Raw genomic sequence first — 136,265 nt, 5'->3', positions numbered from 1 at the left:
CAAACATGGAAAACAAGAGCTCCCCAGCCAGTGTGATGGACTGGGAAGCATTGTTTTGCAGGAGGAAGACCCAGCTGTGATAGCCCCTGCCTGACAGAGATCTTTGTGAATACAGGTTTTAGGTGCTGAAATCTTTGGGAGGGAGCTCAGAGCAGCCTGTCCATCCCCTGCCAGCACAGACAGCTCTGGGTCACACACTGTGTGTGCTGGGCTAATTAGCAGGCACTGCCATGGCCTGGAGGTGTTAAACCTCAGAGCTGTGCTGAACAACTGCAGGAGTGCTGCCAGGTAGAGACAGTTTTATAGCAACAATATTACATCTGGGTCATATTTTGACTTGTCAGCCTGTCTTCTTCCAACTTTTTCTTCTGGCCCTTGCCTTGTGACAGTGGCACCCAGCAGGGGTGGGCTTTTCACACAGGATTTTGGTGTAACAGCTTTGCTGGAGCTGTACATTTCAGGTTGGATCAGGAAGAGTTTGCATTTGTCCTGTCCCTCAAGGTGTTTGTACACCAGGTGGGGATGGGGAGGAGTTTGCCTCTGTGTTTGGTGCCTTTGGGCTGCAAGCAGCGTGTCTGCAGTGCCAGCAGCTGGGGGTTTGGGGTGCAGCCTGTGCAGGGTGGGAGCTGGCAGCCCTCTCCTTCAGCATCGCTCGGTGTCTCCATGGGAACCAGCAGCAGGAGCATCCTCCAGTCCAGTCCAGCTGGAGAGGAGAGGAGGTGGCTGCCACCTTCCCTGAGGCTGTGAAAGGGCAGCACTGAGCTCTGATCCAGCTCTGGCCTCCTGGGGACTGGGGTCTGCTGCAGGCTCTGAGCACCAGTGCACACTGGTACAGGAGACCCACAACTCCTTCTGGCTGATCCCTCCAAACCCAGGACCCGTGGGTTTGTTCCCTACGATTATGAACAAGGACAGGGAGATGGCTGCTTCTTCAGAGAGTCCGAGAAGAGAAGGCTCCCAAATGGGCTCCTCCTGCCCTGGTCCCGGTACTTTGTCAGCAGGGACATCAGAATCCTCCTGTGCCTCAATACAAACACGATCAACTCCCATGCCAGGGCACAGCAACTCCTGGTGGCACAGGGTCAGGATCCTCATTCCACCCCTTTGTGCTGCCTGGATTTGCTGTGGGTGTATCTGTGATGGGATCTCATCTGGCAGCTGCTGGCTCAGGCTTTCAGCTCTGGAGTCAGTGGGGATGCTTTCCCTGTTCTCCTGAGGTCAGGAAATTGGAGGAATTCAGACTGAACACCTGATGTACACCCATACAAACATGGAGGTGTCCTCCTGGTGCATCACCCCAGCCCAAATGGATTGCAGGACTCGCACTTCCACCTGCAGAGCTGAGGCAGTGGGGAGGAAGGGAATGGGTTAATGCCCTGCCTGTGCTGCATTGATCCAGAGCACATTAGGAATTCTGGAAGGAGGTCTCTCATCACAGCAGGGACAACTGGGAGTATCAGTAAATTCCCACAGTGCAGGATTTGGCAGTTGGAAAAGTGTGAAAAATGCACGGCGCGATTAATGGCAGCCAGCGAGTGCCTGGCATGGCAGCACACATGGGGCTGGGTGTCACGCTCCCTGGCATGCCACAGTGGTTCTCCTGCTGTCTTCATGCCCATAGATACAGAAAGTTAATTGTGATTCCCTGAAAGGATGTCTGTGGAGCCTGGGGTTGCAGTTGGGTCCTGGCGAACCTTCCCAGAATGAACTGGGACAGTCCTATCTTTCCCAGGGGAGCTCTGGACAAATGGGATCACATTTATTCCTTTTGTTTCCTCAGTGGCAGAGCAGGGCATTGCCTGAAGTGGGGAACAGAGAGCTGCTGGGACAGGGTGTTCCCAAGGGACAGTTGTCCGTGCTGTGGCTTGGGGTCACAAATTCACTTGTGAGTTCTTGGCACTCCTTCCCTCTCTCCCATTCTTCATTCTCTGTTTTTCTTCCTTGCTCAACCCCTGTCTGCCCTCTCCCATACCCTGGTCCCTCACTCAGCCAGTGACACCAGATCTCCTGGTAAGCCCCAGCAGCCAGGATGGGGACCTGGGCTCCGAGTGCCCAGAAGACAGAGGGAACTGGACAGGGCGGCTGGATTTCCTCCTCTCCTGCATCGGATACTGCGTGGGCCTTGGGAACGTCTGGAGGTTTCCCTACAGGGCTTACACCAATGGAGGAGGTACTTGGGCATCCTTTGCAGCAGTCAGTCTCCCACCCACTGACCTGGGCTGATAGAATATTCCTGTGAATATAGAATTTCCTTCCCCATCCTAGGGCTGGAAAGTGACACTTTTTATGGGGTGAAGCCTCCTCCCGCCCTCCCCATGCTTGTTTAGGGCTTTCACCACCTGTATCCATGTCTGGAAGGGACTTGCAAGCCCATCTCTGCATTCCTGGCCTTGGACAAACCCCTGTCTCCCTGCTGAATCACACTCCAGCTCTCCTGTTGTCCAGCAGCTTCTTGGTCTGGTGTCCTCCAGGACTCAGCTGGGCCAGCAAACACTTTCCAGCTATCAAAGGAGGAATTGAACCTTTTGCAATGCAAGAGCCCCAGGTGATGGTGAAAAATCCTGGTTCAACTCCTCCCAGAGCAATAATAACTGGAGAATTTCATGTTTGTGAAAGATTCAAAGAGAAAAGAGTTGGGAACAGAGGGGAAGCACAGCACTTGGTGAATCACAGCCCCTTTCTCCTGCACTAACAGTGAGCTCTTGCTCCTCCCTATCTTCCTGATTTTGATGTAGATCCCTCAGAGCCACACATATTGAATGAGCTTTATTCCCTGTCACAGCTGGGCTTTAGGTGTTTGTTTTGTATTACTTCCAGGATTTTATTTTTTTTTCCCTTATTTTTTTTTCTTGCAGGAGCTTTCTTGGTTCCTTACTTCATCATGCTAGCCATCTGTGGGATCCCCATCTTCTTCATGGAGCTGTCACTTGGTCAGTTCTCCAGCCTAGGGCCACTCGCAGTCTGGAAGATAAGCCCTCTCTTTAAAGGTGCGTGAGTGAAGTTCAGAGCCTCTGAGGGACCTCTTCAAGAGCTCTTCGATGAGAACATGCACCACTAGCAGCATCCCATGATCCCCAAAGCTCTTGATAGAATCAAAATAAGCTGGGGGAAGGTGTGTCATGCTGGAATTTTGAGTTAGCTGTGTTAGTAGCCACAGGATGTGCATGAGATTGGTCAGTCTTTGAGGGCTCTGGATAGCATGCCCAGCTCTAGAAATGGTATGAAGATTATTAAGCCATCTATTGTACAAAATAGAGCATGAAAGCTAAGCAATACCTGTTCAAAACAAAGGTAAGAATAAAGCATTAAAAAAAACCAAATTCAAATCAAATACTTTTATTTTCAGCATTAAGCTGGTGCAAAGATTTTTTTGTATGAGGCAATAGACCCTCAAGAGAAAGCATGTCCAGATGTTATAATGGCCATAAGAGGCTCCTCAGCAGGTGAAGCTTGGACTGGTTGATAATTTGGCTGCTGAGATGCAGTGTCTGACCCTGCTTTTGGATGTGCTTTACTATGCTCCAGCTCATCCTTCTTTACCCTCTCCTTCCTTCAGGCGTTGGCATGGGCACGATCCTCATCGTCTCCTTGGTGGCCATTTACTACAATATGATCATTGCTTACGTTCTCTTCTACCTCTTTGCATCCCTCACAAGCGACTTGCCCTGGCAGCACTGTGGCAACTGGTGGAACACTGAGCTGTGCCTGGACCACCACGTCATCAAGGCAGGGAACAACACCCTCCCTGTCAACATCAGCAACACCGTCAGCCCCAGCGAGGAGTACTGGAGGTAACGAGGTCAGCCCGAGCCGGCTGTGGGGAGGTGGTTGGTACCTGGTCAGGGAGAGGATGGGATGAGGGGTGAAGGATCTGCACGTCTCACAGCACAGATGCTGCAGGTCTCACTCGTGGTTGGTGGTGTGGCTGCAGCGATGGGCTCCTGTGCTCAGCTGTGGGTGACAACTCAGTTTAGCCCCTGGGATGTGGGAGGTGTCTATGTTCTAGCACTGCTTTGCTGGCCTGGAGATATGCTAGACTAAAATGCATCCCATGTCTGGAATGGCTGGGAATTTGCTCTCAAGATGCCAGGCATCCCTTCCAGGCTCTCTAATACATGGTGGAGAGATCATTCCAACTGTTCCTGTTTGCTTGGTAAGGAGCTGGCAGTGCCTGTGATTGTTGACAAGGTTATTTTGCAGCAGAGGCATTTCTAGGGTCAGAGGGCCTCTGGAAGAAGGCAGCCCATGGCTGCTCACTGGCAGCTCTCCTTCCTCCCTAGCCGGTATGTCCTGCACATCCAAGGAAGCTCGGGGATTGGGGATCCTGGGAGAATCCGCTGGAACTTGTGTCTGTGCCTGCTTCTTTCTTGGACTATTGTTTATCTGTGCATCCTTAAGGGAGTCAAATCCTCTGGCAAGGTAAGGGCTGGCTGGTCTCTGGGTGGGAGACCTACAGTGATGATCACCAGTGCATGTGACTCTGCTCCTCTGGGAAAGTGAGACCCACAAACAGCATCCACTGGGTATGAGATATTTTGGGGATGCCTTGCACACTCAGCTACCAGCAGAGCAGGCACACCAGTCCTGCCGCAGCCCAAGGACCCCAGGGTGATGTGTCCCACCCTAGGGACAGAGCAGGGAGACAGCAGTCATGCTGCTCTCTCATTCCCAGCTCTCCCAGCTGGTCCTGCTCTCCCACAGGTCGTGTACTTCACTGCCACCTTCCCGTACCTCATCCTGGTGATGCTGCTCATTCGTGGCGTGACCCTGGAGGGGGCCTGGAAGGGGATCCAGTTTTACCTCACACCCCAGTTTGATCACTTGCTGTCTTCCAAGGTGAGTAGGATGTTGTGCAATTTGTTCACCACACAAAAATGAATCTTCTCCTGCCACCTCCTGAATGCAACAGAGGCAGTTCCCTTACTCAGGTGTCTTTTCTGGCCACATCCTAACCTAAAGCTCTCTTGGTTGCTCCTAGGCCAAGAATCTTTGTCCCACACCTTGTCTGGGCCACTATTCCCATGTGTCCCACCCCATGCATGTGTTTATGGCTCTGCATGGATGGGATGGCACCAAGACTCCCCTGAGCACCAGAACCATGGGCAGGATCATCCCAGCCCCTGTGATGGGCTGATGGTGCCTGTGGTGGATTTCACTGTTTGTTGTTTTCAAGAGATCTCAGCATGTGGAGTGGGGGTCGGCAGTGGTGGTCATCAAGAGACCACCCAGTTTTACAAGGGCACTTAATTACACTGGGCTGGCCCTAAAACATTCTTATTAGCCCTTCCATTAGCCAGCTGATCCACTGTAAGTGGTGAGTGTGAACAAGGAAAGACAAATATCCCATAGTCTGTGCATGCTTGGAGTGCTGGTGAAGATGTGCCCAGGGCTCTGGGGAAGCAGATTTCTAATGCCATCTTCCTCATGTGGAGAATTCCAAAGCTTTGCTCTCCTCAGAACTGTTTCCTTCCCCCAGGTGTGGATCGAGGCAGCCCTGCAGATTTTCTACTCCCTTGGGGTGGGCTTTGGGGGCCTCCTCACCTTTGCCTCATACAACACCTTCCATCAGAATATCTACAGGTGGGAGTCAGCTGCTGTCTTGTCAAAAATAGGGGTTGGGGGAGCTGTGAAAACCTGAGCTGCTGGATTCAAGCAGCACAGTCTTGTTCTGCTCCTTGCACTGAGGGGATACCTGGCAGTTTGTAGAGGCTTGAGAGGAACAGAGGGATCTGTGGGAAAAAATTCTCCTAATCACCACAGTAGAGCACCCAGCTCAGAAGTTTTGGGCTGTAGGTGCTGAAAGCTGAGGATATTTGAGGCTGGAGTTGTGCATGTGTGCCCTGTCCCCAGCATCCAGTGTAGTTCAGTGAAAGAAATGGGTGTTGGATGTTTGGTCTGATCCCATCCATGGGGGGCAGAAAGCTTTGGAGGAACCCCACAGTATTATCCATAAAATATACACTCCTTTTGACCCTGGAAAGCATTTGCCATGAGAAGCCCTGGGGCTGGCAATGGCACCGGGCACTGGTGTGGGGTGGGAAGGAGCAAACATGTTCAGAACATCTTCTTCCTTCTCTGTAGGGACACCTTCATAGTGACCCTGGGCAATGCCATTACCAGCATCCTGGCAGGCTTTGCCATCTTCTCCGTTTTGGGATACATGTCCCAGGAGCTTGGGGTCCCTGTTAACCAGGTAGCAAAAGCAGGTGAGGCCAAAGAAAGATGTTTTCCCCTTCCCCCTCTGCCTGGGTGTGCTGAGGAGCATCTCTTCCAGGATGGAAGGCACCTGAGAGTGTCAGCATGAGGGATGAAGGTGGATTCTCAGCTGGCCAGGGGGAGAGAAGGGGGCAGACAAATTCCTGTGGTGTAAATATTGAGTAACAAATGATGTCTAATGAAGGTCTGAGCAAGGAGCTGGCTGTTTCTCCACCCTCTGCCACAGAACCCTTCCTGCCCATCTTGCCAGAGTCCTGGAGAGTCTGTGCCATGGTGCTGCTCTGCTGAGCTCTCCTCTCCTCCCCATTCCCAGCTCTGTCACCACCTTTTCACCCCGCTGTCCTTTGCCTCCCCTAGGTCCTGGTCTGGCATTTGTGGTGTACCCCCAGGCCATGACAATGCTCCCCCTTTCTCCATTCTGGTCATTCCTGTTCTTCTTCATGCTGTTAACCTTGGGCCTGGACAGCCAGGTAAGGACAGAGCCCACGGAGGCAGCCGTGGACTCCAGGCAGCCTGAGGGCTCAGGGGACCCTCTCCTCCTGTGCATGCAGTTTGCATTCATGGAGACCATCGTTACGGCAGTGACAGACGAGTTCCCCTACTACCTGCGGCCAAAGAAAGCTTCCTTCTCAGCTGTCATCTGCATCGCCCTCTTCCTGATGGGGCTCATCCTCACAACAGAGGTGAGGGTGTGGGGATGGATCCATTGTGGGGACCAACTAGGGACTCGTTTTAGGGGGAACTTAGGTCAGGGGCCAAGTTTTCACATGTGTGTTCATATCAGCCAGGTGAAAGAGAGACAAGCCTGGGCTTCCAGAAGGTGTGAGGGGTGACACAGTGTTATTCCCATCCCTACACCGACCCCATAAGGAGACTGATGTCTCTTGAGGCTGCTGACTCCTGTCCTTCCCAGGGTCCCCAAAAATCACAGGACATGGCTGGAGGTTTATTGGGATGATGGCACTGGAGATACTGGCCTCTGTGCTTTGTCTCCACAGGGTGGGATGTACTGGCTGGTCCTCCTGGATGACTACAGCGCTGGCTTTGGTCTCATGGTGGTGGTGATCACTACCTGCCTTGTGGTGACACGTGTCTACGGTAAGGGTGCCTGTCCCCACAGGGCCACAGGGAAGGATGTGCTGTCTGTGTGAAGAGAGGGATTTAGAGGGAGCAGTGGGGAAACCAACAGCCTCACAGTGGAGCATGAGGCTCTGCTCCCACCACCTGTTTATTCTTGGCTATCACTTGATTCACCTCTCCAAAGATATGGTGGTTCTGAACTTGGTCCTTCAGGCAGCACCAGCTGGGCTCCACTCCTGCATCTCCCAGCTGGGTGTGGGGAGACTGCTGCAGAAGATACAAACCACTGCCTGTGATCAGCACAGCCTGGTACAGGCACAAGGCTCTGGGGGAGGGATCAAAGCTTCTGAGTCCCTCTCCCTCCTGCAGGCATGAAGAGGTTCTGCCGAGATATCCACATGATGCTGGGATTCAAACCAGGGCCCTACTTCAGAGCCTGCTGGATGGTCCTATCCCCGGCAACAATGATGGTAACTGCTCTTGAGCTGCTGGAAAACCATGGCGGTGCCAGGATCCCTGGGTGACCTCCCAGTGCGATAAGTTACTCTGCTGGCATCTCCTGCCCCAGAGACCATCCTTCTGCTGGGAGGTGTCCATCATCTCCAGGCTTGAGACCCCTAGGATGACCTCACTTTCTTCCCATCCCACAGGCTCTGCTGGTGTATAACATTGTCAAGTACCAGCCTTCTGAGTATGGCAACTACCGCTTCCCCACCTGGGCAGAGGTCTTGGGCATCCTCATGGGAGTCCTCTCCTGCCTGATGATTCCCATGGGCATGGTGGTGGCTGTGCTCCAAGAAGAAGGGACACTGTGGGAGGTAGGAGCTGCTGGGGCCTGACACTCCTGGGAAGCACCCCAGAAATATGCAGCAGTGAGCACAAGCTCCTCCCAAGTCAGTATCCTCTGGAAATCTCTGTATCCTCTCTCCTGAAAGTGTGTGTGCCCATTCCCCTTTGCCATCCACAGTTTGTGAGAGACAGCACACCCCAAAACATTTCCAGCCGTGCTGCTTCCCATGATGCCAGGCAGGTACTGAGTAAAACTGCTGCCCAGTGTGCATTCCCGCTCCAGAACAAGCCTGCTGTGCCCTGTGAGGAATCACATTGTCCCCAGCGTGGGACGGCCATGGGCACCTGGGACTTTGCACCCACTTGGCAAGAGCAATGACCCAGCAAGGCAGGCAGCTGCCAGACTGTGCAGGCAGGCCAGATGGGATCCCTGCACTGAAAGGCTTCTCCCAGGAGCAGGTTACAGAGCTGCTGGCTGCTCACAGCTTTCCCAGCCCTTCACTGCTCTCGACAGGCTGTTAAAAGCAGAGGAGCAGAGCTTGGTGCCCTCCCCAGGTATCAATCCCCTGCTGGAGCACTTGCTGGCTGTAACCTGTCTTGACACAGCCATGGGCACTGTGGCGTGGCCTGGAGCCACCTTGGCCAAGGCTAACCCATTGTCTGAGTGGCTCTAACCCCACAGCAAAGGGCTGTAGCCCTACACTAGCCCCTCGCTCCTGCAAGCCCTCACCACCAGCACCCACAGCCCATGACACCTCCCCACCCCACAGCAAGACACTTAGACAGGATTGCCTTCCCAAAAGGTTTCAGGACGAGCTTTTGATCCCATCCCATCCTCACTGGGGATTCTTTCAGTCCCTGGGGGCCAGCAGGGCACTGGGAGCTGTGGGTGGGGTGCTGCCTGGGAAATGGAGGGTGCAGGGTGGCTGTGCTCCCTCTGCCTGTCCCCTCACAGCGAGTCCAGCAAGCCAGCCGGCCGGCCATGGACTGGGGCCCGTCCCTGGAGGAGAACCGCACCGGCGTGTACGTGGCGAGCCTGGCTGGCAGCCAGTCCCCCAAACCCCTGATGGTCCACATGAGGAAATACGGGGGCATCACCAGCTACGAGAACACGGCCATCGAGGTGGACCGGGAGATGGAGGAGGACGACGACGAGGAGTCCATGATATGAGGGGACCCAGTGCCCCATAGGCGGGGTGGGAGCTCACGTCCCGTTTTGCACAGGTTGCACTGCAGCACTTCAGGACAGCTTGGGGGGTCTTTCACAGAGTAGTCAGGAGATGCTGACTCTGCCAGGTTCCTCATCACCACCCTGGCCCTGCCAGGACAGAGCAGCTGCCTGTCCTGGTGCCCCTGATGTGTTTCTGTTCAGTGTGAAAAACTGTGTGATGAGTCCATGTGTTTGTGTGACAGTGTCTGGTTGAAGTGTCAGGGCTGTCCCACTCCCACCCGCAGCCCCAGCCCTGCCATCCCCTCTCAGGGCTGTCCAGGGTGGGGGGATGTCCAGGCTGCAGCAGGTGGGGAGGAGGAGAAGGAGCTCCTGTGTGCTGATCTGTTCTCTGTTTGTCTGTATTTGACTCCAATAACCTCATGTGAGAGAATCTGTAACAGCCTCCATGCCCCAAGGACAGCGTGTGCCAGAGTGCCCTGATCCCATGGAGGTATTCCAGCAAAACCAGCACAAATCGCTGTCCTCCTGAAGCAATTTGACCTAATAAATGAGTAGTTAAAAACAAGCAGAAGAATAAAAGAAAAGGCTTTATAAACAAAACAGGCTGTAGATCCCCCAAGGACCTTGGTGTGTCAGGGTGGTGCCTGGCAGGGTTGGGGTGACTTGAGGGAAGGTATAACCTGTCTCTTTTGTGTGCAGAAGGTCAGGGACAGGTTTCAGCTGGACCCAGTGTCCAAGGAGGACCTGTGTCTATTACCAAGGAAGGCCCAAGGTGTGGCCCCAGCCCTGAGTGCTGCTTTTCCCAGCGGAAGGAGAAGGGCTGGGTTTGAGTGTCTGTGTGTAATTTTGGGGTAGATCAGCCCATGCCCCACCTCCTGCTGATACTGCTGGCCTGGGGGTCTTGGTGATCTCCTGGATGGGGCTGTTTGTAGCTGGTGCTGCCCGTCCCCATTATCCCAGTGTCATGTGTGCCTTCTGCTGTGTGCCATCAGCTCACCAGTACCAGTGCTGTGTGACACAGCCCCTGCCTGGGTTATTTGGGGGGTCTTCAGCATGGAAGGCACATCTAGAGGAGCTCCCAGGGCTTCTCATGCGTGTCTAGAAGGGCACAGCTCCCCCTGGTCTTTTTTCTGCAAATCTTTGTCCTGGTAAAAGACAAAATCATTAGACAACCAGAAAAAATTAGGGTCTATGTTGAGATTGTGGATGTGCTCCTGGTGCAATGGGTCCAGCACTGTGGCCTGAGCCTCCAGGGTGAATTCTATCAGGAGGCTGCAGTCTTCCTCTTTCCCTACAAGCATAGGATATTTAATTATTGCCTTTTCCCCTCCAAGAGCGTAGGGTCGGCTCCTACACCTTGTCCTCCTGCTTGCTCACCTCTTGTCCAGGGATGCTGAGCTCATTCCCAGATGGCTGTGCCCTTCCCTTCTCCTGCAGGAGCACTGATGGCTTTCCCCATCCCCCTCACCATACCCCACCGTGGCTGCAGCCCGTGGGGGTGATGGGGGTCCCCCAACTCCAGCTATTCCGGGTGTGTGGGGCTGTGGCAGTGAGCACCTTTGACTGCAGGTCCCAGGTTAATCATTAGAGTCCGGCCATAAAAGTATGGCTGATGGAAAGTTCAGGCCATGGCGGCTGGGGAGCAGGGAGGGCCTGCCATAAACATTTATGGCCCCAATGAATCCCTCGCTCTAACCTTGACACTATTTACTGAGCAGGAGGCCTCAGGAGGTCATGGTGCTGGCCAGGGAGCCTGGGCTGGGCTGGCCCCTGGGGGGCACACACAGGGTGCAGGGTGCAGGGTGATGGATTCCAGTGCTTCGTGATGTTGCTGCCAGCCACAAAGTACCAGAAGAACCAGCAGAACTGACACCTTCCCACAGCATGGGAAGCTGCTCTGGGCTGACCAAGATGGTCCAGTCTATGCATGTTTCTCAGCTTTTCCTACCTGCATGGGGTCCTACCATATTCCCCAAATCCCCTCTGTGATCCCGGGATCCTCAGGGCGCTCCTTTGGTAGCTGCCATCACCCAGCACTGTGCTGCAGAGCAATGTCAGAGATGGAGCCAAGGCAGGGATGTGGTTGGGAGGCAAAGCTGGCAGTGAGGGAGGACACCAAGGGCAAAAGGCAGTGGGGCAGTGGCACATCGGAGGACACGTGTCCTGTGCCATGCGTGGCTGCCCAGGGCTGGGGGGGGACGCAGCAGCGGGAACATTCCAGTGCTGACACCTGCCGGGGCTGGGGCAGATGGCAGAGAGAAGGGGGCAAAGGGGCACCCCAGGGCCTGGGGTGGAGCAGGAACAGGGAATGTGGCAGCCTGACTCCAGTCCCCCTGAGGAACCAGCATGAGCAAAGACCAGCAGGTGCCCCTGGGAGCCCCCAAACCCCCCCTGGGCCTGGCTGGAGGTCCTGTGCCCCTCACCCTGTAGCACCAGCTTCCTCTAAACACCTCCAAACCTCCCACTGGCCACCCCCACCCCCCATCTAGCTTGAACACCTGCAGCCCCCAGAGCCCTGTCTCCGGGGAAAGGGCTGGATTGCAATGAACTAGGTCTGGGCAAGACATTGAAATCCCTGAAACCCCAGAGATGCTGGAGACCAGGGGTGGCCAGTGTCCAGAGCACCATCATCCTGCAGGCAGCAGGATACCTGCAGCGCCTGCCCAAGGCCTGGGCCCAGCCTTGATGCTTTCGAGGACTGGAGTGCGGTGATGGAGGGACAAGGGGGTGGCAGACGGTCTGAGTCACTGCAGTGACGGAGAATCATCCGTTTCCATGCTCAGAAGTTGGTAGCTATTTATTGCACTTGAACACCAAGAATAAAACTGACACTCGCCCTCCCTCCCACACCCACCCTGCTCCCCGTCCCCCCCACCACCGCCCTCCCCAAACAGAGCATCCGATTTGAGCAGTGATCATTCTGTTCACAGCCACAGGTTCAAAAAAAGACAAAGGAAAAGGAAACAAAATCAATCCTCCCCCCCCGCCCCCACCCCCCCCCGAAGTTCCCACTGAATCCAACACGGTCACACTGCTCAACAGTTCGAGTGCACTTACAAAAAGAGAAGAGAAAGGCTTCAGCTGCAACCGTACGGACAAACAGACACGAGGGGACAGGCAGCTACCCCTCCCCGGGGCTTGATTTTTTTGTTACGTGACAAAGCTTGGTATACTCTTAATTATAATATATTTTTTGCAATCATCTTAAATAAATATTTCCATAGAGATTTCCTGTAAGTATATATATTTTTTTTATATATATATAATATATAAGAGAGAGAGATAGATCTCTTTTTTTTTTTTCCCTTAAATCACTGTTAACATATTTTCCCTGCTTGTCCAAAAAATGTTACAAAAGCCCTAAAATTGTGCAACAGTTAGAAAAAAGGGACAACAATCCAAAGAAGGAAGGAGCCACTCGATCCAGTCCCCTCCACTGCTCCCTCTCTCCCCCTCCCTGTTGATGACCTGCAGGAGGGAAGCGTGAATCAGATGAATCTGGTGGCAGAGTGGCCATCAGCCCCTGCTCTGGTGTCCCCACAGCCTGCTCACATCTGGGTTTCCCTGTCTGTAACGGATGGGACCTGCATCTTGGGACAAGGCAAGGTCTCTGCTGGCTGGAGGATCTGTGCAGCATCAAGAGCGTGGGGTACACCACATAACCCATCCTGTGGTGGGGAAGAAGGGTCAGTCTGTCTCCTGGGGTGGTCAGAGGAGGTTATGTGATCTCCCACTGGCAGACACCTCTTGGTCCATGGGGCTGCGTGGCTGTCCTCTCCCACCATGGGCTGCAGAGCCCACTGGGAGCTCCAAGTGGGAGTAGATGACTGCTGCCTGCTCCAGCTTCTGGGGATCCATGGGGGCATCCATGGGAGGAGAGGCAGGTTTGGCGTCAGACAAGGATTTGGTGCCTGGCAGAAGGGGCATTTCATGTGGGTTTGGGGGGAAAGACAACTCTCCCAGCTGTGCCTGGCTGGGGTGAGGAGGAAAGTGCCTGCTTCTCCAGAAAAGAGCAAAGGCCCAGGAGTGGCCTCTGTCTTCCAGAGGGGATGCATCTTTTTTTTTTTTACAGAAAGGGTGATAAAGTATTGGAATGGTTTACCTGGGGACTTGGTGGAGTCACCATCTCTGGATGTGTTTAAAAAAAGACTGGATGTGGCACTCAGTGCCATGGTCTAGCTGAGGTGTTAGGACTTGATGATCTTGAAGGCCTCTTCCAACCTTGTGATTCTGTGATCAGCAAGATATGAGAAATTATGATGTTGCCAGTGGACTGTGGCAGCCAGGAAGGGAAAACAGGCACCTCTGGAGCTGGGAGCGTGACACCACTACAGCAAATGCATCCAGTTAGACATCCCCTCTGGTCTGGGAGAGGTGGAAGAGAGGATGAGTTTGGGGGACTTCCGCATTTGGTTTGACCTGGGCACCAGGAGACCAGAGGAGAGGAGTTCTGTCTATGCCAGGAAATTAAATGTGCCATAGCCTGGTCTCCAGCCTTGAGGCCGATGGGACAGGAGGTCCACGGTGGCAAACTCTATCCCAACAAGGTGGCCTTGTCCATGTTGCTTATTAGGAACATGCCTGGACGCTGTCATTCCCAGAGCCATGGTGGGATTGTTGGGGCAATGCTCATTTGAATGTGTCAGGGACAGTGTCAACAGCTTAAAAGTAGAGATGTAACAGCTGCATGCCTGCCTCTTCCAGTCAAAGAAAGATGGTGGAAACTTATTTATATAGCTTTCCTGAAAGTCTAGGAGAAATCAGCAAATGTGAAGGAAGACAGAAACAGATGTTTTCCATGGATACTGAAAGAAAAGGTGGTGGTCCATCAGTGCTTGCTGAGATGCTCTGGAGATACAGGAACCTGCTCTGGAGAAGCAGGGCAAAGTGGGGCAGAGACACCAGGAAGGACAAACCCCTAAAGTGCAGGTGCTTAATGCTGCCAGCATGGGCATATTGGGAAGTTGGGTCTTCCTTGGTCAGGCTGCAGCTTGACTGGAAGACTAGAATGAGTTTAAACTTCAGACTCTGCTTCCCTTGGAAAGGAGTGTTGCAAGGACATCCAGCTGCCACTTGGGGAGATGACCTTAGGGAAACCTTAAGGAGGAGAAACTCCCTCCAAGAAGACACCTCAAAGTCTTCCTGTGAGCAAAGATGCTTCTCCCTAGAAGTAATTGTGGGTTCTCAGTGAAAGAAGATTCTGTCTATCTCAACATCTCATCTGTCATTCCCAGCGAATCCCACCAGATCCCAGTTCTTTCTCCAGTAGCAGCTGCTGGAGCAGCTTCCCCCTCACAGCCCATCCAAACAGCTTCAAAACCAGGCTGACATGGCATCTGCCCTTCAGTCCCCATGCAGAGGCCTGATATGATGTCCTCCATCATCATCCACCTTATACCAATTCCCAAAAATCCTCTTGACACCTGGAGAGCTTGGACATCAGAAGGTGGATGACACTGACCACAGCTGGCTTCAGAGCCAGCTCTGGAGAGGGAGAGAGAGAACTGTGAAAGAGCTGAGTCCTTCCTTTAAAAATTAAAAAAACTTCAGCACTACATGACTACAGGAAGAAAAACAGATCTGTAAAAACACCCAAACTCTACCTTAAAAGCCAATCCTTTCCCTGCATGGATTTCCCTACTTTGAGGAACTCTTGCAAGCCTATGGTGCACAGGTCCACCAAAGGCATGGGGAACCCCATGGGCACCCATGGATCAGCTCCGTGATTTGCCCCCACAAAGGCATCTCCTGCATACATCACCAGCAGCCATTGCACTGCTGGCACAGAACACACCAAAACACTTCTCAGGGCCTGTCCATGCCCCAGCAGTTTAGATTTCTTCCCCTCCATCCAGTGGGAAAATATTTTTGCAGTCTGCAAGGATGCAGCTACATTTGGCATGGTGGCCGTCCCTGCCTCAACAGAGAGCAAAGCATTCAAAACCACAGAAAAGGCAAAATACACGCTCAGAATTTACATGGAGGAAACATTTCCTCTTTTTTTTTTTTTTCCTTTTTTTTATCCTTTTTCTTTTTTTTTTTTTTAGGTCCAAAACAAGCAGTTTTTGTTCGTTTCTTTGTTTTTCAACACACGCACCGTCTAGAAAGTTAAACACCATGCAGACGAAGAGAGTGGAGCTAGAAAGTACCCCGGGGCAGCAGTGCTGCAGAAGCCTCCCATCAGTGAGTGAAGAGGCTCCAGTTGGAAAAAGGAGAATGTGAAGTGGAAGAATTGCGGGAAGAACACCCACTCTCAGATCTCTACCTGACGGAAAAGAGGTGAGACCAACATTCCCTTCCCGGCCGTGTCTTCTGTCCTGAAAGCCACACGCTGGTGGCACTCCCAGAGCCACTGCCGTGGTTTGCCCTGCAGGAAGACCCATGAGGAAGGTGCCATGGCCGTGTGGGTGCCCCTGGAGGTGGGTGCCTTTGCCACCCAACGCTGTGGGACAGAACGGGACAAGCCACAACGGTGTGAGGAGGGGGCTGGCAGCCGTGGCACCCCTGGTAGGAGCATCGTGGCAGAACAACCCCACTTCAAATGTAAACGCAATGAAAAACAGCAACCCCTGAAAATCCCCCCTCCCTCCCCACTTAAACAGTTGAATGTTTCTAGTTATTACATAAAGATCCATTTCAGCAAATACTCAAAATCAAGTTACGAAATACACGGTAGGTTGGTTTCTTTTCCCTATAAAAAGGCATGCGCTCAAAGGAGAAGACAGCGAAAGGCTTGTTTGTTTTTGTTGAAGCACAATCAGATTCTGCAGTTTGTCACTAAAGCTTGCATTCCTTGTTGTCGCTGGAAGAAGTCACGTGGGCCATGGAGGTTTGTGCCCCGAGCCAGCAGCCGGCTTGGCTGCCCCCATCCCATCCTGGGAGCTGGGAGCAAGGGAACGCCAGTGCTGTATGTGGGGGGCAGGGGTGTGTGCTGGGGTAAAGGATCCGGGCTGGGTGGTGGGTGAGGAGGGCACAGGGGCGATGCTACCGCCCGGACATGGATGGGAGATCCCCAGCTCCCGTCTGCGCTGATGTGGTACTGGGAAGCAGTCGTCATTCTCCTCCTCTCTTCTCCCAGCATCGCCAGTCTCTGCTCCAAAGGGAGAAGGGAGGAAGGAGGGAGAGCATCCTTCTTGGCACAGCAGTTGCCTGGAGCCAGGGTGCAAACCTACTTGCTCTCCTGGGAAGGAGCCAGCCTGTGCTGGGAAGGGAAAAAGAACAGATAGTCTTTACTCACCCATCCAAACACGGCCCTCCTTGCACAGGTACGCATGAAAAATGGACTTGGCAAATGGATTGAATTGCAGTTCCCGGATGAGGCTGCTGAGAAGCAGGAACTCAGAGAGCTGGGAGCAGGTGGGAGTCATGGCAGCAGACGAGGACCTTGATAGCAGCAAAGCAAAATCCACCAGCACGCAGGGAGAATGCAGCAGAGAGCAGCTCAAAACTGTCCCCCTCTTCCTCAGAGGGTTTCCAGCAGAGGTGGGGATGGAGGTGGATGATGAGTCTGAGCCCAGTTCAGGAGATGTGCTGGGTAGTGAGGAGGCCCACCAACACTATGCAGCTGATGAGGGGGGGCCTGTACATTGGCCAGATGCGTGGGTCTAAGTTCACGGTTTCTCTTTTTCTGGTTCATGCAGAGGAAGGGGGCCCAGCGCCATGACCCCGGCAGGGTGGGGGTTTGATGGGATGCTTGTGCTGCACTGGTGGGGCTGTCGTGTGTGTGCGGTGAGAAGCGAGGGGTTATTCCAGCGGGAACCAAGCAGCAGAGCCAACAGCCAAAGTCCCGTAGGTGAACATGTCGGAGGGGGTCTCCCCTTGGTAGTGAGTCAGTGACAAACCCAACACGGGCAGGGCCACGCTTCAGCTGCAAAACACAAACCGGGAAGAGCCGGAATTTGCTTTGACCATCCCTTTGGTACAACAGCCCTCTCCCCATTGCTATCTCACAGCAATCAGCCATCTCCACACCACAGATCCCACATCCTGTGAGCCTCAACGCTGCAGGGAGCCCACACCCAGCCCTCCCTATCCCCTGTGGCCCACCCCTGGATGCTCACAGGGCTTTACTGCGGTAGGACCGAGGGCGCGCCAGATCTGTGGAAGTGAACGATCTGCCATTTGCCATCCCGGCGGTGCCAGATGCGGGTCTCCTCGGACTGGGCAGTGCGGGGGATCCCTCCAGAGTCCACGTACTGCGTGATGCGAATGTAGGCGATGCAGGCAGACTCATCTCCCATCAGGTGGATGTGAGGGTTCAGGATCGTTGTGTGCACGGGCTTGCTGTTCCGAGACCACACTGGAGAGGGGACAAGCACAAGTGGATTTTGGCAGGGGAAGGAGTTTGGGTGGCTCTTGCTCAGGGATGTGGCAGCAATGTGGGAAGGGGAGACACTTGTGTTAAGCTCTCTGCTTGATGGGGCTGAGTAAATGCTGTACAGGTGGATTCAGGATGGGTCCATGTAGAAAACAGATAACCCAACAAATCCTCTACAGACACCTGGCCCCAGCTGACCTAACACCTCCTGCTGGGATCTTCCAGATCAACCAGAGATGCTCCCACAGCAACCCTAACCCTATTCCCTCCAGCTAACTGATGGAGGCACATGGGAGGTGGGAGGGGTCCCTTAGAAAGCGAGCTGCTTACGGTTTTCAAAGTAGAATCGGTGGAAATCCAGGCCTTCCACGAGGTTGCCCAGAGCCTCAGGCTCAAAAGCTGTCATTCCAGGGTCACACATCTTCCTGGGGAGCCAGGAAGGGGAGAGAAAAGGAGAGGTTATCTCACCACTTCTGGCATGAGAGCCTGAAAAACCCAAATGCTTCCTGCTCAGGATGGCTCCCTCCGGCTGAGGCCGAGGAAGTCTGCAACAGTGAGCAAAATCTGACCTCAACCCTGCATTCTGCCCAACCCACCTCTCCTCCTGCCCCCTGACTGTAGCCAGGACCCCACCAAAGCAGGGTGCCTTCTCCATCAATCACCCTCTGCAATTAAACCTCCTCAGACATTGTCATCTTCTTTACAAGAAAGGAAGACATCAGGGAAAAAACTCATATTATCTGCTCTGTGTCAAAATATCCCTGCTGTGATCCTCTGAGGCAGGGATGACAACCTGCACTCACTCAGACAACACTAATTAAATCAGCCTTGGACACAGAAGAGGTGTACTCTGAGCAGCATCAGCTCAGCAAGCAGAAATCATCTACACTTCAGAGCAGTCTGTAGCAATCTGGATATAATGGACTCCATGGATACAAAGACTTCTTTCACCATAAGTCATGTTTACAATTATTCCTCTTTCTGCAAACCAAAAATTGCGCTCATCCAGGACCAGAGAACTGTGGTGAGCTGAGCACAAGAGCAGCATCAGGCTTGGAAACTGATGTCTCCTTCTTCTCTTGGATGGTCTCCACTCTCTCCCACCACATCAACCTGGTCACCCTGCCCTGGGCATTGGTGTGAGAGTGAGAGACCCCGGTCTGGGAGGCTGAACCTTCACCCAGCCCAAACCCACACTGGGCACACTCACGTGTAGGACTCGAAGTCGCCATTGCTTATTGCTTCAATCAGCTGCTCTGTGACTTTAATGATTTCTTGCTTCCGTACTGTTGGTTTAAAGAGAAAAGGGGAATAAAAGGATAAAACAATCCAGAATCACGTGCTGGTGTTACCATATCTTTATCTCATCAGAAACAGACCACAGGATGTGGGGGGGCCTTTGGAAACTGTACAGGGAAAAAGCAGGAGAGCGACTGGGGAGAGAGAGGTGGAGAAGGGCTCTTCATCTCCAGATTATTAAAGTCAGGGAAAAACTGAAAGTGCCTGTAATTTCCTAAAGAGCCAAAAGGTTAATCACCAAGTGGGAAGCTACCTTCAGCCCTAAAGCTGGGACAGGCTGCTCTTGGTTGAAAAGCCTTTTTAGACTGGGTCCCCCTACCCCATCAACCCATAGCAAAGGCCAGCTAGGGCAAGCTGGACCAAGGATGCTCTCACCTCCCTCTGAAATGGGAGGAGAGGGTCTCAGAAGGGAGGAGAACAGGTGAATGACATGTGCAGCCACCCCAGGAGATACAATAAGGGACCCTGCAAAGGGCACAGAACTGTGCAGCTGCTGCCAGAGTTTCCAGGCACTGCCAGTTCATCTGGGAAGGGATGGGCTGCAAGACTGGCTTTGGGGCTCCCAGGGATGCAGGAGGAGCTGTCAGAGGTAACCCCAGACTTATTAACAAAATGACTCTGCTACAAATGCAAATTGGCATCATGCTTAACTTTTTTTTCCCTTTGCATTGTGACTAATGAAAGGCGAGGGAGCGTGTTCCTAGGAGCTGTTCAGAAAGGTGAGGGAATCCCCTCACTTCCTGAGCACCACCTGCCTCCACAGCCAGGCTGAAGGAGCCCCTCTCCAGGAGGACAAGTTGTCCCATTAACTCTCATGTCAAGCCAAAGTCCATCTTGCTTTGTGCAGAGGTCACTTCGAGAGACTTTACAAATTAACACCGATAAATTATTCCCTGGGTTATTCTTGGAAAGCTGCCTCTGGCAGGCAGGCGGGCAGCAGACAGGGATTTCCCCTGGAGGCTTTTCCCAAAGGGATGCTTATTTTAAAAGAGCAGCCAGGCTGCTATCCCTGCAGATTTCTGCCATTTCCACACCTGCTTTCAGGGAACATCCCTGTTCACGGGAGCACCTTGCTCCTCACCTGCAGTGCCCCAGCTGCTTGTGTCAGCAGCCCAGCAGTGAAACCACCTGAGGAGTTAAAACAACTTCTGACAGGCCCTGAGGCAGTTTGATGGTGGTGGGTTTTGCTGTGGCAAATATCTCGTGATGGGTGGCCAGACCCATGGGCACCCCTCCAAAACCACCTGCCCACCTTCCCACTTGCCCCCACTGGTACCTTTGGTGTCTTCGTCCTCAATGGTGGTGTTGGTGCTCTCCGACGATTCCTGAGCAAAGAACAGAAAGGAGACGTGGGGTGGTGAGAAGAGTCTTCTCCCCCTGACAGATGGTGCTCGTGTGTTCGACAGCCCCCCGAGTCTGACCCCACAGCGCTCAACTGTGCCAACAGACAGAAACCAAGGAAAACGCCAGCAGGTCCAACCTGTCCTCAACCACAGCTCTAGGGCAGCACTGGCAGAGCCCTCCCTGACCTCCACTCCTTGTTGCCAAGGGCACAAGAGGTGGGCTGTGGAGGGTCTCGTAGGAACGGCGCTGCCTTTCCTACCGACACCTGTGGGGACAGAGATGGGGGCAGGTCCAGGGGCCATGTGGTGGGTTCCTAGGAGCGTTGCCGGAGGGGCAGGGAGAGGGGCTGTGCAGGGGTGGAAGACACCATGTTGACTGTACAATAAAGAGAGAGATGTACAAATTAACAGCGAGGAGGAGCTGGGATGAGAAAGAGGGGACTGTGCAGGAGTGAGAGAGACCACACTGACCGCAGAGTAGGGAGAGAAATGTACAATAAAACAGTGCTTCCAAGACCCACATGGACCACTGAAGGCTGAGACACAGCTCTTTCAAGAAACAGCTGAGCACTACACAGATTTGGGGGGAGAGGGGTACTGACCCCCCGTCTCTCTCCAGGAGCCTCATCAAGGCAACTCTGCTAGCGGAGCTAGAGCAATGGCTCTGCTAGCTCTTCCCAGCAGAGCCTTGCTTGTGTATTACCCAGAAGACCCCGATGTAGGTTGGCAAGGTGTCCCATGACCATACAGTCCCCGCAGAGGCATGGAAGGTGTTTCTCCAAGGCTCCTTGGACCGATGCAGCCTGCAGACCTGAGTCAGGAGAACTGGGAGAAACGGCATGAGAACCCATCAGCAAGAACCAGGGCTGGCTTCCCACCAGCTGGTGGCCAGCAAGTGCCTGCACCAACCCTGTTAATGGGGTTTGTGGGTGATACGGCTTTGAGGATGTTCCCTCCAACCCCGCTGTCCCTTCTTCCCTACCCCGAGGTAACTTCCAAAAACGGGGGAAGCTGGAACATGTGGAGAGGCCCAGCAATATCGGCATTTAGGAAGACGAAGGACACTCACCATTAACTGAACGCTGGAACTGGACTTTCTTTTCTGGAAAAACAAGGAGAAGAGATGGAACAGGAAGAGACACAGAGTGAGAAAGGCTGAGAGCAGCACATGAAAGGCAGCAGCTCCTGAGCCACCCTTCTTGGTCCTCATGGGCAAACGAAAGGCGCAGAGGGACTCGTTGCTCCTTGCGGGGATGTGCTGCTGGCTGCAGTGCTGGTGGTGACTTGCCAGCTCCCTCCCCACATTCCTGCCAGCACTTTTCTCTCCTGACCTGCTGCAATCTGTGGGGTTGCTCATCCCAAGGACCTAGCTAGTCCAGAAGGGAATCTCCTAGGAGTCAGTGACCACTCTGGTGGCCTGTGACCAGGCCGGCAAGCTCACAGGAACAGAAGCGGGATACTGAAAAGCTAAGGCAGCTTCACCACAGCCCTGTGCCCAGTGTGAATGCTGTACTGACTTCTCTGGATCTGCTCTGGGTGCATCTGCTGATGGCACTGACTGCTGTGGAGACACTCCTTTAGCTTAGAAACTAGACCAGTCCTAAGCTGGCTGGTTTAAGGCCAACAAGGCCTTAAGGCCTCAAGGTAGGCCCATGGCGTGGGAAGCAGTCCTGAGCACAGCTCCAAAAAATCAGGACTCCAAAGAGAAGACCTGCACATTTATCTCCATCCTTGACCACTACCACTAGGCTTTAAGGTTTTTGGGTTGGATGACCCCATATCCACTCTTCTGCTTGCAATCCCAAACTACTTCTGGACTCTCCTTCCTTCCTGTGCTCTGCTCCCCATCTCCATCTTCAGTTTAGCTGGGAGACAGGGGGACATGCATGCTGACCTCATACCCCTTCTGCACCTCTGGCTCCCAGGGAATGAATCCCAGTGTGCGTCAGGGAATACCAACGTGCAGAAATCAGAAACTGCACTGCCAAATAACAAAGTGCTGTACCAGCATATTTAACAAGGCACCAGCTGTGCCTGCCCTGCAGAGGGGAAAGCAGCACACACTGTGCAAATCTCTTGGAAAAGCCTATGGAGGGACACATTAGGGTGTGTGGGAGGGCTGCAGCATCAAAACTGATGATATCCATTGCCTCAAATTGCTCCTTTCACATCCTAACTGGCTCCCACCAGCACCCTCAGTGAGTTTTCCCCTCTACTACTGCTGCTCTCCCTTTCCTCGCTAGGTCATAGAATCATGGAATCACAATGGTTTGGATTGGAAGGGTCCTTAAAGATCATCCAGTTCCTAGACCAGATTGCTCAGAGCCCCACCTAACCTGGCCTTGAATACTTTCAGTGGTGGGGCACCCACAGTTTCTCTGAGCAATCTGTTCCAGTGCCTCAACACTCTCACAACAAATAATTTCTTCCTTATATCTAGTCAAAACCTGCCCTCTATCTGTGTGAAGCCATTCACTCTTGTTCTATCACTCCATGCCCTTGTCCAAAGTCCCTCTCCAGCACTCCTGTAACCCCTTTAGGCACCGGGCCATCTGTCAACTCTCGCCCTTCCTTCACCAAAAAATAAAGGTGTCCTAAAGGGCAGAATGAGCTGTGGTATTTTGTCAGGAACCTCATGGAGAAAGGGAGCCACTGGAGCTGGGCTGTTGCAGGAAGGACTGACAGCTTCTGCTACCCAAGGACATGAGACGGGGCAGCAAACTGCAGAAATTTCAGACGCAACAGAATGCAACACAAAGCAGTGACCGCGTCGAGTCTGGACATACAGTAACAGGATGCAACACGGGGCAGTGAGCTCATCGGTTCAGGACGGGACAGGATGCGACACGGGGCGGTGATTCCAGTAGTTTACAATGGCACGAGATGTGACACTACACAGGGCAGTGAAAGTATCATAGCTTCTGGGACCAGAGGACCTCCCACAGATCCCATAGCAGGGCTCAAGGGGTATTTCTGGTCCCAGGAATGCTTTTAGTAGGTGAGGAACCTCCTCAGGAGGGTGAGTTTCAAGCCCTCTGAGCCTGGGCTGGTACCATGCTGGTGTTAGAGGGCTGTGCAGACAGGCCAGAGGGCAGCTTCAGCTGCCTGCTGCCCACCAGCACAGCTTTGGGCAGGAAAGGCAAGGGTGGCTGCCTGGGGCGGGTGGCCAGTCCAGCACATTACTCCAAGAGGGGACACAACTCTTCTGACAGTGACCCACACCATGTGGCCCTGCTCTGACCAGGCAGGGCCATTCCCTTCCCACCATGCCAACCACTCAAGGCAGGCTTCCAGGTTCCTACCTTGCTTTCCCAGGCAGTTAAAGAAGTTAACACTGCTCAGCAGTGTCCTGACATCTGCTGGTTGCCCAGTGGGCCATTAGAGCTTCAGTCACAACACCCAGCCTCCCCGTGCCCCCCTGAATGAGTTATGCTGCAGGTCCCCCCAGGCTGAACATGTGAATGAGAGGTAGGGATGGTTATGCTGAAGGTGGATAATGCAAGGAAGCTGTTGGGAGTGAGCTTGTCTCTACCTTGTCTTCTCCTCCTGCACCTTCCTGGCCATCTAGCCAAGCTGTCTCCCCTTCACTTGTTGAAAAGGGGGCAATAAAAAAGCAAATTCATTCTCAGGACTGGTTCATACTCTTCAGATGAGTGCTGGTGGGTAGATTGCAGTTGGAATGAAGCCTCATGATCTGCTCCCTTCTTGCCAGCGAGGGCTGGGGATGCAACCCAACTTCTCTGATCCCACTCTGAAACCACACTCTCCTCACTGAGTTTCAGTGAAGAACTAGAAGGCTGTTCACCCAAACAAGCTATTTTGCTACAACAGGAAGTGCCTCTTTTCCCAGGATAATGTCTGCCCTCAAAGCTCCTTTGAAGTCCAACAGGGAGCATCATTAGCAAGTTGAGCTGGCAAATGGTTGTCTACCACAACACAGAAATTCAAAGCTGTCCCTTTCTGCTGGGAAAGTAGATTCAGGACTGCACCTGATGAAGCCTCTTCATCCAGCAATCTCTCCTTTAACAGCTTAAAAATGCGTCTTCTGTTTGGTCTCAGCAGTGCTCCAGCAACTTGTACCAAGTCAGCTCTACCTGTGGTGTCACATCTTAGGTGACTCTCAGAAGCCACTGGGACCTCAGAGCAGCAGAGGACAGGCCAGCAGTGGCTGCTACATGGGGTGTTGTGACTATCATAGGATCTGCCAGCACTAGCCCTATTAATTCTGTCCTGGGAGTCTCATGATATCCTGACAGCCCAAAGTAATGTCCTCTCAGAGCCATGCAGGCCATCAGCTTCATGCTGCAGAATAACACTGCACAGCCAGAATGGCCTCTTGTGGAGCTGAGCCCACGTTTGGAGAGCTGTGCATGGTCTCAGTCCTTGCAGGCTTCTCCTGTCCCAGCTGCTGGGTCTGGGAAGAGTGAGAGAGACATATGCCATCCCTAGACCTCTGGCTTCATCAACTATTTGTACAGAGGAAGGAAGAAGCTGGCAAAGGTCTCTGCTCTTCCAAAACCCTGCACCCATCACAGCCCAGCAGTTGGGTCCCTGCAAAAGGGAAGGTTCTGTAGGTTCTCCCAGGAAAGGGCCCCTATGGAGGAAGGAGAGCAGCCACACTGCAGTCGGGCTCCCAAAGCTCTGCCCGATGATGGAGGATGTCACCACGATGGAGGATGTCTCCAGCTCTCCCTTGCTGACTGATCCATAGTATTCACGAAGGAAACGGGTAAGGAGAGAAATACCTTCGCATGGACCATTCCTTCCTGCAGGAGGAGTTTGACAGAGCTCAATAACCACTGCTATCCACCACATCTCCGAAACAGCACAATTTTGCTGCCTCCTGGAGCTGCCTTGTCCTGGAGCAGAGCTGTGGCCCCACCTCAAAGGTGCTGAGGAACCTGCAGGCTCTGCAGCCCAAAAACCAAGACCCACCAAGCACCAGATTGTTTTTAGAACATCACCAAGCCATTTACTCTGTCGAAACATCCCCATGTTTCTTTGCTGTCTGCACTGGGCACAGAGAAAAAAGCAGCACTGCCAAGGGAGTTGAAAGCACTCATGTGTCACCCCACAGCACCCCAGCCCTCGGGACAGGATGGGACAGGAATTGGGAGCAGTCTCACCAGCTGCAGCAGGACCCCCATGCTGAGCGAGCAGATGAGGCCACCCATCCCGCTGGATAGCTGCTGGGCTGCAAAGCCACCTCCTCCTGTCCCCTGTCCTGGTCCAGCCTCTGCCTCTCCCCCTTCCTGGGGGCAGCGAGGGACAAGCGCACATTGCCGGCAGCGAAACAGCAGCGAGTTCCCGCAGTGCAGCCTCCAGCACCAGCCCGCTCCCCTCGCCCGCTGCGCTGCCAAGCCTCCTGTGCGCTGCCCGTGCTGGCAGGAGCGCAGGGACACACCGGGACAGCCGAGCCAACAGCTGCCCTTTAAAGTGCAGGGTGTCGCAGGGACTGCCGGCCACGGGCACACGGGCACAGCACGGAGACCCCCAGGGCCAGCAGGGCAGGGAAACGCTCACCGCCGGCACGGCACAGAGACCCCCAGCACCGCCCCAGCCGCACAGGGCACCGGGGCTGAGCTTACCTTCACGCCGTCATTCTTCTTGTTGCCACCACTTTTGCCTCCTGGAGAGAGGAGGAAGGAGATTAGCAGAGCCAGGCAGGGCACCAAGACCAGCAGGGCGAGGATCAGCAGCATGGTGCCGGGTGCCAGGGCGGCCGGACCCCCAGGCCCGGCTGCTGGGGTTCGTCTCCTCTCCAGCAATCACCGGTGAGACCCGTGGGAGCTCAGGGGCGACCTTGCCAGCACTGTCCTGTCCTACCCCAGTGGCTCTTGGCCAGGGGCATGACCCGTGTCCTAACGTCACGCCAGGGCCCCGGGGCGGCAGGAGGGGGCCGGCAGAGCACAGGCGGGCTCTGGCCGGGCGGTGCTGTTGACCCGGCGTGGTGCAGTGTGGAGGAATGGGCTGCCCGCCTGTCGCCCTCTAATTTTAGCCCCATGCTGCCGGGATCATGTGCTGCCGGCCCGCCGGCCCGACAGCTGCAAGCCCGCATTTTGACAAGGATGAAAAGCGGGCGCCTTCCCCTGTGCCCACCCACCGCTGCCGGCACTGCCCCAGCCCCCCCGGCTGCAGAAGCCGTCCCTGAGCCCCCAGCGCAGGGCGGGACCCCCGGAGCCCATCGCCCATCGCCCATCGCCCATCGCCCATCGCCCATCGCCCATCGCCCGGCCCGCCGTGCTCCCGGAGCGGGGAGCCTGCGGAGCCTGCGGAGCCCCGGGGCCGGGCGTGGGACGGGCAGCACTGGGGAGATGCTTCTGAACTTCCTGCCTTTTGCTGCTTCCTGTCCGCCTCTCCCGGCGTGGGGCCTGACATCGGATCCCCCCAGCTGCTGGACTCCTCCAGCGCCCGCCGCACAGCGCTAAATGTGTCAGCACGATCCCCCCGCCGCGACAAATGCAGATACCAGCCCTGACCACAGCCCTCTGCCCTGGCACCCCTGCCCACCTGCTACACCCGCCACTCGGGGAGCCTCAGCAAAGCACCCCGGAACACCCAGCTAACCCCAAACAGCTGCCAGCAGCCAGCTCAGCAGCGTGCAGGGCTCGGCTGCTGTGTCCCTGCCCTGAGGAAGCGCTGCAGGGCCACCCCCAGCGCTGGGAAGGGCTGGAGGTGACGGCGGCGGGATGAGCTCTGCAGTCCCATGGCTCCGTGTGGTTCCAGGCCTGGGGAATCGCCTGTGAAATCCCACGGGCAGTGAGGTGTCCCCAGAGGGAACAGCTCTCGGGGAGGTCACTGGAGCAGAGGGGCTTCTGGCTGCACTGAGACCCCTCCAGTGCACAGGCTGGGCTGCCATGCTTGGTTCTGTCTCCATAGCAGCCCTCGGGATGTAGGGAGGCAGGAAGAGACTGGGGAATTGTGCAGGATTAGCATCCACCTGCCTGGGGAGAGACCTGTGAGATCCTGCTGCCTTCTGCCTGCGGTGGCACCAGGGGCATTTCCCTACTCCCGATGCAGAGGATGCTCTTCCTGAGCCACAAACATCTCCAGGAGGACACAAAACCAGCTGCTTGAGCTCTGGCTACCCCCAGCACCTGCATCCCCGTCCCTGCACAAGCCAGATGGTTGGGTGCATACACACCCCAAAACCCTAAAGCACTGTGGATCACTGACCCTCAACCACACACTTTTTCTCTTGCATCCCAAGCCAGCAGCCAGCCTGGAGGTGCCAGATGACCTCTCCTAGAGGAGCACCCAAAGCCAGACATCCCCAAAGGCACAAGGCTGCAACCTCAGCCTCTCTGTGACACAAGAGGCAAAGCCAGCTCTCCAGGGACCCTACAGATCTGCCCTGGGTATGCTGTAAGACAAGGAGATGAATCCCAGAGACAGCACCTACCGGAGAAGTTCCTGGTGGCCAGCATGGTGGTGAGGATGGCTCCCTGAAAGACAAGGAAGGCAGAAGGAAGGGGTGTGCCAGACCCTAGCCCCCAGCTGCTCCCCCCATCTCTGGGGGAGGAAAGCCCTGCTCAGCACCTGTCTCCCAGCCACTGGAAGGAAGGAAACTGGCCCACGGACTGATATTCTCCTGCCATCAAAAGCAGCTCTCAATACCTGACTCCATATCCCCAGCACCATGGCATTGGGTTGCATTCTCCAAAACTGCCTTCCCTCCGAGATTAAAGGGATATTAAATATCTGTGGGGCACTTTCCAGTCTCATACTACCCTGTCCAAGATGAAGCACAACCCCATGGACTGAGGCCAGCAGCTGGCAAAAAGGGGACCCACTGGGAGTGGAACTGGATTTAACTGTGATTAAAGCTGTGCCAGCTGAGAGCAGCAGGGCAGGGATTGCTCATGGGAGCCACGCAAAGATCACCACCACAAAACAACATTTGTAAAAATCTTTCCAGTTTTCCAGCTGAGTCTACTAACTAGTTGCTAAGTGTATAATGAGATTACTTTGGACTAATTGCTTACAGTAATGGATTACTATTTTGAAGCATATGCCTGAACTAATTTGATTACTTGTCTAGCTGAAAAGTAATAATAGTTTATAGCCAGTTTCTTTGCTTGATAATCTTGTTAGTAGCCTGCAGCTGTACTGCTCTGTGCCACACTGAGTTCAGGCCTGGAGCACTGGCGGCTCTGGCTGTGGCACAGACCAGCCTCATCCTGCTCTGCAGGAGGCATTGTGATTTCCAGAGCCCATTCCCAGCGCCCTGCTGCTGGCTGAGGCTGAGCAGCACCCAGAGATGGGTGCCTCAGGGGGGTGCTCAAGCTGGTGATGGTGATTTCAGAGGGGTCCAGGCCGTGGCACTCGGCAGCATCCAAGAAGGGAAAGGCTGTGGTGCTGCTGGGTTGGGTGAGTTTTTTGTCTGTCTGTGGATCACTTTATTTCTTGGCTGCAAAGAGTCTTGGCCATCAGGCAAAGGGTCTCAGTGTCCCTCTCAGGCCTGTGTCCAGCCCCAAAAAGAAGCTATCTTGACAGTGGCTCCAGTGGAAAAGTCCTCACTCCAGTGTCCAGTGTGACTCAGTGGTTTCCTTCAGTGCCTTTCTCTGAGCAGCTGGGAGTCCCAGCCAGATGAAGCTGTCACCCCACTCAGACTCTCTCCCTTCTTCACAGTGGGGGTCCCCAAATGCCCATCACCCCCACACCACTGCCCATAGACACCACCTGTCGTTTCCCACCCAGGGAACAAGCCCACCAATGACCTGATCATGCATTTGGCAGCCAGCTTGGACAGAGTTACCTTCAGCTTCCTGCGGGCATTGAACTTCTTCAGACAGTCCACCGTCTCCTGCCTGTGCATGCATGACGCCACGGTGGCACGGTGCTGGGGGGAGAGAGACCTGGCTCAGAGCAGTGCTGGAGGGAAGGGGCTCCCCAGCCCAGCTCTCACATGCTCACACACGTGTATGATCTCCCATGGCCGAGGCACGGGCCAGAGCTGCCTGCAGCAGCAGCAGCAGATTAAAGTTTAATGGGCAGTGGGAGATCGAAGCTTTGGAGTCAGCAGGATCTGCTCTGGTGGTGGGGGTGTGTGGAGAACTGGCTGCCCCCTGAGTTAACCCCTTGACTGACCAGCCATGTTTAGCAATGTGCTCAGGGTTTGCACGTGTGTGGTTAAGCACACAGACTCCTCCTGCCTTTAGGATCTGATTCACAGTAAGAACCAGCAACTGAAACAGTGGGATACAGTGAAGGGTGGAGGGATGCTGCTGGGGTGGGTGGATGGATAAACACGAGCCCACTCCCATTGCCTCTGAAGAGAGACGCCCCCCACAGCACAGCGTGACACTGAGAAATCAGCCTGTCCCCACCAGGGCAGGGAGCATGTGTGTCCCTCCCATCACCAAGACCCCCAGAAACATGCTCTTCACATTCACAAGCTTTTTTCTGCTGTAAAGCCCCAGAGGAAATGCTGCTGTGAGAACACTGGGAGGAACCATGCCAGGAAACCATCTTCCCAGGATGGAGAAGAGAGCTGGCAGCATGTTTGTTAACAAGTGATCCCCAGTGAGATGTTCCCCACTTGTGAATCCCCACATCTCTCTACCTTCAGTCCCAACTCACCGATATCCAGGGGTGCTTCAGAGCCTCTGCTGCCGTGATGCGCTTGGATGGGTTTATGGTCAACATCTTGTTGATGAGATCTTTTGCTTCAGGAGTGACCGTGTCCCATTCAGGGGAGGGGAACTGCCAAAGCAAAGGAATGAGGGTGAGAGATGGCAGAGAGCCCCTCTGCACTTGGGTTACTTCTCCTGCAACTTGGGACAGGTTGGAGAAATGGTAGCCGCTGGAAAGAGCTGCCAGGAAGAAAACTGAATAGCAGGAGTGGAAGAAGAAAGTTGGAAGGCTCAGGACAAGACCTGTCTCTCCCACAAAGTGTCTCTGAAATACTCCAGTGTGTGCACCTGGGCATGGCAACAAGGCCAACACTCTGTGACCAGGGCAGAGGAAAGTACTCGTTCCTATCTGTCTGAATCTGTCCTGGTTGTTCGTCCAGAGCAGCAGGCTGTGAGGCAGGGACAGCAGGAGAGAGAGGAGACTGTGAAAAGGGGAAGCAAGACAAACCCACTCACATCGTAAGCCCCAGCCTTGATCTGCTGGTAGAGTCGGTGTTGGTCTTCATCCCAGAAGGGTGGGTACCCAACCAGCAGGATGTAGAGGATGACACCTGCCCAGGAGAGGAGACAGGATCAGTGGGAGAGAATTCATTGCTGGAGGCAGGAGCACACAAAGCCTGGGGACTGGTCAAACTCAAGCAGAGAAACAGAAATTAGGGAAACATGAAGATTTGTTCGCTGTTTAAAGAGCAAAGGCTTGTTGGTGGGTCCAGTTCAGCACCTGGGGAGGTTCAAGGCTTTAGCAGCCACCATGCAGAGCCCAAAGTGGGTGCCCTGGCAGGGGTGGGTGATGGTTCCTCCTCACCGTGGATGGGAAAGGGCTTCCCTATGGCTGCAACTGCATGGGGGTATTGCCTGGCTCCAGCAGCACCACAGGGAAAAGAGGCAGTACCTCACCTGACGGGTACATAACAAGGGGGGTGATCCTTCAGAGAAGGATGCCACTGAACTGGGGGAGAGCGTGTTGCCCAGGGTAATGTTCCACCTCCTGGGTAAATCCTCCACCCTGACTTCCCTGAGATGTGACTGACAACTGCGACTTGGGACATGCTGGATGAGAGGCCAGCCTCATCCCGCCCAGCCCAGCCTGCTGCCGGCATTCCAGCCCCGCTCTGACTTACCGCAAGCCCACAGGTCCACGGCTTTGCCATAAGGGTCCTTCCGGAGCACCTCGGGGGAGAGGTATCCCGGGGTGCCGGCGAAACCTGGGACAGACGGACAGACAGCCAGCCGTCAGACAGCCCCCGTCCCCGCACAGCAGGGACTGCCCCCGGCCAGGCACAGCGAGAGCCGAGTGCTGCCCCATCCCGACCCGCAGGGACAGACACCCTCCTTCCACAAACCCCTGGGACTCCCGAGGGCAGAGCAAACTCTGCTCTTCTGCACCGCCGAAGCCCAGATGGTGCCTAAGGCTGGAGTGCCCTGCTGTGCACTTCCAGCGCTTGGAAGAGGCTTTCCTCCCACTGGTCTGCCCCTGTTGCCAGCTTGTCCATCTCACCAGGACACCTCGGTGACTCAGAGTCCCTGTGGAGCTGTTTGCTCCACATCAGCCTGCGCTGGTACTGCTGGAACCCTCCCACAGCCTGTGCTCGGGGTCCTGGAGAATGAGCTAACATGCCAAGGAGGGCTGGAGGAGACCTCACCTCTGGCCAGTCCTACTCACCAAACCACGCTTGCTGGTCCCCCTCCACCTCGATGGCGAGGCCAAAGTCAGCCAGCTTGACGGCAGCACCCTTCAGCTTGGATGCCAGCAGCAGGTTCTCGGGCTGCAGAAGGAGATGGGGTTGGAGAGGAGTGAAAACCCCTCAGGGGCTCTGCTTTTGGCAGGGGGAGCTTCCCAGCTCAGCACAAAGCAAGCTCTGGGTGTGCTCCCTAACTGCTTTGTCCTGCTCAGGTGTCCCTGGATCCGTAGGGGATCATGGACTGCAAAGACCTCCCTACCCCATCTCCTTTGTGTCATTTCACCCCGGAGCCGGTCTTTGCTCCGTGGCTTTCCCACAGCCCTACACGTGTTCCTCCCTGCTGTTTCAGCAGCCCTGAAGGACTCCGGGCATTGTTCCACAGTGCTTTGCATCACAGATGGGGTTCCCTGTCCTCCCACAGGCACTCCCCCTGCAGCTCCTACCTTCAGATCCCGGTGAACCACCCCCATCTGGTGGCAGTGCAGGACGGCCTCCAGGATCTGCTGGATGCAGTGGCTGTGGGAGAGAGGAGAAAGCTCACACAAGAGGCCGGTGAGGCAGAGTTTTGTCAGACACTTCTATTCTGCTGCATTTCACCCCTCTCTCCTCACGCTTCCCATCAGCAGCCCTGCAGCACAGCTCAGCATCCCCCTCCACCGAAACCCACGCACCTGTGGGGAGCAGTTCTAACCCAGCAAGGACCCAACAGAGCTATTGGACACCAAGCAGTGGTGAGCAGGAGCTTAGGGGACAGAGCTGAGCCCGTGGGGACCCCACAGGAGCAGCACTGGAGACGGGGAGCTGTAGACAAACAGTAGAACCACAATACCAGCAAAGATTTGGTCTCCAAACCCAGGCAGAGCAGATGTGCTCTATGCAACCTTTGCTCCAGCCCCATTTCCCTGCTCTCCTCTAATGCAGGTGGCTCTGCTGCTTTATATCTAGTTCATTACATTCCAGCTCTGCTGTGTGCGTGAGACAGGAAGGGAAAAAGACAGAGGCACTGATCACTTCTGCTCCAAAACAGCTTGTGTGCAAGGCAGAAGGTCTTTATTTACATGTATTTTATTTTATTTGTATGACACTAATAAGTGGATGGGCTGTAAGTGGATTCAGTGCAGGCAGCCCATTAAATGAGATTGTTTTCTGCCTAGAAATAAAGAATATTTCTGTGCAGAGAGGTAGTGTAGAGTTTACAACCCCTTTGGATATCCATACAGGCTATGCTTAGCCTGGGGGCAAAGCCAAGAGGCACAGTGATACCTGGAGATTGGAGAGGGCCAGATCATGTCCCCTCAAAAGACTGAGACTAATGCTGGGTGAGGATCCCCAGGATGAGCTGCAGGGACCAAAGGGGTGGCTGAGATGGCTCTGCAGAAGGTACCTGGAAAGTGCCAGTGGGAGTGTGGGAGGGAGCAGAGCTCTAACACAGCCTGTCTTGACTGCTCCACCTCAGTGCTTTCAAGTGGCAAATGCCAGAGAAACACTTGCAGACGGCTGGAATGCAGCTCCAGGGGGAAGGAGTGACATCCACAGGGTGTCTGTGCTATGGTGGCCCTGGCTGGCCACCAGCCTGGTGTTGTGTTTCCTCCTGCCAGCCTGGGGAGCCCTGGTGCCCCCAGAACAGGCAGTCCTAGTGCCCCCAGACCAGGGAGCTCACCACACTCTGTTCATTTACAGTGAGGTCAGATGTTGGCTATCCCAATTTCCTGGGGAATGAGTGGGCAGTGTCTGGGAGCCATCTGATTCAAAGTGGAAACCAGTCCTATGGCAGCACATGAACTTCTTGGTACAGGAGTTGAGGGAGTTAGAGCATTTTGGATGGGGTTGGGTTTTTTTTTTGTACCACAATTCTGGTCTATGTGTTGCAGAGTGGCTGTAAAACACCTCCCAGCACAGAATGAGCTGGTGCTGCAGAAATCCATCATGTAGGACCCTGGGAGGGAGCAGCTTGTGGGAGAAGGGGACACCTCCTGTCCCCTCCACAGCCTGGCTCACCTGGCATCCGCTTCGCTGTAGTACTCCCTGGCCACAATGTCCTCAAACAGCTCTCCGCCGGTGACCCTGCGAGGGAACAGGGGCAGCTGATTGACTGACAGCACACTCAGCCCTGGCAAGCCCCCCAAAATTGTCGCTGCACCATGCATGGGGGGAGGAGCAGGGGTTCAGCACAGGGTCCTGCCCTCTGCCCGGCTTGGGGGACCCGAGTCTGGTTCAAAGCCAGCCTGCAGGAGGGCTCAGGTGAGGTGGAGGTCACGTCACCCTGGGGGAAGCACGGAGCTGCCCATGGGTTAGGGAATGTGGTGAACCATTACTCACAGGTCAAATATCAGGTAGTGGTGGCCCTCTTCAGAGATGCTGTCGTGGAGCCTCACTGCGGCAGAGACAGAAGGGTTATGGGGTGCACCTGGCTCCCACCCCGCTCCCTGGGAATGCCTTTGCTCCCCTTTGGGCACAAGTAGGAGCTGGAGAAGGGAGCAGCAGGGCTATTCCTCTTGCTATTGCCACTGGCTGGGTGGGGGTCCCTGCTCACCAGGGGACCCCAGCCATGGCCCCAGCCTGGGGCAGTTGTGCAAGGCTCAAAGATCACATCCAAATCGGGGACTGCCCCTGGGCAGTGCCTGGCCAGGGTTCCAGGCAGCTGCTGGGCTATCTTGGGCACTGGGCAGGCTGCAGGCATGGGTGTCCCCAGTCCCATCAGGAGCCGTGCCCAAGCAGAGGGAGAGCTCAGCAGGGAGTTGACCTGACAGCTCTGGCACCCACAGGGCTTTTTTATTTTCTGCTCATGACCTTCTTTTTCTTCCTTTTCTCCTTGGGAATCTCCAAGGGATTAATTTCCCCATCTCCTGGCACCCTCTCCCCTCGGGCACACTCCTTGCCAGGTACAGGTGGGTTCAAACCTGTCACCCTGCAGCTGCATACTGGTTACTCAGGCTCAGATCCCTGCTCACACTGAGCAGGCAGGTGTGCAGCAAGGGGACAGGCACAGAAACAGGTAGGGTGGATAAACAGAGACTTGTCCAGCATCCTCTGTCCCCCACCTCGTATTTTGTTTGATTCTCTTGAGGCTATGAATAATTAATGTTTCCTCTCTCTCACCTGGTTTCAGCCTGATACAACTTTCAACATATTTGAGAATGTTGGGAATCAGGGAGGAAAAAAGAAACATTCAGGTGAGAGATTTTGTGGGAGTTTTTACTCCTAGCCCCCTTTTGCTGCATCTAAAATCAGCTGAGCCCTATATGGAAACATCCTCCAGACTCAGTGCCAGCCAGGGGAGATAACCACCCCAGCACTGAGCGCAGACGCTGCACTGTGTCACTCTTATCTGCCAGGCCAGCAACACCACTTTGCTGGTCCTTTTCCTGTCTCCAAGCTCTGTGGGCAAATCCAGTGGCTGCCAAGCGCATGTTGCCAGCAGTGTCACCTCACCTGGCCAGGCCACAGAGCAAATGAGGTCTGGTGAGCTGGTCTTTTCTGTCTGTCTCTCTTGTGGCCTTGGCTACTGACACAACTTGCTCATCTTATTTCCCAACTATCCTTCCCCACTGCTGGCCTCTGCAGACATGCCCTATGCTCCAACATCTGTGTCAGCTCTGTTTTTCCTCCAATATACAAGCCCAGCTTTTCTGCCTTCCTCTGCTGGAAGAAACATTTTTCCTCCCGTTTCATCTCGCCTGGGAGGGATTTGGGGGTATCACGCCTGGGATCTCACAGAAGCTAAGGGATTCTCAGGGGGATTAGGTGAGTTTGGTGAGGATAGGGCCAGCATAACCATAAGCATATGGTCCGGATATGTTCCCTGCTTGGGGAAGTCCCAAAGCCTGTGGCTGCCAGGAGCCAGGAAGGTGTAAGGGGGAGCAGCTGCTCTAAATATAGCCTGATCCTACAAGTATCTGTTACTGACCATAGTCAGAGAGAGCCACGCTGGCCAAACCACTCCAGCTCAGAGCTGAGAGCCAAGGCAGGAGCAGGACACAGCTGCAGAAGTGAGAATCAAGGACAAGTACCTGGAGTCCAAACTCCAGGGCTGGGTGCAGCCAAAGTTTTCTCAATAAAGCGAGACTTCCCTGAATGGAAACAGCTCTCCCTAGTATATCACCCGGTGCTGTGCATGTGCTGTGGGGTCCTGGGGACCTGGGCCTGCCCTTGACTGCCCATGCACAACTTTCCATGTGAGGCTCCAGCAGGCACAGTGCAGAGCACAGGCTGGTTCCTCCAGGAACTGCAGCACGGCATTCTCATGGGAGATGGAAGGACCCCACCTCACTGCAGGGGACAAGTAGGAGGACAGCAAACCCTTTAGCAGCTGGGGTGCTTCTCCCTAGGAAGGGCTGGACAGGCCTGTTTTGCCTCATCTAGCAGCAGTGCCTCCTCTTCCTCACGCCAGGCTGCTCTGCAGTGGCACCGCTCGCTCCAGCTCCTGTGTGGGTAAGGAGCCGCCTTTGCTGCACGGAAGGGAAGCTGCAAGCCCAAGTTTCCAGGCAGCAGGAGCAGTGGAGGGGGGTGAAAGGAAAGAGGGTGTGGGGTGTGGGGTAGACAAGAGCCTCCTGGGTATAAATAGCAGCAGATCGGGCTTGTTAGCATCTCATGCTGTTAACCCCTTCCAGACTTTGCAGCTCTGAACCTGCCAGGTCACAAACAAACTGTGAGGGGTAGTGTAGGGATGGGGGACAAGGACAGGGATGGGTGAGGTGTTTCAGGAAAGAGCTGTGGCCAAGCTGGGAGCCTGGGGAACCTGCAGGTGCCATCCTGCAGGTCTCATGCGGTGAGGTCCTCCGGGTTTAGTATTTTTTCCTATTCACACACTTTGCACTGTGTTTCCTTCAGGTCTCAGCAATCCCCACATGTATTTTGGTGCAAAGAGGAGGCGAGGGCAGCCCAGAGGGACCCCTGCAGGACAGCTCCTGGTGCTGCTGGAGCAGAGGCTGGGGAATGCTGCAGGGTCCGGCACCCGGGCAATGAAGGGGAGACCTGCCATGCAGCCGTGTGCTCGAGACAGATGGAAGCTGACAGACTTTTTTTGGAACTGAAATATTTATGGGACAGGGGCCACATGGCTCATCCCAGTGGCCCTGGATCTAGCTCCCTGGATCTGCTGCAGCAGCTCCTGGGGAAGGATGGATCCAGGTCACCGGAGCAGTGAGGGGGCCAGGGAGGAGCTCAGCCACAGGGGAACCCTCCCAGCTCCCGACTGTGGGTTGAGAGGGCTGCAGAAACCACCAAATGCTTCCCAAGAGCTGCAGGATCTCACTGGGGTTGGTACATCCTGGGGTGCAGCAGAGGGAAGAGGGGTTTCATCCAGACCATCCACAGGGATCAAGAGCCTGCATCAGCATCACTTCCAGGATGGAGTTTGGGAGGTTTGTTTTTTTTTTTACTGCAGTTTTTTCCCCTCCCCTCTCTCTCTCTCTCTCTCTCTCCTTCTGGCCTATTTTTGTCTTTTGCAGGGGCTCAGGAGTTTTCCTGAAACAGCTTTTCCGAAGGAGGCTACTTTCAGATGGACGGTCGGTGGGAAAGTCTTCGCTTCCCCCCGCCATCGCTCCTCCTACACGCCCCGCGCTGCTGCTGCTGCTGCTCCGAGCTGCAGCCGCTTTTTGGAGCATGCAGAGGAATACGGCACCCCAGCGGGGGGAGAGCAGTAAAAATAGCCTCTTGCAGCCTCCTGGGGCTCTGCTTCTCCCTGAGGGAGCTATGGCCAAGTGGGTTAGTCCAGACCTACTTCAGTCCCCCTGTGCCCAGTGGGGGCCTTTTTGCCCATGACCCCATTTGAAGAAGGTGTTCCCATGAGGAAGAGGAGGGATGGCTCTGCAGATCAACCAGGCAGGACGACACTGAGCCCTTCTCAGCCTCTGGGACAAACAGTCTGTGCTGCTGCAGACAGGACTGGATTATGGATGGAGATCCCCTAGCCCTGGCTGGGACATGGGGAGACAAGTGGGCAGCAGGGCCAGGTATGGAGCACCAGCAACTGGGGTGCAGGGTGCACTTACCAATGTTGGGGTGCTTCAGGAGACGGCAGATCCGGGCTTCTCGTTCCAGCTTCTGGTGATCTGAAAGAGGCAACGGCCCTAAATTAGGATCTGAGGAAGGGAATCAATGGCTCTCAGAGGAGGTGTTGGCATAGGAAACCTGGGGGGGACAGAGCAGCTTTTTTTTTTGCTAAAGAGTTACAGATTTGGGGGGAAATTCAGCATCAGGACCCAATGGGAATGTCCTGGTACATATGCAGTCCCTGGCCAAGCCCCTCAGGCACTGATGCCATGGGCAATCTTGGGTTTGGAAGGATCACTCGCTCTCCCCTTTCCCTTCTCTTTGCTGAACAATCCCCGATCACCTCCCAGATACCCTGGATTTGTCTGGGTTATCCTTGCTGGCAGCACTGTTCCTTTTTCTCCTGTTCATCCAGGCACAGGCAATCAGCCAGGACATTTCTGGCCCCGCATGGTACAATTTGAGCAATTGAAGGCAGAGTGAACCAGTGAGAGGTGTCAGGATGAAATGAGGCTATGGGCTTCACTCCCCCTCTCCATCGTCAGCCATTCCACACCAGGGCTTTGCTCTCCTACACTGCAGAGCCTTATCTTGGGACCGCTGCCTCCCTCCAAACAGGAAGCACAGGTCCCACTCCCCAGCTTTCAGCAGTATTAGGGATGTGAGACAACAGAGCTCTGGGCAAAGCAAGTTGAGCTGTGCCAAAAAAATCCTCTGCCCTGGGACAGCTCAGAATGAATCTGAAAATCATTTTGTTTCTTCCTCTGCATTTCTCTCCTTGCTCACACCTGGCCCAGCCACCCTGCATGGAGGTGCCTGACTGAAGGTATTTTGTGCAGGAACTCAGCAGCCAGGACAAGAGGATATAATTAGGGCTGCTGTCTCTCAGTGTTATCATCGCTACCTTGCAGGTTCACACCCCAGAGTCTCGCTCTGCATCAAACCAAACCTGGGTGTCTCCGACCGCTGAGACGTGAGAGCGACTCAGCCCCTTCTCTGCAGGGCTGCAGCCTTCCCCAGGGCTCAGTGTCCTGCCCAAGAGGCACCCTGGGGCTTGGGATGAGTTCTGCAGCCTGTGTTGGACTCTGAGCTGAAGGCTGAGATAACCTTTATGTCCCCATTCAGCTCCCCACATTGTTTCCCTTCCCAGGGTGGGACAGGGTGACAAGGCGAGGTTGGAGTTCAGGCTGTTCTCACAACTGAAGTCCATTGTGGGGTGGATGACAGGGATGAGATGGAGGGACAGTGTGACCAGTGGGGCAAGCACTTCTCTGGGCAGGTGGGTTACAGCCTCTCCTTCCCCATAAACACAGCTCCTGCACACACCCTAAACCCATTTTTCCTCCAAAATCTCCACTTTCTTTCCTCCTGGTCCCTCTGTGTTGGCAGCTAGGAGGATGTCTAAAGAAACAGACCATGACTGGGGATGTTTTGCAGCTCCTCTCACCTTCTCCCCACTTCTCTCCTTCCTGCCCTTTGTATCTGGGGAAGTGCCTGTCATCCTCCCTGCCAGCACTGCAGAAATGGGGGGTTCCAAACCATTAGCCAAAGTCTCTGGTGATTCCAGCTGGCAGAGCATGGAAAATAACCCCAGTGAAGCCTCTCCAGGGGACTGCTGGGCACCGCAGGGACAGCACAAACCCCAGGAGAGAATGGAGAGGGGCAAACTGCCGGAGGAGGCGAGCGGAGGCAGGAGGGAGCAAAGGGAGGGCGGCTCAATCTGCTGCTCCAGGCAGCCCTGAAAACTGGGAGGCGTTTGCCAGCTGGGGTACACAGGCAGGAACCAAGGGCTGAGCCCAGCACTGCACACCCTGCCCAGAGCCCAGCCTTTGGCTTTGAAGGAAAAAAATGGTCTTCATCGCTGAAGAGGGGCAGGGGTCAGCGCTGGAGGAGCTGAGGGGCTCAGTGGCGGTGCTGTGCCGCTTTGGCAGCGCTGTGGGAGGGATTCTGCGACATACTGGTTTAATTCCAGGTCAGAAAGGAGCTTGTCACTCTTTTCTGCATTTCAGTTTTGCCTTTGGAGGTCAGCAGTGGAATTGGGAGAGAAACCGAGGGAGGTTAATTAAACCCTCCTGGCAGGGTGCTTCCTCCCAGCACACATCCTGCGCTCCCGACAGCCAGGGAGGAGCCGGAGCGGGGACACGGCATCTGCTGCCTCATTCTTACAATCCACCTCACCACAGCTCCTCTGCCAGGGGCCTGGGGACAGAGGGGTCCCTGGCTTGGGGCAAGGGCTGCTTCGTGACTTTTGTGCTGTCTCATGCCAGCCTCGCTGTGAGGAGCAGCTGGCATAGACCCACCGGGACAGACCCGCTGCACCTCGTCCAGCAGCAAACAGCCCATGTGCTCCAGCAGAGCAGGCGGCAGCGAGGGGTCAGGACCCATTTCCAGGTAGAAATGAAGTCAAACCCCCACCTGAAGGGATGTTCCCCTTTCACTGATGTGTGTATATGAGTAAGAAAACTTACAGACCCCAGAGCAGGGATGGAGTGTCAGGGGGGGCTGTCTCAGAAGGATGTGCTCCCAAAATAACTGTGCTACCCTGCGCCCAAAGCTGGCAGTGGTCTGACTTGTTGCAAGGCTGTAGCCATCATTTAACTGCAATGTGTGTGCAGGGTGGGGGGGTCTCAGGGACAGAAATGGGGTCCCCTGGCTCCTGAGACAGACTGGGATCTGGGAGTTCCCCTGAGCCTTGGCACAGCCAGGCTGTGGGTGCATCCCTGTGATCAGATGGGGTGAGGAGTGCAGCCACCAAGACACCTCCTCAGGACATTCACCCCATCCATCAAGGAGCTCAGTGTGGGACAGGGTGGGATGAGGGGGGGCCCCATTGCAATCAAAGAGGCCCCACCTCATTACACATCAAAGGCATCATCCCAGCACTCTGCAGAGGGGACAAATTCCACGCTACATGAGTCCTGCTCACCTCTTGCCTTCCCCAAAACACCCTCAGTGCTTACCTCGAGCAGAGAGCTTCTTGGTATTGATGATCTTGGCCGCATACTCTTGTCCTGCCAACACCTTCACGCATCTCCGGACAATGGAGAAAGCGCCCCTGGGAACAGAAGAGGCCAGAGGTGAAGGGTTTGGTGTGGGAAGGGGCACAGCTCAGCCCTCCTGTGGCTGTGGGGTGAGGGGCAGCCGCAGGCATGGGGACAAGGATGGACATGAGGATAGCTGCTGACTGGGCCAGGGACTCGGGCAAAACACAGAGGGATTGCAGCGGCTTCCCTGCACCACTGTCCTTGAGGAATGATGGGAGGAGGCACATGCAGACCGAGGGGTGTATGTGGGTTTCTCCCCTCTGTGCTCCTCTGGGACACCCCAGGCACAGTGCACCTTTTCTCCTCTTCCTCCTGGCTTTTCCCTACCTGTTGCCAGGCTGGAAGGGGCAGTGATTTACCGGGGGCGCTGGTTCCCAAGGGAAACCGTGATGGCTGCAGCTGCCACGTAGCTCTCGGCCACTTCAGTCTGTGTGGCTCTGCCTGTTCTAGACCTTTCAGTCACAGCAGGACTTGGAAGCTGTGATGAGTGCCAGATCCCCCCACTGCAAAACTGTCACCCAGGCAGGGACAGCCCAGGGGATGCTGCGAGGATGGAGCCCAGCTGGACAGAGATGGATGCTCTTGCACCTTGCACATGCACAGCCAACGTGCAAAGCTCTCCCGGGGTCTGGCAGACTCCCTTGTGGTCTGCCAAGACCACACGAGTCCTTGGGACACTCCAAAGACTCCTGTCTGCCCTGGTACGCCACAGCCCAAGTTCTGCCAGCTCATGGCCCTGCCAGTGCCGGCGCAGTGCTGGGAGCTGCAGCACTGCAATCACACACACATGCACGCTCCAGCCCTGCTGAGCACAACCTTTGTGCTAGGTTCCCTTTCCTGCCAAACCTCTCCAATCACTAAAATAACAACTATCAAAAGCAATCCCACCTCCTGCCCCACCTTCCCCCACTCCCCTTCACCCCACTCCAACTCCCTGCCGAGGAATAAAAGGCCGCAGGCTGGCGAGAGCCGTGGATAATTGATTTTAGCGGCGGGGGCGGGTGGAGACGGGCAATTTGGGTTTGAATGTGATTTTTAGGAGAGCAGGCGAGCAGCGGGTGTGGAGGGATGGGGATGGAGCCCCAGCAGAGCTGGCAGCCCACGCGCCCAGTGCTGCCGCGCAGAGCATCGCTCACGGCACGTGCCAGGCAGGAGTTGGGGGAAAACATCCTGGTGCTTCCCAGCTTCCCCGTCCTGCCATTTAAGCCTGGCTGCTGAAAGAGCTGAGCTGTTAATATCCCTGAATCCTGGGGAAGAATTAACTGGAAAGGGTGGGCGAAATGCTTCATATCCAGCTTGCCATAGGTAGGCAGGCCAGAGCTATTGGCAGTCCTGTGGTCTCGCTATCTTCATCCTGCTGGGAGCCCCACACTGTGTAGGGTTTCTGGGTTCCTGTGGATCCCTGTGATTTATCTTCTCTCTTTTATTTTTCCTAAAGGCATGTGTGATGCTCCTGCAGTGGCAGGACAGTCTGCAGCAGAGAGTGCAGCAAGCAGGGATGTCCCTCTGCCCCAGCTCGGGGTTTCACTGCAGAGCCCAGCATGAGGCTGGAGGGGTGTAGGTGTCCCAGATCTGCTGGAGGCTGGGGACCGATGGTCGCTCCTGGTCCCAGTGTCCACAGCCATTTGCTCATCTATTTATTTGAATTGAACAGCAAAAAAAGGGGAGCCATGAGAAGCGGCTGTTTCACTCCCCCAGCTGCATTCCTGGCTTTTGGCTCCTCCAGACCTTCCTAGCAGAATCCAAATGTCTATTTGTGGTCTGTAAAGCATAAGTAAAACCCTGTGTGCCTGGAGGGTGGGTGGAGCATGGAACACTGGATGCAGGTGCAGGATATGCAGGGGTACAGCATGCTTGCCATACCCCCATCCTTGTTCCAGTTGGGTCCTTCAGTGGGTCTGCATTGACCACGAGCCCTCCACACTGGATGTTTGACCCCCAGCCAGGCTCTGCTCCCTGTGCCAGGCTGCTGCCTTACTACTCAGTACCATGCAGGATTTTTCCAGCCTAGAGGGAAAAGAAACCCCTTTGCTCCATCTAAATACAGCATCTTCATGGCAAAGGCAGAATCCCCTTCCACAGCAGGGGCTCATGGAGCACTGCAGGCAGCGCTGGGGGTGCCAGGGAGGGAGCTCAGCTCCCCTGAGCTGCAAGAAACCCCTCTGGAGGAAAGGAATCATGTCCTGTTCCCTGGCCATGGGCAGCAGCGTGTCCCTTTGCTCCCAGGGTGCTGGGTCTTTGTATGGGGATCACCCCAACCCTGGTGGCAGCTGAGGAACCCCATCTCTGGCTGGCTTGGATGAGACAGCATGTCCCAGTCTGAGCAGGGGACGGGTACATCACCTGCAGGACCATGGGCACAGACCGTGTCCTTGTCACCTGGCTGGCTGCCAGCGCAGGGTGGTGTTGGACCCACAGCCCTGTCCCTGCAGCCCTGAGCCCTGGCACTGCTGAGCCCCAGCCCCGCAGCCGCTGTGCCCTGGTCCCTAGGCCAGGCATGACCCCATGCCTTGTCCCCTCGGCCTTCCCCACCAGCTCAAGCAGTGGCTCTGCCACCAGGATGCTCCGCTTCTCCCTTTTTCACACCTTCCCTGCCAGCGCCCGGCTGTGCTGCTGCCGCCCTCCCTCTCTTCAACACCTCCTCCTCCTCCGAGGCATTTTATCTCCTTTCTAGAGAGAAGAGTGTGGGCTGGGGATTTTTTGTTCCTCCATATTTTATTTTTTTTTTTCCTTTTTAATAAGCCCCCTCTCCTGCAGCTCCGGGAGCGGAGGGGCTGATCCTACGGCTCGGCACGGTAATTGTCTCCAGCCTCTCCCTGAACCTGCTGCGGGGGCGGATTTGGAGGCGCCGATGGAGCTGCACTTCATGTTTGTCCTACTCCGGGGGGCCGTGGGCAGGATCCTCTCCCTGTCCCCCCCGCTGCCCCCCGCCCTCCGCCTGATTCCCTGCTGCGAGCGTGGGGGATCGGAGCAGCCCTTCACCTGCTCAGCTCTGCGGGGGCTGCCGCAGGAGTGGGTTTTCCCCGGCTCCGTGTCCCCCGCTCGGGACAGATGTCCTCCCATGCTTGGGAGGTGCAGGGATGTGCCAAGAGCTGGGCAGACTCTGCAGATCTCCCTCCCCATCTCCGCCTGCCCCCAAAGCCCCACCGCGGTGCGACCATTCGGTGTGCGGCATCTCAACCCCTCACCTGCCCGGCTGTCAGGATGGGTGACAGCCGAGGGAACGGCAGAGAAACAGGGACCCAGACCTGCCGTCCTGCCAGCCGGGCCGAGGACACACCGTGTCCCCCACGACAGCCCTCCCCAGTCCCCCGGGGACAGCAAACTCAGCATGGACCCTCTCTGCTCTGAATCCTTGCAGGACGCCGCTCCCTTCCAGGGTCTGGTGCGGGGGGATCCGCTCTGCCCAGCCCTGCCAGGACAGACCCACCCCGACTGGCACCGGGAGCATCTCTCCGGAGGGGAACGACACTTGCCCGTGCGAGCAGCTGCCGCAGCAGAGCAGAGGTGCGGCACTTCGTCCTGATTTCCCTCTCTAAGCCCATGAAGCAGAAATTCCCCCATGGGAAACCGCTGATTTTTGAATGTGCCAGGATGTGCTGGAAACCATCCCAGTGGAAAATCCCCAACCAGCCCCACATCACCTTGGCTAAGCTGGTGAAGCCCCTAGCTCGGGAACACCTCAGTGCTGCTGTTGTGCCAGCCCTCTTGAGCGGATGGGATTCACCGAGCCGGAGCTGCTGCCCCTGCATAACTCCAGAACTGGGGTGGTCGGGGACGATGCTCTCGGGCTGGTGAGCTGCTGTGCCAGCTCTGCTCTTTTATTCCTATTAAAATGCATCTGTCCAGGTGGTTTTACACCACAGTGCTGGGCAATGCAGGCAGCCCCTGAGCCTGGGTGCTCAGCCCTCCAGTCAGCACCCACCCAGCAAAGCGTAGCAGCCCAGATACCTTCAGGAGCCCTCCTGGTCCTCCCCCATCACTCCTGGCCTGTGAACTCCCCTCCACATCCCCACAGCCACCTCTGCCCAGCCAAAGCCCCACAGCCTCACCACAGTCACGGAGCAGCCACTGCCTCACCTGCCCAGCTCCTGCCACCACCACAAAGCCCTAGAGCCCTGAAAAGCCAAGAAAAGTCTGGAAAAAGCAGGTCCCACATCCCACCTCGCCACCAGCTCCCCGGCGGGCGCCCATCCCCCTGCCTGCAGTGCCAGCTGGGGCTGTCCCTGCCACAGGGACCCAGTCTCCAACCCAATGCCCTGCTGCCCACCAGCCCCTCTCTGTCACCCTGATGCTGCAGGGATGGGTGTGAGTGTCCCGGGACAGGGGAGGTCCATTTGCCTTTGTAGCAGCACCCCAGTGCCACAGTTTGGCTGGGGAATGTGAGCAGCGTTCAGCCCAGCCAGCACAAAGTCCTCCTGTCTCAGCCTCTCCATTTCCCCATCTCTGCCCTCTCCCTTGTCCCTCGCCCCCATTTCACTCGCCCCCGTGCATGTGGGCACATGCTTAGGCACAGGCTGCTGTGCGCCCGGGCAATGCAGGGCTGCGGGCTTGGAGCATCCCGGTGCCCACGGATGGACAAAGCTTCCCCTCTGGAGCACAGGCACCCTGAACCCACCACCACACTGCCAGCTGCTCCAGAGGGATGGCAGCCACACGGCCCAGATTTACACACCAGCTCCAAAAAAAAGGCACAGAAACCAAAACAGAGGCACATGTCTGCTCACTCCTGCACCCGTTTTGTAGCCACACGCTGGGCGGGACGCGGAGCATCCCTCCACACGGGGAGCCTGGCATCCCCTGCTCCACCCCGGGGTGCTCAGTGCTCCCCAGGATCCCCTCGCTGTGCAGAGGCAGTTCTGTTTGCACACACACACACACACACACACACACACATATGCACTGATCCAGGCACACCCGATGACACCTGGACCGGAGGAGCTGAGTCCTCCCTCGCAGGAAAGCAGGATCAGACAGGGCTACGGCTCACCTGCACTGGGACAGGGGTGCGGAATATCCTGGATCTTTCCAAAAGCCACCAGGATTCTCCGGAGCTTCCCAGGCAGACTGGGTCTCCTGCAAGTCTAGTCAAGCCCCGGTGAATCCACACAGATGATTTCCCTAAAGAAACGTGAGGGGTGCCCACCGCTTTGGCTTTCCTCCTCAGCTGTCCTGTCCCTCCTCCCGGCTGGAGAACTTCCCAGGGGAGCTAGCAGCCTTCTTTTTTGGGAGCAGATTTTCCATAAGAGGGGCAGCTGAGCCCTTCCGAGGCAACTCCAGACCTCTGGGGTGTCCTAAGCCCCCCACCAAACACGTATCAGCAGCTCCTGAACTCAGGAAAAGACAGAGAAGCAGGTCTGGGGCTGGAAGCCCCATCCTCACTCGCGTGCCCTCTCCGATTCCCACTGCATTCTCTCCGTGCCCATCTCCTTTCCCTCATCTCCAGCAGTTCCCAGCACTGCTGAGTCTCTCTCGCAGCCAGGGCACAGCCCCGCTCTGAGCATCCCAGCCCCATCTCCAACTTACTTGCCCAGTTCCTCAAAGAGCTGGTACTCCTCAGTGAAGCGATTGCAGGTGATGGTGGCCATCCCGAGGGGCTGGAAATGCTCCCTCCTGGTGCGGAATTTGGGGCAAGCAGCTCTCCTCTCGCTCCCTCCCTCTCTGTGTGCTCCCGGGGCTCTCTCCTCGCTGAGGTAAATAAGGGAATATATTTGATTGACAAGCCCAGAGATAATGATGAGGGCAATTTGTCTTCTCAGCTTCACAAGCCTTCGTCAGCATCCCCGTCCCCATGGTGACCACCGCTGCCAGAAACGCCCTGTTTCTGTTGCCGGGGCAACTGCTTCCCAAACCCGCCGCCCTCCGTGGGGACCAGGGCCCTGCTGGGGACCTGGCCCGGGGGCTGCCCGGGGGTCACCCACCTGCTGCGGGGGGCAGGGGGGTGGTATCTAAAATACAAATATTAGAGGCAAATTAAAGGCTGTGGCGGTGGTAAAATAATTGGGGCAAAAAAGGTTTCCATGGAAACTGTGGTTTCCATGTTGCAGGAGGATGCTGTCACCCCAGCAACTGTTTATCCCCCCCCCCAAAAAAAAAAAATACAGACCCTGCTGGTACCTGCAGCAGCATTCCTGGGGGCCCTGGGGGCTGTGGGACGGGGACATGCTGCGGCAGGAGGGAGCAGATGGAGCAGAAGTGTGTCAGGAGAAGCTGGAGAAACCATGGCAGGTCCCCAGGTCCCCACACCGTCCTGCCTGCAGACAGGGTCCCCAGAGGGGCTGGCCCTGATCACACTGCACAGGAGGGCTGGCTGCTCCCCACTCCCCCCTTTGCCCACTGCATCCCCCCAGGGGCCCTGGGGTTCCCGTGGAGCAGCTCCTGAGGGTCCCTCCCAGAGAGGGATGAGCAGCCTGGCCTGAAGAACAACTAGAGGGGATCAAAAAGTCTGTGTCCTGGGGTGCTGTGTCCCTGTGGTGCCCAAGCCAGGGCAGAAAGGAGGAGTTTCAAAGTGGGAAAAAGAGGAAGGTCTGTCCCTCCAGTCATTGGACTTTTTGTTGCTGAGTTGCCTCGCTGTTGTGCTGAACATAAGAAAGCACAAAAAGCACAATAAAAGTGGAGTTGTGAGGTCCAAAACCTCAGGGAAGGAGTTTCCCTCTGAGTCCCCACCAGCCCTCACTGGGGATCCAACACAACCCCCTCTGTCTACACCACCCCTTGCACTTTCCTCCTGCCAACTTCCCCCAGAACAGCTTTCTACTAAGCTTTTGTCCCGTTTCTGGATGGTTTTGCAGCAGCAGGACCCTCATCACAACAGGAGAAGGGATTCCCTGTGCCGGCTGGGAGGGCATTGCCTTTGGCAGCTGAGATGGATTGAGTTTCCTTTCAGACTGCCATGGAAGGGTTAAAAGGAAAATAAAAGGTTCTAACCAGACAAAAATAGGGAGAAATCTTTGAGAGGGGAGAGAGGAGGAGCAGAGAGGGAGAGAAGAAAGGAGGTGGAAGTGGAGGAGGACAGCAAGTGGCGGAGTGAGGAAGAGGAGGGGGAGGAGGAGAAAGGTCTAATGGCTTTTCCATTAATTGCACCATTACCCACCTTCATTCCCCAACTTGTATCCCTGCATCCAGCCTCCTGCTCCTGTCTGGTCCCATCCAGGGGACCCTGGTGGCAGAGCAGGGACTGATTCCCAGCCATGGATGGGCACAGTGGTGGGGCCACAGTCCCCAAGGGTTGGTGACCTCCAGACCCACCCTGGCCATGCCCTGGCATGGGCAGAGCACACCAGGCACTCTCACTTGGGGTGCAGGCAATGAACATTTGGTCCCCAAAACGCCTCCAGGCATCTGCACAACTCCTGCCCATGTTTCTCCCATAAAAAAGAGGGTTTCATTCCCCACCCCAGGGCTGTGCCAGGAGGTGGGGGGCTGCCGTGGGGGCCGGTGCTGCCGGATGTTTGTGGGAGCGCTCTCCTCCTTCAGCGTTTTGCTGCCAGCCCCCAGCAGCCCCTTGGAACCCTAGGGAGGCAAGAGCAAGAGCCCCCCACTCCCAAGACCCCATGGATGCCTGTGGGTGGCTCTGTGCCCCTGCCTCCCTCCCACCTCCCTCCCACCTGCGCTGATGTTCGTGTGTCCCCGTGAGCTCCGCAATGTGACCTGCCCCCTCCCCGTGCCCACCCCCACGCTGCCACACGTGCTCAACCCCACACGCGTGACTCTGCGTGCTCCTGGGGCCAGGAGGAGGGCCCTGTCCCTCCCTTCCTCCGGGGCCCCTGCTGCACCCTGACACCCCAAACCCCTCACCTGGGCAGGGGCTGATGGCAAAGCCCCCCACGAGGACCCTGCCTCCCTCCCCAGGATTCTCCTGCCTGCCAGAGACACAGCTCTCCAGGAAAAGTTTCTCCCTCTCCGCTCTTCTCTCTATTCAGATTTTTTTTTTCTCTTTTCCTCGACATTTTTCCTTCTGAGGGTAAGGGGGTGTCAGACTTCTGCGTGCTGAACATGCTCTGCTCTGCTGATAATGTTTTCCCAAGCAGGAACTGCTGCATGGTCCCAATCCTGGGTGCCTGGGGACAATCCGAGGGGAGCAGGAGCTCTGGGTGGAACCTTCCACTTCTGGGCTGGAGGCTCCCCTGTAGAGGGGAATAGTCCCAGTCCTCTCCCAGAGGCCTCAGGATATTCTTAGGATGTGTCTGTTCCCAGCCATCCCAATATTTTCTCCTGAGGGGCTTTGGGAGCCATGATGCTCTCCTGCTGCCGTGCTCGGGTCTGGCCACCTGATGGAGACCTTCATCCCCACTGCTCCTCTCCATCACTAGGCTGCCTCTCCAAAAATGCCTCCTGCTCTCCACACCCTGCTCCAGCTCTGCCTGCAGAGCTTTGGTTTCTGTGTCCCAGCACGGGGCTGCTGCAGAGTGGGCACCAGAGGTCAGATACAGAACCCCAAACACGCTGGATGGGCAGCTCAGGAAGGATCTGGGGCCACCATGTGTCCTGGGGGAGCAGCAGCAGGTGGCCCTGATCCCAGGAGATGGGGCTTGCAGCAGTGCCTCACACACCAAACCAGCCAGGCTGTCAATTACATATTGCAGAGATCCCAAAATTACTGGGACAGTTTCACATGCAAGCTGGGGTCTGGGGGATGCTCAGTTGCTGTCCTCTGGGAAGCTGAATTTGGGGTTATTTTTAGATAAGATTATAAATACGGTGGTGAGGAGAGCTGATTTACATTTAGGGCTGTGTTTGCAAACGTGCCCTGTCCCTGCGGGCCCAGCACTTGCTCCTGCAACCACAGGAAGCTGCTTTTGGCTGAGACAGGGCGTCCTCAGTGCCACCCTCTCCCAGCAGCAGGGTTCACAGGCAAAGAGCCTCCTGTGGACATGTCCATGATACTTGGGGACACTCAGCAGGTGCCATGTGGCTCCCTGGAACCGTCGTGTGCTGGGTCTGAGTGGGGGGAAGCTGCAAAACAACACATCCTCAGATCGCTGGCATGAGACAGGGCCCAAGCGCCCCTGCTGCAGAACCTGATGCAGAACACCTTCTGAGGTGCTCAGGGTGCTCTGCACTCTCCCTGCGGGGCAGTTCGCTGGGATGCCCATCCCGTGTCCGGATACTGGGCTTCTTCCCTCTCTCGGGTGGGAGTTGCCTGTGGGGCTGGAGAGGCTCTGACGTATCCCATCCCTATTCCATCCCCGTCCTATCCCACTCCCCTCCTCTTCCCAGCCCAGCCCGGCCCAGCCCCAGCCCCACCCTCCTCTTATCCTCCTCCCCGTCTCTATCCCATCCCAACTCCATTCATTCCCAGCCCATCCCCTTCCCACTCTCTCCAGCCAGCAGGATGGAAACAGCCAGGGTGGAGACAGGCAGTCCATGCCGACAGAGAGGCAGCCCCCATCCCTCCATCCCTGATGGCCCCGGACGCATCCCCCTGCCCCATCCCTCCCAGGCCCCATCCTACGCCCAGCTCCTGCCGGGCTTTGGAGCTGCCTGGGGCTTGCCAGGTGCTTTGAAGGGAGGTTGGGAAGGAGGGAAGGCTCAGCCTGTCTGTGAAAACACATCTCCCGGGTGCAGGGAACTCCACCGCCTGAGCATCTCTCCAGCTGCATTAACACCTTGGCAGCCAGAGCTCACACACCATCCCGAGGGACTTCAGCTCTCTGAAAACATGGGATTTTGGCACATAGCTGCGTTTTTCCCAGCACAGACCATTAATGAACACTGCTGTGATGAGGAGAACACGTGGCAGCAGCTGCATCTCCTTTCCCAGTCCAATGTTCAGACACAGCACAGCTGGAATCAGTGGTGAAGGACAACTGCTGTCCTTGGGCTGGAGGCTTTGCTCCCTCCAAGCACCCAGAGATGCTCCTGCCTACTTCTCCTCTTTGTTTTCAGGGACTAAGATTTTCCTTCAGTTGTTTATTCTTGCAAAGATTCAAAATCCAACTCTTTTTAATTAAAATACAGATGACAGCAGATCCACCACTGTGGCCAGGCTGACTGCAAACCCAGCATCAGCCCAGCAGATCCAAACCTGGAAAGAGGAAGTGAGACCAGACGAACATTTTCATGGGGATGTTAGTAAAAGAGAAGGAAGAAAAATCGAGCATGTTTTCATGGAAATTTCCATTTTTGAAGGAAAAAAAAATAAAAGAAGGACTAAACTTGGATGCATTTATATAAATATGGAAATGAAAGCCATTTCCCGAGCCTTGTCATCACCCCACGTCCAGCCCTGCTCTCCCATTCCCTTCAGCACCAACTCTCCCTTAGCCAATATTTATTCCCCAGCCCCTGCAGCATCACCCCCTGCTCTCCCCTGGCTTTGGCTCTGCCTGCAGCAGCCTCCTCTTCTTCAGCAAAATGTTGCTTTATTTTCAGCAACTGGTTGGCTTTGCCAAATGGCAGCGGGTGCCACAGCACTGCTGGTGGTGCACATCCCCAGGGACCAGGCTGGCTGATTTGAGGTAGTTTGAGGATGTGGAGAATCCTCTTGGGGTTCACCTGCGCCCAGGTGGTGCCATGGGGACCAGTTCTCTTGGAGTAGCATGCTATGGAAGCAGGGATGGAGATGGGGCTGATGGAGGAGCTGAGTCCCCTCCAAAACCTGTCCTTGGGATGTGGCTGCAGGGATGCAGGGATGCAGGGAGCCAGCGGGGTGGGATGGCACAGTGATGGGCGTGCACAGAGCAGCGGGGACTGGCGCACACACCACCACACTCCAGCTTTTCAAATTCCTTCCCAGCTCTACAAGAAGAGGCCTCCTCTCTTCTGCCTAGCTGTCAGCTGGGTTTTTTTCCTTTGTTTCTATAGAAAATCCCAATACCCCCAAATAATCCAGCTAAGAGTAAGAAAAAAAAAAAATACAAACATGTCATTGCATTTTCTTCCCATCCTCATCCCTCTCTCACACACAGGGCTTGAAAGCGCACTGAAAGGTATTCAGTGTGCGCGCTGCCAATTGTCACATCTTTCAATGACAGATTTTAAATGAATGTTATTTTGCAAGGGAGAAAGAGAGGGGGGGAAAAGAAAAAAAAAAAAAAAAAGAAAGCCCACACTGCTCATCCAAGAGCTGACAAGTCCTAACGGGCCTCATTTTCCAGAGACAAAAATAACTATTTTCAAAATTCACAGCAGGGCCTTCGCCTACACACGCTGCACCAAGAGAAACCTGTGGGGAGAAATGTAAAACACATTGTGTAAATGGAAATGCACCGTGCATCCAAAACGATTTTAAAGCTATTTACCCCCTTTCATCCTTGCCAGCTCTCCTGCGAGCGCACGTATGCGCGCTCACACCCTGCCGAAGGCGCGGGGGCCCAGAGCTTTGCTGGCTTCCCTGGCCCCTGGCGATCGGATGGGCTGGCTCCCCACAGCAGCGGATGATGGGGAGGTGGTTTCCTCCCCACGCGTGCGCTGCTGGAAGAGCAGTGCCCATCTGCGGATGCGGCGCGGTGCTGGCAGGCGGGAGACGTCCCCATCATCCCCGTTCTCCACCGCGGCTTCAAAGTCCCGCAGCTACAAAACAGCAGATCAGCTTCTGCAGAGACCTTCTTGAGATCTTCCCTCTGCCCCAGGTTCAGCAATGGGATGTGGGGACAGGGACAGCTCCAGCACTGGGGTGGGGCAGACAGGGGTGGTTGGCTGGTTGGATGTGTAGGATTCATAGGGAGGAATGGGGGTGCCTAGAGGCTTGCACATGAAGGGGCTGGCCAGGCAAATTTTGGGTGAAACGCTCTGCTGGGTGGCTGACCCACGTGGAGTCCGCCACCAGAACCTGGGGGAAAACCTGCCTCCCAAATGTGGGGTTGAAGAGAGGCACCTGTCCTCTGAGAACATCCAACCATGCCTCCATGGGCCACAGATCCTCATCAGGGCTGTTCCCGGCCCCCCAAACCAGTGGAGAGAGGAAGCCATAGCCCCACATGAGGTCATTGTAGCAGCATGACTTAGTCCAGCCATGTTGATCTCAGGTCTGACATCCATGGTCAGGAATCCACCCCTCAAGGGGAGACTCCCGAGTTCCCAGAGGAAGAACAAAGGTTGCAGCTGCTTGGCAGCAGGCTGAGAGCCAAGAGTAAATAGAGGGAAATGGTAAGGATTAACATGAAGGCAGAGCCCCCCAAGTTTCCTCCTGCCTCCTGATGGCCAACACTTAAAGCTTATGATTGGTTGCAAAATCCTTGAGGAAAAGGTCTCTCTCTTTGGAAGCAGCTGTGCAGGGCCAGCCCAGCTCAGCACTGCCATTCACCACCACCAAGCACTGCAGCAGAGACCACATCTCCCTTCCTCACCCACTGGGAGCAACTCCCTGTGGCCACCACTCCAGCCAGGGAGGAGTGTTTTGGAGTGAACCCTGGAGCAAGAGAGAGCAAGAGAGCACTGGCCACCTCCCCTCCTTCTCCCTGGCTCCCACCCCATGGCACTGCAGTCCAGAGCTCCACCCTGGCCAGGATGGGTGGATGCTGGGGGAGTGTCCTGTCAGATGCGGTTGGACATGAGCCTGGTGTTCAGCTTGCGGAAGAAGGAGCGCAGCTTGCAGATCTTGCACTTCTTCTTCTTCTTGTTCCTGCTTTTCAGGGGCTCCCGGCCGCCTTCCCACTCCTCCCCATCATCCTCACTGGCCCAAGGTCCCCAGGCACCGCCATTGAAGTCTGGGTGAGCCCGGGGGTTCTCCGCAGGGTACCGCACCGGGATGGCCGTCCGGTTGTAGTGCACCAACCTCATCAGGAGGGTCCTGACCACGTCCGGGCGCTGATCTGAGAGGTCGTAGCGCTCGTAGGGGTCAGCGGTGATGTTGAAGAGCCACACAGACTTCCTCAGGCCATCGGTGAGACGCTCCAGGTTCCACCAGCTCCCTGGAAAGTTGGTCAGGGTCTGTGGGGGTATCCAGTCGCTGTACCCAGGGTCACCAGTGAGGAGCTTCCACTCCCCCACCCGGATGGAAGCTTGCACAGCTGTGTTCCAGATACCGAAGCCGTCCTCCAAGGAGCCGTACTTGGCATGGTTGTACAAGGGGTCGATGTTGTGCAGGATTTCGGTGCGTGGCGACTCCTTGCCCTCACTGATAGCAGGCCAGACATCATAGCCATCCAAGCCTTGGACATTGCTCAGGTTGCCCCTGGCCAGGCTGACCAGAGTTGGGTACCAGTCTGTAATATGAACCAGTGCCCAGCTTGTCCGACGCTTGCGCTTGATCAAGGGACTGTGGACAAAACCAATGCCGCGCACTCCCCCTTCCCAGTAGGTCCCTTTGCGACCCCGTAGTGGCCAGTTACTTCCCCCAGAGAAGGTCTGCCCACCATTGTCTGTGGAGAACACGATCACACTGTTATCATAATAACCATACTTCTTGAGGGCCCAGGTGATGTTCTTCACCGCCTCGTCCATGCAGGTCACCATGGCCGCGTACTTGCGGCGGGCGACGTTGCCCATGGAACGGTAGCGGTAGATGTATTCCTTGGGGGACTGCAGGGGCGTGTGCACCGCCTGGAAGGCCACATAGATGAAGATGGGTTCCTTGGGGCTGTGGGATGCCAGGATCTTGCTGACACGCTGGGCGTAGAGGAAAGTGGAATACTTCCCGCTCTGGTCCCAAGCCACGTCCTCCCCTTCGTGCAGGTCGTAGCCGCAGACGCCCGGCCCGTCGCAGTTGTCGTAGGTGTAGTAATCCACGTTGCCTGTCAGGGAGCCCAGGAAGGTGTTGAAGCCCCGGCGAGTGGGCAGGCACTCCTTCTTGTAGAAGCCAAGGTGCCACTTGCCCACCATGTGTGTGGAGTAGCCGGCTTCCTGCAGCTTCTGTGGCAGGGTGACCTGGTCGAGGGGCAGGCAGTTGGGCTGCCGAGGGCGGATGATGGAGTGCTGCAGTCCTGTGTGGATCTGGTACCTGCCAGGAAGAAGAGCCAGAGGAAAGCATTGGTGATGAGGAGCAGCATGGGGTGAGGACATGATGGGTCTTTATGTGTTAGAGACCCAAAACAAAACAAAATACAGATCTCCATGTCACCCAACCCAACCCACTGAAGCAAGCTCCAGCCAGGGACAGGGAGCTCCTCATCCATCCTTAACTACTAAAAGCAGATGCAAAGAACACAGGGTGAGGCTCAGCAGATATCTCACAAAAATGCCACCAGCATTTGTCCCCACTGCTGCCAGCCTGGGGAGGTGGCTGGGCTGTGTCAGGGCTGGGCAGCACAAGCAAGTGGGTTCATAATACCCCACCTGAATGTCCCCCACCATCCCTGTCCTCCCCTGCTTTGCACACCACAGACATGTCTGGGACTCCTCAAGAACCATCAGGAGAGAAGGGAGGACTTTGAACCCTGGTGGGCTCCACCACCCCAGGCAGTAGGTGACCACATCCACAGGCACCTCCCTGGGGCTCACTCCTCACCAGGAGGTGGACTGGTAGGATCTGCCTCCTACCTACTCCTGCCAGTGAGTGCTGACCACACAGCACCACTCCAGAGAAACCCCACCTATCCTAGAAGGTAGAATGGCCCAGGACAAGGGGACATCTGACTGTGCTGCTGTGGGAAAGGGCAATGGAGCAACATCCAGCCTGTGCTGGCCCGTGCAGCGCTGAACATGCATACAGGGAAAGCACAGACCAAGGGCCTCACAGCAAATCTCCACAGGCCAGTGAATCAGGGACTACCTGGGGACACAGCAGCTTGCCCAGCACCAAACACCTCCTGACTAGAGACCAGCCTCTCCCAGAGTGACATCCATTACCCAGCAGCATGCACATTTTTGCTGTTGCCATGTGCCACCATTTACCCTGTGTGGAAATCAACTGTTCACCCAGGAAGCTTTCTAGAGAAATCCAGATCCACTGGAGGATCTCCATCCTCTGCCAATACACCAGGGCATCGGTCTGGCAGCAAGCTGGGGTTAAGCCCCTCAGACCTACAGAAAGGACCAAAAAGGGACATGAGTAGGTTGTAAGCAGGCTTACCTGCCAGTTATCAGCTGGCTCCGGGACGGGGTGCAGATGGGCTGGATGTAGTAGTTCTCCAGCTTCACACCCTCCGCTGCCAGCCTGTCCAGCGTCGGCGTCTGGATATCGGAGCCGTGATAGCCGATGTCGTGGTAGCCCTGGTCATCGGTCAGAATGAAGATGATGTGGGGTGGCCTGGTGAAGGTGGGAGGCAGTGGTTTCTCCATGGGGTCTGTGGCCACATCGGCCACCAAACTGGGTTTCATCCAGTCCCAAGATAAATAGCCAAAGCTGAGCAGGCTGACGAGCGAGAAACCCGTGAGGGCATAGACGGCCATCCCGAAGCACCGTGCTGCCTGCCGAGGGAGTTACTGCCCCAGCATCGTCTCAGAGCCACGAAAACAGGAGGTTTCCCCCTCTCCCCCTCCTCTAGAAGGGCTCCCTGACCTAGGGGATGCTCCTCGCAGCGGGTTTTGCGGGAGCAGCTTCCATCAAGGCACACTCGCGTGTACACAAAGAGCTTAATCCGCCGGGGCTGGGATCGCCTTCAGTCCAAGGCAAATAACCCCCGAGCTGCTGCAATCCCAAACATCTGCAGGGCAGGACGGGCTCCTCGCAGGGACCGGCGGCGGCCCGGAGCCGCTCACCAGCGTCCCGACAGCTGCAAGCGCTTCCCGGCTTCCCGGGCTTTTCTCCCCGCTGTTATTTCTTTATGGAGAGCTCCACAGAATCCTCGTCAGAGAAAGTTGCTGGCTTCTCGTCCGCTCCAGCCCTGCGCCCGCCCGGCTCTCCAGACGGCCCGCTCGGGGCACGGCGATCCTCGCCCTTAAACTCCTGCGGAAGAGGGTGCTAAAGTTCCAGCCCAGGGTGCTAAAGTTCCAGCCCAGGGTGCTAAAGTTCCAGCCCAGGGTGCTAAAGTTCCAGCCGAGGGTGCTAAAGTTCCAGCCGAGGGTGCCGAGCTCTCCTCCTCACTCTCCGGGCAAGAGCCGCCCTCTCCTTTTCCCAGCCTCCGCTCCAAGGCAGGCTCCCAACATCTGTCCAGGAGTTGGTCTAAGCCGCCAGGTTTATGGGAAGCTGCCGGCCCGGCCCCTCCCAGCTCAGTAGCTCCAGCAAAAAGCTGGGAAGCCCCAGAGCATGCAGGGTCCTAAGCGGGGCATTCCCTGAGCCACCGGTGCTTCTCTCCCTGCTTGCACCGAGGGGTGTGCCGCATGGATCAGGATCCTTGTGGGATGCTCAGCTGAAGCCCCCGCAGCATCCAGCCCGGGAGGGATTGCTGGGGCCAGCTGCCCACACGGACAGGATCACCATCCAAATAAATCCTGAACATGGAAAAGCTGCAAAAACCTGCTTGAACACCCTCAGTGTTAATAAAATCACCCGGGGACTTGCAGAGCACTACAGAGCGGTGGGTGCTGCTGCACTTATTTTCCAAGTGGGGAAACTGAGGCAGCGAAGGGCCATTGTCACAGTCAGAGAGGGGCAGGGTTTGGTGGGAAGCAGAGAATTCTGCCAGTGTAGGGGTACTGACCCGAGCCTGAGGTGCTGGGACAAGGGGCCAGTGCCCTGATGCTCTGGGGGGCTTTGGTAGAGATGAGCAATGGCCCCATGCAATTCCTTCTGCAGGGCCAGCACTCATCAGGAAACCCTCCTGCCTGGTATGCATCTGGTCCCCCCACCTTCCCAGCAAAGGACATGGCCCAGAAAGGGGGATTTCGGCAGCACAAACCCACTCACATTCACCCACCCCTGTCAGAGCTGGGAGCTGAGACCTGTGGTTGTTTGCAGTCCCAAAATTATGGGCGCACAAAGAGTCCCAGCACACCCAAAAGCCACAGCCCAGCCACCCCACCTGCCTTTACAACTGCAGGGCTGTGGTGGGGGCTCACTGGGGGCCTGGGAGGGCTCTGCCTTCAGAACTGGCTCAGAAGAGCAGAGGAGACAGGTGGCTCCAGGACCCCTACATGTCCCCTTCCCAGATCCCCTCCTCTGGGTCCCCTCCCCGGGCTCCTCCCACACCCCCTGTCCTTCCACTGACCCTTCAGTCCCCAAGTGTCCCCCCCTGCCCCACGCCAGCCTGCTCCCTAGGACCCCGGGCACCATGGAGGGGTGGGGAAGAGGGATCAGGAGGCTCCTCACTCCCAGGGGCTCCCAAGAACAGCAAAGGGAGGATGGGCTTCCCCCTCCTAGCCTTAGACACAGGGAGGATGGAGGCAAGGGACCAGGACCAAGCCAGTTTCAGCCAGGGCTCAGGGGCTTGCAGGAGCACAGGGAGGGGTGCAGGGGACAGGAGCAGGAGGCAGGGATGGATAACTGTGTTCTGTGCTTTTCCCTGCACGCAGAGTCCCTGCTCACTCCACAGCTCGGAAGGGCTGGGCTAAGCCCTTCAGTGAGGTTTGATTAATCCCCAGGGGTTCATCTCTCATTCCTTCCGCCCGCTCCTCCTCTCCCTTTCCCTCTCTCCTTCCCACCACTTGCCTCCCTTTTCTTCCACAAAGCCTTTAGTTTTGAACAATATCCTCTTCTTGGAAAAACCTGGACTTGACTGAAGGGAAACAGAGGCGGGGGATCCCTGTCTCCTGGGTCCTGTGTACTCCTGTACACATGGCTCCGTACACACCCCGAAACAGAGACAGAGTTATCACCAGGGGTTGCAATCAGAGCTCTTTCCAAATAATAAATAATGGTCCACTTGGGTGAGTATTACAGATGAGAGTGGAAATTGAAGATGTCAGGCCTGAGACATGGCAGAGAAACTGTGTTCAAGGCAACACAGATCAGTGATAAACTATGTCTTGCTTGGGGCCAGAGGATGAGAGGAGGGAGGTGCAGGAAGGGGCAGCAGAAGGGATGTGTGGCCACAGGAGTGGTTTGGAGCCCACCTACGAGGAGCAGGGCTGTATCTTGCTCTGAGGAGCAAGAGCAGAGACAAGCACCTCCAGGGTGTGTGGATTTGCTGCTCCACAGCCGTGTGGTGGGGTCACATCCAGCTCACACCCTCAGGATGAGGAGGCACAGACTGGCAGAGTCATCCTGGGTTTAAGCTGCTGTTGGTGGCCAAAGCTCAGAGGGTTGAAAGGAGGGAAGGAGATGGCAGCAAGGATGTGGGCACATGCTGACACAGAGAGGGGACTTTCTGTGCCAGCCAGGGCAGCCAGCTCAGCTAAATCAGTGATGGGTCCACACTAGCCCCGGGTCTGGGGAAGAAACAGCAGGGTTAACTCAGCTGAGGGAGCTTTTCCAAGAGCCAAAGGGTGAATAAATAGTGAATTTGTTGGCAGTGACCCTGCTCAGGAGGTTCAGGGACAGCTGGCTGAGTCTCAGCAGCACATGGACACCTTCTGGGTGCTCCTCCAAGAAAGGATAAAAGGGTGAAAAGCAGCAAGGGGTACAGTGAAAACACTCTAGATCCCAGGAAATGGGGTGCAATGGGGCCCTCCACCCAGCCCCACTGATATCATGGCAGGAGCAGGGAGCAGCTTGCAGGGAGGAGGAGGAAGAAATGACAAGTCTGGAGCTTTGGGGTCAGGACGATTTAAGCTGTCTGCACAGCTGCTCTGAGAGTGATTAATGCATCACAAGGTCTAAGGATGGAAAAAGTACTCAGGGCCTGCAGGCAACCCCTCAGCCGCTCTTAATTCAAGGCAGTGACTTGTCCAGCCTCACTCAAAGATGTCTCAAGAGCCAGGAGCTTCCTTGGAGAGCTCCAGCATGTTGCACAATGGGGAGATTTCCCCTGGCAGCCAGCCCAGCGATGAATGCTGAGCCAGCCAGCAGACCCTGCCTGCTTTGGTCCTGCATCTGCCCTGGCAAGGACAGCCCTGCTCTTCCCTGTCACTGCAGCTGCTGTGACAAAAGACACTGAATCTCCCTCCCAGCCTGGTCTGCAGTGGCATTACCAGCTCAGGGTGATGGGGAGGCTGATCAGGTGAGCTGGGTGCTGGATGTGGGGCTGGCAGCAGCTCTGTGGGCAGAGCATCACCCACCCACACCCTGGCCCAGCCCTTCCAGGTGCCTGCAGACCCTGCCCAGATGGAACCAAGCTCCCCATGCTGAGGAATCACTCATCAGCCAGGGTAAAGTCACCAGCCAAAGCCCAAAATGCTCCTTTTTGGTGCTTTTACGCCCAGGAGCATGACCTGCGAGGCATCAAACCCTGACCAGTGCCAGGACCAAGTCCTTCCATGTCCTTGCAGCTGGCACAGCTCCTCCCATTTGCACAGCTGGTTCTCTGACCAAATATTGAATTATTACTTTTTCTTTTTCTTTTTTTTTTTTTAATTATTAATTTTATGTGGCCTGGGGCAAGAATGAAAATAAACACAGCCCTTCCTGCTTTTTTCTCCCCACCACCCCTCGGCTCCGGCCGCACTTGCGTTTTGGCTCCGAAAGTGCTCGCTGCAAATGGGGTTATGCAAACAGGCTCCACATATTTCTCTGTGCCTGAGATCTGCCACGAGGGCCACACAGCAAAGTTTAAAACTAAGCCTCAAATCTTTCTCTTTTTTTTTTACTTTTTTCTCCCCCTTTTCTTTATTTTTTAACCCTTCCCGGGGCCGTAGCTGTTTCAGTCCTCAATACTGCCTTTCTCTTGCCATCAATGGGGCATTATGGCAGGGGATTTATTGGAAGCAGAACTCCCAGGCTTTACAATGGGAGCTCTGTGCAAGGCAAATATTGCACAATCTGTTTGCACGCCGTCAGCTCACTGCCCTTCCCCTTCGACAGCCCCACTCACGCCTCAGCCTCCGGCCTGCTGAAACAGGACCTTAAAAATCAGAAAAATGAAAGGTTTTTAATAAGTCCCCTCTCTCTTGCTTCAGAGCAAGACATTTGACCTAACAGGGCATGAGGGAGCCTCGAAAAAACACCTCTTGTCGCTCTCGCCTCTTAGATGTTTAAGGGTTTCCACTCTCCCTGGCCAACGTGTGATGCATTTACTCTTTTATTGGCATGATGAAAGAGCCTAGGCAAGTCTGGAGAAGAAGGGAGCAGCCCCAGGAATGGGGAAAGGTTGTTTTGTCTAGAAGTGGGGAAAAAGGCTGACAGAAGGGGTTGGCCAGGTAATTTGTGATGAAGGAAAGAGGCTGGAGGCACTGCCAGTCCCAAGCCCAGGAGAGGATGGGGCTGGAGGTGAGCACCTCTCCATTGACTTTGGGAGCCTCCAGGTAGTTCTGGACATCATGACCTCAAACTGGTGAATGGCTCTGTCCTGGACTTCTCCCTGCCACGTGCACTCTTTGCTCCCCAGTGCCTCATCCTCCAGGGATAGCCCCAAGGACCATCTCCCCTCCCTGGTGCATTTCAGGCAAGCAGCATTTCTGCCAGGCAGTGCCAGGACCTGCCTCCTCCCCACCAGCCCTCCATATTCTTTTGCCCACTCTAGGATCTCATTTTTCCCACACAGAGCCCAGCACCTCTCTGCCTCTGGCCACATGGACCCTGTGGATAGAAACCAATTTTCTAGTGACAACCGCTGCGGCGAGACCGCCACCAGATTACAGGGGTAGGGTTTGGGCTGGGGGAACTCAGAGGTTTTTGAACACACCATAATTCACTCTCTGGGAGCTGGAGCCAGAGGAGGAGAAAACAGCAAATCTGCATCAGTTCCTGGTTATGCAATCATTGCTGAAAGGACGAGGAGCGGCGCAGCAGCAGCCGTGGCACAGGATGCCAGAGCCACCAGGGTAGCACGTTATGGAGCAGAGAGGAGAGCATCAGCTGTCCCTCTGACAGGGGCTCTGAATTTTTTTCAAAAGCCAAATGGTCTTTTTTTCAATTCCCTGCCTGTATTTCACACCATTTGAGCAGCTGAAAATAATCATCACCATCAAAATGCACTTGGAAGCCATAGCACAGTATTAGAGTCTTTTCTAATGTAAACCATAGCCTCTAACAACACATGCTGGGCTTAGCCAGGGTTTGCTCCCCATCAAAACACTGCTGCTCCCCTTCCTCCTCTCTGGGTCCTGCAGTACCAGAAAAATAGGAAATAGAAGCCCTGAATAAGAAAAGTTCCTCTTAGGGTAAGGAATTTTTCTTGTTTTTGGTCACTGTGATGATGCATCTCAATGATTCTGCAAATCCTCCTGTGAAATTACTTCTACACCTTCCTGCTCATATTTGTTTTCTTCCTTCCCTTTCATTCAGGAGACTTCAGTCCATCAGCTTCCCTTCCTTCACATAATATTCTTTCCCTTGCCTTTCTCCACCCTCTGGGAAACTGCAGCTCGCCGCCTTCTCCTCTCCTTTCTCTAACGACTTGCTTTGAAGAGCTGGAGAGGAGCCCATGGGTTTGGCACCGCTCCCTCTTTCCCATGCCTTATGGCAAGCTTTCCACGTCGCCTGGGTGCTCTCCCTCCTCGTCCTGCTCCCTCTTCTCAAGCCCAAAATCCAGAACTCCCCTGAAGCAAGGTGCTCCCCACTGGAGCTTTGCAGCAAAGCCGCAGGCTCACGTCGTGGCTTGGCAGTCTGGATGGAGAATTCCCTTTGCTGTGAGCCAGGGATGAGCTGAGATGTGGATCCCCACAGGTTTAGGAGAGGGTGACAGGAAACAACTCAAGTCTGGCTTTGCAGTCTGGACAGGCTGAGGATGAGGAACCTGCCCAGGTGTGGCAGTGTCTGATAGAAGACAGAGAGCACATGGGCATGGCCTGGTCCTGCCAGGCTCCTGGGGTGGACTTGAGTTTGTCCCCAATACATTCACCTTCCAGAAGGACTGGATTGCTAAAGGATGTATAAAAAAAAGAGTCAGCAGTTCCCTGGCCTCTGAGGGCTCTCTTTGAAGCAGAGAAGGTCCCAAGGCAGCGGAAGGAAGGATTTAAGCATTTAGCATAGCTGGTTTCTGGCAGCACTGCCATGTGACCCTGACACTGGCTTCCCCAGCTTATTGATTTTGGACTCCCCCACCTTCATTCCTGACACGATTTATCATGGGAGACACAGAAACTCCTCAATGCTCAAATTATGCAAGATGCTGGCATCACTTGCAGCCTCACCTGGGCTGGGAAAGAAAGAGTAATGGCAAATGTCTCCCCACCTCAAAGCCATTCCAGGCTGCAACCCAGCACCTTTGGTGGAGCCTCTGAACAGGTTTCCCTCCTGGAGCAGCCATGGCCATTGGGTCTGCAGGGACCCTGCAAACCTGTGTCCATGGGAGCAGCCCCAGCCCCTCCACGTCCTCCTAATACCCCACCAGGCTCCTGGCTCTCCTCCCAAGCCACAGCAGAGCAAGGCACTGGCCATCCTCTCCCCAGGGCTGGGCAGCCTCCTGGCTCCTGCCTGCCCTTAAATTCCATCTCCCCTTTCAGGTGCAGCCTCTTCAAAGGCAGCCTGTGGTGGCTTTGGGCTGGCAGGAGATGCGAGGGCCGGTGGGCAGGGTGCCCACCCAGAGCTCTGCTTGCTGCCCCGAGCCAAGGCATGGAGGATGAGGAGGATGAAGCCCAGCACTCCCCGGCTTGGCTCAGGTGCCTGGCCCAGACAAGGAGCCCTTTCTCACGGCTGAGCTCACAGCAGGGCAGGGCAGGATGGCCTCAGCGCCCTGCTTGTTTATAACCTCGCTTCTGCACAAGGAAAACACACCTGCCCGTGCCAGCAGGGCTCACACCTGTACCCCCTACGGGCAAAAGGACGCCTGTTTATCCAGAACGTGTTTCCTCAGCACCCTGGGGACCACGGCAGAGATGCTGCTGCTCCCCAGCACCGAGGCTTGTTTTCCATCCTGGCAGGAGATGAAGTCGGGAAGCTCAGGAGGGGCATTTCAAAGAGTTTTACATCAAGGCTGTCCAGAACCGCGCTGCTGGAGCAGGAAGAGGGCAGGGAGCATGTCTGGCCAGACCCCGCAGCTCCTGTCTGCCCACCCCATCCCTGCAGGCAGCAGCAAGCCCTGGCTACAGGCGCTGGAAGCTCCTGCTCCCACCCTTTCAAAAGGACTCTGTGCTGTTGAGCACTGCCTGGGGAGTGGTTCAGAGCAGGCAAAAAGCCCAATTAGACACTGCATTGCTTAATACAAAAGGTATCAATAATCCAGCGGGAGATGAGAGTTCTTTCTCGGCCAGGATGCCAAGAGCACAAATTGCCTTCTTGTAAGAGAAAGGCTTAATTTCCATAGAACATGACAGATTAAAGTACAAGTGGGTGGGTCCACTCTATTATTCATCAGTCTTCAGTGCTAACAGAAGAGGGTGTGCTGCCTCCTTTGAAGTTTCTTCGAAGGCCCAGGGTGCCCACAGACATTTTAGCAGTGGAAAGCAAGATACGAGGGAATGGAGCTTTGAACGCTGAGCACCCACGTTTCCCTTCACCCTGGGTTTGTAAAACAGCAGCCTTGTTGCTGCTATTGTTTCCCAAGACGAGTCAAACCAGAAGGTCCTGGTTTAAACCCAGACACTCTCTGGACCTTAAACTAGCAGAAAAGAGGTCCAGGACAACCGTGATGCTGTATCAGCCGTGCCCAAAGTCGGGCAGACCTTCCTTTCCTGGCTGTGCAGTGAGCTCTGTCAGCAGAGAAATCTAGGATTAAACTTTGGAGCTTGTATCCCTCCCTCCTGAATGGGAAACAGAGCAGAATAATGAGAATAAAACCCAGTTTCTCTCAGCTGAATTTCCTGAGGAGAACACTGGAGTATCTCACTCAGAAAACTCCAGGAGTAATTCCTCAGAGGCAGCACATGGCATTTGCAGACAAACTCTGCAGGGTGAGATTATGCCAGGGGAGGTTTAGATTGGATGTTGAGAAAAATTTCTTCACTGAAAGGGTAGTCAAGCATTGAAACAGGCTGCCCAGGGAAGTGGTGGAATCGTCATCCCTGGAAGTGTTGAAACATGTAGATTTGGTGCTTGGAGACATGGCTTAGGAGTGAAACTGTCAGTTCTGGGTTAATGGTTGGACATGATGATCTTAGAGGGCTTTTCCAAACTTAATTATTCTAAGATTTTATTATGCAAATAACTTTATTCCAAGTCAGAGGGGCCAGGAGCAGCCTTCTCCTGGAGCCAGGGTGAGCTGTGTTCACTCCAGTGCAGGCAGCTGCCCACCAGGCACCAGTAAAAGCACCAGATCAAGCAGAGAGATGCAGTTTCCTAAACAGAAAGCACCAAAACCAGCACTGGGAGAGCAACATGGGCACCCAGCAGGACAAATGTAGAGAAGGGGTTGGAAGGGGCTGGAAGCAAAGTCCCAGGCTGGAACTGGGAGCTGGAGCTGAACCACAGCGTGTGTACCAGGACTCAATGCCACGCACAAGGATGTTGGAGAAATCTGCTCTGCAGACACTGGATCTGGAGCACCATCCTCATATTCCAGTCCCACCTGTTACCATTGAGGGTTTTCTGCTTGTAATCGCAGGCATAACTCACAGGGTGGTTGTTGGGAGGCTTGGAGTACCTATATCAATACTGCAGAGGGTGATTCATGATTATCTGCAGTAATCCAGAAGCTATACAAAAAATTGCTAATAATAGGTCTTCAAAACCGACATTTTAGTCAAGATAAAAAATGACTGGAACATAATCCAATCATGCTTTGCTAAAACTATAAATGGAAAGGTATAACCCATATTCAGCTCCCCTAAACACCAAGCTAAATGAAAACAGGGGATGCAGCTCAGCCCCAGGATCCAAGGCAGGGCTGGGATCCCGCCCTGGGAGAAGTTGATTCTCAAATACACTGAAAGCAGCTCCCAGTGTACCAGGTGCCACAGGACCGGCTTAAATCCAGGGTGACGGAGGGGATTTGAGAGGGGGAAAGCATGAGCACGGATTATGTAGCTGCCCTGGCAGCACATGACAGACTGTGTGCTGGCAACTGCAGAGCTGCCAGAGCCGAGGCTGCAGCGGTGGGGATGCGGATGTGGGGCCCTGCAGGGTTCATGGTCCTGCTGAACACCATTTATTTAAGGCTGCTGTGCGATCTGATGCACAGTTGCTAGGTGACCAGAGCCCAGGATGCGAGGATAACATGGGAACGGCTGCGCAGGTCAGCCCTGGTCCAGCTCCTCAGCATCACATCTCCAGGATGGTCTCTGGGATGCATCAGGATGTGCCTCCAGCACGAGGAGCGACATAAATACAGAGCTTGTGCAAGGGGATGCCATACACATGGTCCTGACCCTCAGCCCGAGCTCTCTGCCAGGGGAACAGAGCCTTCCCCAGCCCCAGGTCCCAAACCTTCCTCTTCCTTTCAGTTCCCACACTCCTCCTGCCTCCAAATGCCTGCTTACCCTGTTGGGAAATCTCTTCTCACCCCGCCTGACTTGCACTGTTTCATCTGCCTACGGATCGGATAAGCTGATAAAATGTGCTGAACGCACCAAACGGAGCCCGTTCCCTCCATCCGCTCCCTGCCGCCGCCTCATCCAAACCAGCACCACCGCGTCCAAGGCCCCGAAAATCTCTCTTGCCATTAACACTGTAACAGAGCACGGCCTTTGCAGGGCCAAAGTAAACACGAAATCTGCAGGGATTTTTGTGGTATTGAGGACAACTTAACGACTGGAGCCTGAGGCAGATTTATTGTCACAATTTTCACTGAGGTCGGTAAAATCCAGCGTGTTGCAAGCCGGTCGTTAACATTGGCTTTAGGCTTTCACAGTTCTGCCTTGGGGAGTGGCAGAAAATGTTTCTGTATGTTGCTGTGGGACTGAAGGTAAGTGTGGGATCAGCTGTTCCTCACTGAAAACCCCTGGCCCCGTTAGTTTTGGGATAACCAGCCCCTCTTCCAGCTTCCCCACCCTTCTCAAGGGAGAAAATGTTTTCTCCCACCTCCCTCTTGGAGGGCTTCACAGTCCCAGATGGTAAGGAAAGGTGAGCTTTAACCCCATGGCAGCTCCTGGGAGCCTAAAAGAGGAGTCTTTCTTACATTTTTTCCCTACCAAACCATCAGGCATTTCATACCAACCACTTAAATGAAACCAGACTGCTTAGTCCAAGCAATTACTCATAAGCAGCTTCTAATTACTTCTAGTATTTAAAGAGAACAGAGAAGAATATCCTTGCAATGTAAACTCAGTGAAGAAGTTGCAGCTGCAAGAAAAAGCCTGTGTTACTCAGGCACACACCCTCCTTCACATCACCCCATGTCCCTGCCACACGTGCACCTCCCGAGGCACTTAGGGGGAAATCACCCCTTTGTCCCCTTGTCTTTTTACCAATAACAGCATAAACAGCACTTAGGAGCGAGGGGATTTGCAAATATACATCCCAATATGCCATATCCATACGTGCACTCCTGCAGCAGCATGAGGGGTAAAAGGAATCCACACTCTGTGGGAAAATGTTGCCCAGCTCTCCGGCCAGGCAGCACAAATTTCCCGGGAGGCAGGAGCAGCCCCCACCAGCTGCTCTCAGCAGCAGATAAGATCAGAGGTTGGCAGAGCCAGCCTCCTGTCTGCTGCACTGCGGGCTCTTCCCAGCCCAGCCCAGATGAAGTTGCAAGGGAGCTGGCTGGTGCTCCAGGCCAGCGATGCCGTGGAGCCCACACCCACTGCCCCAGCCTCCTGGGACAGAGGGAGGATGAGACTCCAGCTTGGAAACCTCCCAGAGCTCTTCCATCTTCTATCTTGGACACTGCCTCGGGCAGCTGCTCAGAAGCACAGGTTGTCCTTCTAGAAGCAGAATTGCAAAGATCATTCTGCAGGAAGCTCCTTGGTCCCGGACCACACTACACAAGGGGTGATGCTATGGTCTCAGGGAGAGAGGAGCCAGAAGGGACCACTGCTTGTGTCCAGGGAAGGCCATGGATTGGGATCTGCAACAGAGCCCCCACAGGGCCAAAAGACAACCAGCAGTACATGGTCGTGGCCATACAGAAAGCTGCAGCCTGTGAGGTGTGACATGTCCAGGGTGACCACACACTGACATCTTGGGCACATCCCAGGCAGAAAGAAGAGGAACAGGAGCATCTTTCCTTCTCAGTATCACTTCAGATGGCACAGATGTTCCTGGAGCATCCTTTCCAGTGGCACCAAGCTGCCTCCATCCCAACCTTGTTTGAGTTCAGGTGGCTCCTCCACAAATCCATGTCTCCAAGCCTCAGCATGTTTGGAGCACTGGGAGGTGCAGGTTTGGCTGGCCACAAGCTCTCCATGAGCACAAAAGACAGACATGGAGCAGCTCTCTGTTTTTCCAGAATTACTATAAAACATGGGTTTCACATTAGACCACCAAGGGGGAGCAAGGGCAAGGCTTCTCTCCCTGTCTGCTACAGCAATTTTGGGGAGTTCCCCCCTTTTTTGGCAACAAAAATGGTTTTCTGATGCCAGAACTGATGCTAACTAAAGCTGGGTGGAATAAAAAGCCCCCAGCTCCTCAGTACCATCATCCCATTTCCAGCCAGCACTCTCTCCCATCCAGGACTTCATCAAGGACTTTCCAAGAGTCTCTGGTTGCCTTCCAAAGGAGATTGCTGTCCTCTGCCAGCCCGGGACACCTTTGGGTTTGTCCTGGGCCAGCACAGCACAGGATGGCACTCTGTCACCCTCTTGTGGCTTGCAAGGGCTGGCAGGCTATGGCTTTGAGGTGGCCACATCCAGGACGCCTGGTCCAGGGGAGGCAGGGGAGTGCCTTCAGCATCCTCCTTATTCCAGCATCCCTGCTTTGGCCTTTTGCTCCAAGGGATTAGGGGAGGTTATCCACCCCGGAGAACTGGCTCTCCCAGCTCTCCTGCCCCATGAATTAGGAGTCTCCAAGGCAATTTCAAGTTCAAGGAAGAGCTTCCCTCGACATTCCTGCTCACCCCACACTCCCAGCGAGCCGTGGATAGAGCCTGCGAGTCACTCAGATTGGGTTGCTTTAAGGCACTCCCTCCTTCCCTGTTTAGGTGGCTGAAATCTCCTACCCAATTCCCAACCCACCCAAATCTCAGCTAGGAAATTAAGCCGCATCAGCCTCTGAGACTGAGAGAAATTCATTCAGCTTTATCTGAAAGCCATTTCAAGTATGTCCAGATTCCTAATGAAACTTGGATAAAGCCCCAGAGATTAATAACAGTGCAGGGCTTTTTCGGATAATGGTTTTCTTCTGTTTCCAAGAGAAACATATATATATGTGCTTTGGTGGAATCTCTGCATACATTTTTTTGGCAGAAAATCCAAAATAAATCCTTGTACTGCAACAACCCTCGAGCAAGATAATGCAAAAATCTGTTTTCAATTCCTGTGTGTTGTTGTCATACACAGATAAACGGGCATCTCTGGCCATGCTGCCCCTCAGCAAGGCAGGGAGAACAGGGACTAATGTTGCTACAGAAACCCATCTTGGCTCTCCCCATCAGTACAGGGTCCAAATCTGGTCCCCCCCACGTTACTCCTTCACAAGCACATGTGTACATGTCGCTCCTGCCTTAAACTTGAGTTTTTCTGGTACATCAAAGTTACATCAGCCTGGAGAATGTGCTTGGAACCAGTGTGGGGTTGTGTTCCACTTGAGCAGAGGCAAAGTTCCTCACAGTTCACCTGGGAAGCCCAGGAGCACACAGGTTTGAGTACTAGGAGCTTTCCATTCTGCCCACCTTCCTGTCTGGCAGAGAACAGGCTGAGCTTGTGCTGCAGAGAGCAGAGGCTGTGCTGGGTGACCCACCCACCCTTCTGTGGCTGCCTGGGCAGGCAAGGGGGTTTGGGCTGCAGCCAGTCAGGCTGGCTCAGCACTCACACTTTCAGAGGATGAGGATGCTGTGAGCAGGACCATTGCCCTGCCCACCCCAGGCTGCTCATGCCACAAGCATCAGGAAGGGCTGGCAGCACCGTGACTCGAGGCAAGGCTCATGCTGGTCTCCCCTGCCTTCAGACTGAGCCGTGCCAGAGCAGGGCAGACCCTTGCAGGGTGTCATGTCCCTTGTGGGGTCCCCCCTCAACCCACAGCCACTTGATCAATGAGTGCAGGTCCTGGGGAAGCCGTGTTCTTCTCAACTCTTCTCCTCCTGAGGCTATGGAAGGAGCCCTCCATGACTGCCCAGAGCACTAATGCATCTGGCATCTGTCCATTCCACTCCCTTAACCACTGTGGCTTTTTCCATCTTCATAAGCAGGGAAAGCAATCAGCGTAATGAACGTCTCTGAGGCTCTCACCACGGCTCTCAGGATGTGCTAAACGAAATAAACACACATCAAGAGCCCATTAATGGCGTGCTCCCGTGCCCAGCAGCCACATTCAGGCACAAGGGGACCAGGAAGGGACACTAATGTACAAAGCAGAAACCCTCAGAAGGAGAGGCCTCAATTCTTACTTTTCTTCTCTCTCTCTTTTTAACCCTGTTTTCAGATTGCTGCCTCCCCACTGCTGGCACACGGCTGTGCCCCACAGGGAGGGTGGTGGGACATGCTGCTGCAGTGATCCTCCCCTGGGTGATCCATCCTGCTGAGCTTTCCCAGCCTCCCAGACCCTACACAGGGGGGAATTCAGAGCAAACCACCAGCACAGGCAGTGGTTATGGTCAGGGACTGTGGGACAGAGACTGCCAGGCTGGGGGGACAGATGCTGCTGGTCTGGTGGGAGCACAAGCAAGAGCCAACTGTCCTGAGGTGAAGTAATAGGATACAGCCACAGTAGTGGGGCAGCTCACTGCTGAAAATCAAGGCGTTGTTTCTCCTTTCTCAGTCTCATATTGTGGCACTTAACCAGGAGCAAGAGTTTTGCTCTGGTCAGAGTGGAGCTGAGGAAGCTCAGGATGTTGGAAGGACACAAACCACAGCTCAGGTCCACAGCACCACCCTGACACAAGCAGCCCCTGCCTCCCTCTGCTGCCTCCTTCCCCTCCTTTTCCTAACGCACGCCTCTGGACTCCAGTTGGAGCAGCAAAGGATGCCTGATGGGAGAAAAATTATACCCCAGATCCCTGGCTTGATGAAGGCAAACAGAGCCCCTTCCCTCTCCTCCCAGGTAGAGCTGCTGAGTCCTGGATCAACACAGCAGAGCTGTTGTGGCTGTTGGTGTTGGCCGTGCTGCGTGCGAGGCTGCCAGGCCTTTTAACAGGGATAGGTTTACAAAGGAGAGCAAGAGCCTGCGGGAAAGCAGGGCTGGGCTGGGGGCTGATTAATAATAACAGCCCTTCTGCTCACTGCATCGATGTATATTGGATCTACTTCCCAAAAAAAATGAGAAATTAAATGGCTTAATGCTACTTGATGTTCAGTGCCAGCACTGAATAACTGCCACGCCGGCAGACACACAGGCAGTGAGACACAGCCAGAGAGACACTTCCAATCGAGGTTGTTAAGCATATTGCAACAAAATGTTAATGTCACGTCTTCTGCTCGTTGGAGTTCTCAAATCTGTTCTTTCAGCTACCAAATTTAAAAGACTGCTTTATATTCCACCGGCTTAAAGGTGACTTTTTTCCCCCCAATTAATTAGTTTGAAACTAAAAGGGCTGGGTTGCTCTGAGTTCCAGTGATGGAGCTGTTGGGATATGTGTGTGTATATATATATATATTATTAATATTTTTCTTTTCACTTCTGGGCTGCTCCTTCTCATCTGGCAGCAAGCTGCCAGAGAGTGAGTCAATATTATTCAGTGCCTGTCTCATAGCTTAGGGGAAATGATCTGATCACCCCAAGCAAAGCCTCAACAGCAAGTGGCCGCATCACAGCCCTGAGGTTTGGCTCTGTGAGTCCATCCTGGCTTTGGGGCCAGGGAGAAGGCAGGTGTGGGGACACAGCTTTCCAGAGGGCCCAAGGGCTAAGCTGGAGGTGCTGGGGATGGCTGTGATTCACCAGGTCAGGCTCCCTTGAGCTTGTTCTTCCACCTTGTGCAAAAATCCTACAAACATAACATGAGAACAGTATCATTTACAGCCCCTGAAGTCCCCAAAGGCAATGTGGAGCAGATGTTTCCAAACTAAACGCTGGTTTCACCACTGGTAAAGGGTCATGGGCTTGGTTTGCCCTTCAGAAATGCGGGTGGTGAAATTAATTAATGTGACTTGGACACCCAGGTCGTGCAGGGCACCTGCCACCAGGCTGGTGGGGATGCCTGAGCAATCCTCGGTGTACTTGCAAAGCTGGAGGGAGAAAGCTGCCCAAGCGAGGCCGAGAGAGCCGTGTGCACAAAACAATGCCATGATTCATCCGAGATTGCCATAACCCATCGCATTTCATCAGGATGCTGTGGCATTTAAAATGGCATTTCCTCCCATCTGCTGTGCATTAGCAGACAAAGAAAAAGGAGGAGGGGGGAGAGTACAGCAAAACAAAGGGAGGAAGAATAAAACGGGATTCCTGAGTCAGACTGGTCCCAAAGCAGCTCCTTGTCCGTGCACAGCCTGAGACCACTGGCTGGGCAGAGGACAGTGGCACTGGCCATGGGCAATTTTGCCTCCAGAGCTTCCTAGCTGCAGCCCAGGACATTGCCCAGACGTGGTGAGATCTGCTGTGACTCAAATCCCTGCTGAGCAGCACCTGGCAACCCCCTCCACACCCAGAGCTGCCCAACCAGGGGCCCCACTGGCCAAATCCCCCCAGGCTAATTTTGTCATTTCCTCTGCTTCTCCATCCCTCATCAGATTTTCCTTTCCTTCCTACCTCCCTTCCCTGACTCATCTTCCCTTGGAAATAAGAACCTCTTTCTCTGTCCCTTCACTGCTCCCCTGTTGCCTCTCTCCCCCCACGCTGCCACCTTCTCTCCTCACTGTCCCTTAACACCTTTCATCTCCATCTATCTCTTACACCTTGTCCTGCCCCACCTCCACCTCCTCCATATTCCTGTCTCTGCCCAGTTCAGGTGGTGCCTCCAGGGCAGGGAAATTCATCTCAGCTTCTGAACTGGGCCATGAAGGTTATCCTTCTAAACATGACTTGCACTTTCAGCCAATGCTCTGACCCATGAGACACATCAGAGTCGCTTGTTGGGGGTCACAAGGCTCCTGTCCCTGGCCACCTGTCACACCCTGCTCTGGAGCCGAGGCAGAAGGAGCATTGTGCCTGCAGCTCACGTTCTGGATGGAATCAGCAGCCATGAAACACATCAGGAAAGGGGCTGCCACAGCTGAGGAGCAACCAGAGCACCTTTCCTCTTGTCCCTGCTCCACCACTGCAGAGTAAACACGGGCAGAAACTTCCCTGGGCAAACAGCCTGGGACCTTCTCATATCTAGATAGGGTGCTGTGTACCACCCTGCCCCGTGATCCCTACGGATCACACTCCCTTCATTCTGCAAGCCCTCAACGGGCATCAGCAACCCCATGTGCAACACCGGGACCAGAGACTGTCCCACACTGCTACAACACATGACGTGCCAGGGTGGACAAAGACATAAACCTGAAGCTTGGAGAACAGCAAAGCCCAAGGGTCCTGCAGACGTGCCTGGGGGCTGTCAGCTCCAGCTGGGAGCACAGTGCTCCCCAGCCTGCAGGAACACCCCTGACCCCAGGCTTGGCTGGCACACAAGCAGTCATTCAGAACTGAATAGGTGTGGACAAGCTTGACCCCAAGCAATAACCAGGGAGCCTGTGAAAGTGGCAGCAAGCAAAGACCTCAGCTTGAAGGCTGAGGGCAAGGAAGGGCTTTGTGGTTATTAGCAGACAGAGCTGAGCAGGCCCCTCAATTACAGCTGTTTTATCCCTGTCTGGACTTCCAACAGCTTCCTCCGATCTCTTCGTGACTCAGTGTCTTGGCATGGACAGCACATACCAGAAAGGTTGGCTTTTGAAATCCACCAGGGACATTTCACCTTCCTAAAATAAAGAGTGGGCAAAATATTTTCAACCTCCTTCCAAAAAATGCACACACAGAAAAAATACCAGTCCTTAATAAGCGCGTGTTGTTGGGTCTCAGCTGGTTTTGGGCTGGGGTAGATTTTCCTGGTTATAATCACGCAGCTGTTTGCTGACTGAATAGCTGTATTTATTTTTTGACATGTTTACTAACCACCTCAAATACCTTCTCTACCTGTAATTGTGGTGCAGCATACATATTATTTTTTTTCAGATTTCTTCATTCAAGTGGGTTGTGTTATTCCCAGGCCCTGTGCTGTGGTTTGTGGAGCATATTCGTGGTTTGAGGGTATGAAGCTTTGGACTCGGGTGACCCTGAACTACGGCAGTGAAGAGATACTTGGTGAGGGCAGGGGGGAAATGGAGTCAATTTTTCAAGCCATTTGTGCATGGGTGCTCAGAGCTTTAACATCCTCTATTTGCCTTTCTCAAGCAGTCTCTCCTGAAAGCGTTTCCTCCCATCTGTGCCCATCTATCTTCCTCCCTCCCATGCTTTATTGAACTTGGTAAAAGCCAAATCCTTTATGCTTTCTAGTCCATGTGTGCCCTGAGCCACGGGAGAAATAGGGAAGCCTGAAAATGCAGCAGAGCAGGGGCCTGTTGCATACCTGGCACCCAAATGCTGGGTTGCTTTCCCCAGGCACCATGTAAAGAACCGTCCTGTGGCACAGAGATCAGAGGGAAAAAGCTGGAAAAGCTGGGCTGGCAGAACACCTCCAACCCTGCCTGGCAGGGCTGTGCTCCTCTGGCCTGCCCACACCTGACCTGAGGGTCTCCTTAGCAGGATGGGCTCCCCTTCTTTGTCTCTCTGCTGGCATCTTAATGACTTGCTAATCTGGTCACCTGCCACCCTCCCAGTGCTCAGTGTCCCATCCACCCTCTCCCTAGACCTCTCCAAACAGTGCTTTTGCAATCACCTGCACCATGCAAGCCTCCATTAATAGTTTGACATTTGTTTCAAGATGTTTGGAGAGCTTTCCTGCCCAGGAGAGACTCTGAGCCCGGGCCAGCAGCTCCTCTAATCACCAGGCTGCTGGTGGGAGCTGGGTTAGTGTTCAGATTTGGGTTGTTTGGCTTTTTTTCTTTAAGTAAACAAAGCAAACTGAGCAATTTCTGGAGGTATAAAGCCATTCCAGACCATGTCAAAGTAGGTCCAAAGCTATTCATCCATATCCCTGAAGCAGACAGAGCTGTTTTGGGGCTCCAGGGGCTCAAGCTGCACCCAACCTCATTTTCAGAGGCCACGAACAGCATCCTCAGGCTGCCTCTGTCTGCTCAGCCCCATCCACATCCTTCCCAGGAGACACCATTCTCTGCCCTAGGATGCTTCACCTGGCTTTTCCTCTCCTGGTAGGAGAACCAGGGCCACAAAGCAGGCCACCAGGTGAGCCTTTGTGCCTCACGTCACCTCGGAGCAGCCACAGCTGTGCTGGGACACCAGTGCAGCCCAGCCACCCCATCAGGGTGTGTGCTGAGGCCGCATTTACGCCAGGCTGCAGTGACCACTTGAGCAGGGGGAGGTCAGTCCCAGAAAGGGCTGTCCAGGTCTGCCATTCATTTACAGGAGCTGTAAAACTGCCTCCTGGACCATGGCTTTACCGCCTTGGACGATGCTGGTGTCAAAGACATTTGGTGCAAGAGCCAGCTGGAGGCAGGCCAGTTTTATATTTAATCCTGCCTATGAATACAAATAAAGGGTCTGTATTTTGAAGGAGCGACAGGCGCACCATGGACATTATTAAACCTTCCAAAAATAAACCCCTGCCAAAGTGATGGGAGCCAGATTTTTCCTGGAAAGTATCGGCATGGGGTGGGGGGTGGTAGTGGGGCAGCCCCTCTGTCACAGGCCCCTTTCCAACAGCTGCTCTGCATCAGGAGCAGCTTCTTCCCTCTGGCCCTTTGCTTATTTAAGCCCCGAAAACGCCAGACTGGCTCTTCTGAGCAGCTCAAAGTCCACTCAGCACTAAATTAACTCCGATTATTCGGCTTCAGAGCACTGTGGATAAATCTTATGGAAAACTGTTCTGAAATATATGGAATTACATATGGTGTTGCTGGAGCAGCCCCCGCTGTGCCACCCCCGCTGGTGGCGGCTCGTCCTTCCCCCTCCTGCCGCTCTCTGCTCGCCCCCAGCTCCTGCCCAGGCCTCTGAGGGCCCAGCTCCGGCCATGGCGTCACCCCCCCGCCTTCCCTTCTCATCCATCCCCACCAGGGCGGTGGATTGAGCCTCCATGGGGTGACCGCCCTTTCCCTGCTCCCCCATCCCCTGCCAGAGCGAAATGCGGGACCACCGTGAAGTGACCCCCGCTCTTCTTTGTGCCCCATCCGCAGCCGAGGGGGTGTGAGAGAACCTCATGGAGTGAACCCCCCATCTCCCAGCGGGGCGGCATGACAGAGCCACGGGGTGATCCCCTCCTTCCTTCTGCCCGTCGCCCCGGGGCGGTGCGGGACCCCCATGGGGTGACAAAGTGACAAACCCCTCCTCGCGGGCTCCCCCCACGTGGTGTCCCCGGGCAACTCCCGGCACTACGTTTCCCATGGGGCCGCACGGCGGAAGCGGAAGTGGCGTGTCACCGGCGCGGCACGCGGGCCGCGCCATGGCCGCCGACGGCGGCGGCGGGCGGGAGCTGCTCGCCCTCATCCACCAGCACCTGCTCCGCGGCGGCTTCGCGCGGGCCGCCCGGGAGCTGCAGGCACAGAGCGGGCAGGTAACGGGAGGCCGGGCCCGGGCCGCGGGGGTGGCAGCGGGGCCGCGGGGGCGGGGCGGTCCCGGAGCGCGGGCCTCGGCGGGGCCGCAGGGCCCGGTCCCGCTTCGCGCCCTCAGCGATCGCCGGGAGCGCCGTGCGGGTGCCGGGCGCGCCGTGGGCCCGTGGCTCCCGCCGGTCCGCAGGTCCGTGCTGGACCCACGTGGTGTCCCGGCACCCAGCGGGTGCTCCCGGTGCCCGCGGGCCGTTCCGGCCCCGAGCCGGCCGGGGAGAGCCGGCAGAGAAGCTGGCAGCCCGCCCGGTGCAGCTCCCGTCCCGGGGAGATGCTGCTCCCCGAACACGTGCTGCTCCGGGAGAAGTCTCTGGGAGAACACGCGGCCCTGGGTGCAGCGGGGCGGGGAGTGGGAGGGGTTCACCGGGAGGTGTGTGCAGGGAGACGCGCTCCCGTTTTCCCGGGGAGGCTTGGATGGGCCCCCGCGGTCGCTGATTCTGTCTGGTGCTCACATCCCAAAACGGGGCCGGTGCCTGACTGGTGTTCGCTCTGCTTTCACAGAAATTGCTCCCTTCCCTCTCGACCTCTCTCGAGGACATCTTTACTCACTGGGAAAAGTAAGTTAAAGGAGGGAATGAGTATCAAATAGATTCCAGACTCTGCCGACGTCTGAGCTGCATGGCATGTGTGATTTTTATTTGCTGGAATTCCATGTTGTCAGAGGATTTCCGATGATAACTGTGCTCAGAAGAACTTTTTCCTAATCTCTGGCTTCACAGCAATTCATTTCAGATGATTGAGATTATGCTGGTTTAACGTTTCCTGAGTTTGGAGATAAATTGTTACTTTAGTTTTGAGCAGCTGATGCTGTTTGTGCTGGTTGATGCAGGAGTGTTGTGGAGCTCAGTCATGCTTTACTGTAAGAAATCTGTTCCCCACTTCTGTTTCACTTTCTTTTTAAAGCCACGTGCTTTTCAGGATTATTGACCCGAGAACAGAGAAGTTGAGCAGATCCTGAAATGCCAAAACTCTTAACAGGGACTTAAACCTTGGCATAGATCACAGATGATCTGACTCAGAGGAAATCTCTTGGTTTCAGCCTGTCCTTTCAAGTCCTTGCACGTTCCAAACGCCTTCCTGCATCATTATCCCCCATCTGAAGGTCTGCAGGAGGGAGCCTTCCCATCTGTGATATTTGCACCCCCCCTGTGCTTGCTTTGGTTAGATGTTGGAGTGCAGCACTGCAGAGGCCTGTGGCAGCCTCAGTGATGGGTTATCTGGGAATCCATGGAGTTGGGAGCACTGGAGTAGGGATCTCCTTAGCCTCGGGGAAGTGTTTTTCAAAGGCGTTTCCTGCTCCATGCCTCTTGCCCTGCTCTTGTCCTCCATACCCGAGCAGGAGAAAGGCTGGATCCAGATGAGGATGTAGCAGTGTAGAAATAGGTTTGCAGTTCTTCCCTCTAACAGTTTGTTCTGTGAGTGCTGATGGTGACCTTCCTATGTGCTGGTTATCCTGCCTGCTGCAGCAAACCCTCCAAGAGACTGCTGCTTTTAAACTTGAGGAGCAACAGGGCATTTGCATCAGGTTTAATTCCTTTTTCTTCAGTGTCACCCTTCTGTTCTGGTCCTGCCCCACAAAGACATCTGTTACTCCTGGTCTGTCTGAGTTCTGTCTGGTTGAGAGTCAAAATGAGGGGTGTGTTGGCCAGTTACCTTTATCCTGGAGTGCTCCTGTGAGTGAGCTGTCTTTATCACATCCTGTTGCTTCATAGGCTTTTGGCCCCAAAATGTCCTTCCTTAATCTACCCTTTCTCACCAAGGCCATCCTTGGTGCTGGTCTCCAGAAACTCTTCCAGAGTGAGCCCAGAGCTGAGACTTGCAGTTCCAGGAGTAGCCTTCCCCCACCGCTGCATTTACTCCTGGAGGATGCAGAGAGGGAGTGGAAGGGTGCCTGAGAGCTAGGGAAAGCTGTACCAGCACACCTCTAGGAGCAGCCTGAGCCCTGCAACCCTCAGATGTTCCAGAATGTCACAAGGACAGTGCTAGCAGACACCATTTCTTCCCCTCACAGGGTATCCCTGGGCTCCTGGTCACTCACAACAAATTCTCACATCACTCTGTGTTGTGCTGTCAGCTGCCACTGGATCAAGATGGTGTTGCAGGATCAGAGCTGCCTGTGTGGGCTGCCCTGTTGCTTTAGTAAAAGGATTATTGGAGTAGTTACAGGACTTCCTAAGCGCAGACATGCCTTTGGCTTAGCCTGCTTGCACAAAACTCATTGTTACAGCTGTGCTGCCAGAACACTCTGACACCAAGCACAATCTTTACTCATCGAATTGTTAAACTAATCTTGTTTTTAAAACAGATGAGCAAATAAAATGAGATGAACTGGCCTAGAAGTGAGGATATTTGCTTCTGATAACTGTGTCCCAGGGCTTAGAAGCACTGCATGTGTGAATCACAACGGCATGTGCCCTTGTAATAAAGCAAACGTGTTGTCTTTAAGTTTCAAATGAAAACATAGATAACTTTAACCACATCATCTGATCTGGTACAGGTAGAATTTAGAGCCTGGAAAAGTCTTTCTCTAACTTAATGTTTTAACCCAATTGAGCACCTTAAGTGTTTAATACGTACATGGTCTTTTCCTCCTCTTTTTCTAACACATCTTAGGTAGGTCCAGCCACTTCCTTTCTTAAACCTCTCTGTAACCTGACTTTCCTGCCTTTTTGACTTGGGCACTCAAGTTCAAATGGCTTTTGTACCCTATGGCTTGGCTTCCCTGGCTCTGTGGAATATCAGGACCTGGTATTTTGGGGCTATCTGCCCTAACCTTAAGGCTACACTTACTCTGAGGCTGTAGCTGCCTCCTGGAGATGGAATTTGTTCTGTAGGATGCCTTGTATCGAGCACCAGCCTGACTGTGTTTGTTTTTATTTCTCTGCTAAAGTGAGGAGTCTGCCTAGGGCACAGAAAAATGGTCTAGGTTCATTATTTGTTCTGAATGTTGCAGAAATATGTTGCTCTTGGAAGTTTACTGAGGACTGGAGATGTCCCTTGGAGGTTAGAGAAGTATTTGCCACCCCCTTAGGAATTCCTCTGTAGAGAAATTACACTGCCTATTCTTAGGCTTGGAGCTTGATCTGAGAGTGAATGAATAATTATATTTTAATTTGCTCAAGATCTTTTTTCCCCATTTTGACACCCATTGTCTTCCCTCAGAACTCCACCAAATTCCAAGAGAAGAAATGAGAATGATGAGGAGGCAGCTATCCCAGAAAAGATCAGAGTTCCTGATCCCGTGAGCAGCTCTGAGAGCTCAGAGAAAGAAGAGGATGAGAAGGAGAAGGAGAAAGCTGCAAATGGTAGGAGCCTTTTATCTCCCCGGAGTTGACAGAGTAGGACTGGAGACTTGTGTAGGAGCAGCCCAGCTTGCTTGGCTGGAGAAAATGCTTGTAAAGTGATGGCTATTCATTTGTGCTCATAGAAAAATAGGACAACTAATTTAGCACCCCCTTCTCATGTGGAGTTTCTGAGGAGCACAGATGTCTGCTGAAGCTAGAAAAAACCTGTTATGATTCAGTGGGGAGGGATGGGTGTTGTTGCTTGGATGAAACTTTGGGAACCTCTTGCTGCCCACTGTGGAGCACCCTCTAATGGGTCCCAGGTGTGTGTTTTGCCAGCAAAGGCAGGGCTCTTTCATGGGTCAGGGAAGGTGTTGTTAGTTGGTCTGGAAAGCCAATGCCCTCTGTGTGAGGTGGGGATACATCTCGAGTGCAGCTGATGTGGGAGGTGTTGGCTTGCAAAGTCTAACTGATGTCTGATATATTTTGGATCAGTCTGGTCTGCTGTAGACCAGCCTTTAGAAAACTGCAGATCTTTCCTGTCTTGGTGGCTGGGAGAGGGATGGGGTGGAGGAGCAAAGCACTTGCCTGTCAGAGGGACAGCAGTAGTGATGGTCTTGGGTAAGGTAGGAGATGGGACCCTGCCCTGCTGCTGGGGCCCTCCTGCAAACCAGAGACTGTGTGAGAAACACACTCACACAGCTGCTCTGTGCCTCTCTCCTGTGCAGCAACCAGCCTTCCTCTGGCCACAAACTCAGTAGTGAATATAGGAAGCAGTGAGGAAGATGAGTCCTCATCAGAAGAGGAGGCTCCGGCTGGGAAAGGTGCAGTGACGGTAAGGCAATGCTCCTGGCTTTGAAGGCTGGTGGTACTCTGAAGCCAGGACTGCCTCAGACTCCTCAGCATGTGTAGAATTGTGTCCTGGGTTGGAAATCATATTTAAATGACCCTTCTGCGCTGCCATAAGCCTTCTCTTAGATACCTGTCCCCCAAAAGCTGCCTTGAAGAGCTCTGTGGCTTACCTGCTGCCACATTGCTGTTGCAGGTACATTGTCTCCAGTTCAGCTCCTCATCTGTGAGTAGCCTTCTAATTTCCTTTATTTCCCGTAGGTGACAGCAGCTGTGGTGGGTGGCAAAGCTGCCAACTCCCTGCATTCAGCTCCCAAGGCCACTGCCCCAGCAGGCAGAGCAGCAGGGCCCTCTGCTGCTGACAGAACTGTGCTCTCTAACAAGCAGCAGCCCAATGCCCCGGCTGCAGCTTCAGCCCCGGCCAAGGCCCAGAAACTGCCTGGTCCTGGGAAGCCTGGACATGCCACAGCAGCTGTGGCCAAAGTAGGGCAAAGCAAAGCACCAACACTGACCAAAGCACCAGAAAGTTCCAGCAGCGGCAGCAGCAGCTCCTCATCTGAGAGCGAGGAGGAAGAGGAGAAACAGACTGCACAGACCCCAGCTCCCAGGGCGGGTAAGGAGCCTGCAGGGTGGTGTAGATGTGTGTGAGCTCCAGCTCTGCTGCAGATTGGATCTGAGGCGTGCCTTCAGCATGTTCCTGTTAGTTCCCTTGCTTAGAGTGATGCTTGTTCCTTGGGGAGGCTGCTAGAACACTGCAAAGCAGCCAGCTCCAGAGCTCCGTGGGATGAATCCAGCGTGCTTGCTCCCATTTCAAGCAGCAGATCCTGTGCTAAGATGTCTGGCAGCACCCAGCACATACCCAAGGACTGGGGCTAACAGTGTAGTATGTCCAGAGGAGATGCAGTACTAATGCTGCTGATACTTTCAGCTTTATGGAAAGGCACCAGTGTTTTCTCTTTATTCCCAATTGCAAAGTGATTAGTTTGGGGGTTTGAATTCTTCAGGGAAATCTTTAAATGCTTTGAAGTGTATGTGTGTTGGAGTAGGAGGGTGAGAAATAGATCATTGAAGTTCTGGAAATTATCTTCCTCTTGGCTCTTATCCAGAGGAGGCCCAGCCAGGCTGGGTGCCCTTACAGGGAGCTGTGTGTGGCTGGTCAGCACCCCATAGGGTCAGAGGGTGGCCAGGAAGCATTTCCCATCTCTGCCTGCACTCGAGGAGAGTTTCTGGACCAGCATTTGTGTGGAGAAGCTGTTCTCAACAGGCTATCAATGTTTTCAGGAAGGCTAGGTCCGTTTCCCTGCAAATCCCCTTAGCCCTCTCTGTGGCCTGTTTTGCTTCCCTGACTTCAAAAGCCACATTAGCATCGCACTCTGGGGATCAGAGCAGGCAGCAGCTGTGACATCTCCGCTTCTGTATTTCAGAGCCAGCAGCTGGGGCCGACAGCAGCACTGAGGAATCAAGTGAGGACACATCCTCTGAGGAGGAGCTGGCAACTCCAGCCATCCAGGTAACCTCTCCAACATGGATTCTTAATCCCTAGGAAACCACTTCCCTTCTTTTGGAGAGGAAATGCTGCGGTGCTATATTCTGACAGCACCCCTTAACTTGGGTGTGTGAGAGCCCCACTAAACCTTGCTGACATCAACCATTCTATTCCAGTTTCTACTAGTGCCTGAAGCTGAGGGAGATCCTTGGATCTGTAGGAGGTGATTAGTATGCAATTTGATGGATATCGTCAGGCAGTCCATGAAGAAAGTTACTTGTTTCAGATATTCCACAGCTCATGGGTCTGAATAAGCCTGTCCTGGTCAAAATTAGCAATGTAGCTTGCTTTAAAACAGATTCCATGCAGTTAGAGCTTTCAACCATTTTCTTCCAAGATTTTACCTGAATCTCCTGTTCCCTTTTGTTCCCCCTGTTCCCAGGCCAAGCCAGCTGTTAAAGCAGTTCAGAGCAATGCAGCGCCTGTGAAAAGTGCACCTCCTACTCCACTGTCCCTCAAGAAAAATGCAGTGAAGAAAACAGCAGTGGCAGCAATCCAGGCCAAACCTGCATTGACAGCGGCTCCTGGGGCTGCACAGCCTGATGACACATCAGAGAGCAGCAGCTCCTCGGACAGTGAAGATGAAGAACATCCATTGGTAACCCAAGTGCGTGTCTCTGAGATCCTCCCTCTTCTTGCATGCCTCTCAGGGCTGGGAACTGCAGTGGAAAGAAAATTTTGTAAATGCATATAGTGTGTAGCAAAGTCATGTTGGGGGTGGGAGGAAGGAGGCGTGAGTTGTTAAAAGGCACCTCCGTGTCTTTGCTCTGAGCTTTAATCAACCCATTGTGCCTTTCTTAGAAAAATCCATCAGTACTTTTAAATGAACAAAAACCTCAGTGATTCTTTTCCCACCCGAAGAGGCAAATTATCATGGTAGAATTTGCTTCTCAGGTATAAATTGCAATAAATAGTGTCTAATTTGTCAAACTGTAGTGCAGCTCAGCTTCCCTGCTGTAGAGAGTGCAAAATGCTGCCTTGTACCTCACTGGAGGGGACTGGTAGTAGCAGCAGGCTGATGGAGAAAGCTAGATGAAAGAATTCCTTGTGTCCTGCCAGTCACTGGAATCTTCCTTCAAGATTTGCCTTTCCCAGGGGGCTCTGAAATTTCTTCCCTTGATTACAGTCTGAGCAAATGAATTATGCTGCTCTGGGATTTGCCTTATTTCACTCTGTTCATATCTTGTCCAGACAAAGACATCTCCAAAATCCTCCCAGGCTGTCTCATCCCCAGTGAAACCTTTACCAGCAGCATCAGTCTCTGTCAAGGCAACTCCAACAAAAACATCTCCACGGTCCCAAGGGAAGACAGCACCAAAACCAGCAGTGCCAAAGCAGGCTAAAACCTTACTAGGAAGGACTGCTACTCCCACAAAGTCTGCTGAAAGTATAAAGCCAGTGGAGAGCTCTGCCTCATCAACCAGTGAAGAGGAGGATCTTGCTGTGCCCATCAGCCAGAAGGTAAGTGCTGCATTCAGCCCAGTGCCAGGGGATGGGATATTCAAGACAAGCATTTATCCCTTAAATGCTGCCACTGACCTCCTTGAAACACCAGAAGTATCTTGTTTCTCAGTCTCTTGGAGAGGAAGATCTTTCTGTTTGGAAGCAAGTACAGCCTCACTCTTCTCACGCAGTTGTCCCACAGAAGGTGGGAGGCACAGGTTTGATACCAGCTATTCACTCATGCCCTGCCCCTCTGGGGTGGCCTTGTGTGCAGGGTCACAGGTAGCTTGGTCTTGGCGCTCCTGTGGGGGTTTGCTCAGAGTTCTCTAACCAAAGGAGAAGGACTGGGACTCGGGTGGCTAAACAAAAAGGGGTGCAAATCCCTTCCTGGAAGCATTCCTAGGCACATCATATGAGCTCCAGGGCCCTTCAGAAAGTGCCCTGAAAGCAGTCTTTTGGAGATGCAGCCTTACTGTCTGCAAGGGAGGAAGGGAAGCTGGGGGTAGAGCCTCACGTGTCCTTGCAAGGAGGCTCTTTGTCAACACATCCTTTGACTATTGACAGGCCAGAGCCAGCGAGGCTCTGCATTTTTGTCTTTATAGCCTTGGTCTGTTGAGGTGGGTGGAGGGGGATGTTTCTCTCACAATTTGCTCTGTGCTGCTCTCTTCCTGCATGACTGATTATATGTGAGGATTCAGTTCTAGATGACAGAAACAGCTATTTGTTAGCTGTGCCATGAGGTCCCACTGTAAAACCATCGAGATTTTTCAATTTTAGCAGGGTTTATTTGCCGGGGTAGGTTTGTGTCCTCCAGTGTTGATTCTGTGAAGCTTCCAACAACTAGTTTTACCTGATGATTTAACCACTTCAGCATACTCCCTCTTGCAAACTGACATTTACCCCTCAAAAGCCAAAGTCAGCAAGGAAGAGCTTGTCATCGAGGGAGCTCTATTTTTGCTATACAGGCTGTTCCTTCCCATGTTAGTAGCCTACAGGCAGAGACCACGAGTGAAGCCTGAAGATAAACCATTGGGCTTAGCTGTGTCCACAGTCCTGTCCTCCCAGTCAAACTCTTCTTAGCTCATCCCTCGCCATCTGCTACTTGGGCATATGCTAACCACTGACTTACTGTATCCTGCAACTTCCTCTGGCTTCTGTGCAAGATCCAAACAGATACAGAGCGTTGGAAGCTGCTTCATCTTTCCCTGTGGGGGTGGATTAGCACAATTAAAATGAACATCATGCCTAAATTGAACTGCTTAATTGGTATGTTTACCCCTGAAGACTCAGGAATATTTAGTCAAAGAATTTGACATGGTGCTTGCATATTTTGAGGGGAAAGGATGGTAATGGGGGACAGTCTCACCTTAAAGATGCTGTGAGCTGCTTTTCGTTTGGAACTGCTAATTTTGCTCTGCTGCTTCTTTCCTGAGTGTTTTGAGCCAAAGGTGGCACTTGAGCCCTCTATAGACAGGCTTTGGCTTCTATTTACAAGGAGTGGGTGTGAGATGCACGTGCATCCATGTGTTGGGAACCCGTGTCTTCCTTGAGCATCCCAGGAAAACCCGCGTGGGTTGTGCTGGCAGAAGTTGCACCAGCAACTTTTAATCTTGGACTGCAGGCTGTGTGGGTAGAGGCCAAATATCCCAAGAGACAGAGGGTCTCTTTTCCTCTTTGAGCCCCGTTCCCCCTCCTGTTGAGGTGGCAATTGCCCCTTGGCTGGGCCATGACACAGCTGAGATGCTGCTCCCAGTGCTGGTACACGGCACTGCTGGAGTGTGATTTTACAACGTGCGCCCAGCACGTGGCTCAGTGTTGTTCCCCCTCTTGTCATGCAGCGCTGCAGGATGCAAATGGACCCAGTGAGTGGCAGATGGGTTGTGCAGGAGCTGAGTCATCACACTCACTGAGCCACAGGCAGCTCTTGCTTTGGGGGCTGGAGAAGGAGCAGGAAAAATTATTTCCTCTCAAGTTATTTTCCTCCTCTCTGAGTTACTTCAGTACCTGTGACTCTCAAGCTGCCAGGCGCTCTCTGCCTGTGTTACCTGCTCTCTGGGTGTAACTTGGCCGTGCTGTTGGCCAGATCCCACCTGAGGCTGTCATCCATCTGATGTGGATTCATGGACCTCGGCTGCCTCCCAGGAAGATCTGAGGCTGTGTAAACCTTATGGTGGTTTCTATGTGGATGCTGTTATGTTCATTCTGTGTTATGATGCCCCTGCATGGCAGTTCTTTCCCACTCCATTGCTAAGTTAGGAGAAGGAGCACACTGTGCTGTGCATCCACATAGAGGGAGAAGCCAGAACATTGCTATGAAGGGCTTAAAATGGAGTGATCTTAAAACTCAGTAGGCTCTGATCTTGGTAAGCTCTTCCCTTGCACAGCAGTGTTCAGAACAGCAGAGAGAAGTTAGCACGTTCAGAGCAGTGTGTGTGAATTCTTCTGAGTGCTTCAAGTACTTGTGTCTCTTCAGCATTGCAAAGCTGGCCTCTCTCCTGGAGATTGTGACTCACTGGTATCAAAACAAAACAGAGAAGCGAGGTTTGTGGTCCCCCCTCCCCAAGCACTTGTGGAGGTTTCTGTTTCTCTAAGCAGAGTCAAAATGTGCTTGGCTCGTTCAGAGAGCTGTTCTGTAATGGGATAAACATGCAGATGCTGTTGCCTGTTTAGTGTTTGGCTTGGAGATGATAAACAGTGCCCCAAAGGCAGCCCATGGCAGGGCTGTGCCAGGAAGCACAGTAGGATTGGTCTTTGCGAGAGGCTGCTGTGCTGGTGCTCCCTGCTGTGGGCTGTGGGCTATCACTGCATTAGCAGCATAGCAGGGATGGTGCAGCTGGGCAGGAATCTTTCATGGAGCACCAAAGCAGGCTGGCATCGCATGCAGGGAGCACAGGGCCTGCCTGCCCTGCCAAACACAATGTACTCCTTGGCAGTGCAGCCCAGAGATGAGCCATGAGTGGAGTAAATGAGCGGGTGCAGAGCAGTGCCAGCCTGGGGAATATCTGCAGGGGAGGAAATCCCCAGATCATTCCACAGGCACTTCCTCTCCTCTGCCACCACTAACCTTCAGTGCACAGGAGGGGATAGGAAGAGAGAGTCTCACCTGGCAGTTGTGTATCTGGGGCATTCCCAGGTAACTGTGGCTTCCTAGTGCTGACACATCAGGGAAAGTGGCTTGTGGTCTGTCCTGGAACACTGAGTGTTGACAGGTGCTGCAGAAAAACACAGCCCGAGTGTGTATCAGAGGTGTTTTGTTGTCTGGAGATTTCTAAATTATTAGAGCTGTTGACTAATCAGCTTCCAAGTTGAGTCACACTGTCTCTGCCTGCCCTGTGTTCCCAATCCTTGTGTCAGCCCTTGTGTCTACACTGAGCTCTCTAGCAGCTCTAGGCTGTAGCTGCTCTAATGTTGTCTCTGAATCTTGCAAGTGTTATGGCACAAGGCTTCCAAACTCCTACTGATTCCCTGAACTGTGGGTAGGTCGTGCTTGAATGGCTTCCTTGGAGTGGGAGTCTTGGGGTTGCACTCCTGGTTCTCCTGTCCTCAGCCAGTGTCTCTGTCTCAAGAAGGAATTGCTGGTAGAAGATTACAAGCACTATTAGCCTGTGTGCTCATGTAAAACATACTTGGGCTTTCTGTCAGAAGGAAATTGTTAAATTCCGAGGGATATATCTACAGCAGCTCCGCCCAGGCAGTGACTGAAGCCCCTTCCACTCACGACACACCAAGGATGGCATGAGTGTTAGTAACAGTTCTGTTAGGGTAAAACAAAACCCAGCCTGAGCTGAAACTGCACTAGAACCTAAACACCTGTACTAATACTGCATTTCTGGGCCTGTGTTTCTTTTTTGTTAAGAGGTTATCAGACCAGCCCAGGCCTATTCCCAGCCTGACCCAGGCTGCTAAAGCTGGGCAGCCTGAAAAAGCAGTGGTAAGCACCTTGAAAAGCCAGGTTGCAGAAAGTGGGAGCAGTGACTCGTCTGACAGTGAAGAGGAGTCTCCTGCAGCACAGACACAGCCTCCACAAGCTGGTAAGTTGCCTGGTAGTAGCCAGGATCCCACACCAGCATCCTTATGGGTTTCTTACTCTCCCCTGCACATGGAGCAGCTCCTGCTCTGCACAGCCACAGAGAGCAATTCTTTCTGACACTGAGAGAAATTCTTGTGCTTTTCCAGCAGTGAAAACCAATTCTGTGCCCCAACCAACAAACGCGAAAAAGGCACCGGCTTCGGCACCAGCCACAGCCCCTCCAGCTGTGGACAGCAGTGATGATTCCAGTGAGGAGTCAGATTCAGAGGATGAAATAGTCCCCCCTTCCCAGGTGAGGAGCCACTGACCCACTGGTTGTTCAGGCTTTTAGTGCTGCAGGCTCAGGAGGTCTCAGGAGTTGGAAGGTGGTAATTGTGCAGGCGATGAGCAGTGCAGAGGAGCCTCCTGTTGGCTGTATCTGGTTTTCTTGGCCATGTCCATGGGTCTGGCTGACCCCAGCTCTGGGTGTACATCTCAGCCACAGCAATCTTGCAGTGTGTGAGAGCAGTGGAGAGTGAGTGCTTTGACAGGAACACGAGTAGACACACACAAGCCCAGACCTTCCCTGGCACTCTGTTCCTTCAGCTCTACTCCAGGAATTTAGGCTGGACAAGCAGCCAGATCCTTACAGCAAGAGTCTTTCCATGACCTGTGTAGCTCCAAAGCAATCCATCACCTCATTCCTCACAGACCTCTGAAGTTCTTTGGTCCTCTTTCCCACAAGCCTTGGGAGAATGGCAGGATTTGCCCTGAGGAGTAGCACAGCAATCCTGCTGCCTTTCAGCTGGGGGAGCCAGTCCCCTGCCTTGAAAAAGGGAGGTGGCCCCATATCTGTGCTGAGAGCACCCCTGAGTGCCATGGAGCCGATCCCAGCTCTCCCACTGGAGTCTCTTTGTGTCTCTATGCCAGTACTGCAAAGCTGTGGCTGAGCTCCCTAAGGCCAGAGCTGCCTTGGTGTGAAACTGTCTTGGGGGTGTCTGCACTTGTGCTGCAGTTTGAGCCCAAGAAACGACATAGAAAACCCACTGGCTGAGGAACATGGCTACTCTTCCACATTTTGGTGGCCTGGCTGGTGCTCTGAGCCCAGGGCTTGGTGGCCAGGCACACTTCTTGCCTCACACATGCTTTTGCTGGGAGGGGGACATTACAAGTCCAGGAAACCCTTCCCCTTGTCAGCCTGAGGCTGTGGCCAGTGAAAAGGATGTCTCCCTACAGCTGATGGGCAGGCAGCCATCCTGAGCAGTCCTTGAGTAAAGCATGTTTATATTACTGAGATTGTATAAAATAATGCAGTTGCTGTAACTTGAGCTTTGTGTGAGAGGGCTGAGAGCTCACGTTGGGCTGGCAGCTCTGCACAGCAGAGTGGGGCCTTTTCCTTTCCCAAGGCCAGATGTTGTATGAGGGAAATGTCAGCCCACAAAGGCCCAGCTTGTCAGAGATCTGGGGGGGAGAGCTGCTCACGTAGCCTCGTCAGTAACACAAACCAGGAGGCTGAGTGCTCCTTCGTGGCTCCTTCTCCCTCCTCTGCTGGCATTTGTCATGGACCTGTCCTTAGTGCCTGGTTTCCATGCCCTTGGCCTTTCTATTTTTAACCCCTCTTATGTTAAGTTTGATGGGAGGTTTCAAATGTGAGGCAACAAATTTGCTCTTGTTAATTTGACTCCTAATCTGTTTTTGATTTGTGGACTTGGAGGCAGATTTTCCCTGTGGTTGGTGTCTTTGTTATCTCTGTTGCCAATTAACTCTTGCTGTGTGATTTTTAGCCTGTAAAAATCCTGGAGTCCAAGTGCCCACTCTGCAAAGGTTTGCAACTGCAGTCTTGCTGGTGCTGCAGTGGGTAAGGATTCAGAGCCTGCAAGCACAGCACATTTCCCCTGCCTGCCCTGAGGGTAGGTGCCTTTGGGGCACTGAGCTAAAGCTTTTGGTGCTCTTGGGGTGCTGTCCCTCATTTCTGCTCCTGGCTGTGCCAGAGGCCTTGTTCAGAGGCCCATGAGAGGCAGAACTGGTCTGTAAAGGAGAGAATTAAAAACAAAAAAGTGTTGGTGCTGTGCTGAAAATGATAGAAAGGCTTAGGAGTTAGTTCTGGATTGGTGTATGCTTCTGTATCTTTTCCCTCCAAGTTTTCTCTGTCCTGATTTTCTTTCTCATCTCTTTTAGACTCTGTCCCAGCAGAACATGAAAGGAACTTCAGTTTCGAGCATGGTGGCTGCAAAGGCAAATGCCAGCCTGCCTTCAGGGAAGAAGACAAAAACTCCTGCTGCCCCTGCAGTGAGCAGAGTGTCTGAGAGCTTGAGCAGTGATGCCTCAGAGCACAACATGCTGGCAGGAAAGGTAATGATGGAGGAGAGTAAGGTGGGGAGCTTTCCTGGGGACAGGGAGAAGAGAGGTCTGCTGGAGTCTGGGGCTGGTGTCACATCCCCAGCTGAGGGATGTGTTCATGAAGCTGGGAGAGTGGGACTGCTCTATCCTAACCACAATTATCATGCCATGAGATGAGGCAGAGGGTAGCCCTGGTACCTTTGCTGTTCCTGGCTCACAGCTGGCTCACTGCTTCTTTCCTTTTGTGATAGCAGTTGTCTGCTTGGCCTCAGCTGCCCACTTCTCTTGTGGGCTGGGATGAGCTGGGCCCTGTGAGAGGTTCTTGGGCTCACTGTGACAAGAAGTTGAGCAGTACAGCTGAAGAAGGGCCGAGGTGGTCCAAGCATATCTACTCTGGGCTGCTGCTTATAGTTCCTGGATGTGAGCAGTTAGTTATTCCTCCTTCCAGATCTATTTCATCTCCCTCTCCCTAGGTCCCTGCTGCTTCTAGCCAAAAGCAAACGGTTCCTGTAGGAAAAGCTTCTTCTGCCAGCACTGCCATCCCAGGAAATTCCACTGCCAAGGCGAGGAAGCCAGTCCTGCAGCCAGGACAGGACACCCACCCAAGCCAGGCCGTGCTACCCACCCATGCAGAGGACACCTCAGACAGCAGCAGTTCTTCTGACAGTGACGAGGAAGAGGCACCCAAGCAGCCTTCCAAACCTGGTCAGTTCTCTCCAGAGGGTGCTCTCAGTGCTACTGGATGGGGACAGCCTTTTGTTACCCATGGCAGGGCACTGGCAGAGCACTCCCCTTTTTTTGGAGGCAGAAGGGCTTTTGGTGGCTGTGCTGGGGAGGTGAGCTCAGCCCCAGGCAGCAGTGGTTTAACCGGAGGAACTCTGCTCTTCCAGCAGGCCCCCTACAGAAACCAGGAGGGACCCAGCCAACCCACAGCTCCTCCTCAGAGTCCAGTGAGGAGGAGGAGCATGCAGCATCACAGGTATGGTACTAGAGCAGGCTGGATCATCTTGGGTCTTGCAGCTGGCTCCCAAATAGGACTGAGAGACTCAATTCTCAGCCATAGCAGATGGGGTGCTGGGTAGGTTTGCCAGCAGAGAAGTGGGGGTTCCCCAGTGCAGTGATGTGGGCTTTTAGTGGAGGAGAGAGAAGATTTGAATTTGGAATGCTTCCCCAGACAGCCAGGCCTTGGGTCCAGGGTTCATGGTGCCTTCCCTGGGAGAAGAGATGGATGTGGTACCTTGCAAGGGTTAAACCAGGAGAGCTGCTGCACAGTGCCAAAAGCAGCAGGGATTTTTTTCCCTCACTTTAGTTTGTAACTTAAGCCATGTCCAAGGCATTAAATTCCCTTTGTAAGTAACGTGCAGGGCGTGCAGCACATCTGCAGTGCATTAAGTGTGCGTGGGCGCACGCTGATGGCCTGGAGCCTCCCCCAAGCCTGCCTTGCTGGGTGAGAACAAAGGAGAACCTCTGGCTGCCAGCTCTCGAGGCTGTCAGCTCAGCTGGTGTCCATCAGTGTTGGCCTGTCTCCTGGTAGCCCTGGGCTCTTAGAGCAGGCTCCACAGGTGGCCAAAGGTGGGCCCTTCACTTGAAGTATGAGGACAATAGCAGCAGCGACAGAGCTGCATGTCTGGTGTGTGGGAGGCTGCCCTGCTGTGACTCCTCAGTGTGTCTGTACTGTTTCAGTCCCTCCTCACAGGCTACCCAGTCCTCTCCAAGACCCCAGTAGCACCCCAGGCACCAAAGACGGTTCCCCCCCCGCCTGGAGGTGAGCTGGGGCCACGGAAGGCAGCTGGGAGTGCTGCGAACTCCCTCACCAGGGGCTCCCTGAAAGCAGCACCGGCCAACAGCTCAAGCAGTGACAGCAGTGACTCTGACACAGATGACAACCAGGTGGCTGCAAACCACAAAGCAGGTGGGTCTCCTTTGGCAAGGTTGGGAATTTGCTTGGCCCAGGAGCGAAGCTGTGCTGCCACAGGAGGGTGACACTGGGATGGGCCCTGTTCCCAGTGTGTCTCTACCATGAAACCACAGCATGGAGTGCTGCTGCCGTCTGCTGGCTTCCCTGGCCACAGCACAGCCTTCTGCCTCAGCACCCTGCTTGTGCTGGCTGCCTCCAAGGCTCAGTGCCTTTGCCTCTTCCAAGATGTGCTTTAACCACAGTAATTAACAAGAACGGGTAGGGCTCTCCTTGGAGCCGGTGCACACTGCACACTGCTGGCTTCTGTGGAAGGTTCAAACACTGCCTGAAGAATGTCTGCTGCACAGTGCTGGTATTCAAGCTCTGCCCTTGGGCTATGTGGGCTCTGCTGCATATCTGGAGAGCAGAGGAGGGCAGCAAGACAGAAGACCAGTGGAGAAACAAAGTGTCCCACCATTTCCCTGATTTGTTGGCAAATTGTAAAACTTGAAGCTGAAAGCTGCTTCTGCTCTGGTGTGACTCTGGCACCTTCAGATAAACTCTGGCTTGCTCTAGAAGTTCAGATGGGTCTGTTGGTCCCTTGGGCATATCATGAAATTGTGCAAAAGGCTGTTGAGGAAGTCAAAACTATGTATAGATAGCTCAAGAGGGCCCAGGGCCTCTGGGCTTGGCCATTGGTGGTGATTACCTGTGGCAGTGAGGAGACCCCTACCACCCTGGGAAATCCCCAGCTTACTGGTGTCCTGGAGAAGAACTGCTCCATCTATGCTTACCCATCTTGTCAAACAGCCAAAGCTGTTGTGGGTGTTGTCACCCACTTCAGGCTAAGGTATCTTTCTCTGACTCTGCTGCAGATGCCAACAAGTTTGGCTTTTCTCTTGGGAGAAGAACTGGATTTTCCTCATCAAATGCATATTTCCATCCTCCTGTGACTAGTCTGTGTAATAAATGCTCACTGAATTGTCTTCTTTGTCTGTTTCTGCAGAAAACAACCCCACTTCAGGGCAGGAAGCTACAGAAGCCTCCAGCAAAGAGAAGGTGGCAGGAAAAACAGAGCCAGGTCATGCCAGCCTGAAAGCTTCCTCACTGAAGAAAACCCAGGCAATGAAAGAGAATAATGTTGGGGCAACAGGGATGCAAGTGAACCCAGCATCGTCACATGCCCAGCTCTCCGTCCCACAGTCAGAGCAGCCAAGCTCAGGGAGTGAAACTGAGGTCACCACTGCTGCCAAAGTCCCTGCAGTGCAGACAGTGGAAGGGTTGGAAGTGAAGAAGAAGAAGAAAAAGGAAAAAAAGGAGAAAAAAGAAAAGGAGAAAAAGAAGCCATCCTCTGCAGCAGACAAGGCTGTGAAAACATCCAAGGGCAAAGACAAAGAGAACAAGAAGCAGAAAACATCTCAGAAGCGGAAGCTGACAGGAGAGGATGGGGCTGTGGAGCAGCCAAAGAAGAAAAAACTGAAAGGGCAAGCTAATGAAGATGTACCTAAAAAGAAAAAGAAGAAAGCAGATGGTGACCTGGAGAAGGTGGCAGGCAGCAAGGAAAAGAAAAAAGCAACTAAAAGTAAGCATCCTACACTTGGGGCCTACTTTGCAATAGGTTCTTGCAGCTGATGCATGTTCAGCCTCTGATGCAGGGCCTTGCAAATAGCACCCACTTTCCCATTGGCTTCCTGTTTGGCTGCTTCCCTCATGGAATCATAGTCAAGAGGCTTAAAAAAGCTCTAAGATCATCAAGTCCAACCATTAACCCAGGCCCATCCCCAAACCATGTCCCCACGTACCATATCTACACATCTTTTAAATGCCTCCAAGGTTGGTGACCATACTGCTACCCTGGACAGCCTGTTCCAGTGTTTCACAACCCTTTTAGTGAATAAATTTTTCCTAATATTCAACTTAAACTTCCCCTGGCTCAACTTGAGGTTATTTCCTCTTGTCAGTTTTGACCCTTCTACAGCTTGTTGTTCTGTAGTGCCCTGCTCTCTGTCCTAATCCAAAGGCCATTTTTTCTTTTTTTGCAGTGCAGCCTGTATTTTCAAATCAGAGCTGGTTTTGTCTTGGATCTGTTAGGCTTTAAAGAAAAAAGGAGGGGTGGGGAAACATGGATTGGCTGGGCCAGATCTGATGGTGTTTCTATTCTGCTGAAATTCAGCCCCTATTTTTGGAGGAGACAGACTTGTCTATCGGCCCCTGTGTGAGCTGTTTAACAGGGATAAGTGGAGCCTCTTGAGCAGTTGTGCTGAGCAGAACCTCGTGTTCACCTTGTATTAGCAGCTCCCCTGGCTCTCATTTCTGGCATGTGCCCATCTACTCCAGCCCTGAAGCCGTTCCTTGGAGCAAGAGGTGTAAAGAAGGGAATTCTATGTCATTCCACCCATGTGTGTGCACAGATGGTGGGATCAAGCTGCTCTGGCTCAGGGGTATTAGGGAAACATTCCTGCTCTGGAAATCTTGCTCAGGTTTGAATGTGATCAAAAACTTATTGGGGGTCCTCCTACCAGTGTGTGCTCCCTCTCAGAGTACCTCTCTTAGCTGGCTTTTCTTTCCCACTCTTAGAAAAGAAGACTGGAAAAGAAAAGAGGAAGAGCAAAAAGGCACCTTTGGAAGGAGCACCTGTAGCAGATGGCTCTGCTGAGGTTCACAAGAAGAAGAAGGTATGGGTCACACTCTGGGCTGTGGTGCTCATCCCAGCTCCCCAGGCCGGAGAAGGAACAGAGCCATATCCAGGCCTTGCTGACAGTACAGGGAAGCCTACAGTTCACTGTGGCCAGTCTTAAGACAGCCTGACCTTTGGTTGGGATTAGAGTGACTCAAAGGGCTTGTTGCTGTATTGCTGCCCTAGGAGATTCCTTTCCCCTGGAATGGTCAAACCCAGGGACCCTTAGTCCTATCTAAGGAGGTGGAGTAGGTGCTCCTCTCCAGCTGTCTGTTCATCTCATTCTCAGCAGAAGCTGGAGTGCCTGAGAGCTTGCCAGGCTTCTGCATCCCACCCCAAGGGCTTGAAGGGGTAACAGAGGGAGACTACAGAATGTTCCTTGTGGTGGCTGCCACCTCTACAGGGACATATCCAGGAAGCCTCTGTGGCTTTACTGGGTCCTCCATGTCTGCAGTGCAAATGATACTGATGTATTTTTTTTCTGCTTTCCATTTTAGAAGAAGAAAGGAGCTGAGCCTGAAGGATTGTAAGAAGGTACATGGCCTGTGGGGATTGGCCATTGGTACTCTGAGCAGTGTAACCTTGGCCACATCCAGAACTCCTGGGCCACATTTAGGAAGACAGTGTGCCCTCTAAGAGCTCACTGAGTCAGCCTGGCCTTGGATCAGAGGGCCAGGGAGTGGAGTGATGTGAGGAATGTCATGCAGCCATGTGCTGGCTTCTTTGGATGTGTCTGACCTCAACTCTTTAGCTGCTGAGAACTGGATGTCCAGCCTGGGTGTTGCTGACCTCTGTCACCAGCAGAGATGAGCAGCTTCTGGCAGTGTCTGTCTGTCCCTGCTGACCACAGGGAGCTTGGGAAAGTGATGGGGATTAGATGGTGATGTTGTAGCCACCTGGAAGTGGACCAGATGCCTCTGCCCATGCTCTGCTCAGCTCTAAGGCTGTTCTCCTCCTCCCCATCCCTAACTTTTAACTCCTCTCCCCAAAGGTACCGCATTCCTGTGATTAAAGATTTATGGGTGAAGATCAAACAGAAGAGAGGAAAAGGAAGCTCACCTGGAGAATTCCAACTTGTTTTCAAATAATAATTTATAACTTCTTTTAACTGTGACTTTTAAAGCAGAGCTGTAACTTTCTGCCTCCTGCCCTGCTGAGGCCCAGAGATGTGTTTATAGTCCCTCCAGATGGAATGGAACTGGAGGAGGCAGTTTGACCAGAGCAGAGCATAAACTGCTTTTCCTGTTGTTGACACCCAGCCATCCCTTTCTCTTACCACAGAGCTATATTTTTGAGAAAAACTTTCACCTTTTTTCCCTTCCTCCCGTGACTTGTGGTGTCAGTCCTTTTGCTACTACAAGGAAAGCTCTCGGGTTTCCTTTTTATCCTAACACTGACAGTGGTGATTATCATGTCCCTGGAGTTGCACTGAACAAGTTGTGTCCAGCAGCTGTTCTCAACCAAGGCAGAGTCAGTTTTTGTGTTGTCTTTTTTTTTTTTTTATGAAATACAAAATAAAAAACAACAGATTTTACTTCAGCTGCCTTCAGGGGAGGCCAAGGCTGACTGGCTCTGGACAATGTTGTGGGTGGGAGAACAGAGCCCAGTGTCTGCCTGTGTGGGGCAGGGGGATCCCAAGGAACAAGTGAAATCAAACAAGGAATGGGCCAGGGAACACAGCCAGTCCTGAGTGGAGATACAGCTGTCCAAATGCCTGCAGAGATTTTTCTTTATCTTTTTTTTTGTTTCATTTATTTATAACCTCAGACAGCTGCAAACAGCACACGGAGCCCTGCTGGAGTTGCTTACGAGGCTTTCTTATTGAAAAGTTTATTTGAGATTATTAGATTGTGAGACTGTTTATAAAGGAGCAATCAGATATATTCAGGAAAATTAGAAGCCACTCTGCCTATGATTACCCACTGCTGAGGCTGTAGGTGAATCTCTATGTACAAATCTGAGCATTCCACAATAAAAACCCATTAGTCCAGTAATCTAACAGGGCTCCAGCCTACAGGGATCAGTTAAGCTGGTGGGGGTTATTTTGCTGCTTTTAATGTTCGTTTGGTGTAAGGAAGCTAAAGTTCTTCAGCAGGGGTGAGCTGCACTGCTGCCTGGGAGCTGTTGGAGCTTGAGCCAAAGAGAACAGGATTTATGGATCTGATGTCATTGAAATAATTTTCCAGCCTGCTCTACCCACTATTTCATGGTGGTGGCAGCTCAGCCCTGGCTGATGCTCAGCAGCAGGGGAAGGGTGCCCAGGGATGTCCACTGTTAACTGACTTGGAAAAGCAATGTAAGCGCAGAAAAGAAATAGAGAAAAAAAATAAGGCAGGAACTAAAGGGGCAGGGATGTTGAAGGCAACTGCTGGCTTCCTCTTCTACACTAACCTGTTGGCAGAACAAGAGGAGGTAGTGAAACAGTTCAAGGACTTTCCAAAACCCCTCCCTCGCATCCTCCCCCTCTCCAGCAGTCCTCAGGACTCTGGGGACACTTGGACACTCACCTTTGCCTGTGCTCAGCTTAAGCATGTCCACCCCGGAGAAGATCATCTCCTCTGGATCTGGGGTGGCAGTGGCAGCACTGGGAGCATCAGTGCCTGCAAAGGGAGGGCAGGATGTGGGTGTTGGAGCCCAGGGCTGCCCCATCGTCCACCCCCATCCCTCTGAGGGCAGCAGAGGAGAGCCTGCACACACTGCTGAGCAGGGGGCAAGGGAGGGGCTCATGGAAAACCCTGGCTGCACATCTCAACTCCAGCTACTTGGGGGGGGGCTGTGGGTTTTGGGGTCCTCTCCAGCCTTAGCATACTGGCACTGGATGGGTGAGGAGTGCTTCCTGAAGCCTAGATGCCCTCCTAACGGTCCTCCCTACTCCCAAGCAGTCCATGCACACTGCTCCTTCCTCTCCATCCCCTCCCTGGCAACCTACCGGGGCAGTCCAGCTTTCCCCGAGTCACAGTGCCCTCAATCTTGGTGCCATTTTTGTAGGAGCACCAGCAGAAGCCGGTGGAGAAATGGCACTGCTTGGGCAGGTAGTCACCGTTCTCATCGCACTGTGGGCGGAAGCGGCCCAGCTGATCATCCCCAAAAGTGGCCTCTGCTTGGCACTTAGTTTGCACTAGGGCAATAGAAACAGAGGGGACACTCTATCAGCCTCCCAGACCCTTTCCCAGAAACATTTAAAGGTGAACAAGCCCCTGCTCAGTGACCTTTCTGAAGTTCTTGGGCCAAGGAGGAATGGAGGACTTGGGATAGAGCTCCAGCTGTTCAGCCTTTTGTTCACCCCAAATACCCTACAAGCAGTGGGCAGAGCTGCTCTGTGATGTCCTAGCAGCCACGAAATAGGGACTCCCCACAGAACAAATCCACGAGTGGAGGGAGGGCTTGGTTCCCTGTGAGCTGCCCCATGCCATCACCTCCCTGACCGCCCCCCCAGCTCAGCAGTCCCATCCCCAGTACCTTTCTCTGCTGGGACTGCCTTGTGGTCCTCTGACTTGGGGTTCTTGGCCATCTCAAACAGCAGCCACTTGTGCATCCAGGACTCAAAGGACTGCAATGAGAGGATCCAGCATGTTAATGGGCATGGGGGAGTTCACCCCAGGGGAGCCATGTCATGAGATCTAGCTTGGACAGAGAAGGTGGTGAACACCATCCCCTTCTTTGGGGTGGGAGCAGTCCAAGCCTGGCTAAAGACAGACTCTGTCCTGCTGGGGATACCCCAGTCCCTCCCCAAAGCACTCCTGGACAGAAGTGGGACAGGATGACAGTGAGAAGCACTGACCTTCCAGTCCACATGAGTCATAGTGCTCCTCAGTCTCTTCAAGTTGTCCATCAGGTTGTCATTCAGCTCCGGGAACATCTTGCTAGGGTCTGCTTGCTGCAGAACAACCACAGTGAGGGCAAAGAAAAATGAGGTGGGGAGGTGGGGGTTGGAGCTTTTCTGGTATCAGCCAGACAGATGCTGCAGGAGGTCAGGAGCTCCCCCACCAGCTCTGAGCATCCCAAGTAAGACCCCTGACCACTGCAGGAGGCAGCTGTGGGGTGCCTTACCAGCAGCAGGTGCTTCACTTGATCCTCGGTTTTGTTGCTAGCAGGGGCCTTAACCTGAAGAGAAAAGACAAAGGGGCAGTGTGAGCACAGCAGCAAGGCCTGAGGGCGGCAGGCAGCACCAAGTGGTGGTGGGTCTCTCTTACTGAGAGGTCTTCAAAGGGTGCAGGATGCAGGACACTCATGACCAGAGGAGTGTTTGCCTTGGCCATCTTCATCTTATTTACTGGCTTGGCACCTGCCGAAGAAGGAGAACTCTGAGAGGCACCAAGCAGGTTGGGTGGCCCAGGAGGATCCGGGAGGGATTCATCCCTTCTCCTCTTCCACCTCCCACCACTCTGGTGTCCATGGGGCTACTGACCAGCAGGCAGCTTCCTCTGCAGAGCCTCCAACTTCAGGCTCTGGGAGGTCTTGGTCAGCTTGCTGATCTGCCCGCTCTGCTGGTACACGAAGTAGATGGTGACAGCCTGGCCAGCAATGAGCAGGGCCACCAGGATGGAGAGTGTGGAGAAGGCGGCTTTGCGCCTCAGCACAGACCTGCGGGACACGGACGGGGAGCTCAGCCACCCACCGGCAGCTGGAGGTGACATCCTGCTGTCACCCCCTCCCGGCCCCAGACACTCCTGTCCCGGGGGTTTGCAGCCAGACAAATGCAAATTCCCCTACTGAGGGCAGCAGAAGTGAAACCTCAGCAGGAGCGTCACGCCCCCACAGCGGGAACCGAAACCCTCTGTGGGGGCGGGGGGACGTGGGGACACGGGAGCGGGACGAAAGGCACGTGGGAGGGGACAGGCGATTTTGGGGAACAGCATCACTCTGGGCATCGCCTTTTGCGGGATGATGAAGCCGCTTGGAATCTTACTGGGTCCATGGAGCAGAGGACACGATTCATGGGATGCTGGACTGCACTAAATTTTTAAGATGTTGTGCCAGATCCTGCCCGCTGGGTGAATGTGGCACTGTCGAGGTGCAGCGGTGCCCCAGAGGTCACCCCCGGCCTGCGCTGCCCGCCCAAGGGACAAGTCCCGAACGGGGCCCGCTGCATCGGCGTCTGCCTGGTGACTGATGACGTCAGAGCTCCAGGGCTCCTGATTGGCTGAAAGTTCTGGGAGGGGGTGTCCCCCCTGCAGGGGTTGGGATGTAGGGACGAGTTGGGACATGGCGGGGCAGCCCCACAAAGTAATTTGGGTCCAGGCTCCGCTCCTGCCCCACGGCCACACCATCAGCCTGCCTGTCCCACAACCTCTTTCCCACAAAGCTGCTTCCCCCAAAGTTTCGAGCCGTGGCTCTCTGCCCCACCCTGTGAGCCTGGCCACCCCACCGCCATGTCTTGTCCCCGGCGGCCCAGAGATGCAGTGACCTCTTTCATCCCACTGCCGCCCCGTGCCCCCCCAGTCCCATATCCACCCAATTCCCCCCATCCCACAGCCACCCTCTGTCCCCCTCCCACTGCCGCCCCATGCCTCCCATCCCATAGCCGCCCAATTCTCCCCCATCCCACAGCCACCCCGTGCCCCTGCCTTGCCTCACAGACATGTTCTAGCCCCTTCCACGGCCCTCTTAGCTTCACAGTGCCCCATTCTCACAGCCTGCACCCCACCTTCTGCCTCATAGTCACTCTGTGCCCCCTTGACCCGGCTGTACCCCCTTCCATCCCACAACCACGCAATACCCCCCTACTCCACGACCTCACTGTGCCCACTTTGCCCTCCCCGTGCGCCCCATCCCCGTGTCCCCAGCAGTGGCACCTCTGGGTGTCCCCATCACTGAACACTCTGCTGCCGCGGTCAGAGATGAGGTCTCGCTGCTCCTCTGCCATGGCTCCGCTGGGCTCCCCAAGGCAATGAGCACCCCGAGTGAAGCTTCTGGAAATACCTTCGGGTCCCCACCCTGCCCTGACACCCGGGGGGGGGGAGCCAAAAAAAAAGTCCTATTGGCTGCTGGCACTTGCATCACTTGTTGTCAGGCAGAGTGCTGCTCCAGAGGTCTCCAGTTCAGAAATGATGCTGGACACAGCCCTCAGCTCCATGGCCACTCGGTGGGATTTCACTGCCCACACCACGCCACGGGCAGGTCACAGTGCCCAGCCTGGTGACAACCGGTGCCATGGGCCCAGAGGCTTTGATAGCCCTGATGGGGCAGGAGGTGAGAAAATGGAGGTGGCAGTGGGCTGGGGAAGGTGAGAGGAAACTTGTGAGGAAGGAAGTGGGGTGCAGAGCTGGGACGCAGGGGTGGGACACCATGGTGGGGACCCCCCACACCAGAAGCTGAGCAGGACCTTCTGTGGGGGCACAGTGCCAGGGTACACCCCTCCTCCCTGGCCTTCTCCCCTGCTGCTGAGAAAAGCTGCACTTGGGCTCAAGCCCCTCCTTGAGGGTCACTTTGGACTCTCCCTGTGTGGGGGTCCTTGGCCAGCCCTTCTCAGGCTGAGGGGGCGATGACTAAAGGATCAAGGGCTTTCAAGCCCTCCTTCCCTCTAGCACAACTTTGCTTTGCCTGCAGCAGGGCAGAACCCCCAAAGCCAAGAGATGAGGAACAGCCCCCTAAAGTGAGTGACCCCAAAGCACCAGTGGGAGTGGGGCAATGAGGGTCTCCAGCCCCTGCACAGCCCCACAAGTGCTACATGGGCAGGAGCAGCCATCTACCCTGTAATGCTGGGTTTTGGTGGTTTTACACAATGTCCCACAGCAGCCCAGGGTAACACGCCCCACTGCCTGTGCTGGGCCCAGGGTCACACTGAGCCCAGCACCAAGCTGGCTGCAGTGTCAGGACTTAGCATGACCACAGCCAGAGTTCAGCCAAAAGAGAAACAGAGAATGTGGAATTACAAGTCCTACCTAACCAGGCACCACTGGTTACGTGGAAAACACACTGGGGCGAGCAGGGACCTGTTGTTTCAGCGACTCCATTTCTTTTCCTGATTCAGTCCTGAGCCTCCCAGCTGGCAGAACAGCCCTGGGAGAGTGGACAAAGGGATCCTCTCAGAGCACTTACAGGGAGTAGGACAGGGTCTCCTGGCAGATGCTGTTCCTGGAGGAAATGTGGTGGGATGATGCTCCTGCGTTCCAGGTGGGAAACTGCAGCCCCACACACAGGAAGGGTTTTGGTGCCTAGAGTCTGCTCCCAACCCTGCAACCCAGCTGAGAAAGGTCTGGGCACACAGGGGTTCACACAGCACTGGCCCAGAGGTGTCCATCAGCCTCACCTGAGGCCTGTTACAAAGCTGTATTTAGAAACCATCAGAGGGATTTGCAAAGAAAATAAAAAGGGAGAGAAAATGGAGAGAAAAGAGAAGAAAGAGAAGTAAAAAAAGGGGAAGAAAAAGGGGGGAAAAAGCAAAGAACACAAAAGCCTTCCATACATTTTTTTTGTCTCTCCCCTCATGGACACTGGGACTTTTGGGGGACACACAGGTTTTCCTCACAGCCCCAGTCCCCACTCAGCTCCTCATTTTGGGATCACAAACTCTGCCTCAAGGCCACACGCCTGGTGCATTCCGTGACTAGCCTCAGCCATAAGGGGAACCAGAGAAAGTTTGAACAGGAACTTCACAGACAAAACCACAGCAATTCCATGGAGCTGGGCTGGCTCTGCAAACCACAGACGTGGGTGATAACCTGGGGGTGGGGAACAGCCCCCTTCCCAGGCAGGCTGAGTTTCTCAAGCCCCAGCCTGGAGAAAGACAGCCCTAAGTCAGCCCCTGCTCCACACAAACATTCCCAGTCAGCTCTTCAGGGCTTCACACACAACTTTCTGCCCAGGGCTGTGACACTCAGTGTGTTCTCAGTCTGTGAATTGATTTTACAGGGAAGACACAGACACTTTCAGAGAGCAGCTTCCATCCTGTCAGACCCTCTTCACTCTCCCATTGCCTGAGGCTGTCACCTCCCTGTTACCCCAAGGCTTTGCATTTGACGCTGCCCATCAAAAACTTCACAAGTCTTTTCTTGGGAAAAAAAAAAGCCATCTGGAGCAAGGAGTGATTTCAGGACTCTGATGAGGACCAGGCTACAGAGCAATTATTTCAGGCAGTGAGCTGGAATAACCCATTGGGCATTCACAGGAAGCCATTCATCACCAGCTGGGCCTCATCTCGCAGCTCTCAGCCCTCAGACCCTGCACAAAGGTTTGGGGACACATTTCCCACATTTCCCACCAACCCTGAGGTGACACCCTCAACAGCACAGAATCAGCCCTGGGCAAACTTGAGAGAAAAAGCTGAGCCACAGGACTCACCAGTGACAACTGACTGTGTCAGGGGATGGAGCACAGCCCCTGAACAGCCCCATGCCCTCCACAGGATGAGAATCCCTGCCAGGGTGACACAGGGTGGGCAAGCAAGGGGGGCAGGCACAGCATCCCCCACCCATACAGCCCAGAAGCCAGCACCCAGCTACAGCTTTAGAGGGGTACAGGTGGTTCAGCTCCTCACTGAATCAAGACAAGCCAGCTGGATCAGGCCAGGGACTGACAAGAGCCATGGGGACCCACCTATGCCACACTGACAGGAGGGCCTTTCCCTCCAGAAAGTCCCAGAACATGGGCCAGAAAGCTGCCCTACACTGGTGCCTCAGTTTCTCTTCTTCATTCATCATTTCCTCTTTGGGGTTATGCATCAACACAGGAAGCTGCTTCAAAGACATCAGGTTGGCTGAGAAATCACAACAATTTTTGCCTTTAATTGTGCAGTGAGCCCAGGCACCAGCCTGTCCATGGCATAGCACTGCCAGGGCAGCACGTGGCACGGGCTGCATGTACAGTGACTCGGCTCAGCCAGCCCTGTGTACGCCTGCGTGGCTCCAGCTTTCAAGGATTACAGGTTAATAGAGTAAATCCACCTTTCCATGGAGCAGACACCTTCCCCTTTCTACATCTGCTCTACAAACCAGCAGGGCTGGACCAGGGTGGGCAGCAGAGGCAGTGAGTGGAAACATCTCCCCCTGCACTGAGACATGAGCAGAGTCTGCTGAGTTTTTGTCGCAGCAAAGGTCCTGTACTGGATTTTTGCTGTAAACCTCTCCCCAGACATGCCCCATGAAGCAGCCACAGTGATATCCCCTGGGACAGAGTAACTCACATGCTTACACAGAATCACTGGGTTGGAAGAGACCTTCAAGATCATTAAGTCCAAGCCATGCCCTAACACCTCAACGAAACCATGGCACCAAGTGCCACATCCAATCTTCTTTTAAACACATCCAGGGATGGTGATTCCACCACACACCCTAGGCAAACAACTCCAGTACTTTATCACTCCTTCTGTAAAAATCTTTTTCCTAATATCCAACCTACATTTCCCTCGGTGCAACTTGAGACTGTCCTCTGTTCTGTCAGTTGCTGCCTGGAGAAAGGTCACCTCTGAGTCTCCTTTTCTCCAGGTTAAACAACCCCAGCTCCCTCAGCTGTTCCTCACAGGGTTTGTGTTCCCAGCCCCTCACCAGCCTTGTTGCCCCCTCTGGATGTTCTCAAGCATCTCAGTGTCCTTCCTAAACCTGGCTCATCTATCCAATCATTCCAGGTCTCTCTGCAGAGCCCTCCTCCCTTCCAACAGATCGACACACGCTCCCAGCTTAGTGTCATCTGCAAATTTACCAGTGAAAGACTGAATACCCTTATCCATGTCATCAATAAAATATTGAACAGGACTGGCCCCAGCACAGAACCCTGAGGGACACCACAGGTGACTGGCTGCCAGCTGGATGCAGCACCACCACTCTCTGGGCCTGGCCATCCAGCCAGTTCTTAACCCAGCAGAGTGCTCCTGGTGGGCCTCTCTCAAGGATGGAAGGGCAGAACTCCACCCATCTATTCCCTTTCACTTTCCCTAATACTCCTTAGTCTTTCTACTTCCTCCCTAGGCTCAACCACCAGCAAAAGATCATTCACCTGCTCAGAGGTGTAGGCAGGCTTCTTCTGCAATGCCCCCTGGGACCACTGATAACCTCAAACACTCCGCACAGGAAGGGGTCTGGACAGACACATCCTTTTTGGAGGGTTCTACCTGGCCACATACACTAACTGTGGCTTTTGATTGTGTAAAAACCATTACTAGCAAAAAAACCTAAAACAAACCAACCAACCAAATTGTAACAAACAATAACCTAAAAACCCCTCTAGCAGGAGGAAACCTGCAACCCTGCCTGCACAAACTGCTGCACCGTGGCCAGAGAGAGACGTGCTGGGCCCACTTACCTGCTCCTGCTCCTTGCGCTTCCCAGAGCCCTCTTTTAATCACCCAGCCCTGCGCCAGCCTGGCTAAGAACAGCAACAGCTTTCACTGTATCCAAAGTGTATCAAAAACCAGAGTGCTGCTGGTAACAGTGTCCCACTCCCTGATCTCTCCTTTGTTCTGCGCCCTCCTCCTTCAGCTCCATGTTGGCTGAGCTGCTTCTGGTCGACACCTCCACACAGAGCTCAACAAACACTAAGTACAGGAAAACAGTGATCTGAACGGCAAATGGTGCACGTTTAAGACAGTAAGGGAAGTTTATTCTAATATTTTCCATGGCCACATATAAAATAACAAATAAAATGCTACGGCTGTGCCTAGGGAAATGCTAGCTAAGGAACAGATGTCCAGGCAGAGGACTTTTTCCACAGAAAGGGGAAGTGATGCATTAAGAAATATTTTGCAGAAAATCCAGCAGCAGTTGCTCACTCCCATGGCAGCTTTCTTTTCCAGGAGATGCAAGAGGCCATGGCTCATTTTGAAAGCAGCTTTTGCTGCATGAAGCCCAAGACCCCTATAGCTTTGGATCAGCCAGCCTGGTTCCCCTCTAAGCCAGAAACCCAGCTTAAGAGCACAAGCCATCTGGGTATGGAATTAAACTGAAGCCCCTTGGCTTCTGAGCACACCCCAGTAAGAAAACACAGAGCTAAACAGAGGTTTAAGAGAGCTTTAATAACAGAAGGTGCTGTGCTGGTTACAGACGACGTCCACGGCGACCACCCTTCCTGCGAGTGCTGTCGGAGGGGATGGGGGTGACATCCTCTGCAGGGAGAAAATCCAGAACACAGTCACCTTTCAGAGGTACCCCAAGAAACCACCTGGGTACAGCCATCACCCAGCACCTCAGCACTAGGACACAACAGGAGCTGCATATGCACAGAAGGAACTCTCTGCAGAGTGAAGGTATTTGGGAACTTGCCACAGGCTGGGTACTTAGGGCTTAAACGTTTAGCAAGAAAAGATTCCCACCCCACTTAAACCAAGCAGCCAAAGCATTTCAAAAGAAACACAGGTTGCTTGAAGAATTTTCAGCACAACCACACGAACGCATCTTGTGACATCCCCATGAAGGTCAGGACTCTCCCTACAACAGCTGGAGAACTCCATTATTACTGAATCACCAAGACCAACATGGTATTTTCAGGTGTCAGCCATGTGACATCAGAGGAGCAGCAGCATCCTGCCCCAAGCTGAGGTTTGTCCTGCACACAGAAACCTGGGTTCTGAGTACTGCTCTCCACCTACTGGTGAATTGTCAGTTTAAGAATCTGTTTACATGAAATCCTTTCATGGGTGCCATCAAAGTGGCCATGAAGAACATCCCAAAATTAAGATCAAGCAGCACAGATGCCTACAAAGCTCAGTTCACTAAATAATCCCCTTTTTCCTCACTCACCAATGCGGCCAATCTTCATTCCAGAGCGAGCCAGAGCTCTCAGGGCTGACTGGGCACCAGGTCCAGGAGTCTTGGTCCTGAAGGGAAGTCAGAACCAACAACCCCTTTAATGACCCAGAAGCTGAACAGTTTACAAACAGCCAGCAATACGAAAGTCACACTTTCCCCTGCCAAACCACTCTCCTTGTGTTCTACACCCATTCACCATCAGTCCCCACAGCCATGTCCCCATCAGTGCTCCAGCCCTCCTGCTGTACCTGTTGCCCCCAGTCGCACGCAGCTTGATGTGCAGGGCGGTGATGCCCAGCTCCTTGCACCTCTGGGCAACGTCCTGGGCTGCCAGCATGGCTGCGTAGGGAGAGGACTCGTCCCTGTCGGCCTTCACCTTCATCCCACCGGTCACACGGCAGATGGTTTCCCTACAGAAGGAAAAAGGTGATGTTCAGAAGAAAGCCATTCCTTGTTCTTCCCCCAAACCAGAATTTGGGTACAGTCAGAATCTATTATTTCCAATGTTACCACATCAATAAGCCACACACTACCCTGAACACCACCGTGATCAGAAGAGCTCACCAAGCCATCCAGTTCATGTATGTGCACCATGCACAAAGCTCAGTGGAAACTCAAGGATTTTGGTGGAACCTCTTGCCAAACCCAGTCTGAACTTTCACACCCAAAGGAGCTGGGTACTGCAGTGAGATCATGCCTGTCCCATACTCACTTGCCAGACAGATCAGTCACATGGACGAAAGTGTCATTGAAGGAGGCAAAGATGTGGCAAACGCCAAACACATTCTCTCCTTCAGCAACCTGTGGTCCCAAGCTGATGACCTGTTCTTCCTTCTTCTCCTTGCCCTTACGAGGTGCCATTTCTGAACAATAAGAGACATATGAGTGTTCGTAGTTTTTAAGCATCATTACAGGATTTTATGAAATTCCTGCTATTTCAACCTTCTACCAAACAAGAAAAATGAGTTACCACTAGCAAAACACAGGCAAATTTCTTATAAACCCCAGAATTCTCAACTCTGCTGCATCCTGGCACACAGGTCATCACTTACAGCTGTTTAGTGAAGTCTTTCCTGCTGCACTTCATGGCAGCTAATGTCCCCAGGCCCACCACAGCAGTGCACAAAGGCACTCCTTTCCTTGATAACCAGCAATGCTACTTCCCCTTGTTTATGTGGGTTTATGGAAAGAAAACACCAAACCACTTACTACAGACCCAGTATTATCAGTAAGCCCCAAGTCTGCAGACCTTTTAAGTACCAGCTTGGATTCTCCCATGTTATTGGTTTCCCAACCACATCCTTGGGACCAACCCAGATAAGTCTCCTGCTCCTGAAGCCCACACCCAGCGATGGGAGACAGCAGGGGCAGCACTCGGCTGTGCTCGGCTTGACGGCCGGAGATCCTGTGCATCCGCTCCCAAGCACAGAAGAACGGTTTCCTATTGCCCTCTCCTGCCAAACTCCTGCTACAGCCGGCGCCATGCACAAGAGAGATGTCCGGCTACTGCGCCGAGGTAATCAATCTCAACACAACCCACGGTCACCCTCGGCGGTGCCCTGTCCAACAGCGCTGAGCACTGTAGTATCAATTTACATCAGTGTCTGCGCGGCCACTCCGAGAGCACCACATCCCCTTCTCGACACATACATGGCGCACGGGCCCCACGGACAGCGCCGTCCGCAGCCCAGCGAGGCCGACACGGGACACGCAGCACACGCTGCACCGACGGCACTGAGCTCCGAGCGCCGCGTTTCACCGAGGCCCCGACCGCTCAGGGTCCGGGAGAGGGCCGGCCCGGGGCCCAGCACCCGCAGCCGGGCGCTCCGCTACTCCAGCCCGCGGCTCTCCCGCGGCCCATGGCCCCGCTCCGCCGATCGCGCCTCCCCCGCTCCGAGCGCGCTGCCCCGCGCTGCCCCGGTCCCGCGAGGGCGGGCGGCGGGCGCGGAGGCCGCGGAGAGGCGCGGGCGGGCGGATGGCGGCGGATGCGGCGCGGCGCGGACTCACCTGCCCGTCTGCTCCGGCGGCTGCCGCGGAAAGGAAGCGGCGGGGTCAGGGGGCGCGGGTCACCGCCTGACCCGGAAGGGATGGCGGGAGGCGGTGTGTCCGCTGCCGCAGGCGCAGGGCTGTGTCCCGATCCCAATCCCGATCCTTCCGAGCCGGGACAAACCGTGGCCGTCTGTCCCGAGCCCAAACCGGGCCGATCTCCCCAGGATGGCGCGGCCGCCTCTCCCCTCACACAATTCTCCCGCCGCCCCGACCTCCCCAAGATGGCGGCGGCCTGTCCCCGGCTTCCTCCCCAAGATGGCTGCGGGCGCGTGTTTGCGCTCCAGACGGAGAAGGCCCGGGAGAGCTTTGGAAACGAACCGGTTTAAAAAACAACTGGAGGGAAATGGGTGTAATTCCAGCAAGCATCCTGCTTCCCCCCGGCTACGCCGCTGCAGTCGGCTCTGCCCCAGCTCAGCTAGAGCCAGGTTGGGGCGCAGGCCTTTCTCCCTCGCTCCGCTGTCGGGGCTGAGCACGGTGAGGGGTCCTGGCGGTGCCTGGCCCTGCCCCGAGCTCAGGCGGGAGCCCTGACTGCGAGGAGGTGTTTGGGAATTCACCCACAAGAGAGTGTATGTGGTGGTTTAGTATGTGTGACTGGTGTATTTTCATCAAGGAGCTGATGGGAGAAGTTTCAAGCCCGGTGATTCCCTCAGGAGATCTGGCAGCTGATGGGAGAAGCAGAGACTGCATCTGTGAACCGTGAGCGATGGCACAGGAACACCTCCCTGAGCTGTGACCGGGGAGATTTGTTCCACCTCAACAAAGAGAATGTCAGTTTGTAAATTTTTAAATAAAGGTGGTCCAGCAAGGCAATATTTTCTGTTTCCAAGTGATTTGAAAGGTGCTCAGGAGAGTAAGGATGGCGAACACCAAAAACCTTCGGAACAGAGGCACAATGAAATTGAGTTTATAGTGCTGATTAAATGTTTCCTGGGCATGATCCTGCCCTGCTTCCAGCTGCTTCACCTGGCTCTGAGCTACCTCTGGGAAACAGAGAGCTCTGAGCCACTGTGGGGCTGGGGTGTGAGTGCCAGAGCAGGAGCACCCATGGGTCCCTACATGGGAACGCCTGACAGGCCTTCAGATCCACACCCAGAACTGTGCTCAGAGCTGGGCTGATGGAGGAGAAGCAGCTGGACATGGCAGGCTCCTTATAACAGCACTGCTACTGAGGCTGCACAGTCCAAAGGCCTGGAAACATCTGCAGGGAGGGTCCAGCACTTCTGCTTGACTGATAGTATTTGGTGCTGGCCCATCAGGAACTTCTGCCTCCCTTCTCATGTCCATCACCTCTGCAGATGTGGGCTGCTATGTGTTTTTAGAGTAGCATCCACTTGCCCATACTGCACATCCAGATTTCCCATACCTTTTCCTTGCTCTGGCCAAACATTCCAGGATGCTGCTACCTCCAGGCTGCCACCAGGGAAAAGGGGTCCTTAAGGCTCCGTGTCCCGGTGCACCGCCCCCACTTGTGCTGGGATATTTCCCTGGGAAAGCTCTTTGTGCTCAGGGATGCCGCTGTAAACCCCATCCTGACCCCGTGGAACACCTTCACCTGCCCCTGTGTCTGATACACTTTTGCCACTGCATCAGGGATCTTCTTGTTTGAATACCGAAGGAGAGGCTTTTAAAATACTCATTGGCAGAGCTGCTGTAATTCCAGCCGGGAGCTCCAGTGACAGCAACTGTGGCCCGATTTGGACGAAAGGAGAAGGAAAGAGTCAGCAGCGGGGAGTGCTGCAGAGGTCAGCCTGTGTCAGGACACATGTGCTGTGGGTGTCCTGTCTGAGGAGGAGCCTGGGGATGGTGAGAGGTACAGGCAGCCAGGCAGGGTGGGTTTGTCCCCATGGAGCCACGCTTGCAGTGCTGCCTGTGACAATCCTCCAAGAGGACTGTATGAGCCTATGGATATTCCCCTGGAATAGATACAAGCCAGAGGCAAGGAAATGGACAGGCCTTCATTTATGGGCATCAGGCTGAAATAACCATATGAGCTGCTAAAGGAATTAACCCACTGGTTCATTATCGTGTGCTGCCCTCAGCCCCAAAGTTTCTGGGAGACAAACTGCTCCCAACCCCTACAGCAGGATGGAGCTTTCTCCACTCCCTGGGACACATTCTTCCCCTTTCACTTTGCCTTGCACTAGTTCTGGTGTGTCTGGTAGTCTGGTTTGCCTGCCCCGCAAAATGTTCTTGGGGCCTGAATGCCAGCTCCAGGCAGGCTGTTCTACTGCTGAGAACAGTGCTGAGAGCCTTCCCTGGCTGGGAGGAGAAGGGAGGCACCCAGCAGGGGCTGCAAGGATTGCGTCCTCCAGCCTGGCTGGGAAGGATGCTCAGGCCACTGTGGGGTCAGTGCCAGAGATGATGTGTATTTGCTTTGAGAAATCCCCCAGATTTAGTTCCTTAATGGGTAATTAACATTCCAGCTGCTCTTTGGTAATAGCCTCTCCAGCCCATGGGAAACCCACAGACACGGTGACGCTGCAGGCGGATTTCATAACTCAGCTGGTGACTAAACAGAAAGGCCAGGCAAATGGGAATGCTGCTCCGAATATCTTCTCCTGCTGGGTTTGGCCTTGGAGTCAACTAGTTCAGGCTGACAGGGGTCAGTGGGAAGTGACTGGCCTGACCTGCAAAGGCCCCAGCTCTGGGCTTCCCACAAGAAGAATTTTTCGTGCTCAGATATCCCTGTTTCCATGGCTGGGACTTGTTCCCATGAGCCATGGACCAGTGGCCTTACTGGTGGCCTTGAAGCAGAGACTGGAACTGAAAGAGGCCAAAATTCCCCCTGCAGCAGGCTGAACCCCAGCTGTCTGCCTGCAGTTGGGGCTCTCTAACAGACCGCTGAGGATGGCATCTCTCCGCTAACAGCCATGGCAAAGAGACATTCAGGGTCCCAAATCCACTATTCACAGGTAAAAAAAAAAAAAAAACCAACAAAAAAAATTCCATTTTCTTTTAAGGCCATTTTTAGTTTCAAGAAGGGCAGTTGGTGCAAGCACACATGTAAAACGATGTCAGGAACAGGCATAAGAAGATTAAAACAGAAATCTCCAACACTGAAGTTAAAGCACTTAAGGAATTGGCAGAGACTTCAAGAGTGAGTTTCTGGTCCTAATGAAGTTGGTGGAAGAGCTGCCATGGACTTCAAGGGGACCATAATGTGGCTGTAACTCAGTAGGGAGCTGGAAGTGTTGATTAATAAATTGGAAACAATGCGGAGGAAAGCCGCTGAACTGCTTTCTGACAGATGTGCTGAAGAAGAGCCTGTAGCTTAAAGCATGCAGGAAAGGAATTGGTTTCCTTTGTGTTTGCAAACAGAAGACAGGCAAGAAAAAAGGCTACCTGATATTCATGTACAATGGCAGAGCTGGTATTAATAAATTCCAGTGCCTTTCTGAGCAGCTTTCTGTTTCCAGTTTAAAAAAAAAAAAAAAAAAGAAAAAAGTATTCACAAATACCAGACCTAGAATTCAACAAATTCCTTTTTCTCAGAAGAAATTATTCAGTGGAAAACTTTACTGCTTGAGATCGTGGATTCTGCAGATTGTTCTTGGAGTTTGGTGCATGCCTTTGATTACTCATTGCTGGCTTTTTGCTCAATGATTTGTGCATGAATCTCCTCTGGCAGAGGTTAGTGTGGCCTCAGAATGCTGTTCCCAGGGGAGATATTTTTTTCAGGCTGAGTTTGCAAATCATTTAAGGCTGGAAAAAAAAATAATCCCGTTAAAACCCTTTATAGCAGTTCACAGTTGAAAAACTTGCTGTTTGTCCCTTTTTGTTTTCTGAGCTTTCAAGTAACTTTGGCATTTGCAAAATATTCAGGGATCTTCAGAGGAAATGCTTGTGAGGGAAGTGAAACGTTAAGGATAAGAAGTGTTTGACTTCAATGAACACTTAGAAAATTTGCAGCCGTAATAGTCTGCCATTCTTTGTGTCTCTCTCCCTACAATTTCCTTTCTTGTTTTCCTTTTGTTTGTTTATCTGCTTGTTCCATTTGATTGAAATTGCTTCCTGGACTCTTGTTCAGTCGGAAGCTCTCCCAGGGTATGCTGCCTAAACCAAACCTAGCAGACCTTCTGCCACATCTCCTCCCCGCGGGCTGGACATGAGACTTGTCCCCATGGGCTGGACACAAAACCTGACAGGGCTGGCTTAATGCACCGCATCCCTTCTAACATGGGCAGTGAGACAGACCTGGGCGGCTCGTGTGGGTGATTAACTCTGGACTGGAGCGTGTCTCCACACGCCGGCACAGTCCCCAGCAGCCTCCGAGGGCAGGGCAGGAATGGAGCGGCTCGTTTTCCCCCTCTCTGAGGAATGAAGGGAATTTTGTGTGTGTGCATGCAGGCTGGGGGAAGTCAGCCAGTAACTTGGATGTGGCCCTTGATCTTGTTTTGAAGTCAGGGAGGAAAAACTGAAACGATGTGATACCAGCACACTGAAATGACACCTGAGTTCTGCAGATGGGGAGGAGGCTGGGGGCGACCTCAGGTTTGACTGGCTTTAAATATCTGGCACAAACGGGTGTGTGCACACTGGGGGAAGGATGAAAAGGCTCTGTGTAGGAGCCCACACTCCCACACTGACACCCCGGTTTAAACCAAACACACAGCCTGGGCCGTACCCTTTGGGCATCCCATCGTGCTCATCCCGGGAAACAGCGGGAGTGTGGGGGCCTGGTGGGAGCATCGCTGGGCGCACGGATCATCACAGGCAGCCCGGGCGCGGGGATCTGAGCCCTCCCGCCGGGGATTATCGCCCGACTCTCGCTCGCCCCGGAGGGGGCGAGGAGCGGGGGGCTGCGCTGGGCAGGGCACGTGTGGCGGGGGCAGCCCCAAGCCCCGCGCTGCCCCCGGCGCTGCGCTCAGCGCTGTCCCGGCCCGGCCCCGGCTCCGGCCGAGCCGCGGAGCCCCGCGCGGCCCCCGGGGCGGTGCTGCCGGGGGGCGGCGGAGGCGGCGCCTGCCCGGGCGGCGGGCGGGACGCGCCGAGCGGGGCCGGGCCGGCGGAGCGGGCGGCGGCGGCGGCCTGGCAGGGCAGGGCAGAGCGGAGAGGAGCGGAGCGGAGCGGGCCCGGCCGCGGCAGGTACGGCCCGAGCGGGGCGGCGGCGCAGACAAAGGGCGGGCGGGGGAGCGGGCGGGCGGCAGCGCGGGCCGGGGCCGCCGGGCCTCGCACCGCCCCGGCCGGGCTGCGCCGGGGACCGGGCCCGGCGGCTCCTCCCGTGCCCCGGGAACGGCGGCACCCCCTGCCCGTGCCCACGGCGGGACGGCCCGGTGCCCTCGGGAGGAGCCGGCCCGGGCGGAGCTGGGGGTCCGGCGGGGAGCCCCCCGGCCCCGAGCCGTCCCGCGGCCCCGCCGGGCCGAGGGGGTCGAGGCGGCGAGGCCGCGCCGTGCCCGGGGGTGCTCTGGCCCCGCCGCTCCCGGGCACCGCCGAGGAGCAGTCGAGGCCAAGCTGCAGCACGGCGCCAGGCGCGGGGTGCGGGGCCCGGGGCGTCCTCGCTCCCGAGGAGTGCGAGTGGTGGTAACTAAAATCGTGCAGGACCAGAGCAGCCAGGGCACCTGGAGGTGCACACCTTGCGCATGGCACGGCTTGCCCAGCCTGGCTGGCCTTCCTGTGGAGCACCTCACCACCCCCTCTGGAAGAGGTCCTGGCATTTTCTCTGCCGCTGGTGAGCTCCTGGGCCTCTCGTACATAGCTGTGTGTATTACTTACCCAAGTGTTTTGGGTTTGCCTCCACCAGTGCACAGGCAGGCTGTCCCCCGCAGATGGGGGCAGTCCCTGATGCCTGGCAGCACAGAAGCCACACCATCTTGGGCGACCTTTGGCATCACCTGGAAGACTTTACTTCCCATCGAGGCGGGTGCTCCCAGCGCTGCAGTCATATCCCAGCACCGGGACTCTCCTGTCCCCTGATCCCAGCCAGCTGCTGCCAAAGCACACCATGGGGATGGTTGTCTTCCCACTAACCGTGCTTGCAGGGTTGGGAAACCAGCACCTTGCAGTGCCCCTTTGTCACCGGCAGCCTTGGAACAGCAGCTCTTCCTGCAGCAAAGCAGCATCTTTGTTACTCACATCTCGAGAGTGGTTTTTACTGGGGCTGGGCTGGTAAGGATGGGGAGGTGAGCAGCCCTGTGCCTGCACCTCTCGGCTACACATGGGGACCACAGCTGAGGAAGCTGTCCTTTTCCAAATAAAACAACCAGGACAAATTCAATAGGAAATAAGTTCCTCTCTTCTGAGTGAACTTGCTGTGGGTGGAGAAGAAGGAAATTAAACAATAGAAAAAACGTGCAGGGCTTGATATAGCAGGAAAATAAACCCCCAATGCTCTTGGCCTCTGGCAGAATGGCTGAGCATCTTCCCTTTGGCGGTGTCAGTGTTCATTGTGAGCAAGGCCAGTGAATGCCAAACTCATGTTTCCCAGTGCTCCTCCATGGCTGGGGCATTCATGTGTGGGTATGGGGAAGCCATGACCTCCCCTTGCCATCCATTGGGGTCACCTCACCCAGCCCCAGTACATGCCATGATACCCCACCACCTCTAGCCCCCAGATTTTCCCCTTCCAACCTGGAGCTGCTGGCACAGGACACAGATGCTGGTGGGGAAGCTCACACACACAGAGTCCTTCCCTCTTCCTGTGCCTTTGGGAAGCTGGTGCATCTGGTATGATTTTGTTTGGATGGGATTGGAAAATCCATCCCAACAACCTACAGGAAAACAGACTTTTCCTGACAGGTTGTTTTGGGTTTTCCCCACCATTCTCTGTGTTTCTGTCAGTACTGTAGAACAGGACATTTAATACACTGTTGGTGGTAATTTAAACTGAAGGAAGAAGACACCTCATAAGTCAAAACCCAGGCTGGAATGAAGAGGGAATGATTAATATTTTCTTCAGTAGTGTGTCATGGTGAAGTATGGCACAGCCTTGTGTGTCCCTGCTGCAGAGTGTCACCATCAGCACCTTCCCCTCTCTTTCCACAGGCTTGTATAAGCAGGTTTGATTTTGGGATATCTCTGGGTGCTGGGCTGAGGACAGAGGCTGTGGTCTCACAAGGTATCCCATCTTGGCCAGCTTCTGATTGCATGGGGGAGATGGAGCTGCTCTTCTGTCTCTCTGTACTCTGGGGCAGAGTCATGGAGTGTTTTGGTTAAAAGGGATTTTTTACTCATTAAGATGTACCTTAATGAGTTGTTTTTTTATTTTTGGCTGTTGAGGTAGAGCTTGCCAGAATAAGATTAGGGCTTAAGAGAAGCAAGATACTAAGTTCCTATGTCATGTGTTTGTTTCATGGCCTCATAGGGCAGGGGTTTCCAGTCTGTCTTACCTGTGTTTCCAACCCTTCCAACTTCAGGACCTCATGACAGCCCTTGATTTCTCTGTGTGTTTTTGGTTGAGGTGGTGGCATTGCTCTGTGCCATTGTCACATGTATGTTGGTGGTATTGGAACTTGACATACGGTCAGGAGGACCTCAGTGGAGGGAAAATGGGATGCTGCTTTCTTGGAGACCACCTATAAACCTTGGGGGCTGTGACCAGTCTGCAGGTGCCAGTGGGAGATGGTGCCCCCTGTGCCCAGTCTGTGCCTGTCCCCAGGTGTGGAGGAGCAGGACAGCCCTCGTGCCGGAGCCCTGGAAGGGCTGGATGAGTCACACCCTGCCAACACGGAGAGTTGGTGGCCTGTAGCTTATGATTCATACTGTTTTCCTGCAAAAGCCACCGACTGTAATGGCAGAGCTTGCAGAAGACTAATCAATATCGAGCTATAAATCCCGTGTGTGACTGCGGCTGTGGGGCTGGGATTGGGAGCACCTTGGTTTCCATGTTTTCCCCAAAACCAGGACCTTGCTGCAGCGTTTTGGCACAGGAAGGGGACAGGATCCTCTGGACTACCTTTAGGTGACAAGCCTTCCTAAAGGGGTTAAGGAAGGTCAAGTGATCCATAAATGGAAGGTATCCCAAGAGGAACTGCCTTGGTATTTATAGTGGCCATGTCCCGAGTTCAGCCCTCCTACTGATCTGGTCAAAGCTGTAGATATGGAGATTGTCTTGGAGAGATCAAGGCTCTCTTCTAGGACCTCTGCCCTGTTGTTCTGCTTCTGCAAGATATGCAAAATACCTTGGAATTTACATTCAGTGTTGTAAAGCAGGGAAGAAGTGTTTCCTGTCTCTGAGCTTGGGCATGTTGAGGGTTGGATGCACAGTGAGGAGTGTCTGGCTCAGCTCCCTCTGCCACATGGGGAGATGTGTGTCTCATCCCAAAGCTCTGGGTATGCTTAGGAAGGATGACAGCCCTTAGGATGTTGCTGCTCCTCGGGGTAACCTGCTGCTCTTCTGGCTCTGCTTCCCATCTCTTGGCAAAACCCAGATACCTTCTAGCTACTTGTCAGCACCTCACCGAGTATTCCTCTTTCTTCCCAACACTGTCTGCATCTTCACAGCCTTGTACAACCCTGCAGCCCCAGGGCTTGGAGCTCTTAAAGAAAGGGAATGCATTAAAAAAAAAGTGTTAACCGTGCAGTCCTAAAGTATGGCTGTGAGTACTCTCAGTGCCTGGACATGTGGCAAGGGCCATTTTCAGTCTTCTCCATCAGCCTCGATCCATCACTTTCTGTGCTGGTACACTGCTGGTCTCTGGATTTGCGTCGGAGAGTGGGATTGAGGCCAGGAGGAAAGGAGTTGGTGCAGGTGGGGCAAGACAGATTGGTTCCTCAAGCATTTGTTTGCCTTGGAGCCCCTGTAGAGGAGAAGGAGAGGACAGAGCTGATGCTGGAGCAGGGAAACCAAAGCAAGATACTTCTCCTGGACATGCCATTAAGTTCCTGCAGCCTCAGACGGAAAATAGGGGAGGCAAGAGGCAGCTCAGATGCCAGCAGCTGTGCTTCTTGGGGGCAAGTGTGGCCTTTGCCAGTGCTGTTCTAGGGGTTGAAAACAAAACAAATCTTGCAAGTGTCCCCTGTGCTCTGTGCCTGTTCCTGCTCCCTGTGTTTTCCCTGGGCTGCTGAGCCTTGCAGCCTCTGGTACATTTTAAGGGTGACAAAGTTTACATGCAGAGGTAATGTCTTTTATTAGCCTAACTAATACCTTTAGGAAAAAACAGATGTGCTCTTGGGCCTGAGAAATGCCTGCGCGGCCAAAATGTGTCGCTTTTTCCAACTGTGTCCATGGGTCTAATAAAAGATCTGACCTCCAGCGTGTCCCGGCCATGACCTTGGAGCATTGCTGGCCCTGGAAGCGTCCTGCCTGTGCGTCAGTGTGTGCTGCCCAGCCCTCCCAAAGGACCTGCCACCCTGGGAGCCATCGTGGGAACACACCCACGTCACGGCAGGGACTGCTCTGACTTCTGATTCAACACCGGCTGCCAGCACCTGGCCCTGTGGGTGCTTTGGGCTCCTGGCAGCGTCTGTCCTGGCAGACTGCAGGGAAGTGGAGGTCAGAGGCAGCTCAGCAAAGCACTGGGGCATCAGGCAGGATGGATGTGGTCTGACAGGAGCGTCCTGGGGAGCTGGAAGGAGGGAGCAGCTCCATCCTTGCAGGGATTTCTCTGGAATATGGGCACTGGCGGGGGAGTCAGTGTCTCTGTGTGAGCTGGTTCATGCTGTGGTTTTATGGATTCTGCTTTGCAAAAGTGCTGGTTTGGGGCCAGATTAGCACTCACAGGGCAGCCTGTGCTCCCCAGAACAGCTGGCAGTTCTATGGCAGGATGGCTCTGCTCTCCTACCAACTTGGGAAGCTGTCAAGGAAAGGAAGCTGGCCCATCCCGTGGGGCTCACAGTGCTGCTGTTGCTGGGCACAGGGAATCACTGCTGCCTCAAGGCTCTCTGAGATCCAGTGTCACCCTCACACTTGGGGCAGGACCAGCATCTCTGCAGGGAAAGTCTAGCCAAGCCAAGTGTCAAGAGGCAGCAAAAGGTGGCATCGAGAGGCTTTAAATCCGTGGGGTTTTTTGGGTAGGAGTCCTTGTGTGACCTGCTTGTGAGAGAGCAGGCTGCCACTCCAGTGAAATATAAAAATGCATGTGAGATTATTTTCCCCTCATCCTTTTTCTTTTTAAAATATTCGGGATTCAGACCCTGATTATCCAGAAAGGCTCTTGGGTGCTTGGAAAGCCACAGGAACCGACACGGCACATTTCGAAGCAGGAAAACCTAATTCATTGAGTGGATTATTTCCCCCTGCAAACTCACTTAAAATTCATGGAGAGTTTTGTCGGTAAGAACCTGTTTCAATTAACAGACAAAAGAAACTCTCCTCGTTAAGCGCCTCTTTCAATTAAGGTTTGGGAGAATTCCCCAAGCTCTGCTCCAAGGCTCCTTGATTCAAGGACAAAAAATACCCCTGAGGAGGAGTCACCTGTGAAGGGCTTCAGCTTTTTTGGGGGGGACTGCAGTGGCACAACCCAGACCATAACCTGGATGTGGGGTGTTGGGGTGTTTTGTTGGGATGCTGTTGGGGATCATCAGTGCTGAGGGATCAGCTGCCCAACCCCAGTGTCCCTGGGGCATAGGAGAACTAATGACTGCTGCTAATTGCTGGCCTAGTTTGTGGAGGAGACTGATTTCATGTGGGTATTGGGAGATGGCTCTTCCAGATCCGGATGCTGAGGACAAGGAGGGTGGGAGCCACTGGTGCCCCAGGATCAGAAATGGGGTGACCTCTGCAGAGGGTTCCTCTGTACAGCCTCACTGACAGGGCTGGGGCACCTTGGGACTGGGGAACGGCGTGGGAGATGGGGATTAGCAGGTACAGGACCCTGGGATGTGGGTTTGAGATGGGGGGTTTGCTAGAGCTAGTCTTAGAAACCCTCCAGTTTGGCTTGCCAGCTGTTCTGCCATGAGAAGTTTTAATCATGGGCTTCCAGAAAGCTCACTGTGTTTTTAGGGATTTAGATTTTTTTTAAAGATTTATTCAGGTCTTTTCTCCCCTAAAAATTCAGCATATACATGCCACACACTGAACCTTGCTTTTTCATCCCTCTGCAGGGAGTGAGCTGTTCTCATGATTGTTTTTTTTGAAGAAAACCTGAGAAAAACATTACTTTTATTTTTTAGAGCAAAACTGAAGTGCTAACAGGGCTTTCTGGGTGAAAAAAAAAATGCTGCTTCCAGAGCTGGACACTTTGACTAAAAATAACTTTTTAAAAGTGAAAATTCTTAACCACTTCCACTGGGCTCATTGCTCATATTAGTTTCTTTCCCCCTGGAGCAGGAAGGTCGTGGGCAGACAGAGCCAGAGGTTTATTTCCAGAGGGGAGTGAAGTGTCAAGGGGAAGCTTGGTTCAGCAGTCCAGGTGAATGCTCCAACTGCTCATTTCTGGCCAGGCTCTATAAATCAGATCTTAAAAAAAAAAAGGCCGAGGAAAAGGGAGAATTTTCCTGCTGAAATCCTCCTAGGGTGGAAATTCTCCAGACCTTATAAATCATGGATGAGTTTTCCTGATACTCCCTTGTGTTTGGTCATATCCAGCCTGTGCATGAAGGGGAGAAGCCGAGCCAGGTGGGCTTGCAGTGGGAGCAGCACCAGTGGCTGCCAGTCACTGCCGGTCTCAAGGTCAGCTGCTGGGGCTGCCCTCGTCCATTTTTAACTTGGCACCTCTTGGGCACCAGCAGAAGGCTGGTGTCCTCAGGAAAGGAGCACTGGGATTGTCTCTCTTCCTGAGCAGGGTGTTTTTCCTCCCTGGTAGGTTGTAACTACTGTTTGCAAAGCACTTAAGCAGCCTATGTAATTTACCACTAAGATGCTCCTTATCTGGCATTACAAGACCTCAGGCAACTGGGTGACTGGGACAAGCTCCTTTCTGTTCCTCTGTCTCCTTCTCTGGGTTTTCTCCTCTCTGTCCTCTCCACATCCCTCTCCCCTGCCCAGGCACCCAGGTTTTCCAGCTTGGCAGGAGGCAAATGGATGCCCTACAGCTCATCGCTCTGTCCAAGTCTCTTGGGCCCATCCTAAAGGCTCACCCAGGCTGTCAGGATGTGGCAATCACCAGGAGAAACTCTTGGTTTTTCCAGTGGCTGAAGTTTTTATGCTGAGTTCTCTTCCTGGGCTGCTATGGCTTTGTCTCCTGTGGCACAGGGCTTGTGCCTCAGCTCCAGGAGCACTCTGGTGGGATCATCACACCACCTTGCAGCACAGTAAAGGGGATCATCTCCTGATGGTGCCTTCTCTTGGTCATTGGGTCCAGTTGTGGATGGGTGGAGAGGAGATGGGGACAGGGACAGACAGTGGTCCTTCACACCCTGAGATAGCTCTCTTCTCTTGCCAGTGCTTCCAACTGTCTGCAGATATTTCCAGTCGTAGCTGGGATCACTGTCATTTAGAGCTGATAAAGGCAGCGGTGCAGAGGTGGGTGTTTAAAGGCCATTTTTTCATGCCAGTTACTTTTTCATTTTCAAAGCAACCTCCCCTGTCTTGAGCTTGCAGTTGTCTCTTGAATAATGTGATGGCATTAATCTCCTCTCTAAGGACATGCTTAGCTCAGTGGTTTTAGATCTGTAGCCCTCTAAATATTACCAGTGAGTGAAGGGGATTCCCTCTAGAGAAAACTTAAACCTATTAATAATAATTTGGCTGCCTTTTGTGCATCTTTTACACGTAGTGCTGATTTCCAGGGCTGCAGGCCACCACTTAGTGATCTCTGGGGATGCTGGTGAGGGTGACTAAGGTGTGGGAGAGACAGAAGATAGGTTTGGATGAGCACTGTTCGCCTGCTGGGGGCCCAAGTCCCAGCCTGGCCAAATTTAGACCTTCCAGTAGCCTTTTGCTTTCAAATGGGAGATGCAGCAGATGTGTAGGTGGGGCTGATCTGTCCACATTCCCTGCAGTGGTTGAATAGGGGAAGGGAAGTGTTGGAGCGAGCAGGAGTGATTGCAAATCGCTGAGCTGTGCAATGCAATTTAGCATCCTGCCTCTAAATCCTCCTCCATCCATGCTTAACCCTCAGGGCTGGCTTACTTGGGGAAGTGGAGCTGGCATGGTGGTGATGAGGTGATTACCCAGCAGTGGTGGGTCTCTCCCTGCAATGATGAGGAGTGAGAAGCAGGGGTGCCCATCCAAAAGGTGCCAGTGCCCTGCAGGAGAGGAGCAGGGTGACCCATATGGCTGTGCTGTTTAGGATGTGGCTTCATCCCTGTGGGTTGGATGTTGGAGGTTTGGGAGCTGCTAGAATTGGGGACCGAGGTTCTTGCACAAAATCTTGGATTGTCTTCAGCATGACAGAGGATGCCTGCTCCTCCCCTTCTACCCTTTCCAAAGTGGTGCAGGAGAAGTGTGTGAGCAGTTTCTGGCTCTGTCACGCCTGTGGTTTTGAGCTCCCCTCTCGTCTCTGGGCCATGGGCTTGGGACAGTTGATTTATCCAACAGATGGGACTTGTGAACTGCCTGATCTTCACTGCTTGCACCTGCAGCCAGACCTATTCCACCCCTCAATAAATCAAACCCTATTGTGGTTGTCTTCTGGGATCACTGACCCTTCCCTCTTCTCCGGATCTGTTTGTACTTCCTTGCTTATATTTTATCCTTCCATTGCATCCCTGCAAAATCTCACTGGTATTTAAAGGAAGAGTGCTGTAAGCCACTAATGGAGATGGTTTCATTCATTCTCATCCCATCCGGTGCCTCCCTGACTTTCGGAGGTGCAGTGGTTCCCCAGGCAGTATTTGTGGAAAATAAGTCTGGGCAGGAGGAAACCACCATCCCCAAACTGCACCAGGGGGTGGGTTTTGAAAAGCTTTTCAAACATTTTTCCCTTCCTCCTGCAACTCTCTTAGATTTGAAGCACTGATAGTAAAGGGCTTCCCTGTCCCCTGGTTGCACTCTCTGCCCGTCCTGGGGTCGGATCCGGCTCCGCAGGGTGCTCCGGGCTCCCAGCCACGCTGGGAAGCTGCTTGGATGCTGATTGTGTTTGTCAGGGCAGCCGGATTAAGAGCACAGTGGCTAAGCCTCCTCACTGAGCCTCCTCTCCAGTGGAGTCTGTGCCAGGGCATTGCTCAGAAAGCCAGGAGAAAAGAGCATTTTCCAGGGCTCTTCCAGGATCCTCGATGTGCAGCTGTGGCTGAGCACCCGCCTGCTGATGGGAGCCTGCCAGCGCCGATTTTGGGGGCCTGAGGTCTGTGTGTGGGACTCAGGCTGACATTTCCAGCTGGTGCCTTTTAAATAACCGCTGTGGTTTTAAAAGGCACCTGAGCAGCATCTAAAAATCAGGTTAAAAGGAAGTTTGACCCCGCTGTCACCTTGCCAGGTCTTGTGGTTTTTTAAATTTTACCATCTTGTTTTTGTTTTAGAAAAGCTGTTGGTCTCAAGGACTTGATTTGTGCTTTTGGGCATGAACCTGCTTCCTTCTCTGGCAATGAGCTGTCAATTCTCCCACCGCTGCTGGGGCTGTGCAGGGGTTTTCTGGGCAGGATGCAGCCAGCACCCACTTGCACGGGGAAAGCCCTGGGCAGGAGCATCCCCACCCTGCAGCATCTCCCCAAAGCCCTTGGCATCCTCCCCGTGGAGGGTTTGCTCTGGCAGTGAACCGGCAGAGCAGGATTCCTGCCTGCTTCCTGCCACACCAGCAGGTGCTTGGGGCAGGATGCTGCCCATCCTGGTCCTAGCTCACACCTGGGTGCTCTATTTGGGGATCTGGTGCTGGCCCCCTGCCTGGGCAGGCTTTGACATGGTAGCCTGGGGAGGCTCAGCCAGTGTCTGGCCAGAGATGCTGTCTCCAAAGCTGGTCATTAAGTACCAGTAATTAAAAGTTCCTAGGAGAGAATGGACTAATGAAGCACCCTTGGAAATGGCAGGTGATCAGAGCCCTCTTCCCTGTTTCATGGAAGGTGGTGCAGAGATGGACACATGGTCCTGTCCATCAGCTGCTGGCTCTGGTGCTTGGCATCAAACCCACTGCTGCCATTTGCCCGCCTGTCACTCTGGGAATGCAGCTGCCAGCACCCACTGCTCCTGGCAGATGAAAGAAATGGAGAGGGAGTGGGATGGCACAGCCAGGGTATTGGATAATGCATCCCCAGCTCTCTGCATCCCTAGGCAGGGAGATGCAGAGAAGCTTCCTTCTGCACAAGCACATCCCTAAAATCAACAGACCTGGAGAAGTGCCCTGTCCCAAAACCCCAGCAGGTCTATTGTCTCAGGGATGCTGGAGGGGCAGGAGTGAGGTGGAACAGGGAGAACACACCTCAAGGGGGGTAAGGAGAGAAGGTGCATCCCTCTTGGTCATGCCTGGAGATGATCCATGTGCACAAAGATAAATCACAAATGGATAAACCCGGGTGTTCCTCCATGCCCAGCACAGCCAGCAGGGGGAGGTTGCTGCTGTGTCGTGGAGAAGGTGAAGGAGGAGACAGTGATGGAGGCTGGAAGGAGACTGGCTGCCAGCAGCACCTGCAGACACCTGGCTGGAGCAGTGCCATGTCGGCAGGGTTGGGAAGCGCTGCCTGGAGCAGGAGTTGCTGCTGGGAAGGGCAGGGATGACAGGATTACCCTGCCAAGCCCCAGCCTGTAATGCACAGTGCCGCTCAGCCGGCCACATTTAATCCTGTTAGGAGCCTGGCTGGTGTCAGCAGGGAGGGTGCTCAGCCACGGTGCTGGCAGGGCACAGAGAGCTCTCCCTGGGAGGAGCAGGGACTCCTGCCCTTGTCCCCAGCACTGGTAGTGAGTTTGAGGACAGCACGGTGAGTCATTTTTTATCCTTAAACACATTTGCCTCATTGGTCTGTCCCCCAGGTGGCTTCACCTTCTGGCAAGCAGTGCTCATTGTTTTCCTTTTCTTTTTTCAAACGAGCCTTTCACAGGGAAGGCAAAAATATTCCCAAAGTCCCTTTGGCTCCACGTGGACACTCCCACGTGCCCGTCTTGGTGACCTTGGCTGGTGGCTCTCATGTCCCAATAATTGTATTTGTCCTCGTTTAGGGCAAATCTGGGAGAAAACCTCTGAATGGGGAACCTCCAGAAAGCAAATTCAGGTAGCCCCTGCCCCATCTGGTTCAGGAAAAAGATTTTCTTGGAGAAAAGTGGAAAAAACTGTTTATTTTACAGAAACTGAATAATATTAAACAACAAACCTCTCGATGTTCAAAGAGATGGCAAATACAGAAAAGTTCTTTCCATGGGGTGTAGCTCAGCTCACTCAATCTCTTATCAGTCCCTCTGGCACTGGAAAGTGCCAAGACTCAGGTCCTGGTGGGCCACAGGCATGAGCTCCTTGGGTTTGTCTGGATTTTCAGTCCACAGCAGGTTTGAACAGATCCAAGAAAAAATCTTGGAAAGGAAAAAAACAGAAATGAGAAGAAAAAGGAAAGGAAAAAAAGGGAAAAAAGGAAAAAAACAGTCCAGGAAACTTCTCTGCCTCAGCTAGCTAAAAACTAACTAGAAGCAAAGGAGAGCTCTGTCCTGCTGTCTGTCCATGCTGCAGACAAGCCCTGAGCTGGGCCTTGGGGGTCTCAGACCACCGCCCATTGTCCCCAGCAGAGTGCAGCTCCTGCTGGGCACAGGGAGGAACGGGGCTGCTTCTCCAGCTGCTTGAGGTACCAGAGATTCACAGGGGGCTGGGGGCTCCCCTCCACAGCAGCTGGTGATGCCCCTGCACTCCAGGTGCGCCCACAGCCGCGCTCCCGCTGCATCCCTGGAGCCATCGGGAGCTCGTGGTATTCTTGTGGCAAGGCCTGGCAAGCTCGTGAGGACTCTTGTGGGGCTGGCAGAAATAACATCGGCAGCATTGGCGCTGTCCCTGCCCTCTCATCCCCCCTCTCTCCCTCAGGGAGCCGTGTGGAGCCGGGGAAGCAGGGATCCGCCATGCCCACACTCCCACCACGAGCCGCGCCGAGGCCGCCCGCCGCCCCCTCGCCCCGCTGAGGCCATGGAGCTGCTGCTGCTGCCGCTGCTGCCATCACCACAGGAATTTTGGCTCGGCAAGGGGACTCTTGGTGCCTCTGCCATGGTGACATGAAGCAGACAGCGAGGGACGCCCGACTGCTGGAGGGGAGAGAGCCTGCACAGGCGGCCTGCTAGTATTTTAATTTATTAGTAGTATTCAATTTGATTTTACCTAATTTTTTTTTTTGGTTGGTTGCTTGCTTCTTCCCCTCCCCGGGGCTCGTGAGGGGAGGGGGCGGGCAGGGGAGAGGGACCCCACCTCACCCAGCGGATGCAAGGATGACTGTGCTGGCCAGGGCCCGGCGGGGTATCTGGCAGCTCTCTCCGCAGGTGGTGTTGCTCCTGCTCTTTGCCTTCTGCCTGCTCAGTGTTTTCATCTCTGCTTATTATTTATATGGGTGGAAAAGGGGCTTGGAGCCCTCTGGGGACGTGGCGGGGCCAGACTGCGATGAGCCTAAGGTCGCCCCTTCCCGCCTGCTGCCACTGAAGACCCTCAAGGTGGCCGACTCCTCCCGCACGGACCCCTTGGTGCTGGTCTTTGTGGAGAGCCTCTACTCCCAGCTGGGCCAGGAGATTGTGGCCATTTTGGAGTCGAGTCGCTTCAAATACAGGACAGAGATTGCCCCAGGGAAGGGGGACATGCCCACGCTGACCGACAAGGACCGGGGACGCTTTGCGCTCATCATCTACGAGAACATCCTCAAGTATGTCAACCTGGATGCCTGGAACCGAGAGCTGCTGGACAAGTACTGTGTGGAGTATGGCGTGGGCATCATCGGCTTCTTCAAGGTAAGGGGCTCCATGGGGCAAACCAAGATCCATGGCTAGATGTGAGCCCTGGGGTCCTGCTGCCCCACAAGGACTTTGCCCTCCCAGTGCCTTCTGCAAGCAGCATGAGTTGGTATGGAGCACAGGCTTCTAGCAGAGGGCAGCATCTTAGCTCTCTCCCTTTGGAAGGGCTGTGGCCTTTGGAGATTTTGATGGAAAAAACGCCCTTCTGGGATCAGTCCAGTTGCTTTGAGCACTTGTTTTCCAGCAGCGGCCCTTGCTGGGGCCTGTCAAAAGCATGAACAAGTATTGTGCTCAGCAGCCCTTCTGCCCAGGGCTTCTAGCCTTGGGGCACTTTGCACATAGGACATGAGCAGGATTGAGTGTGTGAGGGGTATGAGGGTACTCCATGCTCCAGAGAGGAAGGGGGGAACCCAGAACCTGGATCTCTAGGGGTGGTGAGCCACTGCCTCTCTTGCTGTGGCTGCTGGTGTTCCTTGTGAGCCCCTGCCTTGTCCCCAGTGTCCCATCTCCTGTAGCTCCCATTTTCCCCATGCAGGCCAATGAGAACAGCCTTCTGAGTGCCCAGCTGAAGGGCTTCCCACTCTTTCTCCACTCCAACCTGGCGCTGAAGGACTGCAGCATCAACCCCAAGTCTCCCCTGCTCTACATCACGCGCCCCAGTGAGGTGGAGAAGGGTGTGCTCCCCGGGGAGGACTGGACTGTCTTCCAGTCCAACCACTCCACCTACGAGCCCGTCCTCCTGGCCAAGACCAAGTCAGCCGAGTCCATCCCGCACATGAGCGTGGATGCTGCACTGCACACCACTGTGATGCAGGACCTGGGCCTCCACGATGGCATTCAGAGAGTGCTTTTCGGCAACAACCTCAACTTCTGGCTGCACAAGTTGGTCTTTGTGGACTCTGTCTCCTTCCTGACGGGCAAGAGGTTGTCTCTGCCCCTTGACCGCTACATCCTTGTGGACATCGATGACATCTTTGTGGGCAAGGAGGGCACACGCATGAAGGTGGAAGATGTCAAGGTGCGTCTCCTGGCTGGGTGGGCAGGGCTGGACACTTGTGCTTGCTCAAGGATGCTCCAGAGATGAATTTTCCTACCCTCAGAGTCTCCCCTGTCCCTCTGAGAGCCCCTCTGCAAAGCACTCAGGGACATTGGTGCTTGCCCTGATGTGGCAGCTGTCCCTGAGGCCACGTGCTGAGGACACCTTGCTTTCTCTCCCCTTCTCCCAGGCACTGTTTGACACACAGAACGAGCTGCGCACCCACATCCCGAACTTCACCTTCAACCTGGGATACTCAGGGAAATTCTTCCACACAGGTGAGGAGGGCAAGGGCACTGCTTCTCCTGTGGGTGCTGTACAGCTGGTGCTGGGGCACCACTTGGTGCTCAAAGAAGGTGCTGTCCGGGTTGTAGGAGAGTCCTCGGGCATCCCACCCAATTCTTCCATCACCTGACCACCAAGAGGGGCTGCCCCTCCCTCTGCCCCAGCTGCTCACACAGCTCCCTGTGCTCAGTGGTGACAGCAATTGTCATGCCACAGGTACTGATGCTGAGGACGAAGGTGATGACCTGCTGTTGTCCTATGTGAAGGAGTTCTGGTGGTTCCCCCACATGTGGAGCCACATGCAGCCTCACCTCTTCCATAACCAGTCAGTTCTCGCCGAGCAGATGACCTTAAACAAGAAATTCGCTGTCGTGAGTAAGATGTCACTGGTGGGGTTGCTGGTGGTGAGGGGAGGATGGTAGAAGAGAAGCAAAGAAGGTTCCCAGGGAATGCCCCTGCTTGCTGGAGCAGAGGGATCAGGTGATGTTAAGTCATGTCCCCCACATTGCAACTGTGTGGGTAAATCCATTTATACTCTAGTACCTAGAGCTAAAGGATTTATCTGCAGCAGGCAACTTGTTGCTGTGGCAGTGAGCTGACACAGTGGCTGTTCAAGGGGACGTCCTTGTCTGTGCCCTGCAGCCGTGCCCGCCTGGCCTGGCACTGTGGGGATGCAGAGGTGCTGCCCAGGGGGATGCTCAGCCTGGCACCATGTGAATCTGTGCTGGGGGATGATGTGGGATCCTGGAGCCGTGGCTGTGCTGGGAGGCTCCAGCTGATGGAAACTCCCTCTGCAGGCTGAACTGTCAGGGACATGTTTGGTTGTAAAGGCAGGCTCTGACCTTCAGCTTGGTGTGGGGTTCTCTGTCCTCTTGGGCTGTCCTTAGTGTGGCACTGACACACAGTTCATGCTGTGATTGACTGACAGCTGTCTTGAATCCAAACTGGTAAAGCCAGATCTATTAATAATTGGATCCTAGGGCCTAAGAGAGGGATCTTCAACCTAACTTTAATTTATTATCTGATAATTACAGGTGCATAATTAGAGAGAGACCAGACCTTTCCTACGTAGGATGGGCAGTGTTCCAGCTTAGAATTTCCAGGCTGTTTTGTATCTACTGATATAAACCAGTCTACTGTCCTATATAGCTGTATCTCCTCATTCTTCACACAACACTTGTCTGTGGCTGTTCTGTGGGTGACAGCAGAAGACAGGGATGAGGATGGTCTGAATGAAGCAGAGGACTGGGTATCCACCCCGCATAGCTGCTCTCTCCTTTTGTGGAGTCAGACAGGCTTAGGAGAGGATGCAGAGGCACAGCCTCTGGCTCTCTCAGAGGCACAACTAGACAGTTTGTAGCTGGGAATGGAGAGGGATTTGTTTGTGATTCTGGGGTCTCTACAGTCACCCATTCCACACTCTCTTCTCTGTAGGAGCATGGCATCCCCACTGACATGGGGTATGCTGTAGCCCCCCACCACTCGGGTGTGTACCCTGTCCACGTGCAGCTGTATGAGGCTTGGAAGCAGGTTTGGTCCATCAGGGTGACGAGCACGGAGGAATATCCACACCTGAAACCCGCTCGCTACCGCCGCGGCTTCATCCACAATGGCATCATGGTGGGTGCTGGCCTCTGTCTCTGGTGCTTCTCTTCTCCTGCCTCCCCCACCAAAACCAGAACCTCAGGAGGTGGTTTCTGTGCAGCTGCAGTTGGAAGGGGTTGTTCCCCCTTGCTCATCCTGCGTGGTTGAAGCATGTGTGAGGACAGTTTTTGGCTTTTCCATCTGTCCACATCTTTCCCTTCTGTGTATGGATTCAAGTCAAGGGTGGTGAGGGGCAGTGGAACTGGTCCTGGCCTCCGAGGGGTTGGTTCCCCATTTTTTTGGGAAGGGAAGGAGACCCAGCTCTCAAAGCCTGGAGGAGGCCTTGTGGCCATTTCATTGTCTTGGCTTTTCCACCTGTTCCATCCATATATTTTTATCCTCCCCACCCAGGTACTCCCCCGGCAAACCTGTGGCCTGTTCACACACACCATTTTCTACAATGAATATCCTGGTGGCTCCAGTGAGCTGGACAAAATCATCAACGGGGGTGAACTGTTCCTGACTGTCCTCCTGAACCCCGTAAGTACTGCCCAGAGAGAGACAGACAGGTGTCTTGCAGAGCTGTCCTGGCACTGCTGCAGGAGATGTCCCCAGTGTCCTCAGCCAGGGCGGGGCCATTTGTGGGATGGCTGCTGGGTGAGGCTCCACTAACCCCTGCTCTGTCCTTTCGGCTACAGATCAGCATCTTCATGACCCACCTGTCCAACTACGGCAACGACCGCCTGGGCTTGTACACCTTCAAGCACCTGGTCCGCTTCCTCAACTCCTGGACCAACTTGAAGCTGCAGACATTGCCCCCTGTGCAGCTGGCACAGAAATACTTCCAGATCTTTTCTGAGGAGAAGGACCCACTGTGGCAGGTACCCTGTGCCTATAATAGGGAGAGTGACCCTGTTTATTGTGTGGGAGAGGGTAGTGGGTTATAGCTGGCCCTGCTTTGAGCAGCTTCCAAGCTGGATTTCTTTCTGATTCCTTGGGTTAGCAGTGGTTTTACACCTCTTGCTGGTTCTGCAGGCAGTGCCAGAAATGCATTTGTCCTGTAGACCTGGAGATAAGCCCAGTCTTGGTCCTGCGTGCTGAGCAGGATGGCCTCCCCGTGTGTCTGCTCAGGCTGGAAGGGCTGAGCAGTGGGGTGGGGTTCCATGCAGGCTGCTCTGTCCCTGACCCTCCACACTGTGTTTCAGGATCCCTGTGAAGACAAACGACACAAGGACATTTGGTCCAAAGAAAAGACCTGTGACCGATTCCCAAAGCTTCTCATCATCGGGCCTCAAAAAACAGGTGCTTCCCTTCACTTTCAGTGCTGTGAGCATGCTGGGAGGCTTGACAGGACCCCCACGCTCCCAAAGGGCCTCTGTCAGCCCTCCTGCCCCGAAGCAGAGCTTGGAGGGAGGTTTGGCTTTGTCAACTCCCTCTTTCTGTCTGTCCAAAGGAACGACTGCCCTTTATCTCTTCCTGGGGATGCACCCAGACCTGAGCAGCAACTACCCCAGCTCAGAGACCTTTGAGGAGATACAGTTCTTCAACGGACACAACTATCACAAGGGCATCGACTGGTGGGTCTCTGCATTGCGGGGACTATGTTGGGAGTGCCCATAACTTTGGGAATGGGAGCAGTGGTGCTGTGGGGCTTCCCTTCTTCACCTTCAGGTGTCTGAGATGTCACCTGTGAGGGTGGTGCTGGGGCCATTTTGTGGTGCTGTCTGCCAGCCTCACACTGTGCCTCCCCCAGGTACATGGAATTCTTCCCCATCCCCTCCAACACCACTTCTGACTTCTACTTTGAGAAAAGTGCCAACTACTTTGACTCTGAAGTGGCTCCCCGGCGAGCTGCAGCCCTGCTGTCCAAGGCCAAAGTCATCACCATCCTCATCAACCCTGCAGATCGAGCCTACTCCTGGTATCAGGTGAGCCTCTGCCTGTCCCCTGGCTTGGGCAGTCCTGTGGGATGGTGGGCAGGAGGCTTGGTTTGGGGTGTGGGGTGACTGCAGATGCCATGCCAGTTGGCTGAACATGATGCATGAGGACGCGTTGTGGTGGCCTGGGAGCCTCTGCCTTGTGGGCAGCCCAGGATTTGGGTTACCCTGGGGACAACCCTGCCTTGCTCCTGCCTGACAGCACCAGCGAGCTCACGATGACCCGGTTGCCCTGAAGTACACCTTCCACGAGGTGATCACAGCGGGGCCCGAGGCCGCCCCGAAGCTGCGCACCCTGCAGAACCGCTGCCTGGTGCCAGGCTGGTACGCCACCCACATCGAGCGCTGGCTCAACAGCTACCACGCCAACCAGGTAGGGATGGCAGCACCCAGGGAGAGCCCTCACCCAAGCAAGGATGTGGGGGAAAGAGATCTTGGATCCAAGGTCCAATGAGGACTTGTTCCCAAGGGAGTTGTTTTTCTTACACCCTATAAACCATGGGGAGAGGAGTAAAAGTACTTGGAGAAGGGACAGAGGGCAGGTGCTGTGCAAGAAGGGAACCTGGTGATGGATGACACATGAAGATGTTGTCACGGCAGGCTCTGCGAGGTCACCCAACACTCACTCACACTCTTGGCCATAGACCCCTGTCTGGTGTCACCACGGCATCGAACAGGACAAAAATAGCAGGTGAAGCTGCCCATAGTTCAGCTGTCTGCAGGGAACATGGGAGCTGGATGCCAGCCCTGCTGTGACCCACACAGTGCAGCACTGCTGGAGAGTATGGGATCAATCCCTGAACGATTTTTCCACTGTCGATTAACCTTATAAAGCCTTATTAGTTGCCTCCTGCTAGTGTAATTGCTGTGTTGCAATCCCAACTCCCTGTGGGCTGGGTAGCCCTGAGCAGAAGCTCTGATGTTGTCCTGGGTGGGCCCTGGCCCTGGCTTTAGTTGCATTTCATTTCCCAACATCCAGCGTAGGGGAGCAGCAGCACCCATTGGTATTTAGCAGATGTCCTTGTGCTGGCTGGTGGCATTTGGCTCCAAGATGATCAGAAGTGTGGTAAAGGTGTCCTCTTGGCCTCAGGAGAGCAGGGCTAGGAGTCAGTGACACCTCACCTCCCTGCTTTGCTCCCTGCAGATCCTGGTGCTGGATGGCAAACTGCTCCGAACCGAACCTGCCAAAGTGATGGAGACGGTCCAGAAATTCCTCGGCGTGACCAACTTCATCGATTATCACAAGACCCTGGCGTGAGTCCTTCCCCCAGCTTCTCCTTCCTCCACTCTGCCTTTGCTCCCACGCAGGGGGTTGCCCTGGGGGACACCCAGCTTGTCCCAGAGCAGCCCCCAGCCTTGGGCCTCTCCACAGAGCTGCTGTTGATTTTGATGAGGCTGAGCTTTTGCCTGAGACTTACCCAGACACCACAGGGAGGTGATTCCAGGCAGCCCAAGAGCAGCCCTGGGCTCCTGGAGCAGAATTCAGGAGTTCATTTATGATGCAGATGATGGTATTGAGCCCTGGCATTCCATCTCCTCATACATTCCTGAGAGCAGCTGCTGGCTGTGTGGCACCTCTGCAGGTGTCACCTTGCTCTGAGCCTTTAATAAACCCCACTGTGGGAAGCCTCCAGAGCTCCTAGAGAAATAATAATTTACCTTTGCCAGGGCTTGCCTATAAATGTGTCCACCCAGGTGCTGTGGGGCACTTGAGGGCATCCAGGGACAAAAGTGCCACAGAAAATGATAATTAAACCCAAGTAGACTCTGTGCTCCCTCAACAGGGCAATGAATGAGCCTTGGTGGACTGCTTATTGCACAGCTGCAAGGGGTTGTACCAGGGGGTTGATGACAAGATGTTAGCTGGACTGTGCATTCTAGAGGTGGAGAAGTGCCCTCTGCAGGGCTGGACAGCAGTGAGACCTGCTGGACAGGATGTCTGTGGAAGGTGTGAGGGGGATAAGAGGGCTGAGGCAGAGCTCTTGCTTCACAGGTTTGATCCAAAGAAAGGATTCTGGTGTCAGCTTCTGGATGGAGGGAAAACAAAGTGCTTGGGAAAGAGCAAAGGGAGGAAGTACCCCGAGATGGATTCAGATGTGAGTATGCAGAAAGCCTCCTGGGCTGCTCCTGAGCAGAGCTGTGCTGGGGTGGTGGGCTCCAGGCTGGTCCCCTGATGCTCCTCTTTGCTCTCCCGTTGCAGTCACGCTCCTTCCTGCGGGACTATTACAGGGACCATAACATAGAGCTCTCCAAGCTCCTGTACAAAATGGGGCAGACGTTGCCCACCTGGCTGCGGGAGGAGCTGCAGAGCACCAGGTAGCTGCTGCTGCCACCCCCCAGCAATACCTGAGCGGGGCTGACCCTGCGCCAGCAGGACCTTCTCAGCAATACCCAGCCTTGGAGGGGACCCCAGGAGCGCACAGCATCACTGGAGGCTTGGAGAGGACCCCCAGGAGCACAGGGCTCCACTGGAGGCTGTCTGAGCAGTGATCCAACTCTGCAATCCCTGTGCTCCCACCTCTCTGCCTGCCCCACACCTGTATCTCTTTATTTTTCCTTTTTAATTCCTCGTCCCTTCCCATCCTGCTCTGGCATAGGGAAGTGGCATGAATTGCCCCTTTCTCTGCTCAAAATGGGTTCCAACTGCCCTGGGCCCGAGGGCAGCACCAGAGCTGTCCCTCACCTCCTGGTCCAACGGTGGAGGAGCTGTTCTGGATGCACTGGTGGTGGCTTTGCTGAGCTGGAGAAGAGGGATGGAGTTGGTGGAAACCCAAAGCACAGAGGAACCCAGATCCACTCCTGCCATCAGCCCCATGGCAGGAAACAGGAGAGTTTGCTGGATTCCCCCAGCACCTACTTGGAAAAGCTGAGAACAAGGTGGATTTTCCTTTCAGCGATAGGGGCACAATTTCTTCTGTCATCTCTGTCATCATTTTCAAGCTCCTCAACCTCTGTCTGCCCCTCCATGGGCAGTGTGGTGGGAATGTGGCCTAGCAGGAGAAGGGGCTGGCATGCTGGTCTGGGCATACTGGTCCCAGTATGCTCATGACCCCCAAGCCCATCCTGCAATCTTGTACACATGTGGTGTTTCCTGTGGTAAAGCCAAGTGGTGCCCAGCACACCCTGGCATGGAGGAGAGCTCGGGGACAGAACAGACATTGGGATAAAGGCAATCAGAAGAACGCTGAGAACTTCAAACCTCTTGAATATTAAAAACAAAAGTATTTTAATAATGTTGGGTTTTACGGGGGTGGAGGGGGGCAGGGTGTTCATTTGGTTCCCATTTTGCAGGGAGGTGTTTTTCTTCAGTGCCACAATTTGTACCTAAACCCCGAGGGTTTTACGTGGTCTCTTTGGTTGTTAGACGTGACATGGACAGAGGTCAGTGGGGAAACGGGAAGGTTTCCCAGCGGGAGACACATCTTTGTACCGGTGCTGCTGTACAGAGCTACAGCCTCTCCCACGCCCTGGGATTTGTTGGCAGATGAGACTGAGCCATCACGGGTTTACCAGGATAAGGGCCCACATTTCCCCTTGGATGGAGCTGCCCCGCAGGATGTGGGATGGCGGCAGTTCCGTGGGAGGGGATGCAATGCCCAGGGTGCTGCTGGAGTGGGGCCAGGGCAGTGAGGTGAATGTGTTTCACCCCCCATGTGAGGGGCCCCCTGGCAGCAGCGTTCCCACCTGGATGTTTCACAGGAGCCCCTGTAGCTGCACATGGGGCCATGGGAGCTGTGCTGGGGGAGGCTCCCAAGCACTGGTGTATGGTCCTGTTGAACCAACTGCTAATAAATGGGGGGCTCTGGTTTTACTTGCTGGTTGTTGCCTGTGGCTCTCACTTGCATGGTTCAGTCCTGCCCCTGGGAGTCCTGGCTGCCTTTGGGACCATCTTTGGGGGGTTTAGGAAGGGGATGTGTGGGAGCAGCTCTCCATGCACGAGGTGGCAGCAGCTCTCCAGTCCTGGATCCATCCACGCTGCACAGCGCCCACAGCCTCTTCCCAGGACAGCATCCAGCACCGACTGCGTTAGCACGGGGGAGGGATTTGGGGGTCCGGGGGTCCCTGCTTACCTTCTCCCCTCTGCCCCATTATCCAGTCCCTGCCTGCCCGAGCCTGCCCGCCCGTCTGCTGCCTCCCCACCGCCTTCTGCTGCCCGGCCCCTGCGAAGCGCTGCAGGAAACGGAGACTGAGCCTAATTAATCCCAGACGGGTTTGTTTGAACCTGTCGGAGTGACAAACGATGTGTGGTGCCGAAGGAGCAGCCGGATGGAGGAGAGGGGGCTGCAGGGGGAGAACTGGGGGGAACGATGGAGCTGCTTGCCCAGAAGAAAAGGCTGCTAATTCCCAGCCATGCTGGAGCACATCTAGGCCATGGTTCCCTTCCTTGTGTCCCCAGGCCCAGGAAGAAGCCGTGCCTGGGGCTGGCCTCCAGCCCCAGATGATGTGCAAGGAAACCTCTATCTTGGCCCCAGGTGGGCCCAGCTGGTGCTCAGCTTAGTCGTGAATTAATTGCTTTTTAATTACCAGGGTCATAAGCACAGCTCAGCCCTGTGCCGTAGCTATTGGGGTGCCTGGGAGGATGAGAAGGTCTCTGCCCTCATGGCCACAGGAGAGCCCTGTGTGAGGGAGGATCTGTTCCCCTTGCCTGTCACCCGCCTTGGCACCAGTGATGTTTTCTAGCTTCTGCCAAAAATGTGCAAAGTTGGCAAAATCCTTTCTTGGCTGGGCAAGGGCCAGAGGCTGGGCAACTGCAGCCAGCAGGGCCCCATCCCTGCTTGGGGCTCAAACCCTCAGCTGCTCCCCTGCTGTGGTCGGGGGTTGCTGGGGCTGTCCCTGCTGCAGCCTTGTCCTACCAGAGACCCCAAGGCATCCCCTGCTCAGCTCTGAGCTTCCATGAGCTACATGAGGCAGTGGACGGCAGTCAGCAGCTTCCTGGAGTTCCCAGAGGGGCAGAGGAGGATGCTCCAAGCCCTTGGCAGCCCCAGCCTGCAGGCAGGACCACGGTGGCCATGGTGAGGGCTGGCTTTCCAGCCCACAAGCAGCTGTGGGGTTGGGTCCATCCCTGATGGCTGCTTTCTGCACCTTGATTAATCCCGCAGCGTGCCCTGACACGTCCTGTATCCTTGTCCTGACACATCCCACCTCCATGCCCCAACGTGTCCTGTATCCTCCTGGCTGTTGGGGATGTGCCAGTGAATCCCTGCGGGAAATGTCTGCAGGAGGGATATGGAGCACAGCTGTTCCTGGGCTGCTCTTCCCATGGGGTCCGGCAATGCTGGTTGTGCCCACCCAGCTGCCAGGAGGATGCAGGCAGGGAGAGATGTGGGCAGGAGGGATGCAGGGAAGGAGAGATGCTGGCAGCAGGGTGCAGGGCTCATCTGGCTGGGCACAGGGCTGGAGGCTGCTGGCCACAGGCACTCATGGGGATGTGCCACTGAATGGAGGCACTGAATGGAGGGACCTGTGGTCCCCTAACCCTTCCCTTGTCCCCAGCACAGCTGTACAGACCGGGCCTGGATCCTATGCCTAGGTGCCTCACTTGATTTAAGACCCCCAGCCCTGGGAAGGAGGGATTGGAGAGGGTTTTGCCAGGGAATGAGGTGGCAGTGCCAGCAGTTGGGGGTGCACATACACCCCAGCCAGCTCCTCCTGCCCTGCTGCCAGCCGTGCCCTGGCTCCGTGTGATTGTTGGGATGCAAACCCCTGCAGATGGATATTGTGCCTTTCATCATCTGGTGAGCAGAGTGGGTGGGGGGACAAGAGAGAAAACTCTTGGATGACTTGGAAGCCATCTCCTGTGTTGGCTCCCCAAAGCAGATGGAGGTGGGGGTGCTCAGCAGTTATGGGTGGGATGGGTTCCTCCTCCAAGCACTCTGTGCTGTCCCCAGCCTTCACAGCCTGCTGAGCCTCGACATTTAAATCAAGCTTTACAATGAGACTTAATAGGAATGAGAATTATTTCAATCACAAGATGTCTATGCCATGGATTTAGGTTGAAGGAATCTCACTGTCACACCCCCCATCTCTG

General features: G+C 54.3%; 7 protein-coding genes and 1 long non-coding RNA gene across 20 annotated transcripts in view; 4 read left to right on the top strand and 4 right to left on the bottom strand.

Annotated features, from left to right (window-relative positions):
* The window catches only part of SLC6A7 (solute carrier family 6 member 7), a 13,467-nt gene extending 3,646 nt beyond the window's left edge, over window positions 1-9,821 (top strand). The window contains exons 2-14 of one of the 2 annotated variants that reach the window (XM_023935954.2): window positions 1,990-2,170; window positions 2,856-2,987; window positions 3,557-3,791; window positions 4,281-4,419; window positions 4,702-4,836; window positions 5,477-5,580; window positions 6,082-6,206; window positions 6,574-6,686; window positions 6,768-6,899; window positions 7,215-7,314; window positions 7,666-7,766; window positions 7,947-8,114; window positions 9,041-9,821. In XM_023935954.2, coding sequence (XP_023791722.2) covers window positions 1,990-2,170; window positions 2,856-2,987; window positions 3,557-3,791; window positions 4,281-4,419; window positions 4,702-4,836; window positions 5,477-5,580; window positions 6,082-6,206; window positions 6,574-6,686; window positions 6,768-6,899; window positions 7,215-7,314; window positions 7,666-7,766; window positions 7,947-8,114; window positions 9,041-9,256 — 1,881 coding nt within the window. In that variant the 3' untranslated portion in view covers window positions 9,257-9,821. Of the gene's footprint in view, window positions 1-1,989; window positions 2,171-2,855; window positions 2,988-3,556; window positions 3,792-4,280; window positions 4,420-4,701; window positions 4,837-5,476; window positions 5,581-6,081; window positions 6,207-6,573; window positions 6,900-7,214; window positions 7,315-7,665; window positions 7,767-7,946; window positions 8,115-9,040 lie in introns of both variants that reach the window. The other variant, XM_086851441.1, reaches the window with a different exon arrangement.
* Window positions 9,822-15,909: 6,088 nt separating this feature from the next.
* CAMK2A (calcium/calmodulin dependent protein kinase II alpha) lies at window positions 15,910-46,380 on the bottom strand. Of its 2 annotated transcripts, XM_023935955.2 has the most exons (19): window positions 46,097-46,380; window positions 40,487-40,581; window positions 37,526-37,585; window positions 33,852-33,906; window positions 33,531-33,596; window positions 31,976-32,048; window positions 31,514-31,616; window positions 30,972-31,055; window positions 30,307-30,401; window positions 29,798-29,920; window positions 28,974-29,057; window positions 27,618-27,660; window positions 25,804-25,844; window positions 21,285-21,317; window positions 20,149-20,197; window positions 18,784-18,859; window positions 17,904-17,998; window positions 17,317-17,555; window positions 15,910-17,123 (listed from the first exon to the last, which is right to left on the bottom strand). In XM_023935955.2, the coding sequence occupies exons 1-18, from the start codon at window positions 46,156-46,158 to the stop codon at window positions 17,323-17,325; spliced, it is 1,470 nt and encodes a 489-aa protein (XP_023791723.1). In that variant the 5' UTR covers window positions 46,159-46,380; the 3' UTR covers window positions 15,910-17,123; window positions 17,317-17,322. The 2 variants fall into 2 exon arrangements, with proteins under 2 accessions (XP_023791723.1, XP_023791724.1); XM_023935956.2 differs by lacking the exon at window positions 21,285-21,317 and having other exon boundaries at window positions 46,097-46,350.
* A 4,087-nt stretch (window positions 46,381-50,467) lies between these two features.
* On the bottom strand, window positions 50,468-56,545 carry ARSI (arylsulfatase family member I). Its single transcript, XM_023935953.2, has 2 exons — window positions 55,524-56,545; window positions 50,468-54,452 (listed from the first exon to the last, which is right to left on the bottom strand). Exons 1-2 carry the CDS (start codon window positions 55,841-55,843, stop codon window positions 53,048-53,050), a joined length of 1,725 nt encoding a protein of 574 aa, XP_023791721.1. The 5' UTR covers window positions 55,844-56,545; the 3' UTR covers window positions 50,468-53,047.
* Window positions 56,546-75,049: 18,504 nt separating this feature from the next.
* On the top strand, window positions 75,050-96,309 carry TCOF1 (treacle ribosome biogenesis factor 1). Of its 8 annotated transcripts, none has more exons than XM_086852069.1 (18): window positions 75,714-75,915; window positions 76,466-76,521; window positions 79,127-79,269; window positions 79,977-80,083; window positions 80,359-80,710; window positions 81,522-81,607; window positions 82,026-82,250; window positions 82,835-83,104; window positions 86,943-87,117; window positions 87,266-87,408; window positions 89,274-89,447; window positions 89,909-90,140; window positions 90,329-90,414; window positions 91,119-91,347; window positions 92,339-92,914; window positions 93,910-94,007; window positions 94,507-94,543; window positions 95,001-96,309. In XM_086852069.1, exons 1-17 carry the CDS (start codon window positions 75,745-75,747, stop codon window positions 94,537-94,539), a joined length of 3,156 nt encoding a protein of 1,051 aa, XP_086708195.1. In that variant the 5' UTR covers window positions 75,714-75,744; the 3' UTR covers window positions 94,540-94,543; window positions 95,001-96,309. The 8 variants fall into 8 exon arrangements, with proteins under 8 accessions (XP_086708198.1, XP_086708196.1, XP_086708197.1 ...); XM_086852068.1 differs by having other exon boundaries at window positions 90,326-90,414; XM_086852067.1 differs by having other exon boundaries at window positions 87,263-87,408.
* CD74 (CD74 molecule) lies at window positions 95,806-101,259 on the bottom strand. Of its 4 annotated transcripts, none has more exons than XM_086852074.1 (10): window positions 100,894-101,259; window positions 99,805-99,951; window positions 98,418-98,593; window positions 98,203-98,294; window positions 98,060-98,113; window positions 97,791-97,886; window positions 97,469-97,559; window positions 96,939-97,127; window positions 96,517-96,609; window positions 95,806-96,400 (listed from the first exon to the last, which is right to left on the bottom strand). In XM_086852074.1, exons 2-10 carry the CDS (start codon window positions 99,873-99,875, stop codon window positions 96,396-96,398), a joined length of 867 nt encoding a protein of 288 aa, XP_086708200.1. In that variant the 5' UTR covers window positions 99,876-99,951; window positions 100,894-101,259; the 3' UTR covers window positions 95,806-96,395. The 4 variants fall into 4 exon arrangements, with proteins under 4 accessions (XP_086708200.1, XP_086708201.1, XP_086708203.1 ...); XM_086852075.1 differs by having other exon boundaries at window positions 99,805-99,946; window positions 100,894-101,198; XM_086852077.1 differs by lacking the exon at window positions 96,939-97,127 and having other exon boundaries at window positions 99,805-99,946; window positions 100,894-101,194.
* A 3,679-nt stretch (window positions 101,260-104,938) lies between these two features.
* On the bottom strand, window positions 104,939-107,817 carry RPS14 (ribosomal protein S14). Its single transcript, XM_086852064.1, has 5 exons — window positions 107,698-107,817; window positions 106,403-106,553; window positions 105,939-106,100; window positions 105,682-105,758; window positions 104,939-105,047 (listed from the first exon to the last, which is right to left on the bottom strand). Exons 2-5 carry the CDS (start codon window positions 106,549-106,551, stop codon window positions 104,980-104,982), a joined length of 456 nt encoding a protein of 151 aa, XP_086708190.1. The 5' UTR covers window positions 106,552-106,553; window positions 107,698-107,817; the 3' UTR covers window positions 104,939-104,979.
* Window positions 107,818-108,034: 217 nt separating this feature from the next.
* LOC111935537 (uncharacterized) lies at window positions 108,035-108,549 on the top strand. The gene is made up of 2 exons (XR_002867729.2): window positions 108,035-108,164; window positions 108,350-108,549. It is a non-coding gene; the product is annotated as an uncharacterized LOC111935537 (long non-coding RNA).
* Window positions 108,550-112,717: 4,168 nt separating this feature from the next.
* On the top strand, window positions 112,718-134,048 carry NDST1 (N-deacetylase and N-sulfotransferase 1). Its single transcript, XM_086852062.1, has 15 exons — window positions 112,718-112,821; window positions 124,488-125,392; window positions 125,931-126,413; window positions 126,622-126,709; window positions 126,933-127,087; window positions 128,151-128,336; window positions 128,712-128,840; window positions 128,999-129,181; window positions 129,506-129,602; window positions 129,754-129,877; window positions 130,054-130,228; window positions 130,440-130,610; window positions 131,382-131,491; window positions 132,231-132,333; window positions 132,438-134,048. Exons 2-15 carry the CDS (start codon window positions 124,883-124,885, stop codon window positions 132,555-132,557), a joined length of 2,634 nt encoding a protein of 877 aa, XP_086708188.1. The 5' UTR covers window positions 112,718-112,821; window positions 124,488-124,882; the 3' UTR covers window positions 132,558-134,048.
* Window positions 134,049-136,265: the final 2,217 nt, after the last annotated feature.

The sequence above is a fragment of the Cyanistes caeruleus genome, chromosome 15 (genome assembly GCF_971803275.1).
Source record: "Cyanistes caeruleus chromosome 15, bCyaCae1.hap1.1, whole genome shotgun sequence".
Lineage (NCBI taxonomy): Eukaryota > Metazoa > Chordata > Aves > Passeriformes > Paridae > Cyanistes > Cyanistes caeruleus.
This window is presented reverse-complemented; position numbering and strand designations above follow the sequence as displayed.

Bases quoted from the DNA above. Each gene is read 5' to 3' on its own strand.
- CAMK2A (XM_023935955.2), bottom strand. From the start codon at position 46,158: ATGGCCACCATCACCTGCAATCGCTTCACTGAGGAGTACCAGCTCTTT. The intron at 37,586-40,486 runs GTAAGCACTGAG...TGCCTCTTTCAG, and splicing joins CAAGAAGCTCTCTGCTCGAG to ATCACCAGAAGCTGGAACGA. The intron at 17,556-17,903 runs GTAAGCAGCTCG...TCCCCTCTCCAG, and splicing joins CCGATTCTACTTTGAAAACC to TGTGGTCTCGGAACAGCAAG.
- ARSI (XM_023935953.2), bottom strand. From the start codon at position 55,843: ATGGCCGTCTATGCCCTCACGGGTTTCTCGCTCGTCAGCCTGCTCAGC. The intron at 54,453-55,523 runs GTAAGCCTGCTT...TCTTCCTGGCAG, and splicing joins AGCCAGCTGATAACTGGCAG to GTACCAGATCCACACAGGAC.
- TCOF1 (XM_086852065.1), top strand. From the start codon at position 75,745: ATGGGGCCGCACGGCGGAAGCGGAAGTGGCGTGTCACCGGCGCGGCAC. The intron at 83,105-86,942 runs GTAAGTGCTGCA...TTTTTTGTTAAG, and splicing joins CTGTGCCCATCAGCCAGAAG to AGGTTATCAGACCAGCCCAG. The intron at 92,915-93,909 runs GTAAGCATCCTA...TCCCACTCTTAG, and splicing joins AAAGAAAAAAGCAACTAAAA to AAAAGAAGACTGGAAAAGAA.
- CD74 (XM_086852074.1), bottom strand. From the start codon at position 99,875: ATGGCAGAGGAGCAGCGAGACCTCATCTCTGACCGCGGCAGCAGAGTG. The intron at 98,594-99,804 runs GTGCCACTGCTG...CGTGTCCCGCAG, and splicing joins AGTGATGGGGACACCCAGAG to GTCTGTGCTGAGGCGCAAAG. The intron at 97,887-98,059 runs GTAAGGCACCCC...GTTGTTCTGCAG, and splicing joins AAGTGAAGCACCTGCTGCTG to CAAGCAGACCCTAGCAAGAT.
- RPS14 (XM_086852064.1), bottom strand. From the start codon at position 106,551: ATGGCACCTCGTAAGGGCAAGGAGAAGAAGGAAGAACAGGTCATCAGC. The intron at 106,101-106,402 runs GTGAGTATGGGA...TTCCTTCTGTAG, and splicing joins GTGACTGATCTGTCTGGCAA to GGAAACCATCTGCCGTGTGA. The intron at 105,048-105,681 runs GTGAGTGAGGAA...TTCTCCCTGCAG, and splicing joins AATGAAGATTGGCCGCATTG to AGGATGTCACCCCCATCCCC.
- NDST1 (XM_086852062.1), top strand. From the start codon at position 124,883: ATGACTGTGCTGGCCAGGGCCCGGCGGGGTATCTGGCAGCTCTCTCCG. The intron at 129,603-129,753 runs GTGCTTCCCTTC...GTCTGTCCAAAG, and splicing joins CATCGGGCCTCAAAAAACAG to GAACGACTGCCCTTTATCTC. The intron at 130,229-130,439 runs GTGAGCCTCTGC...CCTGCCTGACAG, and splicing joins GAGCCTACTCCTGGTATCAG to CACCAGCGAGCTCACGATGA.